Genomic DNA, 144,179 nt, shown 5'->3' on the forward strand with positions numbered 1-144,179 from the left:
GAATCATTCTCATTAATGAGTACTTACTAAGAAACAGTCACTGTACTAAGCACTTTATATATAATATTTAATTAAATTTAACCTTACCATACTTTATGGGGTAGGAAACTATTCCTGTCCCTATTCTTAGGATAAATAAATTGAGACATAAAAGTGGAAAAATAACATCTAGTAGGGTGGTCAAGCTGAATTGTGAACTAAAGCTCCTCCACAGAACCGGAAAGGTCTCTCTAGTGCCTTTCATTACCATTAATCTGCCCATGCTTATTTTTCACACAAGAACCTCCTGGGCCTGGCCCAGCCATATGGCTATGCCATTATTCATAACTAATTCATTCATTAATTATACTAATATTTATTGGAGATGTCTTATGAGTAAATAGTACTCTGGCCATTAGGGATATGATAGTGACAGCAACATAGATACAGACATACTTGATGACACAGACTCATTCAAACATATAATTGCCAACTGTGATAAAATCTAGGTAGGAAAAATCTACACAGGGGAACCCAATCTAACCTCTGAAGTTAGGGATGGAGACCTGAAGAATGGATAAGAATTAAATGGACCAAATTGTGGCATGTTTGTGGAGAGGAGGAGGTTGCAGAGTGTTCTAAGCACAAGGAACAATTTGTCAGAAAGCTTTAAGACTGCAAAGAATGCTATCAGCCGAAGAAACAAAATATAAGTGTGCTTTAAACGTTCATGGAAAAATTCGTATTATCTTTTGATTCTATTTTTTTTTTCCTGAAGTTTTTGAAGTACCTTCATAAAACCAGCAGAGATGGAGTAAGGAAATAATGAAGGAAGGGGTACAGCATGAGGTAGAAAAGTTTGATAGGGATCATATATCTGTTCATATAAGCCCTATGAGTAAATAAAAGTTACATAGATATTGTGATTTTCTCAAAAGAGTAACGGAAAGCTTTAAGTTTTAAGCAGGTGGAAGACATGAAAAACTTTCTGTCTGTGTGTGTGTTAACTGATAAACAGTCGTGGAAAACACGACGGGGGTAGAGGTAGACATAGAGGCAGGGAAACTAGTTAAGACACTGCTGAAAGCAGTAGAATGGCTACAGAGCTCCCACTTCCATTTTCTGTTTATTACTTTTTATTCTGGTAAGAATACTTAACACGAGTACTACCCTCTTAATTCCTTAAGTGCACAACACAAGATTGCTAACTATAGGCACAAAATTGTACATCAGATTTCTAGAACTTACAAAACTTTATATTCATTGAACAACAGCTCTCTACCTCTATTTTAATGCCTAGATTGTGGGGGTAATATGGTAATTGGGCAATATTCTACTTGCATACTTCATATTTGAATAATTTAATAATTTAGACATACCCACTTAGAAAGAATTTTATTAATTTGGTGAAATAACTGGTTATTTTGAAAGTAATGTGGCTAGCAATAAATTAAGTAGTCACAGATTGTGACATGCAAAAATGTGACTTTATTACACATAATGCAACTCAATATGGCTCTCAAACTTCACATATGCATACAGCAAACACATAAACATATTCTTTTTTAGTATACTCAATACAATTTAGCAGTTTGTAAGATAAACTAAAGTAATGCAACCTTGGTGACTGTCTAGTTGAAAGTTTATTAATTTTGGATAAATTCTCAGCCTTTAATGGTATATTTCCCTCCCACCTTATGCCCTTCTCCCTACTGTGACCTAAGTTACTAGGTAGAGGTGGTGAGGGTGGGGTGCTTGTATATTATTCTGGCCTAATAGAAGAGGCATCTGGTCATTGCTAGCTATAGTTTGCATTTTGTCATGCATCTCAATCTCTGGGCATCAGCTTCTATCCTCATGCATAGTGCTTAATGCACAAAAGGGATTTAATAAGAACATACTGTTTATTAAAGTCAGAAGCACCATTTTTGAGTCCTTACATTTACATTATTTACTATAATTTATTGCAGACTGGACAATGTCTTAACTATTCCGTAATATCTTTCTAAAATAATTCCTTATAAACTGTAGGTATTCCACAAATATTTGATGAATAGATTTGAATTAGTTTATTCTCTGAAACCTCCATAAAGAATTGTGAGGCTCTTGTTTTATTGGGTGAGAGGTTAGGGGATAGAAGTTAGAGGTGGAGAGGTTTCAATCAACAAAATATCTTCCTGTGTGCATTCATCAGATTCGTTTTATGTCTATAATTTGCATATTCAGACTTCACTAAGCTGTGAATATAAAATGAGGTCACATTGACTTTCTTTCCTTATTAAACTTTAATGCCCAGTTTATAATAGCTCAAGCCTCTACAGACTGGAATGCTATAATCCTCCAAACAAAGTACACCTAATTGTTTCTGGCGAACAACAAAGAATGGTCATGCATATGTTCACAACTGATGTGCAGTGCTAGCATTCTTTTTCTCCAATTCTCATGCCTCCTAGCCAGTAACCACTATTCAGGATACCACCTAAAAGAAGCTCACTATTACTAATTTAAGGTGCCTTTCCAGAGACTGCTATCATCTGTACCCAGAGAGCTTTATCTGAGTGTCCCCAGCAAACCCAAATGGTGCTGGCTTCCCTGCAGAGCTGGGAAAATTGACCCTTGTCTTGATTTGCTGCTTTTGTCACTTAGGTTTTGAAATGACACTGCTCAAGTCCAGAGTTTCACAGATTCTCTCAGGAACATTGTCTCATCAATTTTTTTGAAGTTTATTTAAAACAAAAATTTTTGCAACCAAACGAGTGCAATTAATATTTGCATTTTCTTTCTCCATCAACATGTGTCTTTGGGGTTAAAACCCATAAAAGACATACTTGCCATAGGAATTTGCAGAATGGAAGCATGCTGTATCTACATCATTAAATTTGAGGGAATTTATTTCCAAATTCTAGTGCATGTCCAGATTGAATACAGTGCATTTTGGCTATTTTTGTTTGTTTGATTATATAATTGATCCAACTTGTCAATAAACTATATAGAAATAGAACATCTATATTTAAAAATAATAACAATTTAATTATTATGTCATAGATATTTTACAAATAATTAAAGCACATCAAAAGTAAGCCAAAAGAAAAAATATATCTACAATTAATTTGGTGATATTTGGATACCTTAGAGGAAAACAAATGTAATAGGGAAGGATAATGCAATTCCGTTTACTAACTGCCAAGTGGTGATATAAACAGGATATGAAATACACTAGGGGGAAAATCAACTCTTCATAATTATCTACCTCTGTAATTCTTCTTTCTTAATTATGTTTAAAGTTATGAGTTTATTCTTAAAAGACTATGGAAAAATATTTTCACAATGGAATATGTAATCTCTTCTTTCATCAGAGGAATATGTGCTTATTGAAATATTGAGATAGGAAAACAACTTCGTCTTCTTAATAATTAGAACTTCTTCACAACAGCATGTGTTTCATTAACTTCTGGTTCCTATATTGTGTCCTTTGGTTCCCTACACATGTCTTTCATAAGACAGGTGTTTCATAAAATCATGCAATGATCCATTTCTAGATCATGGATTCTCACACTTGGCAGTATGTTAGAATAACCTGGAAAGCTTTAGAGAAATAATTGATACTTGTGGACCATGTCTAGAGATTCTGATGTAATTGGTAAGTTGTATGGCAAATATTTAGGAGTCTTTAAAGCTCCCCCAAATGATTCTAACTTGCAGCCACGTTTGAGAACCTCTGTTCTATAGTTAGAGGATTTCTTAGTTAGATAACCCCACCATCACCACCACCACCACCATGATAAGCCTTGTTAAATATACAGAGGCAGTATTTTATAAGGTTTAAGAGTACAGACTCTGAATTTTGATTGCTTAGATTGGAGTTTCCAGTCTATCATGTCATATATGTGTCACTTTAAGCAAATTACATAACCTGATGAAAATTCAGCTTCTTATAAAAAGGAGGGCAATATTACCTATCTCAGACTTGTGGTGATGTTGTGAAGTTGCCACCCAGGAAAGAAACCAAACACTTAATTAAGAATTTTAACAGAGTCTTTATTAGCCGGCTGACAATTTCCTCCCCTAGGTATTTTGGGAGAAGAGCCCCAAGCCTTGGTTTTTTGGAGTTTATAAAGGCAAAAACCATATCCCATTGGCACATGGGTTTGTCCAGGTGCACAAAGCAGGCTAGGTAGCTAGGTTACAGAAGCCAAAAGTGAGCAATTAAAGCAATCAAGCATAAAAACTTTCACTGTGTATGGATCCTGTTCACATGTAACAGTTCACTGTGTGTGGTCCCTGTTTCTATACAATGGTTTTTGTTTCTATGAGAAGGTCAACAGTTTCTCACACAGAGGGTTGTAGTCTGACAATGAGAATGGAGCACCTATCCAAGATGGCGGTGGTATTGCTCAGGATTCTATGCTACATTCCCCACTGGTTTTATGTACATGAGTCAAATCCTAGACTTGTTTGTGTTTAATCTGTTATAGTGGGTTCTTAAAAACATTAACTTCACTGACTGAACTCTTTGTTTGAAATATTTAGTAAGACAGGTGAGGGCACAAGGGCCTATCATGAAGAACAGCAGAATTAAAAGCAAGGGACTGGCTAAGGCAGTAAGGAGAGTTGTTAGCCAAGGAGACCAGGAGAATAAGTTTTCATACCAGTTGTGATCCCATTTCTTAATTCTTTTTGTTCTCTTAACTTTTTTTGATTATGGAGAGGCTGTCTTTTATTAATCCTGAGTGATTAGTATAAAAACAACAGGTTTTCCCTAGAGCTATATATAATCCACCTTGATAGTCTGATTGTGTAGATTATATATGGGTGCAGCTGCTGCTGCACATTCTAATAGGTCCAGCCTCTGTGTAGGACACAATGACTATAGCAAAGGGGAAAAAATTAACTTTTTACCACACTGTCAGATTGACCACTTTGTGTAAATCTTTTTATCAAAGCACTTTACATTTTAAAATTGTTATTTAACTGAAAAAACTCTCAATAATCTAGGAATAGAAAGCACCTTTCCCATTCTAATAAAGTGCATCTACAAAAAGCCCACCACTGACATCATACTTAATGGTGAAAGACTGGGTGCTTTTCCCATAAACTGAGGAATAAGGCAAGCATGCCCATTCTTGCCACTTTTATGCAGCATGGTATGGGGCCAGCATTGTATGCAAGCCAGTCTGCTCATGACAAAGAATTAGGTCTAGATTGGAAAGGAACAAGTAAAACTGTCTTTATCCAAAGATGGTATGATCCTGTGTGTAGAATGTACTGAGGAATCCATGCAAAAAGGCTACTAGAATTAAACATGTTTGGCAAGTTTGAGGACCTGAGATTAAAATGAAAAAAACAATTGTACTTCTATATACTATCAATGAACAGTCTGAAAATGAACTTAACAATTTCATTCACAATAGCATTGAAGAGAACAAAATGTTTAGGAACAAATTTAACAAAAGCATGCAAGCCTTGTTTGTTGAAAACCACAAAATACTGCTAATAGAAATTAAAGACAATCTAAATAAATGCAGAGACATTTCATGTTCATGGACTAGAAGACAATATTGTTAAGATGCCAATTCTTCCCAAATTGATCGATAGATTCAATGTAACCCCTCTCAAAGTCCAGGAGCCCTTTTTGCAAAATTGACCAATTGCTTTTGTTGCTGGGTAGGCATCACTGACCAAGGGGTGAATCTGGTGTAGTACCTGTTGGAGGGCCTGATGAGACTAAAGAAGGTTATGGTTAGTGATTTCAGCAAGTTTATCATCATTGAGGCAGGGCAACAGAGGGGGGTGGCCTTCAAAACATAATTTCATAACATGTAATTCCTTGTATGTAGGGGGTGCATTTAGCCCTTAGGAGGGCAAAGGGAAGGATGCTCACCCAAGTCTCACCAGTCTCTAGTATTAATTTGGTAAGTGTTTCTTTTAAAGTCTGATTCATTCATTCTACCTGTCCTGAACTTTGTGGCCTATAAATACAATGTAAGTTTCAATTTATTTTTAATATTTTAGCTAATAATTGGGAAATTTGGGCTGTGAAACCTGGGTCATTGTCAGATCTCAAGGTTACAGGTAGGCTGAATCTGGGGAAAATTTTTTTTAACAATTTCTTTAGTATTATCTGAGTGGTTCCAGTTTTGGTTGGAAAGGCTTCTACCCATCCAGAAAAAATGTGTCTATGAACACCAAAAGGGTAGCATTACCCATATTGTCCAGGTTTTCCCTCAATGAAGTCAATTTCCCAGTGTTCACCAGGGTTGGTTCCTTGCATTCTGGTTCAAATGGGCAGCCTTGATTTTGGCCCTGGATTTGCTTCTGAACAAATTTCATATCTGATAACAATGTCTTTTGTTATTTTGTCAAGATCTTGGATATAATAATAGCTTTTAAAAGTTCAGCTAATTTTGTGGATCCAAGGTGTGTTCCTTGATGTATCTGTTTAATAAGCAATCTGCCTAGAGCCTGTGGCAAATAAATCCTTTGGTCTGGCAGAATTTTCTAATTCATGGCATTGTTGGAGGCTTTTAAGATCTTAGCATGTTTTACTTCTTCTTTAGTAAAATGGGGGTAAGTGGTAATCAAGGTGTGTAGAGAAAAATATAACTTTAACATATGCAATTTGCTTCTGTACTAATGCTTGCTAAAAATGAGAAAACATAACTAATGCCATTTTAAGTAAGGCAGCTTCTAAGGGGCTATGTAGAGGCCAGGCAGAATCAAGGCGGGCCAAGGCACGCTAGATTCCAGGAAGGGAGGAACCACCACCTGGTTCCAGGGACCAGCTCCTTATCTAGAGGCTGCCTGGCCTGACCACAAGAAAGATAAATGATTGAGAAATATACTGTTCCTTATTGGTGTGCCAGCCTGCTAAAGACCACCAATAAATCTAAAGGTCACCTCAGATAACCCGTAAGCAGTATACAACTCATCCTGTTGCAAAAGTCTGTCTAAAAAACTGTATAAAAAGCTCTTGTGTTAAGGGCTCGGGCCCGCTTCTGTCCTGAAGATGGAGAGACCCCAGCATGCTGGAATAAAAAAAAAACCTCTTGCTTGATTGCAGCGATCTCTGTCTCCTGGTCTTTGTGAGATGAGCCTTCCCAACAAGTAAGATTCGCACTTTCGGGCCAATCTTACATTTTGGTGTGTTGCCTGGAATCGGCTCTCTCTGGGACTAAAGACTAGAGAACGGAGGATCGCTCGAGCAGGTACTGTGGTTGTCTGTCTGTCTGCTGTGTCTGTCTTTGTGTCTTTGTTGTCTACTGTAATCTTGTTTCAGCTTTTCGGTGGCTCTGGGATGGAGTCAAAGTCTGGTTTCAGCTTTTTGGTGGCTCCGAGATGGAGTCATCAGTCTGGTTTCAGTTTTTCGGAGGCTCCGAGAAGGAGTCACCAGTCTGTAGTGGTCATAGCGGCGGGTAGGCGTACCAGCATGTCGCAGCCACAGGAATCCTGGAGGACGCTCCAGATACCTCTGTTGGAGACAAACAGGTTCAGCTCCACAGTAGATCTCTAGGAGGGAGACCCCTCCCGAGTTTTCTGATAATCAGGTGGTGGCACATGTGGCAGGGGTGCATCAGTGTTTTGGTTGTTTTTTGTCTGGTTGCATGTGTGTTGGGACTGACGACTTTCTGGGACGACATGGGGCAGACTGTCTCGACCCCTTTAAATCTGACTCTGAAATACTGGACTGACATGAAGGCCAGGGCTCATAATCTGTCTGTACAGGTTAAAAAGGATAAGTGGGCAATGCTTTGTTCTTCAGAGTGGCCGACTTTCCAACTTGGGTGGCCCACCGAAGGCTCTTTCTCTCTGCCGCTGATCACGGCAGTAAAGAGAAAAATTTTTGGTCTCAATTCTAAAAGTCACCCAGACCAGGTTCGTTATATCATTGTCTGGGAAGATCTGGTCACGGACCCTCCTCCGTGGGTCCGTCCCTTTGTTCCCCTAACAGGTCCATTGGCCATGTTTACTCTTAAAGAGATGGGAAAGAAACTGGAGGTCCTACCTCCCATCGAATCAGACTTGCTTCTTCTAGACCCTCCACCTCCCTATCCCCCTTCTCTCTGACCACAGGCAGTCCACCCATCAGCTCTGCCAGAGGACCCACAAGGACCTGAGAGAGGGACTGCTCAAGGGACATGCAGTAAACAAGTGGCCTCTTCAGAGGCAATTCCTATCTTCCCCCTGCAGGCTTATGGCCCTACTGATGAAGAGGGCAACCGGCCCTTACAGTACTGGCCTTTCTCCTCTTCTGATCTTTAAAATTGGAAATCTCAGAATCCCCCTTTCTCTGAAAACCCACAGGGTCTCACTAACCCTGTAGAATCCCTCCTCTTTACTCATCAGCCCACCTAGGATGACTGCCAGCAGCTCCTCCAGGTCCTGTTCACCACCAAGGAGAAACAACGGATCCTCCTGGAGGCTCAAAAGAATGTTCCAGGAGCCGATGGGCGACCTACCCTCCTCCCCGATGTCATAGATGCAGGATTCCCTTTGACCAGCCCAAACTGGGATTTCAACTCAGCAGAAGGTAGGGAGCACCTGAAAGTCTATCGCCAGGCTCTAATGGCAGGTCTCTGAGGGGCAGCAAAATGCCCCACCAATTTGACTAAGGTAAGAGAGGTAATCCAGGGGCCCAATGAGTCTCCGTCAGCATTTTTGGAGAGACTCATGGAGGCGTTCCCTCAGTTTACCCCGTATGATCCTAGTAGTGAGGAGCACAAGGCTACAGTGACAGTTGCCTTTATTGACCAGTCTAGTAGGGACAACAGGAAGAAACTTCAGAGGCTTGAAGGGTTACAAGATAAGTCATTGAGGGAATTAGTGCAGGTGGCTGAAAAGGTTTATCATAATAGAGAGTCAGAAGAAGAAAAAGAAGAAATAAAGCAGAAAGAGCAAGAGGCTAAAAAATTAAAGAGAGAAAAGAGACAGTGTTTTGGATACAAGGGGCTACAGGGAACAGGGAGTACTCATGGACTAGCCGAAGAACGGTGGACCTAGGTGTGGGTTGGGTATCCCACTCGTTCATTGTCATTCCTGAGTGCCCCTACCCCCTACTGGGAAGAGATCTCCTCACAAAAATGGGTACTCAAATTCATTTTGACCCCGAGGGACCTCGTGTGCTAAATGGACAAGGAAAGCCTCTCCAGGTACTAACTCTCAGGCTGGAAGATGAATACCAATTATTTGAAAAACAAGGGTGGGAGACCAGACAGATGGACTGGTGTTTAAAAAACTACCCCCAGGCGTGGGCAGAAACTGCAGGGATAGGGAAGGCTAAAAACTTGCCCCCCCTGTCCATGTAGAGCTGAAGGCTTAGGCCAGTCCTATAGCTGTCCGACAATACCCAATGTCCCGAGAGGCACACTAGGGCATCTGACCCCACATTGCCCGATTGCTCCAGCTGGGGATCCTACGGAAGTGCCAATCAGCCTGGAACACGCCCTTGCTATTGGTCCGAAAAACTAGGACTAATGACTACCGACCGGTCCAAGACCTCCGAGAGGTAAACAAGCGGGTGGCCAATCTCCACTCCACAGCTCCTAACCCCTATAATCTTTTAAGCTCTTTACCCCCAGACAGGACCTGGTACTCAGTACTGGACCTCAAAGATGCCTCCTTTTGTTTACCGCTGGCTGTAAAAAGTCAAGATTATTTTGCCTTCGAATGGAAAGATCCAGAGACTGGCCTAGCAGGGCAACTCACGTGGATGCGCCTGCCTCAAGGATTCAAAAACTCGCCCACCATTTTTGACGAGGCCCTCCACCAAGGCTTGGCTATGCTCCGGCCTCTAACCACCAGGTAATGCTGCTACAGTATGTAGATGATCTCCTCTTGGCAGCAGCCGATGAAGAACTGTGTCTGGAAGGAACAAAGCATCTCCTCACAGAGTTGGGAGAACTGAGCTATTGAGCCTCCACCAAAAAGGCTCAGATCTGCAAGTGACAGGTCAGTTACCTGGGGTACCTTCTTAAAGATGGGAAAAGATGGTTGTCTGAGGCCAGAAAAGAGACAGTGTTTCACATTCCGCCACCCGCTAATCCAAGACAAGTCAGGGAATTTTTAGGTACTGCCGGGTTCTGCCGCCTATGGATACCTGGTTTTGCTGAGATGGCAACCCCGTTGTATCCCCTCACTGAAAACAGTCAGCTCTTCAAGTGGGGAAAAGAGGAGCAACAGACTTTTGACAACATCAAGATGGCCTTGATGTCTGCTCTGGCCCTAGGGTTCCCTGACATAACCAAGCCCTTCCACTTGTATGTGGCAGAAAATAAGGGGGTTGCAAAAGGGGTCCTAACTCAAAAACTGGGCCCCTGGAAAAGGCCTGTAGTATATCTGTCTAAAAAACTAGACCCAGTAGCCTCGGGGTGGCCAGCTTGTCCAAGAATTATAGCGGCAGTAGCTGTCCTGGTAAAAGATGCTGACAAGTTGACTATGGGACAGAGTTTGGTAATCTCGGCACCTCATGCCTTAGAGAGAATTGTATGCCAGCCCCCCGACTGCTGGCTCACAAATGCTCGCATGACTCACTATCAGACTCTGTTACTAAACTCAGACTGGGTTACTTTTGCTCCCTCAGCGAGCTTAAATCCAGCCACGTTGCTCCCAGACCCTGACCTTGACCTTCCTATCCATGACTGCCAACAGGTGCTTGCTGAGGCACATGGATGTCAGAAAGACTTGTCAGATCAGCTTCTGACGGACACTGAAGCCACCTGGTTTACTGACGGCAGCAGTTTCCTGGAGGAAGGGGTATGAAAGGCAGGAGCCACTACAGTAGATGGCCAGAACCTGATATGGGCACGGACCTTACCTGCAGGAATGTCCGCTCAGAAGGCAGAACTCATTGCCCTCACAAAAGCCCTTGAACTAGAAGAGGGCAAAAGAATCAACATCTACACAGACAGCAGGTATGCCTTTGCCACTGCCCATGTGCATGGCGCTACCTATCAGCAACGGGGTCTGCTGACCTCTGGAGGAAAAGAAATAAAAAACAAGGCAGAGATCGTAGCCCTGTTGGAGGCCCTTCACCGACTGCTAAAAGTGAGTATTATACACTGCCTGGGCCACCAGAAAGGGGATTCCCCCATTGCCAGGGGAAACAACTTGGCCGATTCTGAAGCAAGGGTGGCAGCCCACGGGTCCACGTCTACTCTGTTAGTTAACGTCCCTGAGCTAGAAAAGCCCAAGTTTAAATACTCTGCTGAGGATGTAGCAGTGATCTCAAGGGACTCTAATAACCACTTGGATCAGGAAAAAGGGCGCTGGCATGCAGCGTCAGGCAAGCCTATCTTGCCACAAGAACAAGCACGCGCCATGATCAAACAAATGCACCAATTGACTCATCTGGGAGTTAACAAATTAGTCCAGACTGCCCTAAAAACAAAATATCACATCATAAAGCTAAGACAATTGGCAGAACAAAGAGTTAAAAATTATGTACTGTGTCAAAAAGTAAATGTCTGCAAAAATACGGTGGGACCTGGCAAGAGACTCAGGGGAGACAGACCAGGAGTATATTGGGAAGTAGACTTTACAGAGATCAAGCCTGGTAAATATGGTTACAAGTATCTCCTAGTTTTTATAGACACCTTCTCCGGATGGGTAGAAACATTCCCAACAAAACAAGAAACAGCCACAGTCGTGGTCAAGAAAGTCCTGGAATAAATCTTCCCATGCTTCGGGGTGCCCAAGGTAATCGGGTTCGACAATGGACCCGCCTTCATTGCCAAGGTAAGCCAGGGAGTGGCCAGATACCTAGGGGTCAATTGGAAATTACATTGTATCTACAGACACCAGAGTTAAGGACAGGTAGAAAGGATGAACAGGACTCTAAAAGAGACTCTGACTAAATTAACCGTGGAGACTGGTGTGGACTGGGTGGTGCTCCTTCCCCTGGCCCTGTTTAGAGCTAGGAACACCCCCTCCCAGTTCAACCTGACCGCCTTTGAAATTCTCTATGGTACCACTGCCCCCTTGACTTTACTGGGAGACGCCTCTGTACCCACTTGCCACAGTAACAGTGACTTATATGCCAGGTTAAAAGGACTGCAAGCGGTGCAGAAGGAAGTCTGGACACAGCTGGCAGCTGCCTATGAACCTGGGACCCCCGAAGTTTCTCATGAGTTCCAGGTCGGGGACACAGTCTATGTAAGGCAACATCGCTCCCAATCTCTGGAACCCCACTGGAAGGGACCTTACCTGGTGCTCCTGACAACGCCAATGGCTGTGAAGGTAGACAGGATCTCCGCTTGGATCCACGCCTCACATGTAAAACCTGCACAGCCAGAGGACCAAGGACCGGGAGACGCCGCCTGGAGAGTCCAGAGTTCCAAAGAGCACCCCTTAAAACTGAAAATTGTTTGGACATCCTAAGTGTTGTAAGATGAAAACTCTCTTGCTTTTCTTATGTTTAAAAATCTTTTCCCAGGGCCCGGGAGCTAGTAGACCCCATATCCCCAGAAATTTCACTTGGTATGTTGTAAATGGAATAGGAGATACAATTTGGAGTCAATCCAAGGTTACTACTGGTGGGTGGTGGCCCAACCTTTTTCCTGATGTATGTAAATTAGCCATAGGGGTATCAGGTTGTGATCTAGAACATCACTTTGATGGCCGTAACCCCCCCTCCACTCCTCCGCCATATGAGAAAAAAACTGGTATAGGATATAGAGAGGGCCTTGTAGGCTGCGCAACTCAGAGAAGAAGGAGTACGTTGCAGACCTATACTTTCTATGTGTGCCCTGGGTTCCACCGTAACAGGGCACTAAACCACAAATGTGGAGGAAAACCAGACTATTTTTGTGCCAGTTGGGGTTGTGAAACGACGGGGGACACCTATTGGAGCCTGTCGTCATCTTGGGATTATATAAAAATAACTGCTAATTACACCCACCAGCAGTGGAGATGGGGAAACCCAGGTTGGAACAATATTCCAGCCTGGAAAGGGTGGTGCCACCCCCTCAGGGTGTCCCTCACAGATCCAGGAAAAAGAGCCACTGGGTGGGAAGAAGGGTTTACGTGGGGGTTAAGGTTTCATAAAGAAGGGTATGATAATGGGCTGTTGTTTACCATCAAGCTCAAAATAGAAACCCAGTATACTGCCATAGGCCCAAATAAATACCTAGTTCCAGGGGTAAAACCAAAAACTACTCTAACACCCCTGGGTACCCAGCTAAAATCCTCAGTCCCTACTGTAGGGTCGGAGGCTGCAGCACCAAAGAAAATAACTCAGCCCCCTGAGCCTAGGCCTCAAAAACAACCTGGGTTAGTCTGCTTAGTCTCTGAAGCTTTCAAGGTCTTAAATAGTACCAACCCCAATGCTACCCGCACCTGCTGGCTTTGTCTCCCCACACAGCCAGCTGTGCAACCAGACTCTTAACTTGACCAAGTGGTCTGGTGACACATATCTGTTGCCCCCTCCAGAAGAATGGTGGACCTGCGCTACTGGGGTCACGCCCTGTGTTAGCTTAAAGGCCCTAGACGAGACACAGGATTTCTGTGTCTTGGTTCGGTTGTTGCCTCGGCTTGTTTACCATCCCTAAGAAGAACTATTATCACACTGGGATAAAAATAACAGGAACTACCGAACCAGAAGGGAGCCCCTAAGTATCACGCTCTCTGTCCTCTTAGGCTTAGGACTGGGAGCAGCTGGGGCAGCTGCAGGAGCTTCAGCTCTGGCTATTCAACATCAGAATTGCCAAAGTTTGCAGGCAGCCATAGATGCTGATATTAAAGAAATAGAAAATTCAATTACTAAATTACAAGAGTCCCTCACCTCTCTTTCTGAGGTGGTCCTACAAAATAGAAGGGGACTAGATCTCTTGTTCCTTCAGCAGGCGGGACTCTGCGCTGCACTAAGAGAATGTTGTTTTTATATTGATCACTCAGGGGTAATTAAAAACTCCATGGCCAAAATTAGGGAAGGCCTAGCCAAATGAAAACAAAGAAAGAGAACAAAATCAGGGATGGTTTGAGTCATGGTTCAACTCCTCCCCCTGGCTCATGACCCTCGTGTCGACCCTGTTAGGCCACTAATTATTTTAATATTGCTTCTGACCTTCGGTCCCTGCATTTTAAATTGTTTACTAGCTTTTGTTAGGGAGCGCATTAGCACTGTTCAGATTATGATGTTAAAACAACAATATCAGGAATTAAATCAACAAGAGATGGTATTTCATGATTGAAATACGCACAAGAAAAAGGGGGGAATGTAGAGAAAAATATAACTTTAACATCCACAATTTGCTTCTGTACTAATGCTTGCTAAAAATGAGAAAACATAACTAATGCCATTTTAAGTAAGGCAGCTTCTAAGGGGTTATGTAGAGGCCAGGCAGAGTCAAGGCGGGCCCAGGCACACTAGATTCCAGGAAGGGAGGAACCACCACCTGGTTCCAGGGACCAGCTCCTTATCTAGAGGCTGCCTGGCCTGACCACAAGAAAGATAAACGATTGAGAAATATACTGTTCCTTATCGGTGTGCCAGCCTGCTAAAGACCACCAATAAATCTAAAGGTCACCTCAGATAACCCGTAAGCAGTATACAACTCATTCTGTTGCAAAAGTCTGTCTAAAAAACTGTATAAAAAGTGATTGTGTTAAGGGCTTGGGGCTGCTTCTGTCCTGAAGATGGAGTGACCCCAGCATGCTGGAATAAAAAAACCTCTTGCTTGATTGCAGCGATCTCTGTCTCCTGGTCTTTGCGAGATGAGCCTTCCCAACAAGTAAGATTCACACTTTCAGGCCAGTCTTACAGGTGCCGGAATGACTGTTAAAGAGTCAGGTGGCCCCACTGGCTTTAAAGTGGCCTCTTTGGCAGTCAAATCTGTAGCAGCATTGTCTTGAGTCTCAAGTGTGCTATCTTTATGGTGCCCCTTACAATGTACGATGTTCACTCTTTTTGGATACCATATGGCCTCAAAGGAGGGCTAGTTTTTTGCATTCTTTTTTCCCCTGATGTTAATAGTCCTCTCTGTTTGTATAAGGCCCCAAGAACATGGGCAGTGGCAAAAGCATATCTGTTTTCAGTACATATGTTAACAGTTTTATCTTTTCCATGCTTTAAAGCCTGTGTTAGGGCTATGAGTTTAGTCTTTTGAACAGATGTTCTTTGGCTTAAGGCTAGAGCCCAAATGACCTGATCTAAAGTTACCATGGCTGTCCCAGCATACTTGATTCCATTGGAGATGAAACTGCTTGCATCAGTGAACAGCATTTCATTAGCCTCTTTCCAGGCCACGTCAGTCATGTCCAGCTGGAGGACTTGGAGAGTCTCAATTGTTTTGAGGTAGTCATGGACAGGCTTGGTTGGGTCATTATCTCAGAAGAGGGTAGCTGGATTTAGAGCTGTGGTTTTTTAGGAACTTTATTCTGGGCTGATCTAGAAGTAAAGCCTGATACTGGTTGAAACTGGAGTTGGTGAGCCAATGTTCAGGTGCACTTTGTAAGAGAGTCTGTACAGAGTGGGGAGGCCACTAAGCATATGTCTTGTTGGCCTCTTTTACCAGTAAAGCAGTTGCCGTTATGGCTCAGAGACAGGTGGGTCATCCTGCAACTACATTATTCAAACTCTTAGAGAGGTAGGTGACAGGACTCTTCCATGGTCCCAGGGCTTGGGTGAGCACCCCCTTGGCAATGCCTTGCATCTCAGCAACAAACAGGGTGAAGGGCTTGTTTACATCTGGTAGCACCAGAGTAGGTGCTGTGATGAGCACCTGTTTTAGATATCCAAAGGCCTTTTGTTCAACCTCAGTACAAATTAAGGAGCTATTTCTTCCTCCAGTGAACACAGGTATCCAAAGGTGGCAATAGCTTATAGCCCTGAAGAATTTGTGAACTTGTATTTTGTTTGTTTGTTTGTTTGTTTGGGGGACTGGGATTTTAAAAATTATCTCTATTCTTCTGGAAGATAGAGTCCTTTATCCTTCTTTCAATTCATACCCCAGATAAGTGGCTTTTGAGGTGCAAATTTAAGCCTTTTTAGCAGAGACTTGATACCCCAGGGCTTGTAATTCCTTTAATAGATCTTTTGTATACTCCTTGCATGTGTCATAGTCTTTTGTGGCCAGGAGGAGATCATCTACATATTGTAATTGAGTGACCTTGGGATATTTTTGTCTATAAGGCATGAGGTCTTGGCTTAGAGCTTCATCAAATAAGTTTGGGGAATTTTTAAATCCTCGGGGGAGGCAAGCTCAAGTTAATTGTTCAAAGTACCCTCCCCCAGGGTCAGTCCATTCAGAGGCAAAGAGATGTTGGCTTACCTTGGCCAGCAGAGAGCTGAAGAAGGTATCCTTAAGATCTAGCTTTTTGGTTTGTTTCTCTTCTGGACTATCTCTGTCATTGAAGAAACTCTGGGCAATTTTAACCAGCTCACATAACAATTTTCCTTTAAATCCTTCCTGTCTTTGAAGCTTTCTCCTAATGTCTGGGGCTGTCTGGGTAACAAAGGCAATTTTTATCCCCTGCCAGTTTTCTGGGGCCTCAGGTTCCACAGGAGTGTAGGTCCTGTAAGCTTCCATAAGGTGTTCCAGGAAAGTGGCAGGGGTTTCGTTTGGTCCCTGAATAGTTTCACTTACTTTTGATAGGTTAGTGGAATTCTGGGCTGCTGTGCGGAGTCCCCTAAGGAGAGTCTGGTGAGACAGGTCGAGAGCCCCTTTACCTTGGTCCGTGTTTGGGTCCCACCCATGTCTGTTAGAGGGGAATGTGCATATGAGGCAAACAGGGGCATCAGAGGGTCAGCCATCATGACTAATAACAGTTTTCAGGGCCTCCCTCTGGATCCACTTGCATTCTTCTGACGTGAAGAGAGTCTGCAGGAACTGCTGACAATCATCCCATGTAGGCTGTTGGGTAAAGAAAACAGTGTCCAGGAGGGAGATGAAGCCCTGAGGTTTTTCTGAGAAAAAGGATTTTGATTTTCCCAGTTGCAAACCATGAAGGGAGCCTGATCTTGAGGAGTTCTGGGAGGCAAGGGAGCATGTTGGAGCGAGAGGAGCATTTGGAAGAGTGGCAGGCAGAGGACTGATATGCAGTGCCACTCTGAGTATGCAGAGGGAAAGATAAGGTGGGGGAGTGAGAGGGTGGTTTGGGGGAATGGCAGGGGGAGGAGAAAGATCCTTCGAGGTGTCAAGGAGGACAGGAGGTGCTGCAGGGGCTGCAGGTTTCTTCAGAGAACCTGGAAGAGAAGGCTTGGTTAGAAGGACAGTTGATCCATTTACCTGGGGGCATTTATTTTTAGCTCTGATAGCTTGTCAAGAGACTATATCAATCCAAACCTGTACATAAGGAAGTTGATCACAATGTCCAGGGTGCCCAAGACAAATGTCTTGGACCTGATAAGCTGTTGGAAAATCAGTAGTTCCATATGAGAGCCACCCAACATTGAAAGTTGGCCAGTCACGTTCAGAGAATTTTCTGAGATCAAACAGGTTGACTGACACTCCATAATTTGCTTCCCTCATTTGGAAATACTTGAATTTAGAAATCATGCATTCAAGGGGGCCTGCCATGTGAATCAGCTGAGATGGAGCTTGCCCAATTGGTTACAAACAACAATGATGACAGACAAACAGAAACAGACAAATAACAGGCAGGACACCAAAGACTAAGAATTTTGTCCCATTATTTTATATAGGACCACAGTTAATGACACACAACAACACACAACTGGCAACACACAAATGACAGAGACAAGTGGCAACATTCAAATTCCAAACAAAAGGACCCTGTGACGTCTCACAGGAGTCCTAGACTTGGGAAGTAATGCTGCATTCAGCCTTCTGCTTGGGTCTCAAGTCAGGGCTCTGATGCCCAAATGCGATACCAAGTTTTAGAGATCTCAAACCAAAGCTTACCTCCGGAGGTCCAAGATGCAAAGTAATAGGATGAATAAAGACTCAGGTGCCAAATGAAGAATTTGGTTGCTTCGGGCTCTTGGGCAGGAGCCAAAGGACCCAGGGGCCGATTTCTGTCTTGGTGGCTTCCCCTAGGATCTACAGAGAGTCTCATCCCTGGGGCTGATTTCCATCTCTGCAACCTCTCCTAGGGAGACTTGCATGTTGCCCCGCATCTGAAGCTGAGGTTTTTGGTTCCCCTGAGTGACAAGATCTCGCTGGGGCCTCCAAATGTTGTGAGGTTGTCACCCAGGAAAGGAACCAAACAGTTAGTGAAAAATTTTAACAGAGTCTTTACTAGTCAGCTGGGGACTGCCTCCCTTAGGTATTTTGGGAGAACAGCCCCAAGCCTTGGTTTTGTGGAGTTTATAAAGGCAAAAACCACATCCCATTGTCACACAGGTTTGTCCAGGTGCACAAAGCAAGTCAGGTAGCTAGGTTACAGAAGCAAAAAGTGAGCAAGGAAGCAATCAAGCATAAAAACTTTCATTGTGTATGGTTCCTGTTCCCATGTAACAGTTCACTGTGTATGGTCCCTGTTTCTATGTAATGGTTTTTGTCTCTATGAGAAGATCAATGGTTTCTTGTGCAGAGGGTGTAGTCTGACAATGAGAATGGAGCACCTATCCAAGATGGCATTGGTATTGCTCAGGATTCTTTGCTCCATTGAGGATTGAACTAAAGAAATTCTGTAAAATATTAAGCAGAATCTGGCACATACAATGTACTCACTGCCAAGACTCAACCCCCATAGGGTTGTGCCCATATCCTGAGCAGGAGCCATGGTGAGTGGAGATCCATGCCCCACCAGGTGCCCAGACTCAAGTCCCAGAAGGGCCTGTCCACAGCCCAAGCAGGAGTTGAAGTGAGCAGAGCCCTGTGTGCCACAAGGGGTCAAGACTCAAGTGCTGAAAGGCCCCACCCACAGCCTAAACCTTCTGCCCCCACAAGGACAGTTCGCCACCACTGTAGTAACTAAGGCCACCCTACAGGCAGCTCACCACACTCTCAACTACACTGGTAAAGAAGATCACCAGTGCAGCCTAAAAATAGGGAAGAGAATCTTTCTCCTCATAGACAACAAGAGGGTAAAAGAAGAAACAAGTGCTCTACCAGATGAGCAACCATTCAATGAAAAAATACTAGAACTACAAATAAACCAGAAGATATGATAAACTGAAGGAATATGGTAGTTCTCAATTACCAGACCCCATAAAGAATAATGCTTGAAATGTCTGAGAAAGAATTCCGGGCAATGATCTTAGGAAATCTCAAAGAGGTAAGGGAATACTAAATTAGAGAACACAATGAAGAAAAAAAAAATATATATCCAGGATATGAAGGAGGATATTTACAAAGAGATCAATACCTTGAAAAAGAATGTAGCAGAACTTGTAGAACTGAAGGATCCACTCAATGAAATTAAATGCCAGACAGAGAGTTTGAGAAGCAGGCTAGAGGAAGTAGAAAAAGAATTTCAGACATCAAAGACCATCTCGAAATAACCCAGGCAGACAAAAAAACAAATGAAAAATAATTTTAAAAAGTGAAGAAAATCTAAGAGAGCTAGCAGAGAACCTCAAGTGTACAAACATCAAAATCATGGGTATTCCAGAAGGGGAGGAGAAAGGAATAATAATGGAAAACTTATTCAAGGAAATAATTACAGAAAATTTCACAGGTATAGGGAGAGATTCAGACCTTCAGATCCAGAAAGCCCAAAGATCCCCAAACAGATTCAGTCCAAAAAGATCTTCTAATAGACACATTATAATCAAACTGGCAAAGCTCAAAGATAAAGAAGGAATTTTATAAGTAGCAAGAGAAAACATCAAGGAACCTATAAGAAAGTCCCCATGGGACCAAGAGCAGACTTCTTAGCTGAAACCCTACAGGACAGAAGAAAATGGGATGATATATTCAAAATACTAAAAGTAAAAAAATGCCAGCCAGTAATTCTGTAACCAGTAAGGCTATCCTGCAGAAATGAGGGAGAAATAGTATATTTCCCGGCCAATGAAAAATTGTGTGAGTTCACCAACACATTATCAGCCCCGCAAAAAATTCTTAAAGAAGTCCTGCATCTGGAATCTGAAAAATGATAATCACTATCACAGATACAAAAGAAACAGCAAAACCCACCATTAGAACAAAAATGCAAATGAGAAAGAGAAAAAAGCAAAGTCATGCCACCTCAAAAATCCAACTAACATTGAAGATGAAAAATAAAAGGGAAAGAAAGGGAAAAAAAAATTTAAAACATCTAAACAAAAAGCAATAAAATGACAGGAGTAAAACAACATCTGTCAATAACAACCCTAAATGTAAATGGATTAAATTCCCCATTTAAAAGACACAGACTGACTGATTGGATTAAAAAGGTAGACCTAACTATATGCTGTCTTCATGAGACTCATCTCACCTTTAAAGACACACTCAGATTAAAAGTAAAGACATGGCAAAAGATATTCTATGAAAATGGAAACCAAGATCAAGCAGGAATAGCTATTTTTATATCAGATAAAATAAACTTTAAACCAAATGCCATAAAAAAGACAAACAAATGTACTGTGTAATGATAAAGAATCTACCCAGTTATGAGACATAACAATCATAAATATGTAAGCACCCAACACTGGAGTACACAATATGAAAAACAAACACTCTTAGACCTAAAGAAACAGAGAGACCCTAATGTGATAATAGTGCATGACTTGAGCACCCCTCTCTCAGCATTGGACAGATCTTCCATGCAACAAATCAACAAAGTAATATAGTATTTAAATTATACCTTAGATCAATTGGACCTGGCAGATATCTACAGAACATTTCATCCAACTACTACAGAATATGCATTTTTCTCATCAGCTCATGGAACATTCTCCAGGATAGAAAACATGTTATATCACAAATCAAATCTGAGAAAAGTTTTAGAAAATTGAAATCATTTCATGTATCTTTTCAGGCCACAATTTATTAAAACTGAAAAATCAATAACGAGTGAATGTCTGGAAACTATACAAGTGCATGGAAACTAAGCAATGGGCTCCTGAATGACCTATGCACCCATGAAGAATATTAAACAGGAAATAAAATAACTTCTTGAAACTAACAAAAATGATGATATGATATACCAAAACTTGTGAGATACTGCAAAAGTACTACTAAGAGGGAAGTTTGTTACAACAAATGCTTACATCAAAGAATAGAAAGGTTTCAAACAAATAACCTAATGCCTCACCTCAAAGAACTAGATAAACAATAACAATCCAATAATAAAAGTAGTAGATAGAAAGACATAATTAAAATCCGAGCAGAACTAAATGAAATAGAGATACCCAAAATGCTACAAAATATCAATGAAATAAAAAGTTGCTATTTTGAGAAGAAAAATAAAATAGACAAACCATTAGCTAGGTTAATAAAAAAAAAAAAAAAAGAGAGAAGACCCAAATAACAAAAATCAGAAATGAAAAGGGATACATTACAACTGACACAACAGAAATATGAAATGTTATTAGAGATTATTATAAACAATTGTACACTAACAGATATGAAAACCTAGAGAAAATGGATAAATTTCTGGACACATGCAAACTACCAAGAATAAACCAAGAAGAAATAGGAAGCCTGAACAGACCAATAACAAGCTGTGAGATCAAAGCAGTAATCAGCTTTCTTCCAACAAAGAAAAAGCCCAGGAACAGATGGCTTTACAGCTGAATTCTATCAAACTTTATAAAGGAATTAATAAACATTCTCCTCAAACTATTCCAGAGAATTGAAACAGAAGCCATTCTCCCAACCTGATTCTATGAGGCCAGCATAACTGTGCTACCAAAAGCAGACGAAGATAAAACAAGAAAAAGAAAACTATAGGCCAATATCCTTGATGAACATAGATGAAAAAAATGCTCAACAAAATATTAGCAATCAGAATACAGCAACACATCAAAAAAAAAAAAAAAGTATGAACCATGATCAAGTGGGATTCATCCCAGGGATACAAGGTTGGTTCAACATATGCAAGTCAATAAATGTGATACACCACGGCAACAAAATCAAGGACAAAAACTATATGATTATCTCAATAGATGCAGAAAAAACATTCAACAAAATCCAACATCCCTTCATGATAAAAACTCTCAGCAAATTAGGCATAGAAGGAAATTATCTCAACAAAATACAAACCATATAACCAATTGTCAACATAATCTTAAATGGGAAAAAGCTGAAAGCTGTTTCCTTAATAAGGGCAACAAGACAAGGACACCCACTCACACCAATCCTATTTACAATAGTATTGGGAGTACTAAGCAGAAAAATCAAGCAAGAGAAATAAATAAAGGACTTCCAAATTGGAAAACATAAAGTAAAACTGTCCCTGTTGGGAGATGACATGATCTTTTATATAGAAAAAAACTAAAGACTCTACCAAAAATCTCTTAGAGCCGATTTACAATTTTAGTAATGTTGCAGGGAACAAAATCAACACCCCCAAATCAGTAGCATTTTTATACTCCAATAATGAACTAGCAGAAAAAAAATCAAGAAAGCAAGCCCATTTACAAGAGTTGCCACCAAAATAAAATACATAGGAATCAATTTAACCAAAGAGGTGAAAGATCTCTACAATGAGAACTACAAAACAGTACTGAAAGAAATTAAAGAGCAAAAAAAAGAGGTGGAAAGACATACCATGGTCTTGGATGAGAAGAATTAACATTGTGAAAATGTCCATTCTACCAAAGCAATCTGTAGATTCAATAAAATCACTATCAAAATATCAATGATATTCTTCACAGAAATAGAAAATTTATATGGAACAAAAAATGACCCCAGAGAGCCAAGCAATCCTGAGCAAAAACAAAAAAGCTGGAGTCATAACACTACCTATTTCAAATTACATTACAAAGCTATTGTAAGCAAAACACCATGGTACTGACATGAAAACTGACACTTGGATCAATGGAACAGATTAGATAACTCAAAAATCAACCCATAAACTTACAGCCAACAGATCTTTGAAAAGAACACAGGAATATGTATTGGGGCAAAGACTCCCTCTTCAATAAATGGTGTTGGGAGGATTGGACATACATATGCAGAAGAATGAAATGGTACATGTACCTCTCACCATATATGAAAATAAACTCAAAATGTTTTAAAAAATGAAATAAAAGATCCATAACCATGAAATTACTAAAAGAAAACATAGAAGAAAGACTCCAGGAAGTAAGACTGGGCAAAGACTTTATGAAGAAGACCCCAAAAGTACAGGCAACCAAAGAAAAAACAATAAACAAATGGAATTATATAAAACTAAGAAGCTTTTGCTCAGCAAAAGAAACAAATAATAGAGGGAAAAGACAACCTATGGATTGGGAGAAAATATTTGCAAACTATTTATCTGACAGGGGATTAATATCCAGAACATATAAGGAACTTAAACAACTATATAGTAAAAAATCAAATAATACAATCAAAAAATGGGCAAGGACATGAATAGACATTTTTCAAAGAAAGACATACAAGTGGCCAACGGGTACATGAAAAAATGCTCAGCATCACTAATCATCAGGTAAATGCAAATCATCTCACCCTAATTAGACTGGACATTATTAAAAAGACTGAGATTAACAAATGCTGGAGAGGATGTGGGGAAAGGGGAACTCTTCTACACTGTTGGTGGGACTGTAAATTAGCATAGCCATTATTGAAACAATATGGAGGTTCCTCAAACAACTACATATAGAACCACCATATGATCCAGCAACTCCACTACTGGGTATATATAAGGAATGGAAATCATCATGTTGAAGGGATACCTGCACTCCCATGTTCGTTGCAGCTCTATTTACAATAGCCAAGCTATGGAACCAACCCAAATGTCCATTGATGGATGACTGGATAAGAAAGATATGGTGTACACACACACACACACACACACACACACACACACACACACACACACACACACACACACACACACACACAATGGAATACTACTCAGCCTTAAAAAAGAATGAAATTCTGCCATTTGCAGCAACATGGATGAGCCTAGAGAAAATTATGTTAAGTGAAATATGACAGACACAGAATGAGAAATACCACGTTTTCACTCATTACTGGGTGCTAGGAAGGAAGGAAAGAAGGAAAGAAGGAAGGAAGAAAGGAAGAAAGGAAAAAAGAAAGAAAAGACCACATTAGTGTGTTGATCTTCAGAAGGAGAGAACAAATCTAAGGATACTAGTCATTGGGAGGAGGGAGGTAGGGGGGTTGGGGAGCAATAGGTTGGATGGAGGGCATGGGGAAGGATTCTGATTTGTAATGATGAATATGTTAATAATAAAAAAAGAAAAAAGAAAAAAGAAATTAAGGTAATGCAAGTTAAATCAATGCGACTAACACTTTTTAAAAAAGAGATGGACAATATTCACTGATGGGAGTGGGTTGTGAGGAAATATGGACTTTCATATACTACTGTTAGAACCATGCATTAATGGCAATATTGTTAGAAAATATTCAAGAAGTATTTATCGAAATAGATGTTCATACTATTTGGTCTGATAGTCCTGCCCTTGGAAACAAAAATTCCAATAGGTAAAGAAAACATTGGATATTTTTAACTGTATTGTTTTGTAATAACTGCCCCCTCCAAGAGAAAAAAAAACAAAAAACAAAACAAAAAAACCAACAAAAAAACAAGCCTCTGAAAATATTCTCAATGCCCATCAGTAGTGCAATGTTTGAATTAAGTATGGTGCTTCTATAATTTGCAATATTATGCAGCTATTAAAAACAGTAGGAAATATTATAATAGGAGTCTTCAAAAATTTCACGGAAAGATTCATGTTATCTTTTGATTTCATTTCCCCACAAACTTTTGGAAGTACTCTCATGTATATGTGTGTATATGTGTACACGGTATATTCAAGATAATTTTTATGTCAATCAGAAAGATCAAGTTAAAAAGTGTGTGTGTGTGTGTTCATGCATAGTGAGTGGGTTTGTGTATGACCATACGTATGTATACTCACATATACGTATGTATATATATATACACACAAACACACAAGGGCACTCACATAGATTTTTCTTATGTGTGTGTAAGCAAAATGAAACATATGGAGGTTTATATAACATGACAAAGGGGTTACTTTGGGTTATCAAACTATCAGGATATTATTAAATTGTCCATAATATTTGAATCAATTAAATGAACACATATTTTAATAAAAATTATTGAAATAATTATTTGAATTAAATTTGATTTTCAATTGAAATAATATTGAAATTAAGAAAATAAAAATAGATTATTTGAAAGTTAAGAAAACAAAAGATGGGAATAAACAGATTAAAAAAAACTGACCTGTGATAAATGCTGTTCATTACTGGAGAATGTTCTGTAAACTTATAATCATGAATGCTCTAAACTAGTTATTTTTAAATTATTTTCAAGAAAAAAAGAAAAGTTATCATATCTTTTCAAATTAAATCTTATGTGGGCAACCCAGTATTTACAATAAACAAAAGCAGAGTGATTTTTTTTTGAAGCAAGAGTAGGGATTCAGGCACCAAGTCATCTTCCTGCCCTGTTATCTCCAAAAGAACCATGGTACTCAGCAGAGTCAAATTTGGAGTTTTAATGTAACTTTTCAATCTATTCTAAAGCCATCTTCTGAATCAAGCCAGCTATTATAGAGCAAAGAAGTTGAACACACTTATTTTGGCCTCTGTCAAATTGTTTTTATTGAACCAGGCACTGGTGTCTTGCAGTTGTCATATTTCAAAGGTGGGAATTCAGTAAAGTGGTATGAAATTCACCAAAGTGGTATGAAATTCACCAAGGCATTTAGTGTATGGATGCTGCAAAAGACTGTGTCCATCACAACACACAGTGGATTCACAGAGATTTCGAGTGGATCCACAGAGGTTTCTCTCAGACCTCAGTGTCAGGGGAAGTTCTGGCTCACCTGAGCAACTGCTATATATTATTTTAATTTTATCATGTAAATTTTATTTTTTTCTCTTGGCATTGGATACTGGAATGTTCAGAGGAGAATTTATAACTTATCCTTAGCACTCGTGTATAATTTTCTGGCATATTATTTTATTTTCTTTCTGCTGACTTTATATGTTTTCTTTGCTACCCTTATTCTTCCTTTGTCTTGATCTATCCTTTTCATAATTATGAAAGTTTATACACTTTTATTAGTTATCTCAAATTCTTATGTAAACAATGTTCCCCTGCACCATGATATAAAGAAAGCTTAGACTAGATGAAAGGGAGCTGGTTCTCTAGAACATTTTGAAGCAATGCATAAATTGGAGTCCACTATTTGAATTTCTCCTCCAACCTGTTCTTGATAGCAAATATACTAAATATGCTGTATCAACTGGATTCATCTCCTTTGAAGGTTTTTGCTATTTTATTCTATTCCATGGGGTGAATCTTGTCTGCCTATGACATATGTGATTATTCTAAATTGGGATGTTTTGAGGGTTTTAAGTATAAGGGGAGTCATATAAGAATTTGTGTCTTGTGCTCATGTCCTCCTTAAGGCAAAAACAAAGATGCTACTTTTTAAACAAAAAATAAATGATATACTTTTAGATTATGCTGTTGCCGAATTTGTGATGATTAAACTAAGTAAAAGATTTCATTTCAGGAAAAGTGGTTTTTTTAAATAAACAGTTTTTTAAAATGGGAAAGGCCCATTTATCTTTGCACATTGTTTAATAATATATATGATAGATATGCATATATTATAAACCAGCTATATACATATATACAAGTATCACATATATTTATTTAATACAGCATATATGTAACTTAAATATACTATGAAACATATTTAATATTATATCTAGAACATAATTATTTAATTTCAACTGCCACTTTGAATTATTACTCTTGGCTCTAAATTTTGCTTAATTTACTCCTCACAGCAACACTAGGAGTAACATGGTATGGTAATGTGATAAACATTTAATATGCGTCCCTCATTTATTTGTCACAATCACCCTCTGAGTTAGGAAATATTATTCCCATTCCTGCAGATAATAAAACTGAGGTTCAAGAAATATTCTTGCAGATAATAAAACTGAGGTTAAGTTACTTCTTCAAGGAATTCAAATTGTAAGTGGTTGAGTCAGATATTGTAACCCATCTTACTGACTCCAGTGTCTGTGTTATGAGTCATCATATTACTCTGTCTCCTTCAAAATCAGGAATGAGACAAGGTTCTAAAAACCACACTGGCACAAAAACAGGGAACTTTGGAAGATGTACAGCATAAAGGCTAAAATAATACTTCGGTCTCGGTTCATATCCCAGTTCTAGCACTTGATACTAGCACGCTCTCAGGCAAAAAGTCCTTTTAAGTATTGGTTTCCTCACTGTCAGATGTGAATAAGAGTACCTACTTCACAGAATTGTTTGGAATTGTAAATAAGATAAGGCAATTTCAGCACTAATTAAGTGGTTTCATACAGAGTGCACTAAAAAGTGACTGTTAATATTGCTGAGGTTTCCTTTTTGGGTTCTAAGAAAAATAACCCCTAAAATAATAATACCCAATTACTATTTTACCTTCGTTTATTAATTCATTGATTAGATATTTCTTGCAGACTTGTAATAAGTGAAAAGCAAGGGAATGGTTATTTCCAGAGCCCAGAAGAAGCAAGTTCCTATTCCATCTGGTCAGCCCAGCCTCGTGACACTCCATATTGGCTACATATTCAGCAAACTATGTGTTTATCTCTCCAGCAATCTGCTCTGTACCAGGAACTGTGATATGTGCTGGCATGGAAAACTAAGGCACACCCAGACCCATCCTTGAGGCACTCACAGTTTAACATAAGCAATTCATTTTGATATAGAAAAACTGTTTTAACGTGAACACAATTCAATAGGGGCGCAAAGGATAGAGTGTTTAGTTTGGGGTGAAAAAGGTAAGAAAATCTTCAATAAGAATGTATATATATTATTTTTTAATTTCTTTTTTTACTCCTTTTTATTATTATTTTCTTTTTCTAAATTTATTTATTTAATTTTATTTTATTTTGTCAGTATACAATGTGGTTGATTATTGTGGCCCATCATCGAAACCTCCCTCCCACCACCCTCTCCCCCCTCCCTCCCAGCAACGTCCTTTCTGTTTGCTTGTCCTATCAACTTCAAGGAATTGTAATTGTTGTGTCTTCCCCCCCCAGTTGTTTGTGTATTTATTTATTTATTTTTACCTCCCACAAATAAGTGAGAACATGTGATATTTCTCTTTCTGTGCCTGACTCATTTCACTTAATATAATTCTCTCTAGCTCCATCCATGTTGTTGCAAATGGCAGTATTTCATTCGTTTTTATAGCTGAGTAGTATTCCATTGTGTAGATGTACCACATTTTCCGTATCCACTCATCTGATGATGGACATTTGGGCTGGATCCAACTCTTGGCTATTTTAAGAGTGCTGCGATGAACACTGGGGAACAGGTATACCTTCGACTTGATGATTTCCATTCCTCTGGGTATATTCCCAGCAGTGGGATAGCTGGGTCGTATGGTAGATCTATCTGCAGTTGTTTGAGGAATCTCCATACCATTTTCCATAGAGGCTGCACCATTTTGCAGTCCCACCAGCAATGTATAAGAGAATGTATATTTAAAAAGGATTCTGGAAGGGAGAAAAGTGAGAAAAGGGCATGCGAAGGAGCAGGGGGACAGTACGAGTATAGGAATGAAGAATGAGAATAGAACTCAAGGAGGGTATTATGAATAACTGAGTGGGATTAGTACAGCAGAGCAAACTCTCCTGAACACATCTGGAAAACAGAAGGAAGCAATACAGTTCTTTAAATTGACAACTTGGCTTAACTCACAGAAGATCACCTCAGACTTCACCAGAGATAGGCTTCCATCTTTCTCTGTTCTTCTCTTTTCTCTTCTTCCTTCTTTCTTTCTCTCTCTCTGTCACATTTAACTATCTTCTCATTCTTCACAGAAACTTAGAAGCAGAAGACTAGTTGGGGGAAGCTTGTGCACAGAACGCCTGGTCATTGAGGGAGAAGTGAAAACAAGCTACTGAGAGAGCAGATACAGTTAAGGATACTGACATGAGGAGATTAGTTTGGATTAACCAGGTATGCCCAATATAATCACAGGGTCCCTATCAGACAAAAGCAAAAGGGTCAATTGAAGAAAGATATGTGATTGAAGCAGAGATCAGAGAGGGATATTTGAAGATGCTACACTGCTGTCTCTGAGGATGGAGGAAGTAGGGCATGAGTATGAATGCCTCCTAGAAGCTGGAAAGGGCAAGGAAAAAGATTCTCCCTCAGATGCTCAAGAAAGGAAGGCAATCCTGCTGACAACTTGACTTTAGCCTAGTGAAACCTGTGTCAGATTTCTGACCCACAGGATTCTAAGTTTGTATTGGTTAAGTCGCCAAGTTTGTGGTAACGCATTACAACAGCAGTAGGAAATGGCAGTATTTGGTGCCACTGATTACGGGTCTGAAGCATCAGTAAATATTTTAATTATTTTACACATACTTTTTAAAAATAGGCTGGAATGTGTGATAAACATATCAGCTTAAATATAGCTTAAAATTATTAAAAAAAGAATTCTGAATTTCAAATATTCTGAAAATTCAAATATTCAGAAATTTAAACTTGTTTTATTTTCTGAGAGGAAAGAATACCTATCAGTATACAGATAATACTGTGGATTGGACCACTACTTCTTCTTTGCCTCTAACTTTAATATTCTTCTGAGAGGCAGGAAAAGAAAATGTTTAAACAATCAATCAATGCATTTTAGACTCTGTAAACATCTTTCCATTGCCCTCTAACCGGCCAGTGAAAATAGTCTAATTTGCAAAGTGCCAACTACTTTCATGCAGGTGAAGTTATTGAGCATCCACTTTGGAGACAAAGCACCAAGGCAGACAGTGCTCTGTGAGGTTCAGGATATTCTGCATAGAGTTTACAATAGATCCAGGAAGGGAGGGGGCTAATGAGGAATTGGTCAACGGACACAAAGAATGATTGCTTATTGTAATGATGAATAAGCTAAATATACTGATCTAACCAACACACATTGTACACAATTATCAAAAATCAATGTTGTACTCCACATGCATGTATAATAAAAAATTAATTAAAAATAAATAAATAAATCCAGGAAGATGTCAGACCTTAAGGACTCTATGAAGCAACATGTCAACAAATTTGATTCAACATAGGAAAAAACAAAAACAAAACAAAACAAAAATCCTCTGCATACCTCAGCGCTGAGTGGACACTCTAGCTAAACTTAAAATTTTCTATAAAAAAACTTTTACACTATATTTTAAACTGTTTATCCCACTTGAATTGTTGCCAGAGACTTCCATATTGGATGACCTCTAAAAATGGCAATGAGAGAAATGAAAAATACTAAATGATTCTAAGTAAAAGCTCAGAGTTACAGTATTTTGTCTGGTTGTCTGGAAGCAGGATGTAACATTAAATCCATATTGAAAGTAGTTTGCAGTAACTGAGACTAATATTTTAGTGTTTGTAAAGTAAGGCAAATCATAACTAAAGCCAAAATGTTTCATTATTTTAGTTATTTTAGTTATACTGTTTCCATTTATATTGTCAGAGCTATGGCTCAAACCCTTCAAACCCATTGTACAGATTGGGTCCCCAGACCCCTCACGTGCAGGTCCATGCTAGGTAATTGGAAAAAATTCCATGAGCTGTTGGCAGACGACAGGAGCTCAGTCCTCAGCTTCCTCAGCAGCAGCAACTTACAGGTCTGGCCTTCACAGCCTCAGCAGCAGTACTAACCTCCCCACGCCCACTGCCCCCTGGGGGTGGGAGGCGCCATGGTTCAGAGCCACTCATCCTTTATACTTAAGTCCATAACCCAGGACACCTGGGCGCACATGTGCACTTACAGTAGACGATAACCAAGGAACATCTGAGCGCACATGCTTATTCACATCAAAAGCTCGGCAAGATTCTGAACATCTGAGGGACCCTGACCATTTTCCTGTATTTTCCCGGCAGCATTGAATCCCCAAATGACATCACTTTAGTACTCTTCACGACCTTCAAAATACTTATTTAGATTTATTAAATGTCTTAGCAGACATGCACAGCCCTCCTTGACCTAATCACTGCTTAGCTGTACAGCCTCAGAAGCAGGGGTAAAATGTAAAAGCACAAATGTAGGTGAAAAAACATAGCTTGATGTAGGAACTTTCTCCTCTCTGACCTCAGAGAAAGGCAGGAATTCTTTCCTTCTCCTTAGTGTCTCTCCCAACCCAACCTCTCCCATCTTTGTCTTTCTAAATCTTATTCCTGGAATCCAGTGTCTTGTATCCTCACTGACCTTCCACCCAACCTGCACTTTGTCCTCTTTTTTCTAGTTCTGTTTCTGCCTGTTTAATAACTTATTAGTATCAAGTCAATCCATTTATTAAAACCTAGACTTTTTAATTTTTAACGATTTTATTCCCCTTTATAGGTAGCTTCATAGCTACTATCCTTCACCTCCACGACTATGTCCACCACTGTTTCTTCCAGCCTTTTAGCTCAGGCTCTGAAGACCTCTGACTTTCATCACGGCTGAAACTTGATAAATAACATTTACAGAATTACATGATGGCTTTAATGAAATTGGGCAAAGTAACCTAGGAATACGAGAAATGTTTTTAAGATTGTTTTTTAGGAAATGGTCTGTTTCCAGATAATCAATTATGTCTGGGGAAATAGGTCTTCTATTTCCAGAGAACCAATTAAGACACAGTGAACTTTTAGAATAAGTTTTTCATAAGTTATGGAATGTTTGTGATAAGATGATAACGATGATAACTAAGCATTAGGAAGTGCTTCTCATTTGCCAGGCACTGTGTTAAGTGTTCTGAAAGAATTATCACATTTAGTAATCGCCACAACTTTATAAGGCAGATACTATTATTCTTTCCATTTTCAGGTATGTGACTTTTACAAATTACACAAATGGGGAGTTTTGAGGCTGCAGTTAGGACTCAGATACATTTTGTTCTGATGTCATGTATCTACAGACATTTTAGAGTAAGGCAGATTATCAGGGCAGGCTAGTCTGATTTGCAGATATATATTGAAAGAATTCATTAAGAAATGTATAAATAGATTGATGAAAGAATAGATAAATGAAATAATAAGAGCACTGTATATCATCTTGTAAAATTACAAAATTTTATCGCTTTCAGGGGTTATAGTAACTTTCTTCTTTTCCTGGAGGTTCATCAAGTCCTGCCTAAAATGTAGTGACCATCAAAATAGAAATCACTAGTTTTAAACATATTATTTCACCAGCTAAAGTAACTGGCTGTCTGATTACAGTAGAACTATTTTGTTCACAAGTGCAATGATTGCTTCTAAAATGCTTGAAGCATTGTGTTTTCAATAGTGTTTTTTAATATAGAGCACACAATTTTGGAGTAAACTGTTCTTCAAGAAGACTCCAAACTCTAGAACCATTTGGCTATGACTTTGAGTATGATACTTAGCTCTTCTGTGGCTCAGTTTTCTCATCTGTAGAATAGTTCTTACTTCATAGTTTTTTTTTAAATTTAAATTTTATTTTTTAGGATTTATTTTATTATTTTTTTTTAGCTAGCATATTAAAGTATTTAGCTCAGTGCCTGATACATTAAATTTGTGGGTCAGACTTCAATCTCATTATAACAGCACTATTACTTACTAGGTAGATAATTTTGAAAACACATTGGTAAATTGTTCCCTATTTCCCCCAACATTAACGTTAACCTTTGTTCTAATAGAGCCTGTGTTCTTTACATAGAATTGATTTCTGTGAGGTGTTCTAAATCATAATGGGAAAGAGAAATAGTTAATATAATAAAATATACCACTTAATTATAATCTACAGTATTCCAAGATATGAACTAGGCTCCTTACATTATTTGGTTTGTAAAAATAATCCACAAACCAAGAGTGGAATAAAAAGAACTTTCTTATCTTTCCATGACTTAACCTAATTTATCTTTGTGGCCCAAATCTACCAGGGAGGCAGAAATTTAATTACTGTTGCAGGATTTCCTCCTGCCCATTCCCCCAGCCTTGTGTCTGAGTTCCTCAGGGCTTGCAATGTTCAGAGTCAGCTGAGAATGGCACAGTTGAGTGGAGAGCTGGTACATCTGTTTCCCAGTGCTTGCTGTACGCTTAGGCAATCTGATACTTGTAAGAATCCACTGAGACATCCCTTATTTCTCCTCATAGGCCCCTCAAATGTGACTCTTGCCACTACTTCTGCCCTGTACTCAAGGATTTGGGACTCCTTCTGCTGTTTGCCATTCCGTGTGGGGGGCCAGATAATCACTGCTGGGCTGTTTACACTCCATTTGCTGAGACACAACAGAGAACCATTCCCTCTATGGAATCTTGCTGTCTTCTTAGGTCTTCCATATAGTAATCAGAGTACAGATTCCCTTGATGTCTTGGCACCTAGCTTTGAGTTGAGAACATAGCTGACAACGTTTATTTCAGCCTCATGAGAAACCATAATACACCAGATTACTGACTCACAGACACTGTGAAAAAATAAATGTTTGTTTTAAGTGGCTAAATTTGGAGTTAATTTATTATGCAGTAATAGATAACAAATACAGTGATGAGAAATTAAAATCTCTGTTTGCCCTTTCAATGTTTCTCTCTTAGAGTTCTTGTTTGGCAACCAAAACCAGGAATTCTTCCTTTGGGGATGTGATTTCTGTCCTGTCACATCCTTCCACTGAGGCAAAGTATACTTGAACGCTTGAATGAGGGCTTATAAAACAGAAGAGAAGAATGGTTAGTATTTCAAAAATACCATTCCGTCTTATATTACCATTCCAGGAAGTAGTTATTATTATACCCATTTTGCAGGTGAGAGAATTAAAGCTTCAAAGATGTTAAGCAATTTACCAAAGATCAGTCAGGTGTGAAATATCAACCTTTACTTGTCTTTATTACATTTCACTACCATTAGGAAAAATTTTGACCCAATACTAGAAAAGACGAAAAAAAAAATCAACCTTTTTGTTTAAACATGACATGCTTGTTTCTATACATAAAGAGTAGTGTACTAAATGAGAAAGGTAAATTTAGTGTAATTTGAGGCCACAGTATAACAGAGGTAAAATTTGACTTTGTACTTTCTTGAATCTTCTTCCTTAAGAAGAGCTAAAATAGAGTGCCATAATTTCCACAAATTATGATGAAGCACATAGGAAAACTTCAGATACTAGACCAAAATTTTCACCTTCTTAAGTTGTCATACTTATTCATTTCCTATCTTATTTAGTCCTTTGGAAAGACATGATTTAATATTGCTTTCATCTATGAGACTGTTCATACAATTGGTTCTCATCATATTTTTCTTCTCATATGTAATGAGTATTCATGATGGCACCTCTCTTCATCAAGCCTACAGAACTAAAATCAAAGAAAATATATTCTGCTTTTTCCACATTGATTTGTTGAATCTATGACAGCCTTGGCAATGCAACAACTCTGTACATAAATATACATTTCCTCATACTGTTATTGTGAATTAAATACAGTGAGATTGTGTGCCTTATCCATTCCATCATGTGGAGAATTTATTCAGCTGTGACTTTACTCCTTATAGCCTTAAAAGTCCAGGCATATTTACCTAATAGAAACTTCTTTAAATACAGAGGTAGGGAAGAAGGAGGGGCACCCTAAGATATTTTTGAGTTCTCTATCGAAGGAACCCCTCAAAGATCTTCAAAACATTTATTATACTTACTTAACAAACACATATCACATTTCGTTGGTAACTGACATTATTTGAAACATTTTATAAATATTAACTCTTTCAATCCTCATGACAACCCAATAAAATAGGTACTATCTATTAATTGTATAGTCAAGGAAACAAAGGCACAGAGAGGTTAAATAAATTGCTGAAGGTTGAATAGCTACTGAGCAGCACAGCCAGATCTCAAAACTTGGCCTTCTGGCTGTAAGGAAAATGCCCTCAACCACTATTTTGTGCCATGTAGAAAAAATGAATCATTTTAAAGATGTTTGAGAAATCACATTAATTCTTTTAATAGCATATTGACAAAATACATACATATTTGATATCCACGTATATTATGCATACACTATGCACTTTTGACTAATACTACTGAATGATTCCAATGATGACCTTTCTTATGTAAGAATACATTGATATATAATGTCTAAATATGAATATAATGGACAAAAGTATCGCTTTATTATTTAAAAACATTATTGTGAGTCTTGACTTTGACCATTATTAATTATGAATTCAAGAAGGTAGACTAATCTATATCAACTTTAGTTTACATCTTGCTCACTACTGTAGTATCCTCAGCTCTTTGCAGACTGTGCTTGGAGTCCATTAAGTATTCAATAATTGTTTTTATTTAATTGAATTGATAATTGGTACTGCTTGATCATGTAAGGATAATTTGTTATATTACCTGATGAGTTAGGTAACTAATGGGGGATGGACCTCCATATTTAAATAGCACTCATTTAGTGTGTATTATTATTTAGAGGAACCAGAAAGAGAGAAGCTTTGTAGGAAAGTCAAATGCAAAACAAATCATGGACTATAGTCTATTCACCTTATTCTCTAGTTCTAAGATATTAGATCAGCTTATTCTGCGCTAGAGGTAGCGTACTTTATGACTACCTAGGAAATTGAAATGAAAAGTGCAGCACAACCAACTGGGTCAAATTATTACCCTGCAAAGTTTGAAGATTAGACTTACATTCCCAAAATACCATGCTCTAAAAAAAAAATGCAGTACATTCTTTTTCATCAAAGAATCAAAAAGGAAAAAGATATTCCTTTATTTCCCTTATAAAATGCTTGTGTTTTTCTTTTGCTATCTGACCATGCCTCCATTGCCAGATGCATTTTTGCCACAACTGTAGATATTCCTGTTGTTATCAATCATTGTTTTGTAAATATTTATATAGACTACATTTTCTGTTCAAATGGAAACTCAAATTAACAAAGGGATGCTATCATGGCAACAGATCTATTTTCCTTATTTGTTTTCTTCTCCTCCTCCTCCTCTTTCTTTTGAAATGAGGATGTAAAATGACAAAGTCAATAAAGCTAACAGAAACTAAAATTGCAAAATTGACACCAAGCATCTTGAAATGTTTGAAAAATGAAATAAAAATATTTGGAAAATATTTTTCCCAAATCACAAAAATTGCATTGGGAGCCTTAATATTGTTGAAGGTTCTTGGTAACAAGATCAGAAAGACAGCAAAACCTACGTTAATATGGACTTAATTAATTAAACAATATTTTTTATTGGTTATAAATATTCATGAGATACAAAGCTGATTGTCACTCCTCGTGCCAGTGATATGGGGGCCAGATTCATACTGGCTGTATATCCATGACCACAAATTGTATTTGTACCCTGTGTCCCCCGCAATTATCTCCAACCTCCCTCCCCCACTTCCCCCCCACTTCACTTTGTAGCTCATAGAATGTTCCCTCCCTCTGCTAGTCCAACACACTACTGAGTCTTTCTTTCTTTCCTTCCTTCTTTCTCTCTTAGCTCCCACATATGAGTGAACACATGTGGTATTTATCCCTCCGAGCTTTGCTTATTTCACTCAATATAAGTTTCTCCAGGTTCATCCATGTTGTTCCAAATGGGAGTATTTCATTCTTTTTTTATGGCAGAGTAGTATTCCATTGTGTGTACATACCACATTTTCCATATCCAATCATCCATCTATGGACATTTAGGTTGATTCCAACTCTCGGCTACTGTAAACAGAGCTGCAATAAACATGGGAGGGCAGGTATCCTTTCGACATGATGATTTCCATTCCTCTGGGTATATACCCAGAAGTGGAATTGCTGGATCATATGGAAGATCTATCTGTAGTTGTTTGAGAAACCTCCATACTGTTTTCCATAGTGGTTGTACTAATTTACAGTCCCACCAACAGTGCAGGAGTGTTCCCTTCTCTCCACACCCTCGCCAGCATTTGTTATTCACCCTCTTTTTGATTATAGCCAGTCTAACTGGGGTGAGGTGGTATCTCAATGTAGTTTTAATTTGCATTTCCCTGATGACTAGTGATGTTGAGCATTTTTTCAAGTACCTGTTGAACATTTGTATGTCTTCCTTGGAAAATGTCTAGTCAGCTCCTTTGCCCATTTTTTAATTGGGTTATTTGCATTTTTATCATATAATTGTTTTAGTTCCATGTGTATTATAGATACTAATCCCTTGTCAGATGCACAGTTAGCAAAAATTTTCTCCCACTCTGTAGGTTGTCGTTTCCCTCTGTTGACTGTTTCCTTTGCAGTGCAGAAGCTTCTTATTTGATATAGTCCCATTTGTTTATTTTTTCTTTCATTGCTTGTGATTTTGGGCTCCTGTTCATAAAGTCTGTGCCCAGACTTAGTTGCTGGAGTGTTTCACCTATATTTTGCCTTAGTAATTTTACAGCTTTGGGTCTTATACTTAAGTCTTTAGTCCATTTTGAGTTGATTTTAGTGTGTGGTGAAAGATGTATATCTAGTTTCATTCTTGTGCATATGGATATCTAGTCTTCCCAGTACCACTTGTTGAAGAGGCAGTCTTTTCCCCAATGTAGATTTTCGTTGCCTTTGTCCGATATCAGATGGCTATAAGCCTGGGGAATGATTTCTGTGTTCTCAATTCTACTCCACTGGTCTGAGTGTCTATTTTTATACCAGTTTTGTTTTACAATAGCTTTGTAGTATAATTAGAAGTCAGGTAGTTTTATGCCTCTGTCTTTATTTATTTATTTATTTATTGCTCAGGATTGCTTTGGCTATTCAGGGTCTTTTGTTGTTCCATATGAAAGGTAAGATTGTTTTCTCCATTTCTGTGAAGAATGTCATTGGTAAGGACTGCATTGAATCTGTAGATTGCTTTGGGTAGTATAGACTTTTTCACAATGTTAACCCTTCCAATCCAGGAGCATGGAATATCTTTCCATCTTTTTGTGACTTCTTTAATTTCTGTCAGAATTGGTTTGTAGTTCTCATTGTGGTGGTCTTTCATTTCCTTGGTTAAATTGTTCCCTAGGTATTTTATATTGGGTAGGGGGAATTGTAAATGGGCTAACTTTCATTACTTCTCTTTCTGTTAGTTCATTATTTGAGTATATAAATGCAACTGATTTGGGGGCATTTATTTTATATCCCACAACATTACTGAAGTTGTTAACCAGCTATATGAGTTTTTTGATAGAGTCTTTAGGTTTTTCTTTATATAATATCATGTCATCTGCAAATAGAGACAGTTTGACTTCATCCTTTCCAATCTGGATTCCCTTTATTTCTTTCTCTTTCCTGATTGCTCTGGCTAGTACCTCCAGTACTATGTTAAATAGAAGTGGTGAGAATGGGCATTCTTATCTTCTTCCTGTTTTTAAGGGAAAGGCCCTCAGTTTTTCCTCATTCAGGATGATACTGGCAGTGGGCTTGTCCTAGATGGCTTTTATTGTGTTGAGATATTTTCTTTCTATACCTGATTTGTTGAGAGTCTTTATCATGAAGGGATGTTGAATTTTGTCAAATGCTTTTTCACCATCTATTCAGATAACTATATGGTCTTTGTTCTTTGTGTGTGTTGATGTGATGTATCACATTTATTGACTTTCATATTTTAAACCTTCCTTGCATCCCTAGGATGAATCCCACTTGATCACAGGGTATAATTTTTATAATGTGTTGCTGTATTCTGATTACCAATATTTTGTTGAGGATTTTTGCATCTATGTTCATGAAGGATATTGGTCAGTAATTTTATTTTTTTGTTGTGTCTTTACCTGGTTTTGGTATCACAGTTAAATTGGCCTCATAGAATGAGTTTGGGAGAGTAGCTTCTATTTTAATTGTTTGGAATAGTTTGAAGAGAATTGGTAGTAACTTCTCTTTAAAAGTTTGATAGAATTCAGCTGTAAAGCCATCTGGACCCAGACTTTTCTTTATTGGAAGATTGCTAATTACCACTTCAATCTCCTTGCTTGTTATTGATCTGTTCGGGTTTTCTATCTTTTCTTCGTTCAGTCTTGGTAGTTTGCAGGTGTCTAGAAACTTATCCATATCTTCCATATTTTCATATTTGTTGTCATACAGTTTTTTATAAGTCTCTAATTATTTTTTGAGTTTCTGTGATATCAATTGTTATGTCTCCCTTTTCATTTCTGATTTTTGTTATTTGGGCCTTCTCTCTCTCTCTCTCTTTTTTTTTTTTAACCTAGCTAATGGTTTGTCTATTTTATTTATCTTCTCGAAAAAACAGCTTTTTGTTTTGTTGATATTTACTATTGTTTTCAGGTCTCTATTTCATTTAGTTCTGCTCTGATATTAATTATTTCTTTCTGTCTACTACATTTAGGTTTGGATTGTTGTTGTTTTTTAGGTTCTTTGAGGCATAGTGTTATATCACTTATTTAAAGTCTTTCTATTCTTTTAATGTAAGCATTTATTGCAATAAATTACTGCTTTTGCAGTGTCCCACAGGTTTTGGTATGATGTATCTTTATTTTCATTAGTTTCAAGAAAATTTTTGATTTCCTGTTTAATTTCTTCTTGGACCCATAGGTCATTCAGGAACCTATTATTTAGTTTCCATGTATATGTATTGTTTCCAGAGTTTCTCTTATTATTAATTTCCAACTTTAGTCCATTGTGGTCTGAGAAGAAAGTTGGAATATTTAAATTTTTTGAAATTTGCTGAGATTAACTTTGTGACCTAATATGTGGTATATCTTTGAGAATGTCCCATGAGCTGATGAGAAGAAAGCATATTCTTTAGATTTTGGGTGAAATGTTCTGTATACCTGTCAGGTCTAGTTAGTCTCAGGTGTAGATTAAATCCTGTTTCTCTTTGCTGACTTGTTGCCTGGAAGATCTGTCCCACACTGAGAAAGGGGTGTTCAGATCACCCACTATTAATGTATTAGGGCTTATTTCTTTCTTTAGGTCTAAGAGTGTTTACTTTATATATATGGGTGTTCCAGTATTGGGTGCATATATATTGATAATTGTTATGTCTTCTAGCTGGATAAATCCTTTTAATATTATCTTTGTCTCTTTTTATCTTTTTCGGTTTTAAGTCTTTTGTCTGATATAAGAATAGCTAGGCCTGCTCATTTTTGGTTTACATTTACATACTATATCTTCTTCCATTCCTTCACTTTTAGTCTGTGTTTGTCTCTGTAGGTGAGTTGGGTCTCTTGAAGACAGCATATATTTGGGTGGAGGGTTTTAATCTAATCAGTCAGCCTGTGTCTTTTGACTGGGGAGTTTATTCCATTCACATTTAGGGTAGTTATTGACAAGTGTTGCTTAATTCCTGTCATTTAATTGCTTCTTGTATAGATGGTTTGAATATCTTTTGATCAGCATTTCCCCTTTTATGTCTCTTCTTCAATGTTAGTTGTAGATTTAAGGTGGGATGATTTAGCTTCTTTTACTTTCTTGCAGGCATTTTTGTTTTAATGGTGGGTTTTGCTCTTTCTTGTGTATTTGTGATAGTGTCACCATTATTCAGATTCCAAATGAATGACTTCCTTAACAGTTTGGACTCACACCCATTTGAAGTCCTAACTCTACATTTTATACATTTGTTAGTAAGAAAATTAATAGAACTAGCAAATTGTTTTCAAGCATTTTAAAATCACATTCTCATACATGCCATTGGAATGCTCATTGCCATTCATTAAAACTCTTCCAATCTTTGGCCCCACTTTGCTATCTCATATTATTTGCAGTTTGAAAATTGCATGTCTTTCAAGTTCTCAAAACTTTGAAGTCTTCCCCCCTCTAACTAGTCTCAGTGTGTTTTAAAAAATTAAGCTGACTTGCATTTATTTATTTAGTCATTCATTAAAGTTGTAGAGAAGATGGCCTGAAACATTTTCTTCCTTTACAATTCAGAATTCTATTCAAAAACTGAAGCTTGTTAAAGCCTTTAAATATATTGCTGGTGGAGATGGAAAAGTTTCCAATGTTCTAAATTATTTATTTCTAAATAAACATCTACACTATAAGAAATATAGCCTATATAAGAAAATTGAAAAAAAAATCCTATGGGAACTTCATATGTTCCAAAAATTTTTTGTGAGTTTTCATTCTTTAATTTATTATTTACATGGATATTTTCACTGTAGAAGACATTTTTTTTTTCTTTTGGAAGGGAGATAATTGGGGAAGAATTTTACAATCCACTTAGTTGCAATTCTTATCATAGTTTATTCATGTACGTACTAAATGAGAATATTAGAACAAAGATCGTCTCATTTTCAAGGCCTTTTTTCTTGTAGTAAATATAAGCAAACATGACTTAGATTTCCCTGTGGTGAGGCTGGAAACAGAGACATGCTTTTGTCTAAGACTTTTCCTTTTATTCTTAAGTAAATATCCAAAGTTTGCCTGTTTTTTTTTTCCTACTTAATAGGTTGTTCATAATGGCTCAATGAAAAAGTTAATGCGATTTATTTTTTCATGTTTAATAATTTGTGGCAGTGCTACTGACAATGTGTTTAATAGTAGAATATGTATGCTACTGACATTGGACTGCAGCCCCAAATACTTGATGACATAAAACATTTGTCACCTCAGCAAGATGGTATTTGGCTTTTAATTAAAAAATAGAGAAACTGATTATCATATCAACTAATAATATTCTTTTGATTTTTTGACTAATATTACCTAATAATACAAATGATCCTACTTTGTTTCCTTTTGACCTACTCATAGCTCCAAACATTGTGGATTATTTTAGCAGTCATAACAGAGACCTATATATAAACTAGGAGAGTGTTATACACTGTGACATTACTTTAAATGACCACCTCCAAAATACTGCATGTTTATTGAAATAAATTATATTATATGTCCTTCAAAGGAGTAACACATATTAGATGTGTAGAATAGTAGATTAAACATTCCTGATAAGCACACACTCTTTTTTTTTTTTTTTTCTGAAAATAGAACAAAGGACTCATTCTTCATTAAAAAGTAAAAGGATTTTCTACAAGGGTGTCAAGACCATTCAGTGGTCATTGGATTCTTGTTGCTTTTCAAGTTCTTTGAGGTATAGTGTTAGGTCATTTATTTGAAGTCTTTCCATTCTTTTGATGTAAGCATTTATTGCAATAAATTAGCCTCTTAGTACTGCTTTTACAGTGTCCCACAGTTTTTGGTATGATGTACCTTGATTTTCATTAGTTTCAAGAAATTTTTTGATTTTCTGTTTAATTTCTTCTTGGACCCATAGGTCATTCAGAAACCAGTTGTCTCATTTCCATGTATTTTTATAGTTTCCAAAGTATTGCTTATTTTAATTTCCCCTTTTAGTCCATTGTGGTCTGAAAAGATACTTGGAATGACTTCATTTAAAAAAAAAAATTTGCAGAGACTAGATTTGTGACCTAATATGTGGTCTATTTTGGAGAATGTTCCATGAGCTGATGAGAAGAAAGTATATTTTTTAGTTGTTGGGGGAAATGTTCAGTATATATCTGCCAGGTCCAGTAGGTCTAGGGTGCAGATTAAACCCTGTGTCTGGATTTGTTGCCTGGAAGATCTGTCCCATATTGAGAGAGGGGTGCTCAGATCACCCACTATTAATGTATTAGGGCCTATTTCTTTCTTTAGGTCTAAGACTGTTGGTTTTATATATCTTGGTATGCCAGTACTGGGTGCATATATATTTATGATTGTTATGTCTTCTAGCTGGATAGATCCTTTTATCATTATATAGTGGCCTTCTTTGTCTCTTTTTATGATTTTTGTTTTAAATTCTAATTTGTCCAATATGAGAATAGCTACTCCTCCTCATTTTTGGTTTCCATTTGCCTGGTATATCTTTTCCCATCCCTTCACTCTTAGTCTGTGTTTGTCTGTACAGGTGAGGTGCATCTCTTGGAGACAGCATATACTTGGGGTTAGCTTTTTAATCCAGTCAGTTAGTCTGTGTTTTTAAATGGGAAGTTTAGTCCATTCACATTTAGGGTAGTTATTGACAAGTATTGGTTAATTCCTTTTATTTAATTGCTTTTAATTTAGATGATTTAAATATCTTCTGATCATTACTTCCCCATTTATTTCTCTTCTTCAATGTTAGTTGGAGATTGAATGTGGTGTGATTTAGCTTCCTTCCCTTTCTCTTTGGCAGTTTTGTTTTAATGGTGGATTTTGCTCTTTCTTGTGTATTTGTGATAGTAGTCATCATTATTCTGATTACAGAAGAAGGACTCCCTTGAGAATTTCTTGCAGGGCTGGTCCTGTGGTGGTGAAGTCCCACAACTTTTGTTTTTCTGAGAAATACACTATTCCTCCCTCATTCTGAAGGAGAGCCTTACTGGGTAAAGAATTCTTGGCTGGCATTTTTTTTTCTTTTAGTATTTTGAATATATCACTCCACTTTCTTCTGGCCTGAAGTGTTTCAGTTGAGAAGTCTGCTGTTAGTCTAATGGTGATTCCCCTGTAGCTGACTTGATGCTTTTCCCTTGCTGCTTTTAGAATTCTGTCTTTGTCTTTGAGCTTTGCCAATTTAACTAATAATATGTCTTGGGGAATGTCTTTTTGGATTGAATCTGTTTGGGGATTTTTGAGCTTCCTGGATCTGAAGGTTTGTATCATTCTGTACACTTGGGAAGTTTCCTGTTATAATCCAAACCTAAAGGTAGTAGACAGAAAGAAATAATTAAGATCAGAGCAGAATTAAGTGAAATAGAGACCCAGAAAGCAATTGAAAAGATCAACAAAACAAAGTTGGTTTTTTGAGAAGATAAATAAAATAGACAAACCATTTGCTAGGTTAACAAAAATAGAAGAGAGAAGATCCAAATAACAAAAATCAGATATGAAAAGGGAGATAATACAACCAACACCACATAAATACAAAGAACCATTAGAGACTATTATAAACAACTGTATGACAACAAATATGAAAATGTAGATGATATGGATAAATTTCTAGACACATACAAACTACCCAGACTGAACCAAGAACAGGTAGAAAATCTGAACAGAGCAATAACAAGCAACAAGATTAAGGCAGTAATCAGCAATCTTCCAATAAAGAAAACTCCAGGTTCAGACAGCTTTACAGCCAGATTCCATCAAATTTTTAAAAAGGACTTAAGACTAATTCTCCTCATACTATTCCAAAAAACTGAAGCAGAAGCTACTCTCCCAAACTCATTCTGTTAGGCCTACATAACACTAATTCCAAAACCAGATAAAGAGACAACAAAAGAAGAAAATTACTGGCCAATATCTGTGATGAACATAGATGCAAAAATCCTCTAAAAAATATTAGCAATCAGAATACAGCAACACATTATAAAAATTATACACTATGATCAGGTAGGTTTCATCCCAGGTATGCAAGGATGGTTCAAAATAAGAAAGTCAATAAATGTGATACATCACATCAACCAATTCAAGGACAAAGACCACATGATTATCTGAATACATGCTGAAAAAGCACTTGACAAAATTCAACATCCCTTCATGATAAAGACTCTCGACAAGTTAGGTGTAGAAGAAAAGTATCCCAACACAATAAAAGCCATTTGTGACAGGTCCACTGCCAGTATCACTACGAATGGGGAAAAACTGAGGGCCTTTTCTTTCAGAACAGGAACAAGATAAGGACGTCCATTTTCACCACTTCTATTTAATATAGTGCTGAAAGTACTAGCCAGAGTAATCGGGCAAGAAAAAGAAAAAAATATATAGAGAGAGAGCTGGTGGCCTAAAACTACCTGACTTCAAATTATACTACAAAGCAATTGTAACCAAAACAGCATGGTACTGGCATAAAAATAGACACTCAGATCAGTGGAGCAGGATTGAGAACCCAAAAATCACCCTTCAGGCTTACAGCCATCTGATATTGGACAAAGGCAACAGAAATCTACATTGGTGACAAGACTGACTCTTCAATAAGTAGTGCTGGCAATATTGGATATCCATATGCAGAAGAATGAAATTAGCAGTGTACCTCTCACCGTATACTAAAAACAACTCAAAATGGATTAAAGACTTAAGTATAAGACCTGAAACTGTAAACTTACTAAGGGAAAATATAGATGAAACACTTCAGGAATTAGGTCTGGGCACAGACTTTATGAACATGAGCCCAAAAGCACAAGAAGCAAAATAAAAAATAAACAAATGGGACTACATCAAACCTAAAAGCTTCTGCACAGCAAAGGAAGCAATCAACAGAGTGAAACAACAGCCTAAAGAGCGGGAGAAAACTTTTGCTAACTATGCTTCCACCAAGGGACTAATATCCATAATATAAAAGGAAGTCAAGCAATTACACAGTAAAAAATCAAACAACACAATTAAAAAACGGGCAAAGGAGCTGAATACACATTTTTCAAATAAAGACAGACAAATGTTCAATAGGTACATCAAAAAATTATCAACATCAGTAATTATCAGGGAAATGCAAATTTAAACCACATTGAAATACATTCTAACCCCAGTTAGACTGGCTATAATCAAAAATACTGTGAATAACAAATGCTGGAGAGGGTTTGGGTAGAAGGGATCACCCCTGCACTGTTGATGGTACTGTAAATTAGTAAAACCACTACGGAAAACAGTATGGAGGTTTTTCAAACAACTACAGATAGATCTTCCATGTGATCCAGCAATCTCACTTCTAGGTATATACCCAGAGGAAAGGAAATCATCATGTCAAAGTGATACCTGCACTCCCATGTTCATCACAGCTTTGTTTACAATAGCCAAGACATGGAGCCAACCTAAATGTCCATCAATAGATGATTGGATATGGAAACTGTGGTAGATATGCACCATGGAATATTACTCTGCCATAAAAAACAATTGAATTCTCCCATTTGCAACAACATGGATGAGCCAGGAGAAACTTATGTTGAGTGAAATAAACAAGGCACAGAGGGATAAATAACACATGTACTCACTCATAAGTGTGTGCTAAGAGAGAAAGAAGGATGGAAAGACAGTACACAGTGGTGCATTGGACTTATAGAGGGAGAGAATATACCTTGGGTTACAAAGAGGAGCTGGGAGGAAGTGGGAGAGGGAAGGAGGTGGGGGGATAATTGGGTGTGTGGCATGGGGTACATACACAATTTTTGGTAAGGTGCATGCTGCCAGTATGGATCTGGCCTTCACATGTTGGGCCTGAGGAGTGACAGTCAGGTTTTTATTTCATGAATATTCATAACCAATGGAAAAAAATGTTGATTGGAATGCTGGATACCCATGTGTGAAAGAATGAAGTTGGATGCTTATCTTACACCAGACCCAGAAATTAACTCTTAAATTATCAAAGACTTACATGTAAAAGATAACTCTTAGAAGAAAATATAAGGAAAAGCTTCATGGCATTGGATTTAGCAAAAATTTCTTGCCAAAATCCAAGAAATTAGAAACACAGACAATAAAACAAAAAAAGAGATAAGTTGGACTGCATGGAAATTAAAAATTTTCTATATTAAAGGATATTGTAAATGAAAAAAATGTGAATTATATATCTGATAATGGTTTCCTATTCAGAATATATAAATATCAACTCAACAGCAACAACAACACAAACAAATTAAGAAATGGGCAAAGGATTAAAATACACATTTCTTAAAAAAATTGTAGAAAAGGACAATAAGCATATGAAAAGATGCTCAACATCATTAATCATTGTGGGAATACAAATCCAAACCACAATGAGAAAGTATCTCACACCCAATAGAATGGCTATTATCAAATATATATAGAAAATAGTATGTGCTTTCAAGGATGTGGAGAAATCAGAAGCTTTTTGTACTGTAAAAAAAAAAAAAAGTGTGCAGCCACTTAGGGAAGCACTATACGGTGGGTCCTCACAAAATTAAAACCGAAATTGCCATACAATCCAGCAATTCCACTTGTTGGTATATATCCCCCCAGAATGAAAGCAGAGACTCTGTTATTCATACATTCATGTTCATAGTAGCATTATTCACAATAGCCAAAAGATAGAAGCAATCCAACTGTCTTTTGACATATGAATGGATAAACAAAATGTGATATATACATAAAATAGAATATTATTCAGCCTTAAAAAAGAAAGAAATTCTGGCATATGCTATACCATGGATAATCATCAAGGAAATTATACTAAGTGAAATAAGCCAATCAGAAAAGGACAAACACCTTAAGATACCACTTACTTTAGATATCTAGAGTAAAATTCATAGAGACAGAAAGTAAAAAGGTTGTCGCCAGGGGCTGAGAGCAGGAGGAAATGGGATGCTATTGTTTAACGGGTGTAGAGTTTTAGTTTTAATAGATGAATAAAGTTCTGAAAATAGATGATGGTGGTGGTTGTGCAACAATATGAATGTATTTATAATGCCACTGAATTGTACACTTAAAAATATTTAAAATGGTGAATTTTATGTTATATGTATTTTACCATAGATTTAAAAAATTTGTAATAAATGAGGGGAAAATCAAGTAAATTAATTTTGTTTATACATAGGCAAAGTCAGCCCTAAAATACTTTTGAGAAGGAAATGGAGTAGTGTGAAAAATCAAATGAGTAAATGCATGAATAAATGATTGAGTAGCAGTATATCCAAAACTTAACTATGTAACTGTTTGTAGCCATTTTGAAGGAATGTGAATGTCTTCATGTCTTTATAATTTATAATGTAAATCTTTATAATTTACATGGTCATGTGGATCAACTGTGACAATTCAGCCTGCTGAATATTAGTCCCTAACATGCTATACCTGAATATTAATCAGAATAACATCATTCAAAGAGATTAATCAACTTGGCAATGGTCATTATTACAAGTAAGATTTAATATATTGTATGAATCAGGTTGTACTAATTTCTGTAGCAAAACAACTTTGAAATTTTGGCCTTAAAATCAGAAATGTTTATTTCTCACTCACATTACAGGCCAACATAGGTCACCCAGGGGCCTCTATTCCACACAGTTATTCAGAGACCCAAGGTCTTTCTAAGAGGAGCAAGAAAGCATGGTGTATCATTCAGGAAGTTCTGACCATACCAGGAAGTAGTCCGTATTACTTTCGCTCATATTTCACTGTCCATAACTCAATCATATGGTCACACTTTAGTGCAAGGAAGATGAAGCAATGCTTGTGAAGGTTGTGTTGCTGCATCTTCCTTGCATTAAAAAGAAAAAGCAAATTGTCTTTGGTAAACACATAGTATTGTCTTCCACAGTCATAGAGCCAAAACACAATTTTAGGTATTGTCTCCAAATCTGTGTCTCCGTAATGTGATCTAATAGTTAGGGAGGCTAAGATTCTATAGTGGGATGGAAAATAGCTGCTTTTTTTTGCATACAAGTTCAAAATACATGCATCGTCGTATATATCAGAGGATATAATTCTTTGTTTAGAAAAAAAATCCATGATGGACAATAGTTGAAGGAAGAGCTTTCTAAACAAAGGGAAGAGCAAGTTAAAATTCCTAAGGTGCCTGTGTGACTGATGTGTTCATAGAACGTGAAGGAGTTCAGTCTGTCTGGAGTACAATGAGCAAGAAGAGTAGCAGAAAATAAGGTCTGAAAGACAATGGAGAGTCAGCTCATGTAGCACCTTGTAAGATACTGTAAGACCTTCTATTTTTTTAAAAAAAATTTTTAAAAATTTTTATTTTTAAATTTTTTTTACTGTAAGACCTTCTAAAACATGATTTTTAATTGCAGCATGATATTGCACTATACAGCCATATCATAATTAAACTAATGTGGATCATTAGGAACTTCTAATTTTTTGCTATTTGGAGAGCACTCTAATATAAACATTATCATAATTTTGGCACATTTATGTGTACATGCAAAATTATCCAACAATGTACATAGGGTATAAAAATAGATGTCCCAGATATTCTCAGATATACAGCATGTGGATGATTAGTGCCATGGGGAACTAACATACTATCAAGATAGGTATCCCAGAGATAGTGACCAAGACTTTTTTAAAGGTTAAATCTTACAAAGTTCATTCCAGAAAGAGTGGTAATAAGAATGCGCAGAGGAAAAAAATGTATTGTTTCCCTACAACATTCTACTCCCTTCCCTGTGGTACCCCTTCCTATCCCAAGGTATGATACTCCTTGCACACACTCTGTGCTTAAAAATGATTGACTGAAGCTGAATCAATAAGATTAGATTTCTAGAAGACAAACAAAGCAAATTTAATATATTCAAATAGTTGTTTTGAGAGTTGATATTTTGCTGTAATTTTTGTGTTCTTGTTACTGCTACTGTTGCTCTATTTTATCCTCATTTTTAAATAACTAAAGTGTAATATTTATTTAATTTTTTGTTACTGTATATATTTAATGTGTACAGCATGATGTTTTAATATACAAGTACATAGTGAGTTGATTACTACAGTCAAGCAAACTAATATATCCATCATCTCACAGTTACCTTTTTGTGGGTGTATTAAGAGCACTTAAAATCTACTCTCTTAGCAAATATCCACTATATAATACAATAACCTTATCTATAGTTCTCATCCATTACATTAGATCTCTAGACTTATTCTATATAACTGCAGCTTTGTACCCTTTGACCTATGTGTTTCTGTATTTTCCACCTCCCTGCCTCTGGTAATCACCATTTTATTTTCTGTTTGTATGCATTCTACTTATTTTAGATTTCACATGTGAGTATGATTATACAACATTTTTATTTCTGTGTCTATCTTATTTCACTTAGCAAAACAAAAGACACAACAAAATGAAAAGGCAGCCTATGGAATATGAGAAAATATTTGAAAAAAACATGTATCTGGTAAGGGGCTAATATCCAAAACACATAAGGAATTCATACAACTTAATAGCAAATAAACAAAAAATCCAATTAAAAAATGGGCAAAGGATCTGAATAGACATTTCCCAGAAGACATACAAATGGCCAATGGGTATATGAAAAGATGTTCAACATCACTAATCATCACAGGAATGCAAATAAAAACCATAATGAGATATCATTTCACACCTGTTAGGATGGCTATTATCAAAAAGACAAGAGATAACAAGTGAAGTGTTAGTGAGGGTGTTAAGAAAAGGGAACACTTGCACACTGTTGGTGGGAATGTGAATTGGCATAACCATTATAGAAAACAGTATAGAGGTTCCTAAAAAATTAAAAATAGAACTACAATATGATCCAGCAATCCATCTTCTGGGTGTATACTCAAAAAGTGATGAAATCAGCATCTCACACATATATCTGCACTCTCATATTCATTGCAACATTGTTCATAATAGCCAAGATTTGAAAACAACCTAAGTGTCTGTCAACAGATGAATGGATAAAGAAATTATCAAATATATGCAAAATGGAATACTATTGAACTTGAAAAAAATGAAGAGATCCTGCCATTTGAAACAGCATGAATAAGCCTGGAAACATCATTTTATTTTACTTTTTATCTAAATTGTTTAAGTATTTGTATTAATTTGCTTGAAGGAATGGTTATTTGAACATAACTAAAATATCTAGGTAGTTTTTCCACTAGTAGCCATTTGGCTTATCCATGTAATTTTGTTAATTTTAACTTCAAGGCTCATAGATGCTGATAACAAAGGAATATCCAAGTAGACAGATTTGTATAAGTCTTTGTTTTCTTTTTCAATCCCTAATTGTTGTTTGCTGTCAAAGAATTATTTAGTGCTAAGTAGTGTGTTTATATTCTTAAGAACGTAACTTTCCCAACTGAAACTCTGAAATCATTTAATTTATATTGGTTTTGATAAAATCAGGGTCAGAAAAAGATGAAAAAAAAAATGACTTCCAACAATAATCCAACTCTGCTCCTAAGATTGGGATATTTTATGGATGACAGCTAAATTAAATTGAAATAAGAATTGCTCAGAATGATGAATGTGACTGTTCATTCACAGTAACTAGAAAAGAAAAAGAAAGCAATTTTTTCTTTAAAGAGAAAATCAATAGGCTCAAAGAATGATCAATTACTGAAGACAAAATCCTGAGAAAACAGATCAAGAGTTTCAGCTTCATTATCCTCTCTGAACTCCTGAGGCCTCTTCCCAGACTGTGGATAAAAGATTCTTCAGAAACCTTTGCCGAACTTGCCACTGAATTTAGGCCTTATGGCAGCCGGGTGTGCTTGTCACTCAGTGTTGAGTTGCAGGTTGTGACTTACTTTTCCATGGCTCTTAACAGCTAGCTAACACCTGAAAAGTCATTCAGTCATTTATTTATTCATTCATTGAAGAAACACCTTTTTTAGCATGCATTATGAGTTAAGCAACACGATGAGACAATTTAATCAGAAACAGAATTTAAAAAGCACTAAGGAAGACACCATCGATCCAATATTAAGCCACACCCACTGTGTACTGAGGATCGGTGAAAGCCAAAGCCTCGGGGATTTGACAGCCCTCCTAAATCTGCATATCACCCTATCACTGCTCTCCCAGAATCAGAGACATTTCTGGCTCTGTGCGAATCTTCTTCCTCATTTGCCTGCTGTCTTGGCCTCATGCCATCATGCAGAAAGGAAAATCTATAAATATGAACTAGCTCACAAGCAGCTGAGAAAATCGACAATGGAGACGATGGTGCTAATCATGATAAATGTTCTTTTCCCTCTGATTCATAAAATAATTTTGTTTCAAAAGACTGGTTTTCTTTTTTAAAAAGACACTGAGCAGATTATGAGTCACAGACTTCAGTTGCTGACACAAGGTACATACCTTTCACTTTATTAAGACGGGTTTTGTGGACACAATCTCAATAATAGCAGGGGAGTTTCTTATAAGATAGGTAATCCATCTAAAATTATTCCACAAAAGGGATGTCACAGAAGATGAATTCATAGATTTTTTTTTTCAAAATAGGTGCATTCATACTATTACATATGTTTTTATGTATACTTGTGGGTCACTTAATGATGGCGATGCATTCTGATAAATGCATCATTAAGTGATTTTGTCATTGTATGAACATCACAGAGTATACTTACATAAATCTAGATGCTATAGTCTACTACACCTGATGTATTATACTATAAAGGACAGCTCATAGTATTCCCCAAAATGCATAACCCCAGTCTAATTACGAGAAAACATCAGATACACCCAAATTGAATGAAATCCTACAAAACAACTGACCAGCACTTTTCAAAAGGTTTGCTTCAAATTCTCATTGGAAAATACCAGGCCCATACTGATGTGATGTTGCACTATCCAATGCAGAATATAGAAAAGTTGCAAAAATAACACAAAGTGCTATTTCAGTTTCCCCTCCTATCCTCTCTCCCATCTCTAGTGTCATTAGGTTGGTTCTTTCCCTTCGAAAGCTCAACATATTATTGTGGTCTTTTCTATTTCTTTCTTCTTCTTCTTCTTCTTCTTCTTCTTCTTCTTCTTCTTCTTCTTCTTCTTCTTCTTCTTCTTCTTCTTCTTCTTCTTCTTCTTCTTCTTCTTCTTCTTCTTCTTCTTCTTCTTCTTCCTCCTCCTCCTCTTCCTCTTCCTCTTCCTCTTCTTCTTCTTCTTCTCTCTCCCTCCCTCCCTCCCTCCCTCCCTTCCTTCCTTCCTTCCTTCCTTTCTATTTCCTTCCTTCCTTCTTCCTTCTTCCTTCCATACTTTCTTTAGCTAATCTGATCCCCAATGTGGCAGAGCTGGAAGCTTTTTGATTCAGGGGGTGGATCCCTCATAAATGGATTAATGCTCTCCCTGGGGGCTGGGGGTAGTGAGTGAGTTCTAACTCTATTAGTTCCCTTGAGAGCTGGTTGTTTAAAAGACCCTGGCACCTCCCCTCCCTCTCTCTTGCTTCCTCTTGCCATGTGATCTGCTTGTACCCGCTGTCTGCCTACCACTTTCTTCCATGAGTAGAAGCAGCCTGAGGTCAGTGCCAGATGCAGCTATCTCAGAATCGTAAGCCAAATAAACTTCTGTTCCTTATAAATTACCCAGTGTCAGGTATTCTGTTATAGCAGAACAAAATGGACTAAAACCATCACTGACTTATTAAGTAGTGAACTGGTAATTAAACTTATTTCTTAGCTGAATTTGGGTCATGCTGTTAACCTCTATATCTCATGTCTTCCCCTATGAGAAATGTTTGTTTTCCTTAATTTCCTTCTATACATGGTTAAAATAAGCCCTGAGAAAATTGTTACCAGCACAGTGAAGTCTCATCTCATGTAAGGCTTATTTCCCAAAACCAAGTTTAGTATTTATGTCAGGTATGTCAATGTCACCCTTCAAAATACTTTAAATTGTCTATAATATATTTATACTTTATTAATAAATCTAACATAGCCAGTTTTTTTTTTTAATTCAGTGTAAAAACAAAATGCTATCTTGATGTTGAGCGTATGTTGACAGAGCTGGCTTTTTAGAGATATTATAATGTATTAAAAAAATGTGTATCACAACTAGTGTCACACTGACCCCTGAACACAAACAGTTGAAGTCATATGAATTAATTGTGCATAAGATGATGAAATCCTGTAGCACAAATTGTAAAGCCCCCTTGTTAGGAGCTCTGTCAAAAGAGGTATTGGAGGTTGGAAATAGAAAAAAGATGGCAGGGGATGATTATAGATTTTGAAGTGCTGATTTGGAAAAAAAGAAAAAAAAAACAAGAAGTTGAGAAAAAGTAAACTAGAATCTTCAAATTGCATTCATGTATCTATCAAGAATGATGGAGGAAGAATTTTCTAGCACAAACTGCTGGTGTGCTCTTTTGCATGAAATAATCATGCTGGAGCTAAAATAAAATCCTTTCAGAATAGACAGGAAGTTTTGTAATAGCTACTGAGTATACCACGTCATTTAAACAATGTCACCTAGAGTTTTCTTGTTATTGTCTTTGTATTTGTTTGTTTTCTCCTTCTCAGGGACCCAAGTTGTTCTATATTTCTGGAAATCAAGATGATCTCAGGAGGCAAGAGTCTACTTCAAATTGCAAAATCAGAAAAACATTAAATATTGGACAATGAAGCAAACAGAATAAAATGCATCTTGGTAATCCTTATAATATGCTATAAACTAGTGAAATTCATTTTTTTCAAATTTCATAGTTAAAGGGCATAGCTGAGGGTTTAGGAAGCAAGTGATGACAATAAATTTGATAGTTCTATTATTACTTTGCTATGTAGAGTTTTGATTATTTTATTTTATTTTATTTTACTTCTCAAAATACATTGTACTTGATTTTCATGACCCTTTCCTCATTCCTCTCCACCCCCCCCATCATATCTGTGTACTTGACTTAAATAGTTCAAGGGATTTTTGTGGTTATTCTATCTTCTTCACTGTTCCTTTATTTGTTTGTGCATTTATTTATTAATATTTAACGCCCACAAATAAGTGAGAACATTATTCTGTGCCTGACTGTTTCACTTAATATAATTTTCTGTAAGTCCATCCATGTTGTTTCAAATAGTAGTATTTCATTCTTTTTTATAGCTGAGTAGTATTCCATCGTGTAGATGTACCACAGTTTCCTTATCCACTCATCAGAGGATGGACATTTGGGCTGGTTCCAGATCTTGGCTACTGTATATAGCACTGCAATAAACATTGGAGTACAGGTATCCCTTCAACATGAATATATCCATTCCTCTGGGTATATTCCCAGCAGTGGAATTGTTGGGTCATATGGTAGATCAATCTGTAATTGTTTGAGAAACTTCCATATCATTTTCCATAAAGGCTGCACCATTTTGTAGCCCCAGCAACAGTGGATGAGAGTTCCTTTTTCTCCACAACCTTTTTTTCATTAGTATAGCATCTTTATTAATTTTTCAAACAAAAATATACTTATGATGGCCTTCATAGTAACCATAGTCCCTTTTCACATAACCATACTTTCTTGAGCTAAATATTTTGTGTATGATTCAAATGTATTTAACTTCAAATTTCCTAAGGAACATAAGCCTCATTGTTGGAGAAGAATTATTATATTTGGCTATTACAATATTATTTAATGGGAAAACAGTATTTAACTGAAGATTATCTATTTGTAAAATTTGCACAAGTAGGGCAATATGAATTAAACATTTGGTGAATGTTAGAGGGAAGGCAATGTGCTTTTAACATTTTTTCCAGAGATGTCTCTGTCTCAGACTAACTCAGAATGATATGATGAATAGGTAATTGCTCAAGATTACTTTTAAAAGATCATGGAAAAATAAAATTAAAAGACAACTCAAATCTTTCTATGAACTTGTTGAAGACCCCTCATATATGAAACATTTTCATACAGAATAATATTTCTGTATAAGGACAGAACTGTGAGTCATAAAATTGGTTTTTAGATTTTTATTCCATTGCCTCAATTTTAAAATTAAAAAGCTGCATATTTTATCTCAGTTTCTCATCTTTAAAATGTAGTTAATTCTGATCCCATTCAATTGAGATCATTGTTAGTGAATGGCAAGAATGAAATGAGATGAATGAAAACATTTAAAATCCTTGAGATGTTGCTGTAAGGACCTTGTATTTAATCCAGAAGACAGTTTGTACACATTTCTGTCTTTTGATGATGTATTAGATAGGGCAAAGGGCTATACCTCTGTGGCAGAGAGACCCAATTTTAAAAACCAAATGTGTTTATGTCTTTCTTATTAAACAGTCCAGTGTGGATAGACAGGCTACTCTATTCCATATGGTTACATAGGGACTTAGGCTACCTTCCTGTTTCTCTACCATTCTCCCTAGACATTGTCTTCACTGGTGTAGTTGAAGTTTGGTGACAGGTACATCTCCATTGTTGCTCATAGGAAGACTAATGAGCATAGAGAAATTCACATGCAATGTTTTATAACCCTGGCCTACAAGTGGCATGATGTTTACATCCACTCACATGCAAGTCTACTGCTAAAGAAGAAAGGACAGAATGACTAACCTGGTACAAGACGGGGAATGGAGGTTGAGTGGGGATGAGAAAAGACCATCACAGTAGTGGAAATGACCTTGTATTTGTTTAGAACACTGCTTAGGTTCTAACAGTCAGTTTTGTCACGCAAAGGACAGTCTTTGGTTACCATCTTCATTCCCTGAAATGAAAATAAATTATTTTTCCCCCAAATGCATATACTCTGAATTTTATTCTCAGAGATTTAACTGTTTAAAAAATATATATATACACATATTTATGCACATATAAATATATATTTGCAATATACTTTTAAAATCTAGAGGAAAACATTACTTTTTTCTCACAAAATGGGTAATTTTCTCATTCTGGATATAGCAAGTTTGCTCATCCTCCTGTAAAATTCCTAAGCAAACACATTTACAAAAAGTTCAAGTCTCTAATTGCATCTGTTGGTCATCCTAAGATAAAATCAGGCAACAGGAGGCATTGTTTATATAATATTCTCAAACTTTGGTAATAAATTTCATATTTCTCAACTATCACCTTGTTGTCATGACCATAATTTGAATAGAGTATTCACATAAATTTTAAGCTTTAAATTTTGGAGGTTGCTTAAACTTCGGAAAGCCATATATTTTTTTTAAGAAACTTGATTTTAAAAATGCTTATGAAAAAATAAAGACAAAAGTCTCTGACTCCAAAAAATTCTTATGAATTTTTAAAAAATGGCTGACTTGCAATAATAACAGCTTGAATTATTCATGTTCATCAATTTCAATTCAATCCCATGTTATAATATTAGTTCAGCTTGACACTATCATGTGAAATCAATAATAGTGTGTAGCTGATCTAGCAATATGGTGTAATGTCTGAGAGAGCATTGACAGTTTTCCAGAACCTTTCTGATCACACACTTATTCCATTTTTTAACATGTCCCTGCTTTGGGAGTTTGAAAAGAGATTTTTCTGGGCAAGCTGGTCATTAGTTTTCAAGCTTTTTCCATAGAATATTTGTCCCTCAATTTCTTCCAGTGCCGAGATTCACAGATGCAGTTAGATTCTAATATTCTACTTTGTTTCCAGCATTTGTAGGTTTATGCGTCTTATCAACCAGATTTTAAGTTCTTAAAAATCAAGCGTTTATTAATTTTTTGTCTTAATTCCTCCCATTGCATATAATATATTATTAAATAAATTTTATGTGCATGTGAATGATTGAATAAATTAATATCCATAAGCAGAAAGTATGCCTGGATATATAAGACTGAGCCTGTGAAGACAGACCCCACTTTGCCTCCAAAATTAGCAGGATACTAGAAAAAAAATATAATCAAATTAAGTTTAAATATATAACTGAGTGTCAAAGAAAGGGAAATCCCTAAGTAGGAGAGAGATAGCAAGAGAGAATGTGAGCAAAGGAATAGAGAGAGGTAGAAAGTGAGAGACACACAAACAAACAGACCGAGAACAAGACCAGATCCAAGTAAGAGACAGGTGATGATGCTGTAGTGGCTCTGGTGGCCCATAGACCAGCTGAAGTCTTTAGGCATTAATGGATGTAGCCAGAGACTACAATGATCCTGTAGTGACAACAGATATGTCAGCATGCTTCTGAAATGGAATGATTCTATTGAGTTATACCTTGGTCAGGGTTTTTTTTTTTTTTTTTTTTTTTTTTTTCCCCTTTCTGACTCCATTTCTGCACAAGGTGTCCTAGATCTCCACCTTCTATTTGGGGGACGTACATACATGGAGTAGTATTGGATGAAATTGTTCATATGTGATAGATACCCGCACTTAAGGGTAGCTTAACATGGGCATCTGAATTTTTGTTTAATGATCATGTCTACCACTGTAATGCGAGATCTTTGAGGCTATCGACACACAAAATTACACATATACTTACAGGGGGTTCAGATACTCCCTGAAGCCTACCCATTCACTGAACAGCTATTAACTGAGCAGTTGCTATGTAGCAGGCACCACACTAGGCAATGGGTTATGAGTAACCAAGTCAGACATGATTCCTGTCGTTATGACTTAATCTTACCTTATTAGAATTATTTGTGTATCATCATATTTCTGCCTGTGAAATGATGAGCTGTGTGAAAATTTAAAGCTGAACCTAGCAGAATTTGGCACATGGCTGCAGGGGTGAGGAGTTGATTTTTTTTAACTGATTTAGCAAACTAATAAAATACTGTCATTTTGAGCAAATTAGCTATTTTTCATTTCTTGTAAATGTCACATAACCTACCCACTCTGCCCAGATGAGGTGTGGGTGGTGCAATTTGCTGCCCAAATAACTCAATAAATGGGTAATATTTAATTAATAATCCTTCTAGGAAGCTAGAAATCTATTTTCACATCAACCTACAAAATAAGGACTTTACAATCACACAACCTCACAATGGATTTCATGGCAATGCAAACTATGATAGTTTTATGATTATACTTTACTGCAGAATCAGAGACTATAAGAAATTTGTGAGAAAAAATACGTAAAACAGTAAGAGAAAAATTACATTTTATGAATTAGAAATTAGCCACAGAATTTATCAATAATCATAGCAAGTGAGTCAGCAAGTGAGCGAGCAGGTGAGAGAAATAGAAACTCACCTCTAAACAAGTAAAGTGCCTTCTTATCATGCACGCCTAGACATTTGTACACACTGAGTACGTATGAGGCCACTTAGGATAATCAATTATTTCCAAATAAATCACACTATCTTCATCATAGAGCACACTTTTTCTTTTTATCACAGTGTGATAATACTAGAGGTGAATAATAGTAGGAAGATAATATGAATTATAAAATTTTTAGAACTGAATGATAATGAAAGTAGTACATATTGAAATGTGTTGGATGCAGTACAAGTTGCACTTATGATTTTTATGGTGGAAAGAAAAAAAATTGAAAACTACTGAGCAAAGTGCTTCTTCAAAGAGTTCAAAAATTAACCATTGGCTAAATGTAAATAAAGTAGAAAGAAGGAATAATTACACCAAATAAGAATGGATTAATAAAATTACAAACAATAGAAAGCATCAACAAAACTCAAAGCTTAACATTTAAAACAATTCACAAAAAACCCCAGAAAATCTTTGTTGATATTTTTGTAGAACAAAATAAAGTAAAAATAAACTTAGGAAATAAGTGGAAACAAATATATATATGCTTGAAATATTAAATATCATGAGAATACTACACAAATGCACCAATAAATTTAATAAATTACATAAAATGTACAAATTTCTATAAAATATAAATAATTAATGGTAAGAAAAAGTTGAAAATCTGAACAAATCAGTAACTTACATGAATTTAATCTGTAACAAAAAACATCCCACAAATCTGCTGCACACCTCCTCCCCAAAATATGTACAAGGTACAAGGAGTTTTAATGGTCTGTTTTCACAAACGTCCAAGAAACATGGTTCTTATCTAGAAGCAACTCAGAAAACCAAAAGAGAAAAAACCTACCCTATTCATTTGATAAGGCTGAAACAACTTTGACACCAACACTTGACAGGAACAGCAAAAGAAAGAAAAATTATAGGCCTATTGTTAATTAGAATACAAAATGATCCTCAATAAAATGTTAATCTATTTTCTCCAAAAATGCATAAAACACATAATGCATCATAATAATTAATGTATAATCAACATTGTGAAGATGATTTCATATTACAAAACCAATTACCATAATTCAAAATTCATCATAAAATTAATGTTATTTCCGTATACTTTCATTATCAATTAGAAATTGGCATTAAAATTTTTCATTAACAATAGCAACAAAAATTATAACTTTAGGATTAAATATCAAAAAATACGTGCAACGATTTGATGGAGAAAATTACACAACTTTTTTTAAGAACGTAAAATTCGACCTTAAAAATAAAAATGTTAGCATATTTTTGAATAAAAAATCTCAATATCATACTGACGCTAATTTCCTCAGAATTGATCTCGGAGTACAATGTTCTTGCAATATAACTCCAGACAAGATTTAATGAAACTTAAAAAGATGAGTTTAGAATAAAGAAAGTGTTGAGGATAATTGTTATAATTGAGAAGGAAATGTACAAGATAGGGAAGTTTGCCCTATCAGTTATCAAGACATTACACAGAAAAAGTCATTAAAAGTGTGTGATTTGTCACAAAGACAATAAAATGACTTCATGGGCACAATATAAACTCCAGAAAATGTTTCATGCACATATAAAAGAAATGTCATTAAATAGTTCGTAGGAGTATAATCTCTGTAACCAAATTTCTATGGTTCAAATCTTGGTTCCTACACTTAATGGTTATGTGACTGAAATTGTAGAAAATACTTATTTTTTCTTTACATCAGTTTCTTTAATTATAGAATGAAAATAATGAATATTTACTTTGTAGAAGTGTGGTGAGGATAAGATGATGTAATAAAAATGCAATGACTAACATATAGCATATTCACAATGGTTGTTAGTTGTTACACGAACACTTGATATATGGCAGAAGTGGCATTAGAAATGAGTTGTGAAAAGATGGACTATAAAACAAATTATGCTGAAACAACTTATAATCAATATGAAAACATAAAACTAAATTTTTAAAATCACGTTATAACCTCTCCACTGTAGCTAAATTTTAAAATTAAAAAAGACGCTTTTTTAAAAATGTAGAAGAGAATATAGGACTATCTATTATCCTTGAGCAGCGAAACACTTGTAAACAAGACACAAAAGGCACAAGTCAAAAAGGAATTATCACACTGATAATCTGACATCAAAACTGAAATTTTCTGTAAGACAACAAACATCATAAACAAAGCTTAAGTATAAGCACCGACTTGGAGAAAATACTTGCAATATATGTAACCAAAAATAGTTAGCATCCATAATATATAAAGAATTCATACAAAGTGGTAAGGAAAGTTAAAATAGCTAATAGAAGGAGAGCCAAATACTAATTAAAAGATAATGTGAATCTTTCCATGAATTTTTTGAAGTACCCTGTATACAGAGAATTGCAAAATTAATAATTATCTCATACCTATCAATTTGGCAAAAGTTAGAAAGTATGGCAATGCCAAATTTGAGGGAGGATATAGATAAAAAAAAACAAAAACAAAAAAACAAAAAACAAACCTCTTTTACGCTGCTAGTGGGCGTACAAATTGGTAGAACCAATCTGAAGAACAATTGCTCAGTCCCTAAAGAAAATGAATACTCTGTGCGTCGTCTCTAAGGTCCAGCGCTTCCACTCCCTGCTACGTTACAACTGAACAAGCCAACAATCAAAAAACTATATTACAATTTTTGTGGGATGAATTGTGCCCTACCCCTGAAGTTTGTATGAAAAACCCTAACCTCTATAACCTCAGAATGTGACTGTATTTGAAGACAGGGCCTTTACAGAGGTAACTGAGTTAAAATTAGGCCCTTAGTATGGGCCCTGATCCATTCCGACCAGTATCCTTATAAGAAGAGGACATTTGAACACACAGAGACACATTAGGAACACATGAGCACAGAGAAAAGACCGTGTGAGACCACAGTCAGAAGGTAGTTATCTGTAAGCCAAAGAAAGAGGCCTCAGGAGAAACTAACCTTGCTCACACATTGATCTGGACTTCTAGCCTCCAGAACTGTGAGAAAATATATTTCTGTTGTTTACGCCACCCAGTCTGTATGTGGTATTTTGTGACGGCAGGCCTGGCAAACTAATACAACATATATCATGCGTGCACATAGACATATATACAAGGATTTCGATAATATTGAAGAAAATGAAGATAACTATTTATCAATAGATGGATAGAGGATAGAATAAATTAATCCTGAGAGGCAGTGATACATACTGGTTAAGAACCCAGTCTGTGGTGCCTGGTAAAAATCTTAACCCTGCAACTTATTAGCTGTATAAACTTGCCTAAAGTTACTTGTTTTTCTCTGTGTCCCAGATGCCACATTTTTGTAATGGGTATAATAATGCTTTTCTCATAGGAGATATTTGTGGATGAAATAAGTTAATACATGTAAAGCACTTAGCATAGTAAATAATATATGATAAACCCAATGTAAATGTTAGTATTATTAGTAAACTTCTATATTCATATGAATAAAATAAATTACTTAATGTAGAAATGTCACAAGGAGAATAATTAGAATAATCTTTCTGCAACGTTTTCTTTTACTAGCAAAAGTTCTCACACAAATGCTACAAAATCTTTATATTTGGGTGATAGTTAAAAGGATGTTTATAATATTACCCACTGTACTTTTCTGCATGTTTGAAATGCATTATAACTTATAAAAAGAAAAGACAAAGTCAATTTCAAGATTTAGAATGTCTAAATGGTAATAACTTTAGGGTTGTATTGAAATGGTAAAACAACCAGAATTATCAAATAGCCACTACTAAATGTGGAGTTTAGCTCAGTTCTGCAGAGCTCCACCAAGACTTATAGAAGACATTTGAGGCCCCGGAGCAGTCTGATGCAGGCTTAGAAAAAGGACCAAAGCATTATCTATTGGGCCAGAAATTGACACTGTATTTGAAATTACAAACCCACTGATTTACAATCTATAAGGGAAAAGAAAAAAAAAATCATTTTAGCTCCATCAAAGGCCCTGAAGTGAAGTTATTCCAGTTCTCAATGGGAAATAACAATTTGAATATCTCTGTATCTTTAAAAAGTCACCAAGGGTTTGGAAAACATCAATATTCAAATGTGTACGCGTGGTGGTAGAAGCTGAGGAGGAATGCATATTCCTCTGAAAAGAGTAATTGTGGCATAAGGAGAAAAAAATGTATATATGTGGTCCAGCCAGGTAGATGGCTATATTTTTCATTTTCTAATTAATTGGATATTTTTCCATCTCATCACCTTTTGTATTACCCCTTTTTAAAAATAGCCAGCATTATTTTGAGTATCACTGTCAAAATATTCTTATTTCTGAGATTATTACTCTGGAGACTGGACATTTTATCACCATTATTAAATATTTTATGTTGTATTTCTTGCACTTTTGTGGACCTTTCAAGTTAATAGCTTAACTAGTGCCTGCTGACAGAACATAATATAAAGAAAGCTAATGAGTTTATGAAGGAACATGTACATCCCATTATCCCATTTCAGCAACTGGAGAAAATCAGCAGGAGGAATGGTGAAAACAGATGAATCATACTACGGTCACACTGAAGTAAGCACTTGGACAAAGCTCTTTTATGTTGGCACAGCCTCGGGGCTAAGTGAATTTCACCCTTCAAAGAAATAGTTATGTTAACTATAAAATCCTTTTTTGAGTTAAGATTAGAATAGGGATGGCATGCAGATAACTTTCACTTTAGCACTGATACTTAGAAATATAATTATTTAATCATCATTCCAGAATATGTTTGAAGTCACAAAATGGCATCAATGGTTGATGTTTGGCAACTTACACATTTTTCCAAAAGTAGAAGACTGCAAAATCTGGTTAATCCTTCCCTCTGCTATAGTCTCGACCGTGGAAATGAATTTTTTTTTTTTTTTTTTTTTTTTTAAGTAACTGATTCTACTCTCCTGGTAGAGTCAAGGGGGAAGAGAAATAATTTTCAGCAACTCTTTCTCCCTCCAAAAAATGCAGAAAAAATGTTGCCACTAAAAATATGTTTTGATCTTCATAAAGATGGAATTAACACTGAATTCCTGAGCAAAATTTGAATCAGTGTCACTTGGCATTTTTGCACACTCTTTATTCCATCTCGAATGTCCTTCCCTACCATGTTCACATTTTCAAATTCTACACAATTTTGATAAACCACATCCTTGTAAAAGTTATTATTTCTTTTTTTTAAAATTTTTTAATTTTAATTTTTATTATTTTATTTTATTTTATTTTATTTTATTTATTTATTTATTTTTTAAATTTTATTTTGTCGATATATATTGTGGCTGATTATTGCTCCCCATCACCAAGACCTCCCTCCCTTCCCCCTCCCCCCCTCCCCCCCAACAATGTCCTTTCTGTTTGCTTGTCGTTTCAACTTCAAGTAATTGTGGTTGTTATATCTTCTCCCCCCCCCCGTTTTTTTTTCTTTGTGTGTGTGTGTGTGTGAATTTATATATTAATTTTTAGCTCCCACCAGTAAGTGAGAACATGTGGTATTTCTCTTTCTGTGCCTGACTTGTTTCACTTAATATAATTCTCTCAAGGTCCATCCATGTTGTTGCAAATGGCAGTATTTCATTCGTTTTTATAGCTGAGTAGTATTCCATTGTGTAGATGTACCACATTTTCCGTATCCACGCATCTGATGATGGACATTTGGGCTGGTTCCAACTCTTGGCTATTGTAAAGAGTGCTGCGATGAACATTGGGGAACAGGTATACCTTCGACTTGATGATTTCCATTCCTCTGGGTATATTCCCAACAGTGGGAAACCTGGGTCTTATGGTAGATCTATCTGCAATTGTTTGAGGAACCTCCATACCATTTTCCATAGAGGCTGCACCATTTTGCAGTCCCACCAACAATGTATGAGAGTTCCTTTTTCTCCGCAACCTCGCCAGCATTTATCGTTCAGAGTCTTTTGGATTTTAGCCCCTGAAACAATAAAACTTCTTAAAGAAAATATAGGAGAAACACTTCAGGAAATAGGACTGGGCACAGACTTCATGAATACGACCCCAAAAGCACGGGCAACCAAAGGAAAAATAAACAAATGGGATTATATCAAACTAAAAAGCTTCTGCACAGCAAAAGAAACAATTAACAGAATTAAAAGACAACCAACAGAGTGGGAGAAAATATTTGCAAAATATACATCTGACAAAGGATTAATAACCAGAATATATAAGGAACTCAAACAACTTTACAAGAAGAAAACAAGCAACCCAATTAAAAAATGGGCAAAAGAGCTAAGTAGGCATTTCTCTAAGGAAGATATCCAAATGGCCAACAGACATATGAAAAAATGCTCAACATCACTCAGCATCCGGGAAATGCAAATCAAAACCACACTGAGATACCATCTAACCCCAGTTAGGATGGCTAAAATCGAAAAGTTATTATTTCTGAACCCTCCTCATTTCCCCTTTTTTGGCTTCCTTGGTTTTTTTTTTTTCTTTCCTATTGCGGAAGGAGGACGAAGAGGAGGAGCACAACAAAAACAACAACAAAAACTACAAATAGCTATTATTTAGGAAACATTTACTGTGTAGGAAAATGTGTGCTTCCTACCTACAATTTAATTCAATTTCCACATAAATCCTGTGAGGCAGGACATGTTGTTTTTGTTGTTGTTGTTGTTGTTGTTGTTGTTGTTGTTGTTGTCATTATTATTATTTCCCAAAGAAGCAGCCAGGTTCATCCTAGATTTGAATTACCCAAGGTCATTCATTGAATAATTCACTGAATCCAAATTCAAAAGTCTCATCTATTTATATTCATTGGACAATGCTGCTTTTCTGTGAGCTTTGTGAGGGCATGGCATAGGTCGGATTAATCTCTGCTTTGTCTGCAATGCCTTGGAAAGAATAAGTGTGCCACGTGTTTTTTTTTGTTTGTTTTTGTTTTTTAGCTAACTATATGCATGCATGTCAAAGAGGAATAAGAAATAAGATATTACTATTAGGATTAAAAAATATCAAGTTGAAAAAAGCCGTATTACACATGAATATTATTTGCATAATAATAATAATAGTATTACTATCATTCAACTTCAAAACCCTTTCCAGTTTCAAAAAATGATTCATAGTGAAAAAGACATTAAAATTTCAACAGGAAAACCATTAATTTAATTTTAATTATTAATGTAACAATAGCTACAGATTAGACGTATTTAAAAATAATTGGTTAAGATATTTTGTCTTGGCATAGAAAACATGCATTTTATGTTTTAGGCTTGCAGATAATCAAATTGATATTAAGAGCTGTCTAAAACATTCAATTTCCTTAAGCTATGTAAAGTCAGTCAGTCAAGGTTAGGTATCAGCATTAATATTATCCCCAATTATGTCACCATTACTAAATATTAAGAAAGCAGGCTAAGGCAAAATTGGTGGGTGTCAGAGAGAAAACTACCATTTTCATTTTCTAGGACAGAATTTTCAGGTTGTGCTAAATTTAAAGAAAGTTTCTCACTTGATTCTTGTAAATTTTTTGCCCAATTTTTTGCCTTTAATGGTAAAAACAGCTTTTCGGTGCCTGCTAGAAAAAAAGAACAAAAAGTGCTATTGCTGCGGTAGCTGCTGCTGCTGCTGCTGATTTCGTAACCGAGCATCTCCTTGGCAGATTCACAGCTGACCAGATTTGCTGATAAAACGTGAGACATCCTAAGCTGCTGATGTATCTAACAATGTCCTTTAATATCTAGGGAAGAATTACTAATACTATGTTGAGTTTTTAAAGTAGTCAAAAATGGCAGAATCACATTTAATGTTAAATGATAGCAATATTTTAAGTGCTAATCTGAAATTATCAGTTCTGACGTAGAGAGTTATACTTTTTAAAAGGAATAAATAAGAAAGAGAATGTGACATGATTGAAATGAGAAAAATGCTTGGAACACAATTACACCATTTAAGACAACAAAATCAGCAAAAACAATTTAGATAAGAGCTACTGAAATGGGAAAAAAATTCAAGGAACATTTTTAAGAGCTACTGCAAAGAATTTTGCTGGGGGTTTTAAAACAGGGAAACAGATGGGGAAAATAATTGTCTAACATTTGTGTTAATGTTCCATAAAACCCCAATTATCTAGGCTGCTTAGGGAATCAGGTGTTTGGCTTAATTTTTTTTTTTTTTGTTAGCTGAGAGTTACTCTAAAACCCAATACCACTTTAGCCATTGTTGTTAAAAATCATTCCAAAGTGGTTTAAAAGTGTCTATGTTTTTCTTCATGAATATTGCAATGCTTCAAGGGGTCATTGTTCTGAATATAAATTCTTATTGTGCAAAACTATGATGGTAGACATGGACCATTGGATGAACCTAGGATACGTTGCAGGTAATTTTAAGAAAATAAATATTTTGAGTTGATTTGCCCTTTCATCCAAACACTGGCCTCCTGCACAGACAGTAAAGCTGATTGCCTTCTGGGCATGGTTTATGGGTCCTTAGGGAGTCTTCTGACTCCCAAATCATTCCTAGCCACACCCATAACCACTAGAGATGTAGTAATTTGAAAGTATAAATTAATAATTTTAAAATCCGATTATCTCTGGAAAGGCTGACAATTGATTTGTTTATGGAACAGTTTAAATTAATCTGATCAAATTGCTTTCTGTCAAGTAGTTACCTAAATTCTGTAAACAGGTGGAATGGGACTTTTAATTGGGAAAGGGACTTTAGACCATATAGGATTTGCAAAGAATCATGCAGTGCCTACATATTAATTAATGGAAGAAAAAACTCACCCTCATTAGGAAGGTATTTTTAAACCTTTTATTATTAAAGTAGCTAGTTAAAGTAGCTCACTACTTTGTGATTACCCTTTTTATTACACATTATTCTTTAAAATGCTACATATTCTGTGATATGTATACTGTCTTATTCATAGTACTCATCATACTTGCATGGTTAATTAATGTTAAGCTTTACCATTATATTCACTATGCTTAGGATAGTGTCTGGTGCATAGTAGACATTCCATAAATACTTGTTGAAAAAATAAATGAATTAATGATGTGAAAATATTTGTGCAAAGTAGAGAAAAATGATTTTTAGAAATAGCAATTGATATTATCATTATCATTATGTAAAAATTACTCTGAATATTAAAAATGAGAAGTGTGATGCTCAGAAAGTTTCTATGTATTTATAACGCTCTGAACTTCATAACATTTTCATAATTTATAATTGAATAATTTTTGTGTGCTGTTAGTCTGCACTCCAGACTACAGGCTTTAATAGGGCAGGGGCCCATGTTGTTTTATTTGCTCTATATCACAAAACCTAGATGAGTACCTGCCATATATTAATTGACAACATTGGTTGAATAAATCAGCGATTAAAATCTTATTGATAACTTTCTCATCTGCTCCAAGTTTTAAGAGAAAAGGGCAGAAATGTTTCAGTATACGCCATGTTTTCTTGATTAAAATGTCCACTTATAAATGAAACTTTTATTCCATGAAATATCACTCAATAACTACATAATTTTTTCTGAGATTCTATTTTGTCTACGGTTTATAATACAAGAGAGATAAGGCTATTTACATGAAATCAGTGACAAACATAAATTCTGAGCTTAATCAGAAGATGTATCTTAGACTTTGAAACAAGTACTTCAACATTAATTCTACTCTATGTACAAAAAGATGGCTTCTACACATGAGTTTTCAAATATGTATTTATATGTACATGTATATACTTTATATATGCATATACACAAACACTCAAAAATATGTCCTGTAACCTCACAACATTATAGTATATATTGTCTGACAGTTTCGACCCATATAAGGTACAACAGATTCTAATTACCAATTGTGTTCTACGCGCTAAACTTGGCTTCGAAACACAAAAAAATGGGTAATTCATAGACCTTGTTCTCAAGTAGATTACGATTTACCAAGAAAGACAGATGCATAAACAAATATTGACGATGTATATCATGCTATAATAGTTGTGTTCAGAAAGTGTGGGAGTGACTCATTCTTCTTGAGTGAGGTGAGATGAAGGGAGATGATAAGACATAATGAGAGGAGGTGGCATTTGTACTGGACCTTGAAGGAAGAATAAGCCTTTATTGGTGGAGTTAATAGCGACAGATGTTCCAGAGAAAGGGAGCTGCATGGACACTAGGCAGAGCCATAAAAGAGCATTGTATATTAGTATATTTGGGTGAGTTAAAGGAGATTAATGAATATATACTGTGGCAAACTTTTGAAGGATCTTATATTAAGGTAAGAAATTTGCACTTCATTTGGAGGCTCATGGGGAGCTATTGTGTGTGAAAGCTGGAGACTGACATGATCAGCAAATTGTTTGGATATGATCACTCAGTGTGGATGATGGTCTTGGGGAGGAGGGGAAAAATTGGATGGAGGAAGTCAGTATCAAGGTTGTTTTAATAAGCCAAGTGAGAGGTGATGAGAAATTAAATTAAGAAAACGGTCAAAACCACACTGAGATACCATCTCACCCCAGTCAGGATGGCTAATATCCAAAAGGCTGTGAATGATAAATGCTGGCGAGGTTGTGGAGAAAAAGGAACTCTCATACACTTTTGGTTGGACTGCAAAATGGTGCAGCCTGTATGGAAAATGGTATGGAGGGTCCTCAAACAATTGCAGACTAGATCTGCCATATGACCCAGCTATTCCTCTGCTAGGAATATACCCAGAGGAATGGAAATCATCAAGTCGAAGGTATACCTGTTCCCCAATGTTCACTGCAGCACTATTTACAATAGCCAAGAGTTGGATCCAGCCCAAATGTCCATCATCAGATGAGTGGATACAGAAAATGTGGTATATCTACACAATGGAATACTACTCAGCTATAAAAAAGAATGAAATACTGCCATTTGCAACAACCTGGATGGACCTAGAGAGAATTATATTAAGTGAAACGAGTCAGGCACAGAAAGAGAAATATCACATGTTCTCACTTATTTGTGGGAGCTAAAAATAAATAAGTAAATAAACAAAGAAAGGGGGGGGGGGAAGAAGACATAACAATTTCAATTCCTTGAAGTTGATACAACAAGTGAACAGATACGAGGTTGTTGGGAGGGAGGGGGCATAGGGAGCAGGGAGGGACGTTTCAGTAATGGGCCACAATAATCATCCACATTGTATATTGACAAAATAAAATTAAATTAAAAAAAGATAATGGCAATGATGATAAAGGAAAAGAGAAATGAAGGATGTGAAAAAGAGAGTGTAGAAGGCGGTTTCAAGATGGCGGCGGCTGCGGCGGCTGGCGCGGAGTAGCTGAGGTGGAAAAGGTGGCCACTGGGCCTCAGGCAGCCGGGAAACTTGTGGACCTTCCTCTGGCCATCTCTTAAGGGAGGACTGCTGCTGCTGGCCGGTCGTGGGGGCTCAACGCCACTTTGCCCCCGGCAGGAGAGGCTGCCTCATTTACAGGCAACAGCTTTGAAGTGTGGAGCAGGAAAAGAACTGATTCTTAGCTGCAAAAGCGAGTCTTGAAACAGGGAACACGGCGCCAGGGCTGCTGTGGATGCAGCCAGGATCCCGGAGGCTGGGGCCGCACTGAAGGTGGCCAGCTGCCCTATTCAGGATTCGAGGTTTCAGGCCGGCATTAAAGAAGATTCCTGGGAGCGCCCGAGCGGCGCCGCGACTGAACAGCCCGAGGCGGCAGCGCCGAGAACACGGAAGGCAACAAACCAGAGACAGAGCGAGCGCCCGACCTGGCACAGCACTGTGAGTGATCCCTGGCCCACGCGGCTCCCGCCTGCACCACCAGGCCACTCACTGCCCCGGTGCTGCCTCCATTTTCCCAGGTGCGGGCAGCTCCGCCCTGCTCGGCCATCACTGAGCCCATTTGCTTGGCCTGGCGCGGGGCTTTCCGGACCCTGCGGGCCGGCCTCCTCTCCCACTCCCTCCGCGGTTCTCTGGCGGGGCTGGGGGTGTGGGGCGTCCCGACCAGTGTTGGGAGGGCTAGAAAGTACGGGCGGGCCGACTGTCACTCCACCACACCCTGGACTCCGGCCCTGGTAAACTTCCTGTTACTGGGAGGCAGATAACATCTCTGCGACCACCAGTTTGGAAAAAAGCCTAACGAATTTCTGGTTGGGAATAGTGTGGTAGGAGAGTTCCCAGGTCCGCTTGAACCTGCCGGAGAGCAGGCTGCAGGCAGGCACTAGACTCGGTTATACCGGGGGGATACAAAGGTGAACAAGACCCGAGAAAGATCTACACAGTGCTACAAAGGCACCCAGAGAGACCGGTTGTCTGTGCCTAGCAGAAACCTGATAGACTTCCTGGGCGAGGCGGTGCTGAGCAGGGTCTTGAAGGCCCAGCTGATAGACGAGGGGTGCAGAAGACACGCCCCAGCCCAGCACAGTGTGCACAGAGGGGGGAGACTCGACAGAAACCACACACCCGGTGGGGTCGCCACTGCACGATCTAACAGCCTGGGCCAGAGCACACGGAACGGGGAGAAGTCCTGTACAGAAAGTGAAAGCTCAACAGAGATCACACACCCTGTGGTACGTGATCCACCAGCCCAGCAGAGTACAAGCTGACCAGAAAGGTGGATCCCCGGAGAAGCCCAAGACCCGAGGCAACCACACACACAAGACACTAGAGGCCAACTGAGCAGTCACGGCGGGAGCCATACCAAATTAGCAACCACAGCAACATCCTAGTTAGTCATTAGTCTCAAACCGGTGGACTGTGAAACCCCCTGCCACAATGAATAAACACCAAAAAAAAGACACCAGAAATACAAAAAATCAAGAAAGTACACCACCAAAAGTTAATAAATCTCATACTCTAGATCCTATAGAACAAGAAGCCCTTGAAATAACTGACAAGGAATTTCGAGTGATAATTCTAAGGAAACTGAATGAGATACAAGAAAACTCAGCTAGACATCATGATGAAATGAGGAAAAGTATACAGGATCTGAAAGAGGAAATATACAAGGAAATCAATGTCCTGAAAAAAAATGTAGCAGAACTTGCTGAACTGAAGAAATTATTCAGCGAAATAAAAAACACAACGGAGAGTTTAACCAGCAGGCTTGTCGAAGTTGAAGAGAGAACCTCTGAACTTGAAGATGGGCTGTTTGAAATAACACAAGCAGACAAAAAGAAAGAAAAAAGAATCAAGGACATGGAAGAAAATCTGAGAGAGATATCAGACAACCTCAAGCGCTCAAATATCCGAGTCATGGGTATTCCAGAAGGGGAGGAAAATGGAGATTCCATTGAAAACATATTCAACAAAATAGTGGCAGAAAACTTCCCAGCTATAGGAAAAATCACAGATCTTCAGATCCAGGAAGCTCAACGATCTCCAAACGTATTCAACCCAAAAAGGCCTTCTCCAAGACATGTCATAGTCAAATTGGCAAAACTCAGAGACAAAGAGAGAATCTTAAAAGCTGCAAGAGAGAAGCGTCAAATCACCTATAAGGGAGCCCCAATCAGGTTAACATCAGACTTCTCATCACAAACCCTAAAAGCTAGAAAGGAATGGGATGATATTTTCAAAATACTAAAAGACAAAGATTGCCAGCCAAGAATACTCTACCCTGCAAGGCTATCCTTCCGAAATGAGGGGCAAATAGTATATTTCTCAGACAAACAAAAACTGCGGGAGTTCACTACCACAAGACCACCCTTACAAGAAATCCTCAAGGGAGTACTGGGTTTGGTTCCCGAAAAATAACTACCACTGCCATAAAAACCTAAGAAAAATCTAAACCCGCTAGTACAATAAAAATGGCATTCATGAAGAGAAAACAAGCTAACAAAAACACTATCTACAACCTAAGGAACCAACAAACAAAGAAACCAAACAGTAAATCAGAAAGCAAGGAACAAAAGACACCTAAGACAACCAAACAACCAATAAAATGCTAGGAATAAATCAACACCTTTCAATAACAACTCTTAATGTTAAAGGCTTAAATTCCCCAATTAAAAGACACAGACTGGCTGACTGGATCAAAAAGCAGGACCCAAATATATGCTGCCTACAAGAGACCCACCTCACCCATAAAGATTCACACAGACTAAGAGTGAAAGGATGGAAAAAGATTTACCATGCAAACAGAAAAGAAAAACGAGCAGGAGTGGCTATTCTTATATCTGACAAAATAGACTTTAAACTAAAAACCATAAAAAGAGACAATGAGGGACACTACTTAATGATAAAAGGACTGATCCATCAAGAAGACATAACAATCATAAATATGTACGCACCCAATGTTGGAGCAGCCAGATTTATAAAACAAACTCTATTAGACCTAAAGAAGGAAATAGACACTAATACCATAATAGCAGGGGACCTGAACACTCCACTGTCAATATTAGACAGATCATCTAGGCAAAGAATCAGTAGAGAAACACAAGATCTAAACAAGACTCTAGACCAATTGGAATTGGCAGATATCTACAGAACATTCCACCCAACAACCTCAGAATATTCATTCTTCTCATCAGCACATGGATCATTCTCCAGGATAGATCACATATTAGGTCACAAATCAAGTCTCAATAAATTCAAAAAAATTGGAATTATCCCATGTATCTTCTCAGACCACAATGGATTAAAACTAGAAATTAATAACAAACAAAACTCTGGAAACTATGCAAACACATGGAAATTAAACAGCATTCTACTTAATGACATATGGGTCCAAGAAGAAATCAAGCAGGAAATCAAAAAGTTTATTGAAACTAATGAAAACAATGATACATCATACCAAAACCTGTGGGATACTGCAAAAGCAGTATTGAGGGGAAAATTTATTGCATTAAATGCTCACTTCAGAAGAATGGAAAGATGGCAAGTGAACAACCTAACACTTCACCTTAAAGAACTAGAAAAACAAGAACAATCCAATCCTAAAGTTAGCAGACGGAAAGAAATCATTAAGATCAGAGCAGAACTGAATGAAATTGAAAACCAAAAAACAATTCAAAAGATCAACGAATCAAAAAGTTGGTTTTTTGAAAAGATAAATAAAATTGACAAACCATTAGCATGGCTAACAAAAAAAAGAAGAGAGAAGACTCAAATAACAAAAATTAGAAATGAAAAAGGCGATATTACAACTGATTCATCTGAAATACAAGGAATCATTCAAGACTACTATAAACAACTATACGCCAACAAATTTGAAAATCTGGAGGAAATGGATAAATTTCTGGACACACACAAGCTCCCAAAACTGAACCGTGAAGACGTAGAAAATTTGAACAGACCAATAACAATAAAGGAGATTGAAGCTGTTATCAGAAGGCTCCCAACAAAGAAAAGCCCAGGACCAGATGGATTCACAGCAGAATTTTACCAAACATTCAAAGAGGAATTGACACCGATTCTTTACAAACTATTCCAAAAGATTGAAACGGACGCAAATCTCCCAAACTCATTCTATGAAGCAAACATCACCCTGATACCAAAACCAGGTAAAGATATAACCAAAAAAGAAAACTACAGGCCGATATCCTTGATGAATATAGATGCAAAAATCCTCACTAAAATACTAGCAAACAGAATACAGCAACACATACGAAAAATTATTCATCACGATCAAGTGGGATTCATCCCAGGGATGCAAGGTTGGTTCAACATACGCAAATCAATAAATGTGATACACCATATTAATAAACTCAAACACAAGGACCATATGATCATCTCTATAGATGCTGAAAAAGCATTTGATAAAGTTCAGCACTCATTCATGACAAAGACCCTCTATAAGTTAGGTATAGAGGGAAAGTATCTCAACATAATTAAAGCCATATATGACAAACCCACTGCCAATATCATCCTGAATGGGGAAAAGCTGAAAGCTTTTCCTTTAAGAACAGGCACTAGACAAGGATGCCCACTCTCACCACTCCTATTCAACATAGTGTTGGAAGTACTAGCCAGAGCAATCAGAGAAGAGAAGGAAATAAAGGGCATCCAGATTGGAAAAGATGAAGTCAAACTGTCCCTGTTTGCAGATGACATGATCCTATATATCGAACAGCCTAAAACCTCTACATAAAAACTGTTGGAATTGATAAATGATTTCAGCACAGTAGCAGGATACAAAATCAACACACAAAAATCAGTAGCATTTCTTTTCTCCAATAGTGAACATGCAGAAGGAGAAATCAAGAAAGCCTGCCCATTTACAATAGCCACCAAAAAAATAAAATACTTAGGAATTGAGTTAACCAAGGAGGTGAAAAATCTCTATAATGAGAACTACAAACCACTGCTGAGAGAAATTAGAGAGGATACAAGAAGATGGAAAGATATTCCATGCTCTTGGATTGGAAGAATCAACATAGTGAAAATGTCCATACTACCCAAAGTGATATACAAATTCAATGCAATCCCCATCAAAATTCCAAAGACATTTTTCTCAGAAATGGAAAAAACTATTCAGACATTTATATGGAACAATAAAAGACCACGAATAGCCAAAGCAATGCTCAGCAAAAAAAATAAAGCTGGAGGCATAACACTACCTGACTTTAAGCTATACTACAAAGCTATAATAACCAAAACAGTATGGTACTGGCATAAAAACAGACACACTGACCAATGGAATAGAATAGAGAATCCAGAAATCAACCCACACACTTACTGCCATCTGATCTTTGACAAAGGCACCAAGCCTATTCACTGGGGAAGGGACTGCCTCTTCAGCAAGTGGTGTTGGGATAACTGGATATCGATATGCAGGAGAATGAAACTAGATCCATACCTCTCACCGTATACTAAAATCAACTCAAAATGGATTAAGGATTTAAATATACACCCTGAGACAATAAAACTTCTTAAAGAAAACATAGGGGAAACACTTCAGGAAATAGGACTGGGCACAGACTTCATGAATACGACCCCAAAAGCACGGGCAACCAAAGGAAAAATAAACAAATGGGATTATATCAAACTAAAAAGCTTCTGCACAGCAAAAGAAACAATTAAAAGAGTTAAAAGACAACCAACAGAGTGGGAGAAAATATTTGCAAAATATACATCTGACAAAGGATTAATATCCAGAATATATAAGGAACTCAAACAACTTTACAAGAAGAAAACAAGCAACCCAATTAAGAAATGGGCAAAAGAGCTAAGTAGGCATTTCTCTAAGGAAGATATCCAAATGGCCAACAGACATATGAAAAAATGCTCAACATCACTCAGCATCCGGGAAATGCAAATCAAAACCACATTGAGATACCATCTAACCCCAGTTAGGATGGCTAAAATCCAAAAGACTATGAACGATAAATGCTGGCGAGGCTGCGGAGAAAAAGGAACTCTCATACATTGTTGGTGGGACTGCAAAATTGTGCAGCCTCTATGGAAAATGGTATGGAGGTTCCTTAAACAATTGCAAATAGATCTACCATACGACCCAGCCATCCCACTGTTGGGAATATACCCAGAGGAATGGAAATCATCAAGTCGAAGGTATACGTGTTCCCCAATGTTCATCGCAGCACTCTTTACAATAGCCAAGAGTTGGAACCAGCCCAAATGCCCATCATCAGATGAGTGGATACGGAAAATGTGGTACATCTACACGATGGAATACTACTCAGCTATAAAAACGAATGAAATACTGCCATTTGCAACAACATGGATGGACCTTGAGAGAATTATATTAAGTGAAACAAGTCAGGCAGAGAAAGAGAAATACCACATGTTCTCACTTATTGGAGGGAGCTAAACATTAATATATAAATTCACACACACACACACACACACACACACACACAAATCGGGGGGGGGAGGGAAGAAGATATAACAACCACAATTACTTGAAGTTGATACGACAAGCAAACAGAAAGGACATTGTTGGGGGGGAGGGGGGGGAGGGAGAAGGGAGGGAGGTTTTGGTGATGGGGAGCATTAATCAGCTACAATGTATATCGACAAAATAAAATTAAAAAAAAAATAAATAAAAAAAAAATAAAAAATAAAGGTACTAAGGTATAAAGCTTTTCCTTTCTTCTATAGTCTCTTTCTTGAATAGTCGTGGCATATTTTTACTTGCTATTTAATGTTGTTCCAAAAAAAATTAAAAATTAAAAATTAGTTAAACTTAAAAAAAAAAAAAAAAAAAAAAAGAGAGTGTAGTAGTTTCTGGAGATGGTTTTTTGGTTTCACAAGGGTCATCTCATATTTTATCCCAAACTCTGTGTTATACTACCATTTTTATTTAAATTCAATAAACATTACTAATGGTTAACTAATATAAAATGTTTTGTGCTTGATTCTAGGAGAACAAGGCAATAAGATATACCCTGCCCTCAAGGAGCTCACAGTCCACTGGTGAGATGGACCTTTTAGTCAAGTATATGGCATTTATTATACCATTTGCTATAGTTTAACTATAAAGTATGGAGTTTTCATGCTCCAAACTTCACACACGCACACGTAAGAATATGCTTAAATTCCAGGAGTCCCTCAGGAAGAAAGGTTCAGAATATCAGAATGGCATTCCATAGTAGGTATGAGGAAGGAATAAAATAGATGAAGGTTCTGGGACATATTTAAAGAGACTTGTATGTCATGTTCAGGAATTTGAGTATATTTATAATTAAATTAATTATAACAATTTATGTATTTTAAGCAGAAGACAGAATACATCAACTCTGGTTTTCTAAAGCCTCAAGTGACAATGTGGAGATAAGACTGGAGGGGTGCAAGCCTGGAAGTGAAGAGAGCATTTAGGCAGCTGTTTTGGTAGTCCAAGAGACCTACTATGAAGCTTAAGCCAGGGCCACAGCAGGGAGGATGTAGAGAAGACAAATTGGAGAGAAAGTTAGAAAATAAAAGCTACTAGACTGGATATAGTTGATGAGGAAGAAGAAAAAATCCTAGAATGGCTCCCAATACCATGGAGCTTTTTATTTATTTATATGCTTTTAAATTAATTATTTTTACGAGCATATTCATTATTACAAATTGTAATTATTCTTTTTTTGCCATATTTAATTTTATTTTCAATTAACAGAATAATTTTATATTTTTATGTGATATGATGTGATGCTTTGATATATGTATATGTTGTAAAATGATTAACTCAAGGTAATTAACAAGTCTATCACCTCACATACTCATCATTTTTTTGTGGTGAAAACATATGAAATCTACTCTGTTGGAAATTTTTAAATATACAATGCACTGTTATTATAGCCGCTATTCTTTGAAATGTGTTGCTAAAGATTATTCCTCCAGTTTAACTGAAACTTTGCACCTTTTGATCCATATCCCTGCTTTCCCCATCAATGTCCATACCACAGCCTCTGGTAAGCATCAGTTTACTCTTTACTTCTATGTGTTTGATTTCTTTAGATTCCACACATAACTGAGATCGTTCAGTATTTGTCTCATTTTACTTAGAAGTGTTTCATTTAATTTGTGCCTGGCTCATTCTACTTAGAATAATTTCTTCCAGGTTCATTCATGTTGGCACAAATGCCAAAATTCCCTTCTTTTTAAAGGTATACTGTGTATACCACATTTTCTTATCCATTCACTTGATGATGGACACCAAAGTAGGTTCCATGTGTCAGTTATTGTGAATAATGCAGCAGTGAACATGGGAGTGTAGATATCTCTTTGACATACTAATGTTAATTGCTTTGGATATATGCCCAAGTGTGTGATTACTGAATTATATGGTAATTGTATTTTTAGTTTTTTGAGGACCCTCCATACTGTTTTCCATAATGGCTGTATTAATTTAAATTCCTCCCAATAGCGCAGAAAATGTTCCTTTTCTCCACACCCTCACCAACAGTTATCTTTCGTCTTTTTAAATAGCCATTCTAAGAGGTATGAAGTGATATCTCATTGTGATCATAATTTGAAGTTCTCTGATGATTAGTGATGAGGAGCATTATTTTATTTAGTGGTTGGCCATTTATATGTTTTTTGGTATTTGGTTTTTGGGGTTTTTTTTAAGTGACTTTCTAGATCTTTATCCCATTTTTTAATTAGGTTATTTGTTATCTTGCTATTGAGCTGCATGTGTTCCTTATATATTTTGAATGTTAGCCCCTTATCAGATGTATGTTTTGCAAATATTTTCTCCTAATTCATGGGCTGTCTCTTCCCTCTGCGATTGTTTTCTTTGCTCTGCAGAAGCTTTCTGGTTTGATATAATCCCATTTGTTTATTTTTTGTTGTTGTTGCTTGTGCTTTTGCGATCTTATTCATAAAGTCTTTGCCCAGTCCTATCTCCTGAAGTGTTTCCCTTATGTTTTCTTTTAGGAGTATTACAGTTTCAGGTCTTGTATTTATGTCTTTGATTCATTTTAGTGTTTTATTTTTATTCAAAATATTTTAACATTTACTTGTACATATTTGTGAGATACAGCATGTTGTTTTAATACATGGATATACGTCACATTGGTTCATTTAGTGTAGATAGCATAATTTCGCACCCATTCGTCCACCACTTTTCCTCCTCCTAGGTTTATTTTTGTATATGATGTGAGATAAGGATATAATTTCATTCTTATTCATGCAGATATCCAGTTTTCCAAACACCATTTATTGAAGAGATTATCATTTCTGCATTATATGTTCCTGGCACCTTTGTAGGAAATCAACTGACCGAAAATGTGTGAATTCATTTCCAGATTCTCTATCCAGTTCCATTGGTTGATGTGTCTGTTTTTATGCCAGTACCATGTTGTTCTGATTTCTATAGCTTTGTAATAAACTTTGAAGTCAGGTAATGTGATGCCACCAGATTTGATCTTTTGCTCAAGATTGCTTTGGGGCCGGCCCTGTGGCTCACTCGGGAGAGTGCGGCACTTGTAGTGCCAAGGCCGCAGGTTCGGATCCTATATAGGGATGGCTGGTGCGCTCACTGGCTGAGCGTGGTGCAGACCACACCGTGCCGAGGGTTGCGATCCCCTTACTGGTCAGAAAAAAAAAGGATTGCTTTGGCTATTTGGAGTCTTTTGTGGTTCTATTCAAATTTTAGGGGGTTTTTTTCCTTCTATTTTTGTGAAAAATGACATTGGTATTTTGATAGGGATTGTACTGAATCTGTAGATTGCTTTGGGTAGTATGGATATTTTAACAATATTAATTCTTCCGATCCATGAGTATGGGATACTTATCCATTTATTTATGTCAGCTACAATTTTTTTCATCAACGTTTTATAGTTTTCAGTATACAGATCTTCCATCTGCTTGGTTAAATTTACTCCTAAGTATTTTGTTTTGATGCTATTGTTAATGCACTTGATATTCTAATTTATTTTTCAGATAGCTTATTGTTAGTGTGAAGAAATGTTATTGATTTATGCATGTCAATTTTGTACCCTGCAACTTTATTGAATTCATTTATCAGTTCTAACAGTTTTTTGGTGGAGTCTTCAGAGTTTTCTATATGTAAGATCATGCCATCAGAAAACAGACAATTTCACTTCTTCCTTTACTATTTGGATACCCTTTTCTCTCTCTCTCTCTCTCTTTCTTTCTTTCTCTTTCTTTTCTTTCATCTAATTGCTCTGTCTAGAATTTCCAAGATTATGTTAAATAGAAGCAGTGAGAATGGGGATCCTTGTCTTGTCCCTGATCTTAGAGGAAAAGTTTTCAACTTTAACATTTCACTGTTGTGTGTGATGTTATACAACCTTTGTTGTGCCAAGGCACATTCCTTTTATGTCTAATTTGTTGAGATTTTTTTTTATCACGAAAGGCTGTTTATATATTGAGATTATCATACGTATTTCCCCTTATTCTGTTAATATGGTGTATCACATTTATTATTAGAATGTTTTCCTTAATTATGCAATCCTGGGGAAGACAACAGGGAAGTAAGCCAAACCTGACTGAAGAATATTTCATAATCAGTGTATGTTTACAGCTTCATTTTCTGTGAAAATATGTCCTTCTATGGAGGATAACAACAAAGCATGTGGCAGAATACCCTTAAAAATCATTTCTAAGTAGCTTTATGATTGTTGACTCTCAAACTGGATTTTAAATATAAATCAGACTACAAGCATCACCATTAAAAATTTGTTGTAGTTGACAGGGACATATTAAAAGAATCAAATATTTTACATACAAATGGTCCCCAACTTATTATGGTTCTACTTAAGATTTTTCAACTTTACAGTGGTGCAAAAGCTATGTGCACTCAGTAGAAACTGCACTTCTCTCACAATGCTCAACAGCAGCAGCAAACCACAGTTGTCAGTCAGATATGCAATTTCAAATAAAGATATTTTTAACTTACAATGGATTTATGGGGATGCAACCCCATCGTGTGTTGAGGAGTATCTCTATATACATTTGCTAAAATCAGCTTCCTTACTATCTTTCAAACAGTTGGCTGAGATACATAAAATAATGGGGCCATTTTTAGAAAATCTTAAAACACTAAATAGAAAGTGTAGTTAAAATACATTAAAAATGTTTACCACCAGTTGGCTCTTAATGCACTGCCTACATGCCAAAACAGCACATTGTAGGAGAGAGATTCAGACATCAAGAGTAGACATCTCAGCACTGAGTGTAAGGAATTTGTAGTTGCATATGCCTGAGTTTGGTGACCAGCTTATGCCTTTGGCAAGTTACTTACCTCCTTTGAACTTGATTTTCTACTTTTGCAAATTATGATCAACAATGAGGATATTTTCTTTCTAGGATTCTTTTAACAATTAATACTTCCTATGTGAATTTGTGCTAACATGGTGACTAGCACAACCAAAGAAGCAATAAATGCTAATATTTTATTATTTGTTATTATGAAGAAAATTAATAAACAGAGTAAAAGTAAAGAAACAGAGGAAAAAAGAAAAGGTAAAAGAGTGGGGAGAAAGAGAGAGAAAGAATATAAACAAATGAAATAAATGTATAGAGGATTCATAAAGCAAATATACTTCACAGGGCCTGGTGTTCCAAAGCCTTGCAGTTTCAAATATTGACCTTGCAAAGGGCAGGGAATTTTCCCCAGACTATTGAGTCTCTGTTGCAAGATAAGAATTGTAACACAGCAAGGTTGCTGGCTCAAAGACAGACAAGTTACTAATTGATATGTAAAGCTACTAAAAAGCTGCTGGAGGGAAAAGGAATGTTTGCTAAACCAAGCCTTTGTTAGTAGATCACTTAATTGCCTAACAGAATGTCATCTGACTTGTTTTCACTGATTATCACCAGCTTCTATTGTAAAACTTGTTAAACTGTACTTAGCAAAACCCCACCTATGTCTCTTCCTGTAACTTGCTGGTCTGGAGAATAAATGCAGGAAGAGAACCCCAATTTGTGGTTAATTTCCCAAATGGAAGGATGCCTCATGCTTGAGGGTCTTTAAACCCCTTTCTGGGGCTTTGAGTAATCTTTGGTGGCTCCATCACCCAGGGGAAAAGGGGTGACAAATCCATGGGAGGCAAAGCAACAGAAATGGAGTAAGAGGCAGGCACAATAAGCATATGTCTATAAGGTGACTCAAAAGCACTTGAAGTATGTTTTCCCTAGTATGGTGGCATTATAGAGTTACCCATGCAAATGAAAATATGTTTTTTACAAGATTATAAGAAAATAATTGTGGTGGTGCTTGACCTTCTTCTGCCACATAGCAGAGAACACTGAGGCCTAAGGTAAATGGGAAAGAGTCCTCCTCTGAACATGGAATGGAGAAAGGGCAATGACAAAGGCACTTGAAGGCCCCTCAGGGAGGGGTTTGCTGTCTTGTCAAGTCTCTTGCTACTGCTCTTGGGAAATGTGAGTCTTTATTCAGACAATGCATAAGACTGTACTAAACAAAGGATCCTGGAGGTGAGGAGAGGGGAAATTTAATGCTTCAAAGCTCAGAAAGCATTTTTTTTTTTTTTTTTTTGTAGCTGAGTATGAATTTATCTTTCTGTGGCATGGATAAGAGGCAAACATTATTGATGTTCTATTAAAAACTGCAGATGCAAAATTCTAGGGATGAGAGAGAGAGAGTGAGTGAGTGAGTGAGAGAGAAAATTATAATATCCTCGGATCTCAGTCCAAATTTCAGAGCATTCAGTAACTTATCTTTCCCAATGTCCCTTAACTTTCAACTGAGATTTCTCATGGGGATCTTTCACATTCTCCATTGATATTATTTAACTCAGTCATTTCATAATCAAAGAATTCTTCAGATGGATTTTATTACATGAGCAAAGCACACTGATTAAATTCCCCAGAAAGCATTTTAGCTTGTCTGTTTGTTTGTTTTTTCCATCATCTTAGATTGTGCCTGTGTCTGTAATCATGGTGTTCTTGACATTTCTGGCTTTTTTGACCATTCAGTATCCAATTCAGTACAGTCAAAATTCTGACAATAGTGCCATGTGGATAGGGCTATGGAATACAGGTTACACTGCATATCTCTGAAAGACGGAGTCACAAAGTTGCCTAGAGTACGCTGCAAAGATAGTAGGATTTCTAATAAGTATTTGACTTTTCTACCTTTTCATTATGCTGTCTCATTCCAAACTATACTGAATTCATTTGCCAAGCACTTAGACACTATCGGAGATATTACATAAATACTATTTCTACCATGTAAACATCATTCCAGCAAAAAATGAGCACCTATTACATGCCTGACATTTTGTTAAGTGTTAGGGTTAAAGGAAGGAGAGAGCATGACAAAGTATGGCACGAAGATAAAGCTGCTGATAAGGCTAAGAAACTTATGGGAAAAGTAAACAAAAGCACGGATGTTGATAAGTCTGAGACGAGCTCTAAAATTTCAAAAAAGGAATCTACAGTTTTCAAACTAGTAAAATAATCTTTGGTATTTCCAGTGGAAAGAAGCAAAGAAGAAAAGAAATTGAAATGGAAAGAAAAAAAACCATTAATTGAGCTAACAAATCATTATACGTTTAGGTAAATTTCAACCAACACTGACTGCCTAAAACAAATTATAATGTTCAATTTGAAGAATCAAAATATAGAACTAACTAAAGTAAGAAAACAATGAAATGAAAAAAAAATAAGCATCAGAAAACTAAATGAAAAAGACAGGAAAGTAAACTTGTGATTGAAGTGTTGTAAAGACCTTTGTTTTTCAGAGTAAAGTGGCACTATTGATCAGTTTTAGAGAATTTTATAATGAATACTAAGACATTAAGGGCAATTATTATACACACACACCTGGACTGTGGAAATTTCAGAAGTTACAAAAGTAGAAAAATATATAATTTAATAGATTTTTTTTATATAGGTTTATTCTAGGAATGCAAGGCTACTTCAACAATTAGTATTCAATCAGTATGATAGATCTCTCAGTATGATAGATTTCAAAAACATCAGCCAAATCATCATTAGATAAGGAAAAAAACAATTACCTCTAGAGTTTTAAAAAACAGGAGTGAATACTCAATGTTAAGCAAAATAAGAATAGAAAGCTACTCCTTAAACATGATGAAACATATTTACCATAAACCAATAGTAAGCATCATAATAAATAAAGAAATACCAATGAAATTTCCATTAAAATCAGAAACAAGACAGAGATTTCCCTCATTATCACTATTATTCAACATTGTTTTACAGGTACTCATATATATATACATATATTATTTTATTGGTTATGTTCATTCATGGGGTACAAAGCTGACTATCACCACTTGTGCCCAAGATGTGATGGCCAGATCAATACCAGAAATTGCAATTATTCCCTGTGTCCCCCACCCAATTAATCCCTCCACACTCCCCCTCCCACTCTACAACCCTAGGTATGTTCTCTCCCTCTGCAAGTCCAACACGGCACTGTGGTCATTCTTTCCTTCCTTCTTTCTCTCTTAGTTCCCACTGAAGAGTGAGAACATGCAGTATTTTTCCTTCTGTTCCTGGTTATTTCAACATATAAAATCAACATAATTTTCTTCAATCTCATCAATGTTGCTGCAAGTGGCAGAATTCAATTTTATTTGTTTAATGGCAGAGTAGTATTCCATGGTGTATATATGCCACATTTTCCTTATCCAGTCATCCATCAATAGACATTTAGATTGGTTCCATATCATGGTTATTGTAAATAGAGCTGCAATGAACATGGGAGTGCAGGTATCCCTCTGACATAATGATGTCCATTCCTTTGGGTATATACCGGAAACTGGGATTGCTGGATCATATGGTAGATCAATCTGTAGTCTGAGAAACCTTTAAGCCACCAAAATAAAAAAAAAAAAGAGAGAGATAGTAAAAAGCATTTAACAACAAATAGAAATCACAGGCTAAGATGATAAAAATACTTCCAATAAGTCAGCAATCAAAATAAATGCTAACAGACTAACTTTCTAGGCAAGACACAAAATTTTCTGATTGAAATTAAAAATTCAAATATAAGCTTTTATTTTTATTTTTTTAATTTAATTTAATTTTATCAATATATAATGTGGTTGATTTTTGTGTCCCTTTACCGAATCCTCACTCCCCCTTCCCTCTCCCCCCTTCCTCCAATTAACCTCATACCTGTTCCTTGTCTTAATTTCAAGGAACTGTGATGGTTGTGTCTTCTTCCCACCCCTGCCACTTGTTTGTGTATTTACGTATTTATTTTTAGCTCCCACAAATAAGTGAGAACGTGTAGTATTTCCCTTTCTGTGCTTGACTTGTTTCACTTAATATCATTTTCTGTAAGTCAATCCATGTTGTTGTGAATGCCAGTATTTCATTCTTTTTTATAGCAGAGTAGTATTCCATTGTGTAGATATACCACATTTTCCATATCCACTCATCTGATGATGGACATTTGGGCTGGTTCCAATTCCTGGCTATTGTAAATAGTGCTGCAATGAACATTAGACTACAGGTATCCCTTCAACTTGATGATTTCCATTCCTCTAGGTATATTCACAACAGTGGAATAGCTGGGTCATATGGTAGATCTTTCTGCAATTGAGGAATCTCTATACCATTTTCCATAGAGGCTGCACCATTTTGCAGTCCCACCAAAAGTGTATGAGAGTTCCTTTTTCTCCATAATGCTGCCAGCATTCATCATTCAGTCTTTTGAATATTAGTCATCCTAACTGGAGTGAGATGGTATCACAGTGTGGTTTTGATTTGCATTTCTCAAATGCTGAGTGATGTTGAGCATTTTTTCATGTGTCTGTCAGCCATTCATATATCTCCCTTTGAGAAATGTCTATTTAGCTCCTTTGCCCATTTCTTAATTGGGTTACTTGTTTTTTTGTGGTAAGGTTGTTTCAGTTCCTTGTATATTCTGTATATTAATCCTCTGTCAGATGTATATTTTGCAAATATTTTCTCCCACTCTGTTGGTTGTCATTTAACTCTCTTAATTATTTCTTTTGCTGTGCAGGAGCTTTTTAGTTTGATATAATGCCATTTGTTTATTTTCCCTTTGGTTGCCCATGCTTTGGGGGTTGTACTCATGAAGTCTGTGCCCAACCCTATTTCCTGGAATGTTTCCCCTAAGTTTTCTTTAGGAAGTCTTATTGTCGCAGTGTGTGTATTTAATTCATTAATCCATTTTGAGTTGATTCTTGTATAAGGTAAAAGGCAAGGGAATAGTTTCAATCCCCTGCATATGGTTATCCAGTTTTCCCCGCACCATTTACTGAAGAGGCAGTCTCTTCCCCACTGTAGACTTGGTGCCTTTGTCAAAGATCAGATGGCTATAGGTGTTTGGGTTGATTTCTGGGTTCTCCATCCTATTCCATTGATCCATGTGTCTGTTTTTATACCAGTACCATGCTGTTTTGGTTATTATAGTTTTGTAGTATAGTTTAAAGTCAGGTAGCGTTATGCCTCCAGGTTTATTTTTTTGCTCAGAATTACTTTGGCTATGTGTGGTCTTTTGTTATTACATGTCATTGCAATTTTGATGGGGTTTGGATTGAATTTGCAAATCACTTTGGGTAGTATGGACATTTTCATAATGCTGATTCGGCCAATCCATGAGCATGGGATATCTTTCCGTCTTCTTGTGTCCTCTTTAATTTCTCTAAGCAGTGGTTTGTAGTTCTCACCACAGAGATTTTTCACATCCTTTGTCAACTTTATTCCTAAGCATTTTATTTTTTTGGTGGCTAATATAAATGGGATAGCTTTCTTGATTTCTTTTTCTGCATTTTCACTGTTGGAGTATAGAAATGCTACTGATTTTTGCATGTTGATTTTTTATTCTGCAACATTGCTAAATTCACTTATCAACTTTAAGAGTTTTTTTGTAGAGGCTTTATGTGATTTGATATATACGATCATGTTATCTGCAAACAGAGACAGTTTGACTTCAACTTTTCCAATCTGGATACCCTTTATTTCCTTCTATTCTCTGATTGCTCTGGCAAGTACTTTAAATACTATGTTGAATAGGAGTGATGAGAGTGGGCATCCTTGTCTAGTTCCTGTACTTAAGGATGATATCGGCAGTTGGCTTATCATATATGGCTTCAATTATGTTGAGATATTTTACACCTATACCTAACTTGCAGAGAGTCTTTATCATGAACAAATGTTGAAGTTTGTCAAATGCTTTTTCAGCATCTATAGTGATGATCATATGGTCTTTGTGTTTGATTTTATTGATTTAGTGTGTCACATTTATTGATTTGCCTATGTACAACAAACCTTGCATCCCTGCAGTGAATCCCACTTGATCATGGTGTATAATTTTGCATATGTGTTGCTGTATTCTGTTGGCTTGTAGTTTATTGAGGATTTTTGCACCTATATTCATCAAGGATGGAAAAAGATATACCATGCAAATAGAAATGAAAAATGAGCCAGAGTAGCTATTCTTAAATCTGATAAAATAGACTTTAAACCAAAACCATAAAAAGAGATAAAAAAAGGCCACTATATAACGATAATGGGATTTATCCATCAAGAAGACATAACAATCATAAGTATATATGCACCCAATATCAGAGCAGCCAGATTTATAAAGCAAACACAATTAGACCTCAGTAATGAGATAGACACTCATACCATAATAGCAGGGAACCTGAACACCCCACTGTTAACATTGTACAGATCATCTAGGCAAAGAATCAGCAGAGAAACACAAGATCTAAACAACACTCTAGACCAATTGGACTTGGCAGATATCTACAGAAGATTGCATCCAACAACCTCAGAATATTCATTCTTCTCATCAGCACATGGAACATTCTCCAGGATAGATCACATGTTAGGTCACAAATCAAGTCTCAACAAATTCAAAAAAATTGGAATTTATCCCATATATTTTTTCAGGACCCAATGGATTACAATTAGAAATCAATAACAAATGGAATTCTGGAAGCTCTACAAACACATGGAAATTAAACAGCATTCTACTTAATGACATGTGGGTCCAAGAAGAAATTAAACAGTAAAACAAAAAATTTATTGAAACTAATGAAAACAATGATACATTGTACCAAAACCTGTGGGATACTGCAAAAGCAGCACTAATGGGGAAATTTATTGCATTAAATGCTTACTTCAGAAGAATGTGAAGATGGCAAGTAAACAACCTAATACTTCAGCTTAAAGAACTAGAAAAACAAGAACAATTCAAACCCAAATTTAGCAGATGGAATGAAATCATTAAGATCAGAGCAGAACTTAATGATAAAGAAGCCCAAAAATTGATACGAAAGATCAATGAATCAAAAAGTTGTTTTTTTGAAAAGATAAATAAAATTGACAAACCATTAGCAATGCTAACTAAAAAGAAGAGAGAAGACCCAAATAACAAAAGTTAGAAATGAAAAAGGTGATATTACAACTGATATCTCAGAAATATAAGAAATCATTAGTGACTACTATAAACAACTATATGCCAACAAATTTGAAAATCTGGGGGAAATAGATAAATTTCTGGACACTCACAAACTATGAAAACTGAGCCAAGAGGATGTAGAAAATCTGAACAGACCAATAACAATAAAAGAGATTGAAGCTGTTATCACAGAAGGCTCCCAACAAAGAAAAGCCCAGGACTAGATGGGTTCACTGCAGAATTCTACCAAACCTTCAAAGAGGAATTGATACCAATGCTCTACAAACTATTCCAAAAGATTGAAACAGAGTCCGATAGATGTCACTGTATTAACAATAAAGTATATTTTAACACAGAATAATCACAAAAGATAAAGCCATATACCTACAAACTTTTCATTATATGAGAAAAATGAATTACTATTTTCTTTTTGTTAGTTGCAGCGGAATGTAATCCCAAAGGATATATTAGAAATTTTATTGTTTGTGATGGATAAGAGTTAGAGGCAAACTAGGTGTCCACTACAAATATAATAGATAATGGATAAATACTATGTCATACCCTAAAAATGTTAAATTAATAAACCAGATATGCTTATAACATCATGGCTAAATTTTACAAATGTAGTGTTAAGTGAAAAAATAAGGAATACAACGACATCTATAGGACTGCCATTCATGTAATTTAAAAATACAAACATACACAGAAGAATAGCCAGCATTTAATGAGGGCTTATTATGTGCCTGATGCTTTCCTAAGGTCATCACGTGTATTAATTCATTAAATATTCACAATAACCCTGGGAAGCTGAATAGTGGAGATGTTAATCAGCTTTTCCAAGATGACATTGCTACTTAGCAGAAGAGCCAAGATTTATACTGAAGCAATCTACCTCCAGAATCTTCACTCTTAACCACAATTTTATACAGTATATAATTTGCAAGGTCACATACATATCCAAGGACATATGTCAGAAACATTATGAAAACAGGACAGGGACCACGACAAAATGATAGAATAAGACAAGACAGAAAACTTGTTAAGATGAATAATGAAAAAGTATCATGCCTTATGGATATGATTAACACACTGCTCTGCATCTGAGATGAAGAAAGTAAGAAAAAGAGTGACACAAAGAGAGAGGGAGACAGAGACAGAGACACAGAGACAGAGAGGTACCACTGGCCTAGTTTAGCGTAATTTAGAAACTAGAAGTTGAACTTATTGCCTGTCTGGTTGCTGACAGATCAGAGTACTTAATAACAGTTCTAAGATTATTACAGTTACTGTTTCCCTTCTTTTATACATGTGTCCAACATGTAGCTATATCTAGACATTGCCTGGAACTCTCTCTCTGTTTCACTGGCCGTACTGTCAGTGTTCAATTGACAGGTAATAATAGAAATATAATGACATGCTCAGTGCTCCAAATAGGTCGCTGTTCTTCTGATGTTATTTGTATGTCTTTTAAGTTCTCGCTTCAAAAAGTGTATCTGAAAACAAGCACAAAGTCAGAACATATATTAAATGTTTTCAGATAAGTTTTGTATAAACGTAAAGCAAGTTTACAATTTTTGATAATAGCATATAGTTCAACATGAATCATACTTCCTCAGCCCCTTGTTTTAAAGTAAGTATAAGATTGAGTGAATGATTAATCACTGATCATAGGCCCATGCATGATCTTTGTCACTAAACAAATGATCACTAATGCCAGAGGCTCCCAGGTCAACACATAAGAGTGCATTGCAATGGAAGAAAGACCTGGGTTGAGGATCATATTAGGGATTTTGAAGAGCCAGAGTTTATCACTAAGGCTTCTGGGAGATAGTAAAAAGAATATATCATTACTTGATTCAATGATGCATTCAAATCTAATGTGTTATTCAAATTCTTCCAAGAAGCAGACACCAAGAGTGGATTACCCATGCAAGAAATTTTTTCAAGGCATTTCTTATGAGAGGAATGGAGAGAGACCAGAAGGACCTTTATACCACAGTGCAGATCTAATCATTTTGAAGGAGAGAGGGAAGGAAAAGAGGTTTCATGGATGTGTCTTAGATTACTGAGCAGTTCTAAGAGACCTGCAAAAGGCCAGTGGAGAATTCTCAACCAGAGTCAGGCATCAGAGAACTGTAGAATATTCCAAAGTCTGGTCTTCCTTAGTATTCCTGCTGCACTTCATTACTGACTGAGAGAAGCCCAGAAAAAAGGAGGTCCTCCACTTAAACATGATGGTAGATTCAGAGCATAGCAGCTGGGGCTGCCAGTCAACTGCTGTGAGAGGTCTCAGAGAACTGGATATTCAAAAGGTTAATTTTCACGCCTCCAAGCTTATTATACACTCAAAACTGTGCTAAACACTAAATGGGGTAGGGGCAAGTGGGTAGGTGTTATGAACTAAATGTGCCTCCCTCAAAATAATTTCAATGTTAGAGACCTAACCATCAATGTGAAAGTATTAGGAGGTGGGTTCGTTTTTTTTTTTTCTTTTAGTTTTATTTTATTTTGTCAGTATACAATGTGGTTGATTATTGTGGCCCATTACCAAAACCTCCCTCCCTCCTTCCTCGCCCCCCTCCCTCCCAACAATGTCCTTTCGGTTTGCTTGTCGTATCAACTTCAAGGAATTGTAATTGTTATGTCTTCTTCCTTCCCCCTCCCCAGGTTGTTTGTGGATTTATGGAAAATGGTAAGGAGGTTCCTCAAACAATTGCAGATAGATCTACCACATGACCCAGCTATCCCACTGCTAGGAATATACCCAGAGGAATGGAAATCATCAAGTCGAAGGTATACCTGTTCTCCAATGTTCATCGCAGCACTCTTTACAATAGCCAAGAGTTGGAACCAGCCCAAATGTCCATCATCAGATGAGTGGATATGGAAAATGGGGTATGCCTACACAATGGAATACTACTCTGCTATAAAAAAGAATGAAATACTGTCATTTGCAACAACATGGATGGACCTAGAGAGAATTATATTAAGTGAAACAAGTCAGGCACAGAAAGAGAAATATCACATGTTCTCACTTATTTGTGGGAGGAGGAGGGTTCTTTTGAGAGGTGATTATATTTATATGAGGTCAGGAATGTGGAGATCCCATGATGGAATTAATATCCTTTGAAGAGGAATAAACACCAGAGTGTACTCTCTCTTCCATGTGAGGGTATAGCAAGGAAGCCCCCATCCGAAAGCCAGAAAGCGAGCCGTCACCAGGAACTGAATCTGCTGGTGTCTTGATCTCAGAATTCTAGCCTCCAGTGCTGTGAAAAATACGTTTGCTGTTTAAGCCACCCAATCTGTGGTAATTTGTTACAGTAGCCAGAGTAGACTAAGACAGTCAGATATGAAGATGAGGAAGATACAGATCATGTCCTACAGGTACTAACAATGTAATGGTGGAAGCAGACATACCCAAATGATACAAAAGAAAAAAATAGAAAAGTATAAAATAGTACCATAAGAAGTGTTTGTTGTGGTGTTAGCGAGAGAATTAATTAGTTTAACTAGGTAGATCAGTAAAAGTCTCACAGAGGAGGTAGCATTTGATTTTTGTCTTTTTTTTAAAAATTTTATTTTGTCTATATACATTCTGGCTGATTATTGCTCCCCATCACCAAAACCTCCCTCCCTTTTCCCTCCCCCCTCCCCCCAACAATGTCCTTTCTGTTTGCTTGTCGTATCAACTTCAAGTAGTCGTGGTTGTTATATCTTCTTCCCCCCCCGTTTGTGTGTGTGTGTGTGTGTGTGTGTGTGAATTTATATATTAATTTTTATTTTTTTTTTATTTATTATTTTTTTATTTTTATTTTTTATTTTTATTATTTTTTTAAAAAATTTTATTTTGTCGATATACATTGTAGCTGATTATTGCTCCCCATCACCAAAACCTCCCTCCGTTCTCCCTCCCCCCCTCGCCCCCAACAATGTCCTTTCTGTTTGCTTGTTGTATCAACTTCAAATAATTGTGGTTGTTATATCTTCTTCCCCCCCCCCCCGGTTTGTGTGTGTGTGTGTGTGTGTATGTGTGTGTGTGAATTTATATATTAATTTTTAGCTCCCACCAATAAGTGAGAACATGTGGTATTTCTCTTTCTGTGCCTGACTTGTTTCACTTAATATAATTCTCTCAAGGTCCATCCATGTTGTTGCAAATGGCAGTATTTCATTCGTTTTTATAGCTGAGTAGTATTCCATTGTGTAGATGTACCACATTTTCCGTATCCACTCATCTGATGATGGGCATTTGGGCTGGTTCCAACTCGCAGTGGGATAGCTGGGTCGTATGGTAGATCTATCTGCAATTGTTTGAGTACATCTGACAAAGGATTAATATCCAGAATATATAAGGAACTCAAACAACTTTACAAGAAGAAAACAAGCAACCCAATTAAAAAATGGGCAAAAGAGCTAAGTAGGCATTTCTCTAAGGATGATTTTTGTCTTGATGAAAAAAGATATGCATAGGCAAAGTGTAGAAAGACATTCCTAGATGCAGAAACAGCATAAGCAGATGAAAGGAGGACTTGGCATGTTTTAGCTCACAAATCAAGTCTCAACAAATAAAAAAAATGAAATCATTTCATGTATCTTTTCAGAAGCAACATATTAAAACTAGAAATTAATAACAAGTAAAACTCAGGAAACTATACGAATACATGGAAATTAAACAACATGTTCATGAATGACCTATGGGTCCAAGAAGAAATTAAATAGGAAATAAAAAAAAAAATTCTTGAAACTAATGAATATAAAGACATGTCATGACAAAACCTGTGGGCTACTGCAGGAACAGTACTAAGAAGGAATTTCATTGCAATAAACTCTTATATCAAAAGAATGGAAAGATTTTGATTAAACAACCTAATGCTACACCTCAAAGACTAGAAAAACAAGAACAATCTAATTCCCAAATTAGTAGATGGAAAGAAATAATTAATATTAGAGCAGAACTAAATGAAGACTCAAATAACACAAAAGATCAATGAAACAAAAAGTAGGTTTCCTGAGGATAAAGAAAACAGACAAACTATTAGCTAGGCTAACTAAAAAAGTAAGAGAGAAGACCCAAATAATAAAAATTAGAAAGGAAAAAGAGACATTACAACTAATACCACTGAAGTGTGAGCTATATGCCAACAAATTATAAACAGCTATATGCCAACAAATTTGAAAATCTGGAGGAAATGGATAATTTTTTTTTGACACATGCATTATCAAGACTGAATCAAAAAGAAATAGAAAACCTGAACAGACCAATAACAAGCAACAAGATTGAAGCAGTGATTAGCAGTCTCCCAACAAAGAAAAGCCCAGGACTGCATAGCTTTATTGCTGAATTCTACCAGACCTTTAAAAAGGAATTAATACCAATTCTCTTCAAAATATTGAAACAAAAAGTTGAAACAGAGACCATTCTCCCAAACTTATTCTATAAGGCCAGCATTGCCCTGATACCTAAACCAAAGATCCAACAAAAAAAGAAAAATACAGGCCAATATCTGTGACGAAGACAGATGCACAAATACTTTACACAATATTAGTAATCAGAACACAGCAACACATCAAAAAACTATACACCATGATCAAATGGAATTCATCCTAGAGATGCAAAAATGGTTCAACATATGCAAGACAGTAAATGTGATACATCACATCAACAAAATCAATGATAATAAACGTGATAATATCAATAGATGCAGAAAAAGCATTTGACAAAATTCAACATCACTTCATGATAAAGACTCTCAGCAAATTATATATAGAAGGAAAGTATCTCAACACAATAAAAGCCATATACAAATACACTGCCAACATCATCTTTCGGCTTTTTGCTTAAGAGCAGGAAAGAGACAAAGATGCCCACTCTCAGCACTCCTACTTAACATATTAATGGAGGTAATAGCCAGAGCAATTAGGCAAGAGAAATAAAGGGCATCCAGATTAGAAAAGGTGAAATCTCTATTTACAGATGATATGATCCTATATATAGAAAAACCTAAAGACTCTACCAAAAAAGTCTTAGAGCAGATATACAATTTTGGTAAAGTTGCGGGATACAAAATCAGCAAGCAAAAATCTTTAGCATTTTTATAACTCCAATAAGGAACTAACAAAGAAAGAAATCAAGAAAGCAAGCCCATTCACAGTAGTCACCAAGAAAAATGAAATACCTAGGATTCAGTTTAACCAAGGAGATGAAAGATCTGTACAATGAAAACTATAAATCACTGCTGAAAGAAATTGAAGAGGACACAAAAAGATGGAAAGACATTTTTGTGGTCTTTTCTTTCTTTCTTTCCTTCATTCCTCCCTCCCTCCCTCCTTCACTCCCTTCCTTCCTTCATAGTAGGCAGCTATGAGTGAGAACATGTGACATTTCTCTTTCTTTGTCTGGCTTGTTTCATTAACATAGTTTTCTTCAGACTCATCCACATTGCTGCACATGACAGTATTTCATTCTTTTTTATGGCTGAGTAGTATTCCATCATGTATATATACCACATTTTCTTTATCTATTCAGCTGTCAATGGACAGCTACACTGATGATTCCATATCTTGACTATTGTGAATAGTGCTGCAATAAACATGGCGATGCAGCTCTCTCTTAAGGGTGCTAATTTCCTGCCCTTTGAATAAATAGTCAACAGCGGGATTGCTGGATTATATGGTAGTTCTATTTTTAGTTTTTTGAGGAATCACTATATTGCTTTCCATAATGGTTGTACTAACTTACATTCCTACCAACAGTGTACAAGAGTCCCCTTTTCTCTTCACCCTTACCAGAATTTGTTACTCTTTGATAGTAGTCTTTCTAACTGGGGTGAGATGATACTTCACGTGGCTTTGATTTGCCTTTCTCTGATGATTAGTGATATTGAACATTGTTTTATATATATCTGATGGCCATTTGTAGGTCTTCTTTGGAAAAAAATGTCTATTCAGGTCATTTGCCCATTTTTAAATCAAGTTATTTACTTATTTATATATTTTTGCTGTTTAAATTCCTTGTATATTCTGGATATTAATCCTTTTTCATATGAATAGTTTGCAAACATTTACTCCCATTCAGCTAGTTGCCTCTTTGCCCTGTTGATTGTTTTTTGTCATCCAGAAGCTTTGTAGTTTACTGTAATCCCATATGTCTATTTTTGCTTTTGTTGCCTGTTTTTTAGAAGTCTTCTTCATAAAATTTTTACTCAGACCAATGTCTTGAAGTGTTTCCCCTGTGTTTTCTTCTAGTAGTTGTATAATTTCAGGTGTTACACTTAAGTCTTTAATTCATTTTGAGCTGATTTTTGTATATGAGGAGAGATAGGGGTCTGATTTCATTATTCTACCCATGGATATCCAGTTTTTTCAGCATCATTTGCTGAAAATACTATCCTTCCCTAATGTGTGTTCTTGGTGCCTTTGTCAAAAATCAGTTGGCTGTAGATACATGAATTTATTTCTGCGTTCTCCATTCTGTTCCATTGGACTATGTGTCTGTTTATATGCCAGTACGATGCTGTTTTCATTGCTATAGCTTTGTAGTATAACTTGAAACCATGTAGTGTAATACTGCTTTGTTCTTTTTGCTCAGGATTGCTTTGGCTATTTTGGGGTCTTTTGTGGTTAAAAAGGGAAGTTAATAATCATTTTTTCTACAAGTTATGACAGTTCAAAAGATTGCACTATTGCTTTGTAACCTTGCTGAGCTGCTTCTATATACAGAACACTTACCTACCAAAGAAAATAAAGATATGGAACACTGAGTCTCTGCCATAATTTCTGAATGACCACCAGTAAACTAGAAGTCTAGATAACATTGCAATTAACTAACTAGCTACAACATTATCCAGAAGACATGTACTAATATCAAAGTTAAGCAAGAGTGAAGAATGATTTTTAACTATGCCTCCAGTAAATATCAACCATCATAAGCTTTCAAAATTAATCTTAGCATATTTTGTAGTAAATTAATTGTCTAGAACTTCTTAAAGAATTCAAATTTACTGGCTTGTACAGAAAGTTAATTTTTATGTGAAGTTGCTTCCTTTCTTAAAGCTTTCTTTCAACCATACCACTATTTTATTTATATTTTTAGTTTTTTATTGAAAAATAAATATGCTGTTTGCTGTCCGGACCCTTTGAAAGGCCTTATAGGTGAATTGTAGTATAAGCCTTTAGGATTTTGGAGCAAGGCCCTGCCATCCACAGATAACTACTCTCATTTTGAGAAACAGCTCTTGATCTGCCTCTGGGCCTTAGTAGAGTCCTGGGCCACCAAGTGACCATGCAATCTGAGAGGCCTATCATAAAATTGGTGTTATCTTATCCAATAAGCCACAAAGGCAGGGGTGCAGAGCAACACTCCACCTTCATATGGAAGTTGTATATACATGATCACGCCTGAGCAGGCCCTGAAAACACAAGTAAGTTGCATGAAGAAGTGGCCCAAATGCTCATAGTCCCCAATTCTGCTACACTGACTTCTCTCTCCCAGCCTGAGCCTATGGCCTTATGATGAACTCCCTAAGATCAACTGATAGAGGAAGAGAAGACTGGGCCTGGTTTATAGATGGTTCTGCACAGTATTCAGACACCACCCAAAAGTGGACAGCTGCGGTACTACAGCCTCTCTTGGGGACATCCTTGAGCGAGACTAGTTTGGACAGAACTTTGAGCAGTACACCTGGTTATTCACTTTGCTTGGAAGGAGAAATGGGCATATGGCTAATGGTTTGACTGGATTTTCAGGACCTTGAAAAGAACATGATTAGAAAATTGGTGACAAGGAAGAGGTATGTGGATAGACTTCTCTGAATAAAAAGAAAAATGTAAAGATATTTGTGTTACACATAAATGCTCACTAAAGTGTGACCTCAGCAGAAGAGGGGAACTTTAAAAGTTAAGTGATTAGGATGTGCAAACCACTCAGTCTCTTTCCCCAGCCACCCTTGTTATTACCGAATGAAATCATGAACAACGTGGCCATGGTGGCAAGGAAAGAGGTTATGCATGGGCTCAGCAACATAAACTTCAATTCTCGAAGGCTAGCATACTTCTGGGCATTGCTGAGTGCCCTGTCTGTGAGCAGAGACCAATACTGAGTCTCCGATAGGGAACCATTCCCCCAGTGATCAACTGGTAGCAGGTTGAACATGTTCCATAGTGGAAAGGGCAGAATTTTTTTTTTTCCTTACTGGAATAGACTTTTAACTCTGGATATGGATTTCCCTTCCTTGCATGCAATGCTTCAGCCAAAACTGCCATCCACAGACTTACTAATTGTTTCATCCACTGTTGTGGTATTGCACACAGCATTGCTTCAGATCAAAGAACTCATTTCACAACAAATGAAGTGAGGCAATGGGTCCATGCTCAAAAAATTTACTGGTCTTTCTATTTTTCCCAACATCCTGAAGCAGGTGAATTAACAGAACGGTGGAACAGCATTTTGACGACTCCGTTATAGCACCATCTGGGTAGTAATCTCTTGCAGGGCTGAAGCAAGGTTTTCCAGAAAGCCGTATATGCTTTGAATAAACATTAAATATATAATTTTTTTCTCCCATAGGAAGGATTCATAAGTCCAGAAATCAAGGGGTGGAAGTGGGAGTGGAACCATTCACCATTACACCTAGAGACCCACTAGCAGAATTTTTTTTTTTTTTTTTCGTGACCGGCACTCTGCCAGCGAGTGCAAGGGTCAGTCCTATATAGGATCCAAACCCGCGGCGGGAGCGTCGCCGCGCTGCCAGCGCAGCACTCTACCAAGTGCGCCACTAGCAGAATTTTTGCTTCTTGTTCCTGTGATTTTAAGCAGTACTGGCCTATAGGTCTTAGTTCCAGAGAGAGGAATGCTCCCATCAGAAGACACAGCTGTGATTCCATTGAACTGGAAGTTAAAGCTGTCACCTGGCCACTTTGGTCTCCTCATGCCTCTGAATCAACAGGCAAAGAAGGGATTTATGGTGTTGGTTGGGGTGATTGATCTAGACTACCGAGGGGAAATTGTACTACTACTCCACAATGGAGGTAAGGAAGAATATGTATGGAATACAAGAGATCTCTTAGGTCATTTTTTTAGTATTATCATGCCTATGATTAACCCAACCCAGGAAGGACTATGAATGGCTCAGACCCTTCAGGGATGAAGGTTTGGGTAACCCCACCAGGTAAAGAAAAACAATCAGCTGAAGTGCTTGCTGAATGCAAAGGAAATACAAAATGGGTAGCAGAAGAAGACAGTTATAAATACCATCTATCACCACGTGATCAATTACAGAATCAAGGACTATAATTGTCATGAGTATTTCCTTCCTGTTTTCCTATAAATACATGTATTTGTGTGTGTACCTTTTTTTCTTTCTTCTCTTATTCCCTTATCATATAACATAAGATGTATTCATTTTCTGTTGTAGTATGTAAGCATTGTTTATTTTACATCATACTATTTAAGTAATAGGACATCAAAAAGAAGAGTGAACATCACTCAAGGACTTTACCTCTTCTTCTTGGGAAGGTATTAGTCTATTTCTGGTGGTATTCGAAATAGTTGTGTCATGGTAGGTTTAATTATGACCTTTTTATTATTTGTATTTGAAGATAAATTATGGTTTAAGGAGATGTGCATGGCTGCCAAGTTGACAAAGGCTAGATTTGTAATGATTAATTTTATGTGTCAACTTGACTGGCCACAGGGTGCCCAAATTAAACATTGTTTCTGGGTGTTTCTGTGAAAGTGTTTTAGGGTGAGATTATCATTTGAATCACTGAACTCAGTTAAGTTGATTGCCCTCCAAAATATGAATGCAAATCATCCAAATCGTGATGCCCTGAATAGAATAAAAAGCCAGAAAAAGGAGGAATTTACCACTTTTGTTTCATGCCTCCCTGCTTGAGCTGGGATATCTCATCTCATTTTCTTAGACCCTTGAACTAGGATACCGGTATTTACACTATCAGCTCCCCTTGTTCTCCAGCTTACAGATGGCAGATCCTGGGACTTCCTCAGCATTCGTAATTGCAAGAACCAATTTCTCCTTAGTCTCTCTCTCTCTCTCTCTCTCTCCCCCCCCCAACACACCCACACCCACACAAGCATAACATGATTGTGTGTGTGTATATAATTTTCTACTGATCCTGTTTTTGTGGAGAACCTTGACAAATACACTAAATACTGAAATGTAGGAGACTCAGCAGAGAAACAAAAATATTACATAGAATTAAATATAGTTGGGTATAGCACCTTCAGTCAGATAATATAAACTTAGAATGGTTGAAGTTAATTTCGACATATTTTTTTATTTCCAGATCTTTTGCTAATAAGAGATTGGCAATACGGTTTGAGGAATGCGATATCATGTGCATGCAATGCTTTATACTCTTACCATCTTTATTACTAAAGCATCCCATTGAAGAGGAAAGATGAACATATAGACATTGTCCAAAGTTTTATATCTCAACCAAGATTTTTTGCTAAGAATTTTGAAAGGAAAGATATAATCAGCTATGCCACCACATTTGCTAACAATCACTTTTTTCTTGACTGAGTCCTTTGATATTTGTGTCAGTAGATAAAATTGAGTCTTGAATTGTGGTCTTTTCAATATGACTAAAGTTGGTGCTGCCTGAACAAGTAAGTACTAATTCATCTGTAACTTGTTAGAGATCCTAATTTGCACGAGGCTTGAGGAATCCAGTTTCTGTATTAGTAGCATTTATCAAAAAGTTACAACTTGAGAAAAACTTCCCAAAGCAGATGGGCAAATTCACTCGTTCCTTTGAACAACCAGAGGATAGAAAGAATTCAGAGTAAGGTAAAAAAAAAAATGTACAATGGTGAAAATTTATATTGGTGGCACCTCAGATTAAGAGATACTGAATCTTTTGGAAAGAACATAGCATGGATGTAAATTATTTGTACCGAATATTCCATCTAATTGGTACTCAGGTACCCAAATGAAGTCAGTGTTGCTCTTAAAAACATGCAATATTTCATGACCAAAGGCAATGGTTACCAAACTTACAATCATTTATTCCTAATCTTTGTGGCTTGCTCTTTAGAAGGATGTAGAATGTAGGGACTATTGGCTTTATCATAATATTCAATGAATCTTTGCAGTGAGTAAATCTGAAAGTGCTTTAGAAAGAGAATTTATTATGAAATCACAAGCCTTTTGCTTATATGGATATATATTCTGATTTTAATATTACATTTAAAAATAAAACAATGACAGCAAATTCAAATCATTTTAGGAAGCAGGTTAGATATAAACTGATACACACACACACATAAATAAAATACATTTGGCATCACATATGGTACAGCTTTAATTGTTCTCTATTTTACACAGTTTTAAAAAAGATTTCAAATCCTTTTAGCATGGCACACGACATTCCATGGGGTAGTTTTGACATATTTTCAGTCTCCTGCTTCTTTTGCCTGGGCACACTAAGATTCATTTACTGAAAGCATCATACTTTTTCATATCTCCCTGAATTTTCATTCTTTGCGCTGAATATCCTGCCCTCACTTCTCATCTGGTGAAAGCCACTGATTCATTCAAGACTCACCACTAATATTTCCTTTCTTATAAAGCTTTCTCTGGAACAATCCCTGCCCAAATTCTTTTCTCCCCTTTTCAATCTAGTTTCTCCAGAAACACCTTTTACATGTTTTTCTCATAGTATCTGTTGTGTTATTTCATAATTAATAAAGAATTTCTTTTCCACATTTGTCTGTAAAATTCTCGGTGATGAGAACCATATTTTCTTCTTCATCATAGCCCCTAGCACATGGTGAGTGCTCAGTTAACGTTGAATTAATAAGACAATACTATACATTTTTCAGTTCTCAAATTACTAGACATTTGAGCACCCTATATTTCTAGAAACACTCTTCTCCTTTGGGCTCTGTAATAGCATTCAACCCTGATATTTTCCTCCCCCGTTCTGGAAAATACTTCCCAATATCTTTGTGTAGTCCTTTCTGTGCCAGCCTCTTAAATATCATCATTCTAAAGGCTACAGTACTTTCTTCCACTCTTCTTCATATTGAGTATTCCTAAACAGTCCCTTTTACTCCTATGACTTTTATTTTAATCCATATGCTAATGAAACCCCAATAAATATCTCCAGCTAAGATTTTGTTTTCTCCTAAGCAGGCACCCATACCGAACTGTAGTAGCATGCCAAGGAAGGGGGGATAGTGATAGAAACAGTCCCAGTAAGGACTATTTTTTCACTGTAATTGTTCAGCATTGCTGGCACATGGCAATAATAAAAATATTCCACTTTTAGTCAATTTTATTATTTCTTAAAATTCCCTAGAGACCATGCACCCCTTTATTGCCTACACCCAGAGAGGACTACTCCCATTGCCTCATTTTTGGTATATGTGCCATCTATTGACATCTTTGCTTGATTGTTTCACAAATATATCACAGTTATAATATCTGCAACTGATCATAGCCATGCCTCGTGCTTTACGTGTGATTCTTTCTCATGTATTCCTGATGTTAGTAAATCATACCACCACTCACCCAGACTCTCAATCCAAAAATCTGGAAGTGACTCCAGATTTTTACTTTAATTCACTTCCCCTTCTCACATCCCAACAGTTATGAAGCCTTGATGATTCTACCTCAAAAATAAATATCTAACTGTTTACTTCTCTCCATTCTTACTGTACCTTTGTCCAGGATTCTATGGTCGATCATCTGATGAATGACAGTCTCCTAACTTTTTCCCTTATTTCCACTTTTCACCCATTCTAATCCATTCATTTTCATCACACTTTAGACATTGTGATATTTTCAAAATACACAACTTACAAGGTAACTTCCCTGCTTAACACACTTTAATGTCTTCTTGTTGTCCTTGGGATAAGTTGCAAAAATGCAAGGCTCTATGTGATCTCTCTAGGACTCCACAACAGCACTGTTTAAACTTTTTTCTTTCCTCACTAAAATGTAAGATTCATAAGGGCAGAATTTACTGTCTTATTCACTGGTAAGTCCCCACTGCTTAGAACAGTGTTTAGCATATTGTAGGCACTCAATAAATACTTGCCAAATCAGTGAATGTATTTCTTATCTCACTCCCCATTTCTTTCTGTTGAATTGAACCATACAGAATTGTCAAATCTATATTCCAAAAATTGTGACAACTTCATATAGTCAAACTTAATATATCGCATCCACAGTAGACCTATTTCAGTTTCCCCAAAGGCCTATAATCTTAACTACCTTAAAGTCTCGACAAATGTTCCCACAACCTTCAACTCTCATCTAAGCTTTCACAACCTCCATGCTATTCTGTTGGCTAAATCTTACTAATCCTTTAGGTCTCACCTAAATATCATGCCCTCCAGGCTTTTCATAACTTCTATGTTTAGATTAGGTCTTTCTATTATATTTTTCTTTAACATTTTATAATTCTCTTTATCATGCATAACGTACTTGTTATTTGTTCACTGCCTATATGAATCACCATAAAGACTGGACTGTTGCTGATCTTATTTACCACCTTATCTCCAGTAAACTGTAAAGGACTTAATACATGCCGAATAAATATTAATCAAATGAATGACTTAATAATAGAATGTGGGCAGTATGAGGAGAGAGATACTGAGATAAAATATATGTATTTCCACCTATTTTAAATTTGTGAAATATACGTTTAATACTAAAGATAAAGAAAGTTATTTTAAAAATCATTTAAATCTCACAGAAAACATAAATGATAGATAAAGGTAATTGAAGAGGGAGGGATGGAATCCAGAGAGATTGAACAGGTATAGGCCTGTATATCCAACTACTGACTAATATATTTCCCCTTGCATGTGCCACAAGCCCCTTGAAGCTCAACACACCTAAAATGAAACCTATCACTTTCCTCTTATCAAGCCTGAAGAATAACAAAGCAACAACAAGAAGGAACCCCTGCTCTTTCTCTAGAATATTCTCTCTCAGTAAATGGCACCGCCCAGTTGCTCAGGTCAGAAATGTGAAGTTACTCAGGACTTCACATTCTTCCTTAGCCCCCCACATCCAGTCTATCATCAAGTCCTTTCATATCTACCTAGAAATGATCTGCATCCCCTATAAGATTTTGTGCTCAGTGAGAAAAAGAACCATGTTGGTCTTTTCATTACTAGGTCCCCAGAACCTAGGACAGTGCCTGGTATACAGTAAGCACTGAATAAATATCTGTTGAATAAATGAATAAAGAGAAAGGAAGTACGGAGGAAGTAGTTAGAAGGGACAGAAAACAGCTGGCTTCTGCAAATAACTAGGTGTAAAAGGTCATATCCAAATCATTAAATAGTACCAACGAAACTGCGTTTTTGCATAATTAATTTGGTTATCTGAATGGTCAGTATGTGTTGATTTTCCTAACATGCATTTAATTACAAAATTCCCAAATATTTCTTTATAAACCATGTTGTGACACATTCAGTGATGCCATTTATAAATGGTCCTACTCTATATTAACCTAATCAATTAATGTTTAATTGAATGCAAGTATGGGATTATTGACATCATGACCTCTGGTTATTGAACATTGCCACACTGAACTGAGGAACATTTTTCATATTACCATCCTATGTATATAGGTCTCATCTCTCTAAATATGAAGGTACTTTAAGAAGTTCTTGGAAAAATAGACTTAAAAGATAATATGAATCTTTCCATGAATTTTTTGAAGTACCTCATAGATGATATCTCTGTAACTAAATTGTAAAGAATGTATTAGTATAACTTTATGTGAATTACCTTATAAGAAAAAGCATACCTGTATTAAAAGAATACACACCTATTTCCAATGTCCAACCAGAGAAATACATTATTTTTCTCTGTTGCTTTGGTGGCAAATAATTAAAAGACCAGTTTAAGTTTCCAGGATACCATTTGAGTTCTCTGTATATTTTGTTTGGAGAATTGTAAATCCCTTTTCTTACCTTTAACTAATAAGAAAAATTCAGTCAAACAAAAATATTGGCAGCTTTAAGGTTGCTTTTTTTCTCCTATGTCTAATGGGTGAATATCAATAGGTCTGTTGTTGTTTATTTATCTATTTATGTATGTATTTATTTTTTTTTAGAGAAAGAGAGAGAGAAAGAGGAAGTTCCTAAGACCTGAAATTGTAGCAGTGATATTCCTAGTGCACTGTTTGGTAAACCATCTATTTATTTCAAATTGCTCAATTTGTCCCCCTGGTGGAAGACTGCATGTAGAATCACTCAGTCCCTTTAAAAAGGCTTGTGTATTAATCTACTGCTAAATTGCTGACTGTGCCCCCCCACACCTAAGCCCATCCTTCTTTTCAAGAGCTGTTGATTTCCAGAAGTGCCATTATAGTATTCAGATCTGACTCGCTAAACCATTATTCATTTACAGGCTTGATTTCTGAGAGCCACCTACCCCATTCAATTCACCTTATGTTTGTTTACCACATCATAGGTGCTGAACACTTTTTTATGCCTCCTACAGGATACAAGGCTTAAAAAAGTTGAAAATGTAGTACAATTCATGTATTTCCTCTGAAATTATTCTCTCAATTGTGAAATTAGCATAATAACAACAACCGCAATGAGTAGCAAAGAGGACTAGTGATACTGCATTTATTTAATTGAGTTGCTGGGGCATTAAATGAGAAAATACATGTAAAGCTCTTGGAACACTGTCTGGCACATCGTTGTCCTAAATATGTGCTAACTGTTATATTACTATCCCATTTTACAAAGAGGAATCGGAGAACCTTAAGGAACTTGCTCAAAATCACACAGCTTTTATGTAGTAAATTTAGGTCACCAATCCAGATTTATTTTCCTACAAAACCTTTATTATCACAGGGATCAACAACCTGAACAAAGGCACAATCCCTTTCTTCTTCAACATATTTCTAGTAAAAATCAGTTAAATAAACATTGATTTGTATTGTTATATTCATAAATCTGTATTATGGAACATTGTACATGCCCTGTGTAATGAACTTTCCACAACAACCCAATATTTTAGAAATTCTTATTATGAACTTTTTACAAATGAGACAACTGAGGCACATTGAAGTTAGGTTACTTGCCGAAGATAACACAGGTAGTAAATGACAAAGCTGGGATTCTACCTCAGATCTGTGTGACTCCAGGAACCACATTTTTAACCATTTATGACCAAAGACTCCATTGCCTTTGACTCTTCTCCCTTTAGACTTCGTTGTATTTCTGAGCATCTCTCTCAAGAAACCACAAAGCATAGGTATGTGCTCTCAATGAAAGCACACTTCACCTTTTCACAGGACTTTAAAACTTCGAATTGCATCCACACACACTTTTTTTTCCCTATCTCATTTCTATTTATTTATTCATTTATTTTTGTTTCTACTCTGAACCAGGCATAGCATTAGACATAATTATAAAAAGTTGAAGAAAAGATGTCCCCTGCCTTTGGGTTGCTCATAGTTCCATAGGATTTAAAAGCAAAAGAAGAACTACTGTTCTAAGAGCTTTGTTGTCTCATTCTCTCTCTGCCTCTCTTTCTCTTTCTCTCAATCTCATATATATAGGTATACACACATATACATATATATGTATATGCCATGTGTGCATGTGTGTATATGTGAACACACCTATGTACATAAATATATACATAAATATTTGAGTTAGAAAGATCTTGAAGAGTGCACTCTATAATGAATGTTGCCACTCATTTATATCTATATGCTCTGCTAGCTGTGTGTGTGTGTGTGTGTGTGTGTGTGTATACATTAAATATCTTCCCTTTCTCCTTTCTTTCCTTCCTTTCACAATTATTCATCAAACTTTCTTGAAGCACTTACTTGGACTCAAGAATTATAGGCAGTCATTCTGCCTGCATGAGTTATGCCAGTAAGCATACAATTTTGAGGAACCCAGACACCTCATTTCATGGCTATTTTATACATATATAGACATTTATATGGACTCTTCATGCTGCTTAAGAGATTGAGGAAGGTGAGCTAAGCGTGTCACTCTGCATTCATGGTTTAAGTAGTACCCATCCCTATAGTCTTGATTTGAGGAAGCCAAATGTCTGGAGCCCTTGGGTTAAAATTGTATCTTCTTTGTTAATCTGGAAATAGTGTGTCACTGCCGGAGTTAATTACCTAAAGAGATCCACACAGAATCCATGTAGCTGTGTCATGCTTCTCTTCTTCTAAACTAGAACAATATAACTGTAATACATAAAAGTAAGTCTTTGTGTTTACTCTAATGAGCTTGCTTCTCAGTTTTGCTAGTTACATGAAAAACTAATAGCAGGGTCAATATAATGTCTCTATGGTAATTATCACGCCACTTCTCCTCTCTTCCTATATTCTCCTCATGTTACATTTTAATGTGTTTCTGCTCAAATCAATTCAATTCATCAGTAGGCAAGAGGCACGAAACAGGGCTGAGTTGCTCTAGATTTACTTACAAGTAAAGTGGAAAACTCAATTTTCAAGTTTAGCTTTCAATCAGATACACAAGAGAAGAACAATAACTGATTTGAGGGATACCATTATTACAGAAATTTAAACTGATGTAAATACAAAATAAAAATATTAAATAATGTGCATATTTTGCATTTGAAAAAATATGTGTTCCCTTCTTGCTTCTCCATTAGAAAGGAATTTTAAATAAACCAAAAGTGATCACAGAATTATAAAATGTGAAGAGACTTAAGAAATCCTCTAATGTAGCAGTTTTTAAACTGAGGTGATCATACCTTTGTGTAGAAGTCCATGAAGACTTTTGAAGGGGTACTTAAATGTTGCTAGTTGTAAGAGAATGTTTTCAGTTCCACTTCTGTGTGTCATCTTCCTAAAACTGATCTGCCTGGAAACGCCTTGAGTATAGGCTACAGGCTGTTTCTCCTTTTTCACCTGTTGTTTGACTCTTGCCATTCTTCTACTTTAGAAAATAAAGGCAGTGTTTTCAAGTTGTCCCTAACATCACAGCATGGGGTATTGCCATAGGAGAGAAGAATCTCCAAGTTACTACTAAACACAGCTTCAGTTTGAAACAAAGTTGTTAACTGTGAGACTGTGAATCAAACTACCACTGGGTTGCACATTTTTTGGAATTCATATGTTTTCTGGTGCTTTCCCTTCAATCACATTGAAGGAGGACCTAAGCCAGATGTGAGCTGATAAATCTTTAACATATGAGTAAGAAAGAGGTCAAATGAATGAAATATATCACTAAAATAAAACCCCTTTCCCATCTTGCAATTACACAAATAAGTTTCTGGGCCTAACATATATGCAATGCTCACACACACACACACACACACACACACACACACACACACACACACACACACACACACACACACACACACAGTGCTTGATTGATTGATGAACTCAATTGTAGCACAGTCATATTTATCCAGGAATACATAAACTCATTGAAAAATGTATACTTATCCAACTCATTAAAGTATATTTCATATTAATATTTAGTTTTATGTCTTCTATTCAAATATGTACTTTGTTTTATATTGATCAACTGTATACCACTAAATAAGTCTGAATGTAAATTAATCCTGAATGATTTTTTTACCTGCATGATTTTTTTAATAATATCACAGAAAATTATTAAATGAAAATACGCACACACAAACACATTTTCATAGCAAAGAAATATAATCTGATGTTCAATAAAAGGTTTAATCATAAAATATATTACACTAGTATAAAATCCTGTTGGAATGGCTTTATGAGTTTCAAAACAAAAAGGAATAATGGTGAATTTCTGACGGATTTAATATAGATTGTTCGTGTACTTTTTAATGGATAATGATGTGTATCCAATTGTTTTGATACATAGGTACTATTAGATGCATTTGAAAGGGTGATGACATATTTTTATTTTCTTTTAAAAATTCAAAATTTGTAATATACTCTAAAGTACACCCTTTGTGACCACTTAAATGTATAGTGAAAAATTTTAGCTTTTTTAAAAAAATGTGCGAAGGAGTATTTTAAAAGTTTTTATATGGTCTATGGAAGCAAAAAAAAGTTTGATGAATGCTGTTCTGATACAACAATTTTTAAACGATTTTCAAAGTGGAAAACTTTCTTCAAATGAAATCTTACAAGGATCCCAATATATAAAACAGGCATATTTGGAACTACTGCACAGCCTCTGAACTGTCTCCAATCCCAAGTTATCTAGGCTTAGGTGCTTTATATTTAAAAAACGTAACATAGGCCATCACAAAACACCATTCTTCCCCCAAGGCTCAACCTAGCCTTTATAGATTACTGAAAAATGAATAGTTAATATAGACTTTCTTCATCTTGTGTTTTTTAGATACACTAATTTGAACCCCTCATTTTGCAAGCTTACAGCACAGTTCTGCCAGGTGTGTCTCCCTTTTTTCTCAAGAGGTTCAGATAATCCAAAGAGCAGATTAAAACTTCAGTGTTGTAAAATGCAAAGGAAAAACAAATGTTAAGTAAAATGTTTTAATTTCATAATATTTCAAATAAATGAAGTTTTATAATTTTAAAATTTATACTACTATATAAACCTGAGCACAAATGAGCAAAATAAGTGTAAGCAGTGTTTAGGTCTATTTTTGGTGTTAGGTAACAAAAGCCGAGATGTTCCTTAGCATACAAAACTTAAGTACTGGACCATGTTGTAATAGGGAAGACAAATATGGTTCTAATTTCTTAGGAGTGATATTTGTAAAGCTTAATTATCTACAACTATATCTACATAGATTATGTGCTACTGAACATAATTTATTCTAAAAGAAATCGAATTGAATGATTGGAGCTGTGTGTCATCTAAATAAAGACATATAACTGTTGAATGGAGTTTTAATTCTTCCATACTCAACAAGTTATTTTGATGTCTTGTTGAAATTACCCTAATTTTTCTAATGGGAATTTTTTTAAAAAAGCAAAACAACAAGAAGCCCCTCTTCTGTTCATCCCCTAATACAGTGTTATCCTTAGCTTAACTCCCCAAAGAGATAATACACCATAACAAGTGTTTCTGATTACACCTGTACTACTTGAAATCTTCATCTCTATCTATAGAATAAAACATGAAATAATAGGTTACTCAGATCAATATTGACAGTTAAGTTAGCTAATCCCATTACCTGCACGAATTGCCCACTGTTAATTGGATGTGTACATAGAAAACTTTCCCTAGACTTGATATAAATATATCCTTCCTGTTTCTTAGTTTTAGGCCTGCACTTACCTCTCTGACTTAGTACCACTTTCCTCATTACACATACCCATCTAGACTCATTGCACTTCAAGTCTTCTAATCCACCAGGCCTTCCCTACTTCAGGGCCTTTGTACTGGCTTTCCCTTTGCCTGGAACACATTTCCCCTAGATACATGCACCACTCATTCTCTCACTTTTTCCAGGTTTTTCCCAAAAATCTCTTTGTCAATGAGGTCCACTCTAACCATTATCTTTTTTTTCTTTTAGATATATTATCATCAAAACTGGTATATAATTTATGTCTTTGTTTTTATTTTGTACTGTGTTTTTCATGTCTCCCACATATTTCCACAAAGGCAGGAATATTTTTTTTTTGTCTGAAGAAATAAATGAATCACAATTGCAAATATGATAAAATGCAGAATAGAAAATCTTTCAGTATTAAAAGATATAGTAATATATGGCCATGGGACCTTCTACTTATGGACAATACTAGTTTAGGAAATAATAATCTAGAAAAAAGATTTAAAAAACTGTATACAGAGGCACATTTTCTAATGATTGCTTCATATTCACAAAGAGAACAAGAGAAAGGGAGAATTTGAATGAGTGCCAACAATTCAGTACAATTAGATCCAACTCATTTTGCAAAATAAGACCAAAAAGGGAATCTTTTTGCATGATCCTTACTGTGACAAACTGAATTTTATCATCCTAGTATTTGCTAACCTTCAGAAGTGGAAATAAGTCCAGAGCTAATAGAAATACTCTATCTCCCTTACAAGTGAAATTTGAATGTTACAGACGATAGAGAACTCGTGTTTCAAAATGTATTGTGTATTATCAGCCTAGTGGCAGCATTTAAATTCAATTCACAGAACCAATTTAGATGAAGGCAACATAAGAAAAGAACCTGTCAATGCCAATGCTGAGAAGAAACCAAAATTAAATTTTACCGTGTACTCCAAATTTTAAGGGGGCTGCATGAAGTTTAATGAGCTAGCTATACTGACTGTTAAGGTTGCTTTTTATATGGTGTTAATTACTAGAATACTCACTAATGTTCTCCACTAAAACCCTCTCTTATCCCTTTTTCATTCTCCAGTACTACCTTAAATTGTGGAACACTAATTTATGGATACACACACACACACACACACACACATTTGTAAGAGAAAAATGGGAAACTACCTTATCCTAGAGATTATGTTCACGTATTCTGTCCTTACAGTATACTCTGAAAAGCAGGTTAAAATATATGTAATTTTCTTTGAAAATGTTATTCTGCCTTAAATATGATCCTGAAAAAATTAAAAAGGGCTCTTACAAATATGGATAAGGTCATCACTATCAGATAGAGAATGAACAACGAGAGTCAAGTAAATTGCAAAATTCTGATAAGGTTTTTTCTTTCAACGAAGACAAGCAGCTGCTCTCAGGAACAGATTGTATTTCCAAGTGGCAAAAGGGCTACTGTTCTAAAAATGCTAATACATGGTCTGCGGATCTGCAGATAAAAACTATTACTTCAGAGAAGGAGCTGTCAAATTAAAGGACCAATCAAACTGTACCTGTTTGAAAAGACCAATCACCTAATGTACATAAGTGAACCTAGATCCAAGTAGCTTGACTCCAGCTGACTATAAGTATGAAAAAGTTGAATGAAACCAAGAGGTGGATTCAAGTCAATGATCATTCAATTTCCTACCATGTGCCTAGTGTGCTCACTTGTAAAAAGCAGCTATATTTCTTGCCCAGCCATATTCACTCATCTCCCCCCATGTAGCATTTTTTAAATATTATATTAGCTCACCATTTCCAGAAATGAATTCCAGTTCTTCATGCCTCCCCTGCCTCCCTTACAATGTCTTTTTTTTTTTTTTTTAGTTATTCTTCTAAAGTACAAATGTGACTTCACATATACTGTGATTTAACCATTCAGTTACTCCCTACTTAAAAATGTAAGCTCTCAAGGCCAAGGAGTTCCATTTGTTTTGTTCTCAGCGGTAGCTTCAGTGACTAGAAAATTGTTTGGACTCAGTAGGCATTGAGCCACTATTTATTGAATAAATAAATCAATTTTTTGCCATGATAACAAATTGTGCTTCCTGTGGCAAGAAAATGCCCTTCACAGTCCAGCCTGAAACCATCTTTCCTTGTTCTTTTTGCATAGTTTCTTCTATCAAATGCTCGTTATGCCTGACTTACTTCCATTGTATCAAAAATGCACAATATTTCTGTAGGCTTCCCACAATTCCTTGCTACATGGGCCTTTCCAATATGGCAAGCAAAGAGAGTTTCTACAGTGAGTTGGCTAGTGAAACAGTCTGATATGATGTAAAATAATCATGGCAGTGACATCCCATCATCTTTACACATGTTCTATTGATTAGAAGCAAGTCACAAGTCCTGATGTTGGAGATAGGATCTGGGGGGCACCCAATAGTTGTCTTCAATCCACCTTGTCCTCTTACCAAATTCTTGACTCCTCCACAGGAAAGAAATCAAGGGTAGAGTCATGGTAGAAATTGAGAACAAGTTTAGTATAACAGATAAGAAGTACAGTTTCCATAGAGCGAATATGGCATAGCTCCAGAAATTGAGCAGGACCCACACCAAGTTTAACACAAAAACAAGAAATACATACTTAATGTTCAGTATAGAATGAAGGCAGGCTCAAGAGAATGAGCAGCTGCTTGCTGAAAGTAAGTTTGATACAAAAAGAAAGAAATGCATACTCCACAGGCAGAGTGTGGGCTGGCTCCAGGAGAATGAGCAACAGGCCCACCTTCTGCTGGGATTTGTCTTTTATAGTTTCACTACCTAATGATTATTCAATTAAAGGGGTGGTTTCCATTTAGGTAACATTAGTCTTGCACATGCTCAGTTGGTCTCTTCTTGGAGCATGTTCACTGGTCAAATCCTGTCACATGCACCAGGCATATTCAAGAATATTCTGTGCTCTCTGGCACCTTTATTGGAAGATTATTCAGCTACCAGGGTTATAAACCCCTTCTCTACTGAGCATGCCTAGGCATGGGATTTGTATAAACCAGCACTTTGTGGTCTCATTTTCCCAATATTGGTGCTGAAAATAGGTCTAACTAGCAATGATAACTTTCTTCCAGGGCAGGGCCTAAAAGAAAGGCCTGAAACTTTGCAGAATGGCTTGTAATCCAGAGGCATGTCCTATAACCTGAGGCCAGGGAAACTGAGCACCTCCTATATCAGTGCCATGCATATTCAAGGAGAAGGTATTCCAGAAACGTTTGAAAACCAGAAGATGGGAATTAGGGGGCCACCTTAGAGTCTGTTTGCTATACCAGCATTGCTGCTGAGTAGACGGTGGTGTCATTTACTAAGACTAGGAAAAAATGAGTATAGACCAAGTGCACACGGGAGATGGAAGGGTGAATTTGAAGATCATGACTTATCTAACGGTCATCTTGAATTTGATGAGTCCCTGAGGAATGCATTTGCAAATGTAGAATAAAGAGTTCAATATATGAATCTGAAATTTGGAAAAGAAATTTGGGCTGAAGAAATGAATTGATAAGGTTGTCAGCATACATTAGCAGCTGATGTATGAGAGTAGAAGAGATCACAGAGGACGAGGGAGTCAGAGCCCAAAGGAACTTCAATATTTAAGAGCTCAAAAAAGAAGTATTCAGACCACAAATATCTATTCAGTCTCTTTATGTTAAGCATTGTTTTGGGTGCTGTCTAGTATACGTGTCTGGAGCTCAGATGAGACACCTGAGTTGAGACAATAAAGCGTGAACTCTTTCTTGCTGGGAACACTGTATCTGAGAATATAGCACAATTATCTGCAGGTAGTAGGTGTTAAATCGGCTATTAACTACAGAATTTTCTTTATTTACCTGCTACAAACACATATTCACACACACGAATGCAACACACTCACATACACAAACCAGTCTTAGGAATAGGAAGCTACAGAGTTCTGGATTGTGTTTCTTACTCACCCTCTTTAGGACATTTTTATAGTCTTTTTCCAGATTGCAGAGTTAACTTTTAAGATTTAACCAAATGATAGTATTCATATTACGAAGAATAAAACAAATAGTGCTGCAGAATCCAAAAAAATAACACAGTATAGCAAACATAAAAAAGAAAATAGCACTTCCAATACCAGCTTTGTGCAAACATAATGTTTTCTGATTTTCTCTTTTTCATTCAAAATATCTTAACATCTACTTGTATATAATTGTGGGGTACAGTGTGTTGTTTCAATACGTACATATACTGCACAATGATTCACTCAGGGTAGATGGCATAGTTTTGTACCCATTAGTTCTATAACTTGTGTGGTGGGAAAATTCAATATGCTATTAGAAATTAATGTTTTTTTTTTCTTATACAGACTAAAGTTATACAGACTGAAGGACATTTTTGTTACTTAACTAGAAAATAGATGTAAGTTATTGGGCAGTAACTACTAGAAGCTAAAGTAAGAAGAACTCAAAAGGTTTCTTGCTTAGGTCTTTCATTGAAAATATTTTCGAAAGCTATACATACTCATATACTCAACAAAATCCTATTATAAGTAATGTTAGATAAGTGAAAAAAAATATAAAAGAGGTAGCTAAGCTATAAAAGGGCTTTAATTCATGATGCTTTCTTTAGAGAGCTGAAAAAAAAATAGGGTCAATCATTGGTATACCTCTAACAAAAAGGGAAATGAGAAATGATCGGTGTAGAAAAATGTTAATTCCTAAGGTATAGGGATTTAGAGAAAGCAAATAAAACTTGAAGAGCAATAACTCACAAGTAAGTGAAAGAATAAGACACAAAATATCAAAATAAATAGAACTTTTTCTTCATTGAAATGTTGAGGTGTCATGGAGTCCAGACCTTGATCAATGCTCAAATGCAGCTTGATCATGTGTGGCATAATAATGAAATATTGTATTTGACCATTTTGGGGAATTAAGAACAAAGTCTTAAGACATTAAAGAAACTCTTAATTGAAACATACTACTGTAATATATGCTTCTCCCCATCAAATATAATGCAATGTATCTTTAAAAAGTAAATAACCCTTTCAGACTTATAATGTTTTATCTAGCACTTCATGAACAGTTTTTTTCCCCCACCAAATTAAACAGAGAAATTAAATTTGGATTACTTTTATATAGAGCATATGGTAGGTTGACTTGTTGATGCCATAGATATGAGCTACCATGAAATTCATTCTTCCTGTCTTTAATTTAGGCCCAAATCTATTGGTGTTTTTTTTCCTAAAGACTTTCACTTTCTTAGACTCTATTATTTCCTCTTTCCTTTCATCAAGAAGCAGCTGACTTTCTATTGGAGCCATTTTTTCCCATAATGAAGTAACAGTTTAGCCAGTTTGTGAGAAATACAGCATAGGTGTCAAGACAAAGAGTAGAGAATGACAAAGCCAAGCACAAATACAGATGCCAGGATACTGGTAGCCCAAGTTCACTGACCATTATTTAAACATTTCAATAATGACCTATCATGGATTTTGCAGATACCTCCAAACAGCTAACGTTTATTTATTTATTTATTTATTATTTTTTATTTTTATTTTTTTTTAAATTTTATTTTGTCGATATACATTGTGGCTGATTATTGCTCCCCATCACCAAAACCTCCCTCCCTTCTCCCTCCCCCCCTCCCCCCCAACAATGTCCTTTCTGTTTGCTTGTCGTATCATCTTCAAGTAATTGTGGTTGTGATATCTTCTTCCCCCCCCCGTTTTTGTGTGTGTGTGTGTGTGTGTGTGTGTGTGTGTGTGTGTGAATTTATATATTAATTTTTAGCTCCCACCAATAAGTGAGAACATGTGGTATTTCTCTTTCTGTGCTAACGTTTAAATTAATGTTACAAATTAAAAATCCAGAAGGCTCCAACTTGTGAAATTTTGGAAAAGAAGTGATGAACGGATAGGTATAAATAGACATAGAGAGGGAGTTTTTGAAATAATTTTTAAATATTCAAACATCTCTCAAAAAGAATATCCTCTGTGATAAATTAGAAGAAAGTAAAAAATAGTATTTTAGTTTCAAATTTGCACTTTCATGTTGGGCACTATAATATGAATTTACAATTTTCACTCACTAGGAGATTCTTCTTTAAAAGGGAAAATTAATGGGGAAATGTGATGTATCTATCAAGCACTACACAGATCTGATTATTATTATTGCAGGCTGGTTGGGAAGCTAAGACATGCACATTGACAATGGATCTGAGGTAGAATGTGATCAGTCAATTGAGAAAGGTTCCACAAAATGCTGAGAAGACAGGAAAATGAGGCAATTTTATGAAAAGATGTTGAAAGTTTCAAGATTTACTATTTGGGTAGGGACCTCCTATGATGTGCAGAAATGGGGGTAACATCTTTCCAGAGAGAGAGAGAAATTTGTGAGCAAGGGTAGCAAGGTAGAAATGCTTATACCCCAAAGTATTCAATGTGGTTAAAGCATAAAAGATGGGTAATGGAAAATAATAAAAAGCCACGTCTACACAGGCAGTTTGGGGTTAAATTATGATTTAAATAAAGTTCCTACCATTTAGTAGCTGGATGACCACAGACAATTACTTAATTTATCTGAGCTTCAGTTTTCCTATCTTTAAAATGGGGGTAATGTGATTATTTGAGATTAACACAAAAAAACACATATGATGTGTCTAGTATAATTTTTGCACATGATGGGCAGTGGATAAAGCCATGTCCATTACTTTCGGTTTTTGTCTTGAAACGATATAAAACCTTATAATTTATACAGATACAACCTGCTCTGTATAGTAGATGTAATCCTGAAAATGTCTATGTATGTATACATTTTTTGTAATATTGCACTTAAATGCGTCTTTGTGGATCAGTATTTATACATAAAACTTTTGAGGAAAGAATAATTTCACCTTACTTGTCTATTTCCCCCATTTCATATATCCAGATTTTTAAACATCAGATGTTCTTAATAAACTTGCCTTCCAACGTGTGAACTCTGAGAGGTGTATATCCAATCCAAAGTCTCACAGTCTACAATTGCATCCTTGTCAGAGATGTGTGATTAGTCTTTAACCACCACCAATAACTGACTGGCCATCAGAGAGATGAAAAAAGACATGGGACAGTCTGAATTTTTATGAATCCATACTAGTGTCAGAAGAATTAACAGGTTACCAGACATGGCATAGTATGTGTTTGGTTTTCTTTTCTTTTCTTTTTTTTGTAATGGAAAAATGAATTCTTGATATTTGTATACTAACAGAACTCGGGGAAAAGAACCTAGCAAATTGCCTGAATTTCAGTTTGTAAAATCATTTTGAAAATGTTTAACGTGTCCCTTAGAGTCACTGAAAAAAGAAGGCTTAGGAAAAAAATCCCAAATGAAGTTTCTGAAGCTCTGATAAATTGAAACCTAGAGGCAGTACAGCACAGGCTATATTGCAGCCACCATTTGGCTCTGGGGATTGAACATGGTAGCACTGCGTGCTGACCTCATCTGCAACTTGACTTTCTTAACACAAAAAGTATTGGGTGAAGAAGGTTGAAGCAATAAGGCTTACTTGGTATGTAATTTGCTGAGAGAATGAAAAAGAAACGTGGGCTTGAGGAGAATAGGTAATGAAATGGCACCTCTAATTGTACCATGTTAGCAAGCATTCACATGAAGATTTCAGTGCTCAGTCTGTGTAACTCAGAAAATGTTCAGTAGCACTTGAACTTTAGAAATGATTAATATATTTGTTCTGAAAAAAGAGTTTGGAAAATGGAGCCTCAGATTAGAACTGGGTTGTATCTCAGCGAACATGGTACATACATTAAAATCATCTGGTCATCTCCAAATAATATAGAGGATTATCCTGTTTTGAATGTTACAAAAATCAGACTGACTTTTAAATTACATATATATATATATCTAAGTACATTTAGTCTACTATAACAAAATATCATAAACTGGGTGGCTTATAAACAACAGAAATTTATTTCTCACAGTTCTGGAGTCTGGGAATTCTGAGTTCAAGACACCAGCAGATTGGGTGTCTGGTGATGGCCTCCTATTCATGAGGTCTCCACCTTCATAACCTAATCACCTCCAAAGGCCCTACCTCTTAATACCATAATCCTTTAAGTTAAATTTCAATATATGAATTTTGGGGGACGCAAACATTCAGACCATGGCAATAGGCATAAATACAGATAATGCTTTACCATATATTACATCATGCTATCCTCAAAGCATTTCCACAACTTTTATCCTCCATGATCTTCTGTTACTATATGTTGGGTAGTGAGAACATATATTGGTACTTCATTTTACAAATGAGAAAATGTTCAGAAAAGTAAGTAACTTCTTGATGGTCACACAGCTATTAAGTTGTACATCTATCCCAGCTACTATTGCTGTGAAAAAAAACCCATAAAAATTGAGTGGCTTAAAACCACAACTATTTTATTACATATGAGGGATCTTCAAAAAGCTCATGGAAAGACTCAGGTTATCTTTTAATTCCATGTTTTCATGAACTTTCTGAAGCAACTTCTTAGTACATATTCTGTAGTTAAGGAATTTTGGAAGGAGTCAGTTGGATGATTCTTCTGCTCCTGACGATATTGAATGGCATCACTTAGTGACATTCACCTGTCACATGGGATAGTCCAGAGGGTCCAAGACTGCTTAACTCATATGGTTAACACCTTAAGGTGGATGAGTAGAAGTCTGGGATCAACTGGGACTCTTGACTAAAGTGTCTATATGTAGCCTCTCCCACATGGTGGTCTCAGGAATATCAGACTTGTTATATATTGTCCGGCTTTCCCCAGAAAGAGTGCCCCAAGAGTACCTACCAGAAGGTACCTTACCTTTTATAACCTAGCCTTAGAAGTCACATAATATCCATTCTGCTGCATTCTAGTGGTTACAAGCAAATCATATTATCTACCCAGTTTTTAATTAGACTCACCTTTTGACTGGAGTGTGTCAGAAGCAAATTGTAAAAGAGATATTTTGGGGGTCTTCTTTAGGAAATACATGTTGTCAGTGTCAAGACTAAAACTAGGGTCTCATAACTCTCAGATTGTCCTAGTTTCTGCTAAATCTCTCTGCACAGTGTGTGTGTGGTGTGTGTGTATGCAAATATGTACCCATAGAAATACACATAGACATATACAGTGACAAACACAGACACACACATTAAAAATTATAATGTAACCTCCACAAGGACAGTGTGTTGTCTGGTTTTTTTTGTTTTTTCCATCATTATACTTCCTCAGAAATTACCATTGTGGACACTCTATACATATTTACATTGTGAGTGGATGAAAAACTGCATGAATATCAAATATAGGGAAAGTATACTTAGTACATCTTTTCCATTTACCACGTAAAAGATGATCATAGAAATTTCTATTCTGATCAATTTAATTATAGCTACTTTTAGTTGCATTTTAGAAATTAATTTGTCTAGTTTTAATTGATACTTCCATGTAATAATAAACAGAAATAAATTGTAATTCTAGCAAGTGGAAAATGATTTAATGCCTCTGTATATAAATAGCCCAAGGATTAAATCCAGGCAGGGGTGCATTTACAGATAGCATTTTGATGAAAAAGTTCTGTGCTTATAGAAGTTGCTGTGTCACTTTTTTTCTTCAAAGGCATGTTTTGTCCATCTGTGCTATGAAGCCCTCTATGAATTTTGGACATTTTCACAACCCACTTTTCCCTTTGTCCTTGAATTATGTGCTATGCTTCACAATACATAGTGTTTTGCTTTGTAAAGATTTGAAAGTTGTTTCCTAATATAGATGAGAAATACCCTAAAGACAGCTCAGCTCAATTCATGGTGAGAAGAAAAATATATATCTTGTCTTCACTTCTAAATATTTTTCCTTGAAAAACAAAATCCATTTTTACACTAAAACTAAATGACGGACTGGGGCGAATACTGAAACAATATGCAATAAGCAGGTGTGTGAATATAGCGATTTGATTTAGGGGAGAATTTGTCATTTGTGGCAAAAGGTGTGTTTTCTAGAAGGAATAATTAAACTTGGTCTACATCCAAAATGCATATTCTCATACCCAAGGAAAAACATGTAAGTTTAGCAAGTGAGCAATGATCACTTCCTTCACGTACACTAGAGAAACAGTTTAAAATAAGCATACATAGATAATGACTATGCTTCTTCATTAATTCCCTAGAATTAGGTTATTTGAGTCTTCTAATTTCTAGATGAAGTTCCACTGAGTCGAACTCTCTTTGCAACTCACTTTGATCACCTATTCACAGTACAGAACTTAACTTGTTTTTAGGACAAAATAAACATTTTAGTTTATGAACCTTTCATTACACTGAAAACACTGAATTCCAGAATCTCAAATTTCCAAGACTTGAATAATTCCAAATATCTGATAGTACATGGCTTGGGAGGGAGAGATGATCTAGCATTCCTTGTTTCTAACCGTTATTTTTCCAGATAAGGAAACTCTCTCAAAGAGGATTGGAATAGATAGATAGAAAATAATACATAAGAATAGATATGAATAGATACAATTACATAGCTAGTCTTCAGCAGAAATAGGACTTGTGTTTCCAAACTCATGCTGGGATTATCTCAAGTCTATTCAAACTGCAATGACATTTGAAGCCTTGCTGACATTTCTTTTTTATTTTAACGGAGTGATCTCAGTCAAAATCATACTTATTTCAGACATCACATGTTCAAAATAATAAAATTCTACATTGTAAAGTGCAGCATGCATTTTATTTTGTCAAATTAAAAAAAATGTTTTGGTTGATTATGATCCAGGACTGTAGTATTCTTTACTGTGTATGTTGCACCATTAAAAGCATGGATGTCACTGATTTAGGTGGCATGAGGGAAAGGAGCAGCTAGCAAAAAGGACAGATGGTAAGAATTATTGAATTGCATCAGACCAGGGAGAATTCATCAAGAGGACAATGGGTATTTATGAGGCAGCTTTCAAGTGCTCCAACTCTTTACCTACTAGTAGTATACAACTATAAGGTTAGTCACCTCAATATGACTAACCTTACTTTTCATTTTTAATTGGATCTACTTGAACATTTATTCACCAAATTGATTCTAAGTTTATATTTCACATACACTTTTAAAGTATAATAATGTTACGTTTTCATAAACTATTGTTATAAATAATTTTGTTTTTCTAATTATAAAAAATAGTACTTGTTAATTATAAAATTGAAAAAAGTATATTAACAATAATTAATAACTTCATTATAATTGGCACACTATAGTTGTATATATTTATGAGGTACAATATGATATTTTGATACATATATAATACATAATAATCAAATTAGGGTAGTTAGCATATCCATCCATCTCAGATCTTTATCATTTCCTTGTGGTGAGAACATTCAAAATCCTCTCTTCTAGCCTTTTTTGATATACACAATACATTATTGTTAATTATAGTTACCCTACCATGCAATGGAATACTAGTAGTTATTCCTCCTATCAATCTGTACCTTTGTACCTTTTGGCCAACTTCTCCTCTTCCCAGCCTCTGGTAACCACTATTCGACTTTCTACTTTTATGAGATCATTATTTTTTTTAGCTTCCACATAAGTGAGAACATGTGGTAGTTCTCTCTCTGTGCCTGGCTTATTTCACTTAACATAATGTCCTCCAGGTTCATCCCTGTTGCCATGAATGATAGGATTTCCTTTATTTTTTTATGGCTGAGTAGAATTTCATTGTATATATGTACACACTACATTTTATTTATCCAAACATCTATTGATGGACATGGCTTGATTCGATATCTTGGCTATTGTGAATAATGCTGCAATAACCATGGAAGTGCACATATCTCTTTGACATTCTGATTTCCTTTCTTTTGGATATATCCCCAGTAGTGGAATTTCTGGATAATAGTTCTATTTGTAATTTTTTGATAAACCTCCAGACACTTTTTCATAATGGCTGTACTAATCTCACCAACAGTGTGTAAGAGTTCCCTTTCCTCTGCATCCTCGCCAGCATTTGTTATTTTTTGTCTTTCTGATAATAGCCATTTTGAGATGAGATGATACCTCATTGTGGTTTTGATTTGCATTTCCCTGATGATTAGTGATGCTGAGCATTTTTTTACATACCTGCTGGCCATTTTTACGTCTTCTTTTGAGAAATGTCTAATTCAGGTCACTTGACCATTTTTTAAACCAGATTGTTTAGGTTTTTTGCTGTTGAGTAGTTTGTGTTTTTTGTATATTCTGGATATTAATTTTTTTAGATAGTTTGCAAATATTATCTCCCATTTGGCTTGTTGTCTCTTCACTGTTTATAGGTCCCTTTGCTGTGTAAAGATTTATAGTTTGATTTAATCTCATTTGTCTATTTTTCCTATTGTTGCCTGTGCTTTTGAGGTCTGTTCATAAAATTTTTGCCCAGACCAATGTCCTGGAAGTTTTCCCCTGTTTTCTTCTAGTAGTTTCATAGTTTCAGATCTAAAATTTAAGGTTTTGATCCAATTGAGTTGATTTTTGTAATATGGTGAGATATAAGGTTCCAGTTTCATTCTTCTGCACATGGATGTCCAGTTTTCCCATCACCATTTGTTGAAGAGACTGTCCTTTCCCCCAGATTATGTTCTTGGCTCCATTGTCAAAAATCAGTTGGCTGTACATATGAGAATTTATTTCTGAATTCTTTATTCTTTTCCATTCATCAATGTGTCTATCTTTGTGCTAGTACCATGCTATCTTGATTACTATGGCTTTGAAGTATATTTTGAAGTCAGATATTGTAAGGTTTCCATCTTTGTTCTTTTTGCTCAGATTTGCTTTGGCTATTTGGGGTCTTTTGTGGTTCCATCTGAAGTTTCAGATTGATTTCTCTATTTATGTGAAGACTGTCATTGGTAGTTTGATAGGGATTGCATTGAATCTGTAGCTCACTTTAGGTAGTATGGTCATTTTAACAATTTTAATTCTTCCAATTCATAAACATGAAATGTTTTTCTACTTTTTTGTGTGTCCTTTTAGATTTATTTTACCAGTTTTTTATAGCTTTTCTTGTAAAGATATTTCACCTGATCAATTAATTAGGTTTTGTTGTTGTTGTAAATGGGATTGCTTTCTCAATTTTTTTCCCCACTAGTTTGTTGCTTAAGTATAGAAACACTATTAACTCTTGCATGTTGATTTTGTACTGTGCAACTTTATTGAATTCATTTATCACTGCATTTAAACTGAGTTGTTTTGGTGGAGACTTTAGGTTTCTCTTCATATAAAATCATGTCATTTGTAAATAGGGCCGATTTGACTTTCTCTTTTCCAATTTGGATGCCATTTTTTCTTTCTCTTGCCTAAATTTTCTAAGACTTCCAGTACTGTGTTGAATAAGAGAGGTAAGAGTGGGCATTGTCTCATTCCATTAATTATGGGATAGACTTTCAGCTTTTCTCTATTCAGTATGATGTTAGCTGTGTGTTTGTCAAATATGACCTTTATTGTGTTGAGATATGTTTTATGTACCTAATTTGTTGATATTATATGATGAAATGATGTTGAATTTTATCAGATAATTTTTCTGCATCTATTGTGATGATTATATGGTTTTTGATCTTTATTCTGTTGATGTGATGTACCACATTTACTGATTTGTGTATGTGGAAACATCCTTCCATCACTGAGATAAATCTCACTTGATATGTGTGTATAGTCTTTGTGATGTACTGTTTGATTCAATTTGCTAATATTTTGCTGAGTATTTTAAACCTGTTTGTCAGGGATATTGGCCTGCAGTTTTCTTTTTTGGTTGTTGTGTCTTTGTCTGGTTTTTATATTAAGGAAATTTTGGTCTAGAATGAATTTGGAAGAAATTCCTCCACTTCAATTTTTGGAAATAGTTTGAGAAGAATTGGTATTAGTACCTCTTTAAAAGTTTGCTAGAATTCAGAGGTAAAGCCACCTGGTCTTGGGCTTTTCTTTGTTGGGAAACTTTTTATTAGTGATTCAATCTCATTACTTATTATTGGTCTGTTCATGTTTGTTCCTTCTTGGTTCAATCTTGATAGGTCATATGTATTCAGGAACATATCTGTTTCCTCTGGATTTTCCAATAAGTTGCCATATAGTTTATCATTGTAGTCTCTAATGATTCTTTGTATTTGTGTTATTGGTTATAATATCTCATTTTTTGATTCTGATTTTATTTATTTGGGTCTTTTCTCTCTTTTTTTAGTCTAGCTAGTGGTTTGTTGATTTGGATTATCTTTTCAAAAACTAACTTTTTGTTTCATTGTTCTTATGAATTATATTTTTTTATTGAATGTAATTGAGTACACATATTTATAGGGTACAAAGTTGAACAGCAATACCTGTGTACAATGTGTAATGAACAAATCAAGATAATTACCGTATTCATCACTAAAAAATATAATCATTTCATTGTGTTGAGGGCTTTCAATCCCCTCTCTTCTAGCCATTTGATAATATGCAGTAAGTTAAGGTTAATAACAGCTGCCTAGTTCAACTGTAAATTAACAGAACTTATTTTTCCTAAGTAGCTTTTTTGTGTGTGTTAATTAATTTCTCGCTATGTCCTCTTCTCTTCTCCCTTCCCTGCCTCTATTAATAACAGTTCTGTTCTCTCCTTTGGAATGTTCAATGTATTATTGTGATTGTTTTCATTCTTTCTGTCTTTATTTCTTCCTTTCTATTTCTTAGATCCCACTTATGAGTGAGTGCTTGTGGTATTTCTCTTTCTCTACCTGGCTTGTTTCACTTACCATAATTCTCTCCAAGCTCATCCATGTTGCTGCTAATGGCAAAATTTCATTCTTTTTTATGGCTAAGTAGTATTCCACTGTGTACATGTACCGCAATTTCCTTATCTAGTCACCCGTTCATGGACATTTACGTAGGTTCCATATTTTGGCTATTAAAAATAGACATGCAGTAAACATGGGGGTCCAGGTATCCCTTTGACATGATGATTTCCATTCCTTTGGGTGTATACCCAGTAGGGGAATTGCTGGATCATATGGTACTTCTATCTGTAGTTGTTTGAGAAACCTCCATTCTGATTTCCATAATGGCTGTGAAAATTTACAGTCCCATGAATAGTTTATAAGTGTTCTCCTTTATCAGCATCCCCGTCACCATTTGTTATTCTCTTTTTGATTGTAGCCATTCTAATTGCAGTGAGATGATATCTTAATGTAGTTTTCATTTTCATTTCCCTGATGATTAGTGATGTTGAGCATTTTTTCATGTATATGTGGGTCATTCATGTCTGCTTTTGAGAAATGTCTATTTGCCCAAATTTTAAAAGGATTATTAGTTTTTTTACTATTAAGATGGTTGAATTTCTTGTATGTTCTGGATATTAATCACTTGTAGGGTGCATAGTATGCAAATATTTTCTCCCATTTTGTAGGTTTTCTTTTCACTCTTTCCACTGCGGTGATTGTTTCCTTTGCTATTTAGAAGGTTTTTAGTTATGCATAACCCCATTTGTTTATTTTTTCTTTTGTTGCCTGTGCTTTAGAGGTCTTATTCACAAAATCTGTCTATATTTATTTATTTTTTTGGTCAGGATTGCTTTGGCTATTAGGGGTCTTTTTTGTTCCATATTAATATTAGGATTGTCTTTTTCTATTTCTGTGAAGAATGTCATTGGTATTTTGATGGGGATTGCACTGAACCTGTAGATCACTCTGGGTAGTATGGACAATTTCATGACATTAAGTCTTCCAGTCCACGCACACGGAATGTCTTTCCAAATTTTTGTCCATTTTCTTTCTTTCATCAGTGTTTTGAACTCTCATTGGGGAAATCTTTCACCTCCTTGGATAAATTTATTTTGAGATATTTTATTCTTTTGGTAGCTATTGTAAGTGGGCTTGCTTTCATGATTTCTTTTCAGTTTTTTCATTGTTGGTGTATAAAAACACTACTAATTTTTATATATTGATTTTGTATACTCCAAATTTACTGAATTCATTTATCAGCTATTTTTTTTTTGTGGAGCCTTTACTTTTTTCTACATACAGGATCATGTCATCTGTGAAAAGGGACAGTTTGATTTCATGTTTACCAATTTGGATGCCTATTATTTCTTTCTCTTGCCTGATTGCTCTGGTTTTACCAGCAATACTATGTTCAGTAGGTGTGGTGAGAGTGGGCATCTTTGTCTTGTTCCTGTTCTTAAGGGAAAAGCTTTCACCTTTTCCCTATTTAGGATGATATTGGCAATTGGTTTGTCATAAATGGCTTTTATTGTGTTGATATACTTTCCCTCTATACCTATTTTGCCTAGAGTCTTTATCATGAAGAAATGCTGAACATTGTCAAATGCTTTTTCTGTGTCTATGCAGGTGAACATATATTTTTTATCCTTGTTTCTGCTGATATGATATATCACATTTATTGACTTGTGCATGTTGAACCATCCTTGTATCCCTGAGATGAATCTCACTTAATCATTGTATATAATAGCTTTGATGTGCTGTTGAATTCAGTTTGCTGATAATTTGCTGAGAATTTTTGCATCTATGCTCACCATGGATATTGACCTGTAGCTTTCTTTTTTTGTTATGTTTGTCAGGTTTTGGTATCAGGGTTATGCTGGTCTCATACAATGAGTTTGGGAGAATGGCCTCTGTTCCAATATTCTTAATAGTTTGAAAAGTATTGGTATTAATTCTTTAAAAGTTTGGTAGAATTCAGCAGTGAAGCCATGTATTCCTGGGCTTTTCTTTGTTGGGAGACTGTGGATTACTGATTTAATGTTATTGCTTGTTAGTGGTCTGTTCAGGTTTTCTATTTCTTTCTGGCTCAGTCTTGGTGGTTTGTAAATTTCCAGGAATTTATCCATTTCCCAAAGATTTTCAAATTTGTAGGCATATATTTGTTCATAATAGTCTCTTATGATTATTTGAATTTATGTGGTATCAGTTGTAATGTCTCCTTTTTTATTTCTGATTTTTGTTATTTGGGTCTTCTCTCTCTCTCTCTCTCTTTTGTATTTCTAGTATCTTTACATTGATGATGTTTGAGCATCTGGTGGAGCAGTTGCTTCTAATAATCTGGAGAGGCTTTGAAGGAGAGAGATTCCCTCTTGTGAATGTGTACTGTTGGGTAGGATGTTTTAGTTTTGGTTCCACTTAAATGCAATAGTGTAGTATCTGTGTGGTTGCTTCAACTGTATTCAACACTGGAGTTGTATTTGAGTGCCTACATGGCCTAGGCACTAGGGCACTCACCAGTTCCTTGCTGAAGAGAGTGACCTGGGTTGGGTCATCAAAGCCATGATCAAGATATTGAGCTTTTGGGCAGAGCTCTTTTGCTCCTTGGCCAAGGTGGGTGTCCTTGGGTGGACTCACTGGCACTCCAGCTAGTGTCCCACAATGCTGATAGGTGAACTTGAGTGTTCTGGAGCTCCTCAGCTTAAATGGATGCCCCTCGGTGGTGTTTCTAGTTGCTGAGATTAGGACCTTAGGCTTTCAGGTAGACAATGAGGTGCTTTGCAGCCCCTCAGATAGTGTGGATGTTTCAATGGCATCACTTGGGCGCTGGACAGAGCCCTGTACCTCCGGGGGAGGCATTGAGGTGCTATGTAGCTTTACTGTTGAAGTGGGTGACACTGACTGGGGGTCACTATATTTGTATGTGGGGCCCTGTATTCTCAGGAGAGACACTGGGTGGCTCTGCAGCACCATTGTTAAAGTAGGGCACTTTGATGAGTTGTTAACAGTTTTGGGTGGGACTCTTCATGCTCAAAGGTGATGCTGGGGCCCTCTGTAGCTGTTTAGTGGTAGTGGCCACTCTGAGTGGGGCTGCTGCAGTTGTAGTCAGGCCCCTGTGACCCTAGGAGAAGTACTAGAACAGTCTGGGGCTCTTCAGCTGGGGCCGGATGCCCTACAGAAGTTCACTGGAGCTGTGGGTAAGCTGCTGTGCCCTCAAGAGAGATGGTGGCTTCTTCAATTTCATTTATTTCTGTTCTTCTTTTTATTATTATTTTTTCTATTTATTTTGGGGTTTGTTTTTGCTTTTCTGGTTCCTTTAGGTGCATCACTAGTTTTTTTTTTTTTTAATCTTTCTACTTTTTTGATGTAGTCATTTAGTGCTACAAATTTCCCTTGTGACACTGTTTTGGCTGTATCTCATAGTTTTTGTGTGTGTTGTATTTCTATTTTCATTTGTTTCAACAAATTTTATGTTTATTTTTATTTTTTAATTTATTTCTTTTTATTTTATCAATATACAATGTAGTTGATTTCCATGTGCCTTTACCAATTCCTCTTTCCCCCTCCCTCTCATAAATTTTATAATTTCCTTCTTAATTTCTTCATTGATCCACTTGTCATTAAGAATCATGTTGTTTAATTTCCATGCATTTGTACAGTTCTCTAAGTTCCTCTTGTCATAGATCCTGACTTTTATTTCATTGTTGTCAGAAAAGATACTTGATATGATTTTTTTTTTTAATTTGTTGAGACTTGTTTAGTTCTTTAAAATATGGTTAGTTCTGGAGAATGTTTCATGTACTGATAAAAGGAATGTGTATTTTGCAGCTGTTGGATGAGATGCTCTGTAAATGTGTGTTAGGTCCATTTGATATATAGTTTAGTTTAAATATGATGTTTGTTTGCTGATTTTCTGTCTCATGGTTCTGTTCAATGTGAGAGTGGGATGTTAAAACCCCCAACTATTATTGTATTGGTGTCTATCTCTCTTTTTAGATCTGATAATATTGCTTTAAGTTCATATTTCACATATACTTTTAAATAATAAGAATGTTGTAGATCTTCATAAAAATATTATTAATAATGTTGTGGTTTTCTGATTACAAAAGTAGTAAATGTTAGTTGTAATATCAATGTGTATATATATTTAAAATAATTAATAAAATGCATTTCTTAAGCTCAATAATATTTTGGAGCCTTTAGTTCCAGACTGTTTACAATGTATTTATAGATGTATGCACATACATGCATACACCCATAAGCAAACATGATTTATATATATATATTTTTTACTTTCATAGTCTGCTGTTTGGGGCCTATCATATTATTGTGAGTCTTTTTTATGTGATTGTGGTTTTCTTTGCTAAATAATATTTTGATAACTATGCAAAAAACCATAATATTGATTTCACAGGTTATTTAACCATTTTTCTACTATTGAATATCTAAGTTACTTCCTAATTCTCTATTTTAAACAATGTTTTAGTGAAGACTTTGGTAGACAAATTATTCTTTATGTGTCTGTTACTCATTTAAGATAGTTTCTTAGACTCTGAAATATTTGATCAAATGAAATAAGTTATCTCAGATTTTTCACACATAGGGCCAGTTTGTCTTCTCCAAATTGTTGATGATGTTTTGAAGTTTCTAACTGGTCTTAGCTTTGTGGTTCTGATCAAAAGCTGAGGAATTAAGGTAATTTGCTCATATTTTCAGTATGTTTCCATTAAGTCACCTCAGGCTTTTCTGGCCTAAAAAGCCAGGTTTCAACCACAAAATATGGTTAGCTACATGATTTTTCAGTAATTGCTTTTTGTTTTTAAATTGATAATTCTTTCTTCCTAACAATTATGCATAATATGTGAAGAAACACCATATTAAGAAACACCATTATCAAAGGATATACACAATTCAAGCATATCTTAAAGGCATAGATTTACATGGCAAATATCATACTTTTCTCCCTCCTTCTTGATAATAAATCATAATTTAGCATTTTGTGTTCACATGCAGATGACTGGTCCAAGTATTAAATTTAGGCATGGACTAGACATCCCCATGTCTTTCTGAATGACAGCTAATTACAGCTCATTTAAAATCTGCTTTTATCCAGACATGTGTAGGAGGCTTCTATCTAACATATTTTGGATCTCCTTACGCTCATAAGAACTTCCAGAAGCATAATCAAATCTTAGAATTTTGCTGCTTCACTGTATGAATTTTTCCAACCTTTCTTCCTCCAGAACCAGAGGCTACATACTTGTCTTGCAAATAAGGTCTGCTTACAGACCTAACTGCAGCCACTAGTGTGTCTTTCCACTTTAAAGAGGAAAGAAAAAAAAGTAATATGCATTATCTCTGCTCCAGATGGTCTCCCATATCTTACCTCATCCTTAGGACTCTCCTGAGAAATAAGGATTGTCAGCACTTTTATCAAAGGAGAAAACTGAAGAGTTGAGGTTTTGAAGTAAGCTCTCCAAAATACTCAGGTAAAAAGTAATAGAATTTGTCTGACTTCTCAAGCTATTTGTTGATGCATGACTCCAGGATGACTATGTTCCTGACAGTAGTTTTCTTTCTCTACTCTCAAGTCCTGTTTCTTTGGAAGCTTCTGAACCAGAAATAGAGGAATTACAGTTAGACCATGCATCTTTCCATTGTCTGCTGCTCACTCACCAAGTCAGCCTTTCCAAACTGGTATTTCTTATTCTCACTATTTTGTCGTGCCTCAGTGGAGCTTTAAAATAAATAAGTGATTATATCACAGCATTGAAATAGAGAATCCAGTGGGATTCACATCATTTTTCTTGCATATTTTCCCCAGAACTAGTATTGTTAAAAAAAGTAGAAAAAAATAGAATCAAGAAAAAAAAGAGCAGTTTCATTTTATCTTCCCCACTTGCATTCAGCTTATAGACCAAGAACACATCTGAATCTATATGTCTCAGGGAATATGAGCAATCTTTTTTATTTTTTATTTATTTTTTTTAATATGAGCAATCTTAATCCCACATACTGTGAACTTGGAGCACCTTTTAAAAATCATTCCCATTAAATGATGAATATGAACTCATGGATCGAAACAGACATAGGCCTTCATATTATGTTGTAGAATAATGACTACTAAAGATAATAATATTGTAGAACTTACCTTATTACAGATAGCAGAATTTCCATTATTGCGGATAGCTGGAACATATTTATCACGTAATTTAGTTCTTTTCCTTCTTCTGTGTCTCTTTTGTTCCTTCCTCTTCTTTTCTTTTTTCCACAGATATTTATAAAATACATACTATGTGGCAGGCCTCGTGCCAGGGGTGGAAAACAGTGAGGTGACTAAGACAGTACAGTTACCTAAACTTACTGTGTCAAAGCTTCAGGGGAACATTCACAAATGTCAAAGTTTCATTGGAACAATAACAGTTGTGATTCATTTACTACATGAAAAATTAAAATTAATTAACAAAGTCATTTAATCTTGATGACCACAAGAAGTGGGGGTTATTATGCTCATTTTACTGATGAAGAAACTAAAATTCAGAGAAGTTTAATGACATTTCCTTGGTCACAAAGCAAGTAAAAGGTGGAGACAGATTAAAATGCTGGTCTGCTTGACTCCAACGTCTGTGCAGAATTATGTACCAACCATGGCCTTTATTTCCCTTTCTGCTACAATGTGTTTTGCTTTTGGTTAGGTAATTTTACAGACATAGTATTTTAGTCACAGAACATTAGATGTGGAAAACAAAGAACCCTTAGGAAAATATTACATTAGAGTTTTTAATCAGAAAAAATTAAATGAATTAAATAACTTATCAGACATAAAGAAGTGAAATAAAGAATAACAAATATAGTAAAGTAATCGAGCAAACATTTACGGTTTCCTATGGGCAAAACACCATTGGGAATAAAAAGTATAAAAAGCCATGAATGCCCATGTCTTAGAGCTTGGAGTCTAATTGGAGAGTCAGAGGTGTATAAATAATTTCAATAACAAAGCCAATGATTGCACATGTGGTAATAGAGGTTCAGAAAACATGCTCTGGGATTTGGAGGAATAGAGACCTTAGCTCTCCACAGGGACAATTGAGTTATACTTCTTAAAGGGTATTGAATATAATATGTATTTTAAATAAAATTGATTGATATTCCTCAGAAAATATGGGGAGAGCATTAAAATCAGGATGAATATTTTGAGCAAAATTCTATCTTAGCTGTTTTAAACTGTTTTGGGTCCTGGTCACCAATCAGTGAATGATTAAAAATGGCAGAATGACCAGATACCTTTACATCATTTCCCAATAATGACCACATTAAAATTATGGTGAAAATTTAAACCAATCAATAGGCAAGAAATACTAGCAAGTTCCTGGAATATAGAAAGCATAGGAGGGTGGGGGCTGATGAACTAGGGCAGGAGAAGCCATGTCATAGAAACCCATGCTCATAAGGATCTCATCCAGTAGAATCACAGAGAAGCTCATGACTCAGGCAGAAATCGATGGTTGGAAGACTGGGGAATTAATGGCAATGCCACTTGATAAATCAAATATTCCTTTCTTATACCCCAAATTATGATATTCACAGTAGCCAGACATATATCCACTAAGAGAGAGAGAGAGAGAGAGAGAGAGAGAGAGAGAGAGAGAGAGAGAGAGAGAGAGAGAGAGAGAGAGAGACTCCCTTTAAATAAATTAAAAGGCTCCAGAGCAAACTTTTCTTTGTTTTGGCAGTAATATGTCTCCTCTCTAATAATTCGCCATGCATCAAGCTCTGCCCAAGTACAGAAAGAAAGAGGCACAGGGCTAAAAACGATGACATCAAGTCAAAGTCTGCATAAGAAAGAGTTGGACTCCTAACCCTACTCTTCTACTTGACTATTTGCCTACAACCAAGTATATAACCTAGGTAATTTAATAACTCTATGTGACATGGGCACGTTACTAAACCTCCAAAGTCTTATTTTTCTGATCTTTAAACTGGTAAAGATAATATATATCCTGCCTATTTGTTAAAGTAACTTGATTAAATTCAATATGACAAATATTTATTGAGAATGTAGCATATGTTTCTCTAACATAGAGGGGTTAGGATGCACAGATTCTAAGTTCTGAACATTGAAAATCTTATAAAATATTTCAAGAGAGTAATGTTGTACTTATCAAAATACAATGTATAGTTAATTAAGAAACATTTTAAACTGACAATTTTCCTAACAGTTCAGAGTTGATTGTTTATATACTAATATTTGAGCTGGGCTTTGAAGCTTGTTGTAAGATTTAATACAGAGAGAAGATGATACATGTTATAGACAAAAGTACAGAGATATAAATATTCCAAATGAGTTTGGAAATAGGCCTAAATGAAGCAGAGGCTTCAGAAGGAAGGAAATCATTGGGAATCAGTTTAAAATGGTATATTAACAATTACTTGAAGTTGATACGACAAGCAAACAGAAAGGACATTTTTGCGGGGGAGGGAGGAGAGGGAGGAGGGAGGGAGGTTTGGTAAGGGGCAACAATAATCAACCACAATGTATATCGACAAAATAAAATTAAAAATAAAATTAAATTAAATAAAATGGTAGGTTAGAAAAGGTGACCCCATTATTTATCGGAATCTGACCAAAACATATTTTGCCCAGAGTTACTGGAAGACCGATTGAAGCTGAGTGGGGTTTCATATGATGAGGACCCTGTCAATAACTAGGTTTCAGCAGACTTGGCAGATTAGATGGGTCAATCAATATCGGTAATCTAATCCCTTGTGTTTGAGCCAGCTCTTCCACTCTATAATATCTACCCATTTATATTAACATTAATAATCATTATCAGAATGTTAATAACAGCTAGTATTTATTGAGCGTATCAACATGCATGGCTTTCAATTCTGTTTCTCCCCACTCATTTCTGTGACACACAAACCCCCTATAAAATGTTCCCTCCAGGCTTTGACTTCGCATTCACCCTCTCACATTGTGCATTTTATCTTGTCTGTCCATTTACAATACCTTTACTGTTAGAGCTTTTCTAGTCTTCTTGCCCTCTGATTTTATGCTTCAAATTCGTTTCTAAGTCTCCAACCTGGCTTCGCCAAGGGTATAACAGGGTCTTTCCCTCTTAATCTTGTGCCCAGAAACAGGGGCCGGATACGTTTCTGCACAGCCATAGTTTTTATTCCCATCCAGAGCCCTAGTTCCCCCTTTACTCAAGAAGGGCATTCAGACACCGACTGCTTGCTTACTTTTGCTAGGACCTCTGCTAGGTGCATTAAGCACATTATTGGTATTAATATTCACAACAATTGTGTGATGTTGATTTTATCATTTCCAATTTCTAGATGAGAAAATTAGGCTCAAAGACATGAGTTAATGGTTTGCCCAATCGCATAATAAATACCTGGATTCTAAGTGAAGTCTGCCACCCTCCAAAGTCCAGACTATTTCCAATTCGCAAACTGCTTTTAGTTTTAGGGTTTTCTTTACCATGCACACTCTTCTGATTTCAAAGATACTGATCTTGCCATCTTGTTCTCAAAGTAAACCACTTCAGTCACTTCAACTACTTCTCTTGGAATATGATTTCCAGTGGGCTTCCTATTTAGTTGCTCTCCTCTGGCCATGATCCATTATGACTTTATATCTATATGATCCACTATGAGTATGTATCTATATGCAAATACAGATATAGTTGTCTTTATATTTCATAATTCTCCTGAAGAATACTTTTGACTTTGCTAAAATAATAGTTTTAGCAATTGCGCTTGTTAACACCAATGCAGCTAATCTAAGGCATAGAATGGTAATTTGGATCTATGAGTAAATAGAGAATATTCTAATGTAAGTATCATTCCCTCTAATGTTACCCTGGTTGCTGTGCTTTGGAATCAATGTGAAGGGAAGCAAACAAATAACATATATGGTGCTACACAGCATTAAAGATAAAATGTACTATAAACAAAGACTGCATATTTTAAAGCAGGATGAAGTAGGCAATTTTCTTTAAAAGCTAATAATTTGCTACTTACTACAAAGGGAAGAATCTGTTCCTTTGTTGGCCCGTCTTCATTGCCAATCTATTTATCTAAAATTGCAAGTGCTTAAGTAAAATTAAATACAAAGAAGTTCAGGAACATCTTTGGATTTCAAATTCAAAAGATAGCTCATAATATGTATAATGATTTTGTTATACAAGGTCACCCTGTAATTTTTATTTTTTAATTTTAATTGAAAAGTAAGAACTAGACTATTGAAGGACCTCCTCTGGAGCAAAGTCTTTTTGAACATCTTGCCATAATTCAAAGCTGCAGTACAGCCTGTTTCAGAATGTCAGGAAAAGAGACCACCTGAGAAAGGTAGACTGAATGCATATTTCAGAATACTTCTGATATACAGAGAAATAAAAGAAAGAAAAATAGAAGGAAATAAATGTAAAACTAACCAAACAGGAGAAAAGCTAGATTTTCTCGATTGAAAAATAAGAACAAAGGTTTTGTGCTATATTTTGCTTGATAATAAAATAATATTTCATGAGAGAAGTCAAAACAATCTGATGATGTAGTTAAGAGGAAGAAAATAACATTGCAGTTCATCTTTTTTATTATAGACAACATGAAACAAGGCTCTTCTGTGAAGACGACATTTAATGAGAAGCATATTTATTTAAAAGTACATTTAGTAGAGAAGGCTGGCTATATGTAGCATTGTTTGAAGAGCAGAGCACTGGATTGAAATCTAATTTAAAACCACCTTATTTGGTTTGATATTAAAGGTTACCAAATGTGATTTATAAATATTTCATATGATTCGTGTCCTTGGGTTAGTGGTAGATTTTTTTTTATTTTTACTACTTTTTCACAGTGTGCCATATTGTTTCTGAAATTTTATATTTCCTCATATGTTATAAAATACATTTGCATAATAGTGTATGAAAGCTCATCAGGTGAAAAACATCTTCCTCCACCGTATTCAATAGTGCTCCCCAAAAGTATATGAATTAATGCCAAGGTGTGTTTTAATTTTTTAGTATTTACCATTTAACGTTCAGCAGAAAAATTTTCATCATAAAACAATGTAAACTTTCCTCCTATAAATACATTTGAGTATATTATTCATTGCTGATATAACAACTGATAATGTAAATATATTCTAAATAAAAATGAAACTAGAGAAACTTAAATTGAGTGAAATAAGCAAAGCACAGAGGGATAAATACCACATGTGGTCACTCATATGTGGGATCTAAGAGAGAGAGAAGGAAGGAAAGAAAGACCACAGTAGTGCGTTGGACTTGCAGAGGGAGAGAACATACCTTGGGCTACAAAGTGGAGTGAGGGGCAGAGGGGGCGGGGGGGTTGGGGGATAATTGGGTGGGGGACACGGGGTACAAAAGTAATTTCTGGTAATGGTTATGCCCTCAGTAGGAATCTGTCCCTTACATCATAGGCACAAGGGGTGACAATTAGCTTTGTATCTCATGAATATTCATAATAAAAAATAAATAAAAATAAATTAAGAAACTATTAAAATTGAATGTTTACAGATTTTTTTTATTTTTTATTTTTTATTTTTTATTTTTTTATTTTTTTTTATCTTAATTTCACCTTTTTTTAAAAAAAATTTTATTTTGTCGATATACATTGTGGCTGATTATTGCTCCCCATCACCAAAACCTCCCTCCCTCCTCCCTCCCCCCCTCCCCCCCAACAATGTCCTTTCTGTTTGCTTGTCGTATCAACTTCAAGTAATTGTGGTTGTTATATCTTCTTCCCCCCCACCCCCCGGTTTTGTGTGTGTGTGTGTGTGTGTGTGTGTGTGTGTGTGTGTGTGAATTTATATATTAATTTTTAGCTCCCACCAATAAGTGAGAACATGTGGTATTTCTCTTTCTGTGCCTGACTTGTTTCACTTAATATAATTCTCTCGAGGTCCATCCATGTTGTTGCAAATGGCAGTATTTCATTCGTTTTTATAGCTGAGTAGTATTCCATTGTGTAGATGTACCACATTTTCCGTATCCACTCATCTGATGATGGACATTTGGGCTGGTTCCAACTCCTGGCTATTGTAAAGAGTGCTGCGATGAACATTGGGGAACAGGTATACCTTCGACTTGATGATTTCCATTCCTCTGGGTATATTCCCAACAGTGGGATAGCTGGGTCGTATGGTAGATCTATCTGCAGTTGTTTGAGGAACCTCCATACCATTTTCCATAGAGGCTGCACCATTTTGCAGTCCCACCAACAATGTACGAGAGAGTTCTTTTAATGTTGGGTACAAAATATCATCTTAAAACTTCTCTTGATACTGGTAAATAAAGCAAGGTTCATTTGGCCATGTTTAAAAATACATCTACGATTATTTATTATCACCTAGCACATTTATGCTTCTGTTCTCTTAATTGAGAACATAATTTAATTAATGTCATCTATTAAGAGATAGAAAATGCTTGTATAGTAAACCACAAAATAAATGAGGATGTGTGTTGATGGAACTGATAAAGAGCCATAAGAAGGTAGAATGCAGAAATATAATTCTGCCACGGATAATGTGGTGACGACTATGTGGAGGAAGTTGTACTTAGTGCTCAGTCTTCAAGAACAAAAGCTTCATTCAATATGACAGATGTAAAGCAATGACATGGGCAAAGATGCTGCCTACAAATGAAAATCCATTACAGGCCTGAAGAGGAAGAAGCTAACGACAAGCATTCCCTTTAGGAGGCAATTCCAGTAACCCAGACAAAATGTGAGAAGTATATGAACTGGGGTGTTGGTAGTAAAATAGCAAAAAAACACAGCTGATTTTATGAATAAATGGAAGGAGAGAAAGGACAGGTTTTGGTGAAGGACTGGAAAAAAGATGATTGTCGGAAAAGAGTAATAAAATATGAGTCTTAATTTTAAGAACAGTGACATTTGGAAACTTGTGGTAACCTTAATGAACATGGAAAAATCAAGAGGAGCTGAAGAAGACAGGGAAAACAACAGAATTTGGTTGTTTGCATAGTGCAAGGAAGTTCTGTCAGGATTTTCAAGTTCTGTTAGGATTTCAGTAGGCAATTAGAAATGAGAAACAATCAGCTTTGGAATTAACCACATAGAAATGTTAACTGAGAACATGAGAATAAATTATATTCATAAAGAACAGGGTAGCAAAAGAAAATACAGAGGTGCAAGGCCATAATTAGTAGGTAAACCTTGGAGATGTGTGATACCTACAATTATTAGGTATGCGTATATATTCTCTTTCATGACTGCTTGTACATTAGCCACACTTGTTCTTGTGACAAACTGGTTAACCCAATTACCTAGATAGCAAAGTATATTTGAATACGAATGTTACAAAAGGAAATTAATCTTTTCCTATCTTCTCCAATGTTCTGAGGTGGAAATAAAAAGCCTCAACAATAATGATAAATTAATTTACAACTAATGCTCATTTACTAAAATCCAGTCTGTGTTAGGTCAGGTCCTTAGGAAAACCAATAAGTAATAGCTGTCATCAAGAAATGTATCCTCTATGTAAGGGCAGAGTGACCTATCACCAAAACTAATACCAGAATATTTTCTTCCAACTCCTTTACAAGATATTTTTCAGTTATAATTTTAGCATGTTTAACAGGAGGAAGAAGCAGAAACTTGAACCAGGGATTATGTGCTCAGGTATTTTGAATGTAAATAGCATGACTATAATAGAAATGTTTGGTCTAAGAGGGTCCAGAAAATTTGGTTTTCTTTTGTGGATGTGGGTGCATTTTAGTGGGTCTCTGAGTTAGCCAAAGAATCTATGAGTATTTAATTCCAAACCCAAACATAAGCCATCCCATTATAATACTCACAATTTTATGAGCAGTATCAATAAAATATAAAATGGATTCAAAAACTCCACATTGCATTGTTATTAGAAACAAAGCCAAAGTAGCTTAAAAAGTATTATCTTGGTTGAAAAAGCAAGAAATAATTAAACATTGGAGATTTGAGCCAACGAATAAGGTAAGAGCATAAAAATATCCGCAGGAAATTAACAGTGCTTTGAAAGAATATTGAAATATTAAATCCACCCCAACATCTAGGAGATAAATTCTTTTTATGTGTTTTTTTTTCTTAATAAAGATGTAGATTATATTTTTGTCTGCACAAAAGGTAAGGAATTTGGTGGCGTTACTACAGCATACAAAGCAAATAAGACAAATCATTTTCTGCAATTTTTCTCATTTGGGCAACAAAACAACATAGATATATTTTCTTAAAAAAACAGTCATTAAATTTCACACTGGGACTTGGACTGTATGAATACAAAACTGTTACTTTATATTTAAATTTATCTCAGTTATAAGACTGTGCAATCTTGTTATAAATCTTCCTTGTCTTCAAGACAAATATTGATTTAAAGATTATAGTAGATAATTAAACAAAAATTATCCATGCAAATTGCCCATAACTTTTATGTTCATCTAAGGACAGCTGCTCAAAAAATAAACATCCTTCAGTTATCTCCAGCTTCCCATAATTGTTTAAATTCCCTCCTGTATTTTGATACCTGTCTGTCAAAAAGGTTTCTAAAGAAGAACTGAAGAACAGATTAAATTTGGAGAATTTGACTTCAGTATTTGAAGTTTCTAAATTTATTGTGTTGATTTTCTTGTTTACCATTTATGTCCATTGATATTTGGAAAGTAACAACTTTTCTCCTAGGAATGGAGTTACCTTGGTGATTGTATTGTTGTGTTATGTGATGTACTTTGATTAGAATTAAATTTGTATTTCCCCACCATCTTTCTAGAAATATTCTCAGAATAAATTCCTTTATTTAATATAAGTGACTTAATTACATTTGATTATTTGTGCACGTTGATGGGGGATGGAAGAGTTCAGAAACAGACTGGTCTAGTAACGTGCTTTCCTAGGCTCCAATAAAAGAAGAACCTCCATCAGTGTCCACCATCAGTCTTTTATCCCATAATCTCTTGGGCAAAAAGAGTAACCCATCCGTTCTCCATGTTGTACAAATGCAGAATGCCAGTATGACTCCAACTGAGAAGGCAACACAGTGTGTGAACATCAGAAATGATTTAAAACATCCTGTTGACCTGAGTTTTACCTTCAGTATACAGTAGGACAACATTAGTAGCTACTTTTATCTATCTTATTCTATTTTGATATCTCTATCTATCTATAATTTTGCCATTGCTGAAAATTTGATTCAGTTCTTTGTAATACTTTTCATCTAGAGAAGTTTGTCTAGATATTGACTTTGACTATATTCCTTTCCCCTACATTAATCCATTTAAACTGTGACACTGATCCTATCACCACCCTGTTCAAACACCTGCAGTGGGTTCCTACTCAAAGGCCATCTCTATCAACCTTCTTGGACTCCTGTTCGATGCATCCTCTTCCCATACCATAGGGTTAAAGAATCCAAAGTAAACCACATCCAAAAGTAAACCACAGGCCATAATGCTTATATATCTTTGTGCCTCAACCCATTGCCCCTCTAAAGATGATCTTTTCTCTTATCATCTCATAACTAAATCTTATTTGTTGTTCAAGGTTTGTCCAAATGCCACTATCTTTACCTCATTTGTTAAGAATCCTTCACTCTCTTTCCACCGGCACTTCCAATTGGAAGTATATTCTCCTTCTTCTGATCTCCTATTGCCTTTTAACTTTCTTTTACAAAACTAATCATTTTATACCTCTTTCTGTGTTGTAGGTAATATCTTTAATAATTTAATGTCTTTTTTTCTCTACTATGCTAAAGTCTTCTTAAGGGGAATATAGAATTGTGTTGATTTTTGTGCTCCTCACAATTTCTGGTGCAGTACCCTGCACATAATATAAAAGTGTTTTATAAAACAGCTGTTACGAGAATAAATAACTATTATTGCAAATATGCCTAAAGACAGAGTAGGAATCTCTACTCAAAACAAAATAAATTATACTGCATCTTTATGGCTGGAGACAGCATTGCATACATGGAAGAGCATAGGGTAGAGAGACATGTGGGTTCACCATCAGCTCCAATATTAGCTAGAACATTGGCTTGGGCAAAATAGACTATGCATTTCGATGATCATCCAGTTTGGGGGGAGATTAATATTACCTATTATCCAAGGTCACTGCAAGTGTTAAATTATATAATTCATGTACATCTAAACAAAATACCTGACACTCCTAATTGAGAGTTTTCTCTCAGTACTTTGACAATATCATCTCACTGTATTGTGTTATTTATTCTTGCTGTTAAAAGCTCTGCTGTCAGCCAATTTTAGTTTTTTGGTAGGTCATCTGTCATCATTTCCTCTGGCTTTTAAGTTATTTTTTCTGACTTTTATGTTTTTCCATTTTACTAACATATGTTTAGGTATATATTGCCTTGAATTAATTTATGTTGGTCTATTCTGTGCTTATTTGAATTTTATATCTTTCATCAGTTCTAGAAAACTCCAAACTACTATTTATAACATGTATTCCCAGTCTCTATTTTCCTACTCTTTTTCCAGTTAGAACTTTATTGGACATTCTACCTTCCGTTTGCATAAACTGACATGTTTTAATTTGTCTCTCTAGATTGCATTCTATGAGATTTCTTCAAAACTATCTTCCCCACCTCCCCCCCAAAATTCTCTCTTTTTCTGTTTCTAATCTGCTATTTAATCTGTTCATAGAATCACTTTATTTCTGCAATTATATATAGGCTTTGTGTCTAATGCATTCCTTTTTGTGTCTCTAATTTCCATCGCATTTAAAACACTCATGGTTACTTGCAATAGTCTTTCATTACTTATTTTTTGATACTTTTATTTTCTCAAATATTTTCACTGAGTAATTTTATACTCTGTGTCAGATGACTCTATTATATAATCCTCTTGGGGGTTAAATCTGGAGTTAGTGTTCCTATAATCATGCATTATGTATTGTTTTCTTGTGTATTGGGCAATCTTTGACTATGTGTTTATATTAGGTGGATCTTAAAATATGAGAACCTTGGGGAATGAATTGGAAATGCTCCTTTCCAGATGGGGATTTGTGCTTGTTTCTACTTCGAGATCTGGGACCACATTGGTCCTTCAGAAGTTCCCACTGTGTTATAGGACAGTTAAGGTAAACTCTGCCATCTTGACACTGGCCCAAGACTTAGCTTCCCCCATGTGATGCTGATATTAGCATTTTTTACTCAAGACAGCATTCCTTCCAATACTTAGTTGCTGCTAAACTTTCCACATACTGAGGTCAGCTTGTATTTGTTTGGTGGGAAAGAGACCTATGAAAACTTCCTCTCCTAAGAAGTAAAATGTATTACGAAGACAGTTTCACATATAATTTGTTGTTTTTCAGTGGCAGAGACATTCAGTGAATGTTCTCTACCATATTTGAAATTGAAAGCTACTGATTATATTAATTTTTTATTGGTGTATATCATAGTTGGTCTTGTATTGTTTTTAAATTTTTCAGTAATTTTTACATGTCTACTTTCCTCCCTCCATAGTTTTTGAACTTACTTACTTGGAACAGGAAACAGGGTCTTCTTCAGTTGTATTCCCATAGCACTTATAACACATTAGATTCCCAATAATTACCTGTTCAATATATACAGAAAAAATACATGCTGTTTAATTCATACAAAGAGAATATATGATGAAATCTGAAAAGGTGAATTATCTGGTAGATGCTCTGAAAGTAAAAGATAGGAATCCCCAGATGTGAACTTATATATCTATTTTTAAAAAGAGAATATAAATCTACCCTATTTGAAAATTCTGAGTCATTTTATGCCTTTTTTTCTGCACACTTACTTTTTTGCCTTTTCACCAAATCCCCAGACAGCAAGAAGATCAAAAGCATCAATCCTATCTTATGACATACCCCAGAAAATCAAACAGATAAAGAAAGACACATGGAATACTAACTTCCTTTAAATGTAAAATTTAAAGGATATGTTTAGTGAGACAGTATCACATTTAGTAATGTGACCTTAATGGGGAGAAAGAAGAATTCTACCATGATGATTATTTGGGGATACAAAAATATTAAAATGATAAGAAAGTTATGAGATAAAAGTGATAATTAAAAGATCAGAGAAAAATGCATAGTCGATCTTAATTATCTAAATACCAGTAATTCAGATTGTGTGCTTGCTCTCTTTCTGTGGCAGCCTTTTGGCTACTTAGAGTGAGAAGCGAACATCAAAACAGCAGAAAGTCTACTCTATCTATCCATAAGAAAATTAACAGTTCTAATAAACGATAGAGGAACAGATAATTTAACTCTTACTTTCAAAGAAGGTTGAAAATCATGTATATTTGTTCCCTTTGTTTACTGGCCCTATTTCTATTAATAATCCAAAATTAGTAGTATATCCAGCATTTACACTTGTGTTGACCCATACATGTTAAGGCTGAGAGTCAAAAATGCAGCAGAGAAGGACCGCTGGCTGGTTAGTTCCCACATTATTAACCTCTCCTGGCCAAAGCCCTGAAATGAATCTCTATTCTCAAACTAAAAATTCAAGTATTGCCTAAATGGTTCTGAACTGTTCAAAGGCCCTGTCCAAAGAATAAAAAGGATTGACAGTAATATAAAGAATATAATTCTTACCTTTTACCCCAAATCTTCCTCATATTAGTCTTCCATACCCACTGAAACTGATGCTTAAAAGAGGACAGCCCTCATTCATTAGGATGCCCGAGTACCATTGACCCAGACAAGCAAGTAATGTTAGCATGTTTAGCTATTATGTTGGAAATCAGAAATCAGAATATAACCAGGGATTATATGGGATCAGATATAGTGAATATGAAGTCTTAAGCCTATGGGTATATGGATGTACTAAGTTCAGAGGGGCACGTTTTCATATATATATGCCTTGTTTCAGTTTCTTATGGCCAGTCTGTCCATGTGCTGCAAAGAAAGACTTTCTAATATTATAGCACAAGGCACTAGTTCAATGGATACAGTGATTAAAATTCCCAAACACTGAATTATTAATTATTTGAAATACTTATAGAATTCATTTGTATACTCATTTAAAAATTACAGTATATAATTTTATCTCTTGTAACAGTTGAGGAAAGCTGCTGCTATGCTGTTTCTAGCTCTGCTTAAATGCAGTTGATGTTTGATTTCAGCACAGTGCTGAGTACATCATGATTGAGGCAAAGCAACTTAGGCTGATGAGAGGTGGTACAATACATGCTTGAATAGCGTGAGCTTAGAAATTAAGTTAGATGTACCTGGATTTGAACATTGGGTCTAACTCTTACTATCTATATGACTTCTTATTTTATACATATTCTATGAGTACCAGTTTCTTTAATTGGGAGTGACATAATGATAGAATTTGTACCAAAGAGTTTTTTTGAGAACTAAATAGGATAATCCATGCAAAGCATTTTTTCACAGTGCCTGACACACTATAAGTATTCAATAAATGTTATATATTAATATTTTAAATATTATTACAACCAATATTTTATGTAACTCAATTTTTTCATTGTCTCCAAAATATTAAACCCCATTTACCAGTAATTGTATAGAGTTGTCCCTTGGTATCCATGGGGGATTTGTTCCAGGAACTCTGGCAAATACAAAAATCCATGGATGTTCAAGTCACTGATATAACGTGGCAGAGTATTTGCACATAATCTATACATATCTTCCCATATACTTTAAATCATCAGATTACTTTTAATACCTAATATAATGCAAATGCTATATAATTAGTTGTTATACTGTATTATTTAGGGAATAACGACAAGAAAAAAGTCTGTACATGTTCGGTACATTTTTTTTTAGTGTTTTCAATGTGCAGTTGGTTGAATCCATATGTAGAACACACAGACACAAAGGGATGACTGTATATATTATTTTAATCTGTATTTATTATCTTTATTTTAAAGATAACTCAGGATTAGATGTCTTAGTAACTTACCTAAAGCCACATGTCCATAAGTGAGGAGACTGAATATTGAATACACATCTGTTTCAACCCAAAGATCATTCTTTTCCCATTGTACACATTGACTCTTA

The sequence above is a fragment of the Cynocephalus volans genome, chromosome X (genome assembly GCF_027409185.1).
Source record: "Cynocephalus volans isolate mCynVol1 chromosome X, mCynVol1.pri, whole genome shotgun sequence".
Classification (NCBI taxonomy): Eukaryota; Metazoa; Chordata; class Mammalia; order Dermoptera; family Cynocephalidae; genus Cynocephalus; species Cynocephalus volans.